Genomic DNA, 120,076 nt, shown 5'->3' on the forward strand with positions numbered 1-120,076 from the left:
AGGTGTAGAAACTATCCTTTGGGACACTTCCTGCATTTGAAATAAATAAATAAATAGTGAATTTGTGCAATAAAGTATGCAGTTGGGTGGTGCTGGGGAGAAATCTGGATGCTATTTAATCAAGTAATTTTTCCATAGGATGTTGTTTGGACTTTGATCTGTGGCATCCATTCAGGCTTGGCAGGGAGGGACTGACACAGACTTCCTGTGGCTTCCGATTTTCTTCATTGTTGAGTGAGATTTTTCTGCTTCATGAATAACTTAGAAAAAGAACTATTTGCTCTTTATTTTTGCTCTTTCAATTCAAAGCAGCCAGAACAAATTCTGAATTATCGCCAAGCAGTACCTTCCTTGGCAGTTTCGCAAGGATTCCTGGGGTCATTGTGCACGGGTAATGTTCACTGGGGACAATGTATTTAATTTCATGCAACAAAATGAATTTCAGAAGTTCAAGATTAAAACTAATAAACCAAATTTAGACAGTAATGAAAGTGCATTTCAGGCATAAGTTAGCTGTGACAGTCTCTTTTAAAAGTGAGACTCAAAAAGTACCATAAATAAGGCTATGTGTACACTACCACTTTTGCTGGTATAACTTATGTCGCTCAGGGTGTGAAAAAATACACCCCATTGAGCAACATAAGTTACACTGACAGAAGCACCAGTGTGGACAGCGCTATGTCAGCAAGAGAAGCTCTCCTGCCAACATAACTACCGCCTCTTGTGGGGGGTGCTTTGATTATGTCAACAGCAGTCCCATGGGCATAAAGCAGCAGCTGCATTGGTACAGATGTGCTGCTGTAAGCGCTCTAATGTAGACATGACTTAAGCTATAGAAGCTTGGACCAACAGAAAGAATCCCATTGATTTCACTGCATTTAAGCTCAGACCCTCAGCATGTATGTAAATGAAAACATACATTACAGTTATCTGTGAACATCTTCAGGAAACATCTCCAGGAAATGATTAAGAGATGGTGTTTTTGAGAAGCGAGAATTAGTGACTCTCAGCCTCTTTTGTGGGTCTTGGGGAGAGGGGAGGTTGATGTCCCCGGAAAATGTTGGAAATTTGATAAACTGGTTGCCAACTTCTGGGGCACTATGGGAATGCCATTTTAAAATGCTTTAATATGTTTCTTCATTCATTGAATTTTCCACCACTGTTAGATCACTAAAAGGGTTTTTGGATGATCATAGGATATGCAGCGCAGCCCATGTGACCAGCTCAGAGGTGTCAGCCATAGGGACTTCCATAATTCCTGCTTTGGGATTAAATCTACATTCAGAAGAATTGGAATTATTTGTGGCCATTACAGTCCATATCATGCTATTCTGAGTCTCCTCTCACTTACACTGGGACATCTCCATTGCCTTCAGAGGCATTACTCCTGATGTATATCAGTGTATGCAAGAGGGGAATCTACTCTTCAGTTGTCTGGTTCCAGTAACCATTGTATTGTCCATTCCATTAACAAAGCAAACATTCTGAAACTGAGTGCCCCAGGCCACCTTTCCGTTGTTCAGAAATAATCCCCCCAAATGTATCTAAATCAGATTAGAATAGCACATTATCCTTCAGTAACTAGTAGGACTGAGGGGCTTAATCCTGAGAGGAACTTGGTACCTGTAAATCCTCATGACTTCACCTCTTTGCCCCTATCAGGCTCAGGCCATAAATTCCCCTGTAGTTCTCTCTGGATTGTAGCTGTGTGAGTTGGGGAAGAAAGCCTGTTGACTGTCACGGGAAATTCATCTCATTTTGAGGGGAATAATATCATTGCATCTTGCAATGCCACAAATGGGAACGATCTGAGACTTCTTCAGCAGAACCATATAAAGGGCCAAATATTCTGCTGGTGTAAATTGGTATCGTGCCACTGAAATTAAATGGCGCTGCCACAATTTACATCATTAGAAAAGTTGGCCCCAAACATTCACACATTTCTTAACATCTGACCCCTTCCTTTTTTCCCTGGGCTGTATGCACCCCCATCCGACATTTTTGTTGTTGTCACAAGACTAAAAGGTGACAAATCACTGCAGAAAAATTCTGATGTTACTCAAGTTAACACAGCTACTACCCTGAAACCTGTGAAGTCTGTTTCAGCAAAAAAAATGAGAAGTCCTTGTGGCTCCTTAGAGACTAACAAATTTATTTGGGCATAAGCTTTCTTGGGCTAAAACCTACTTCATCAGATGCATGGAGTGGAAAATACAGAGGCAGGTATAAATACACAGCACATGAAAAGATGGGAGTTACCTTACCAAATGGGGGGTAAGTGCTAACGAGTCAATTCAATTAAGGTGGAAGTGGGCTAGTCTCAACAGTTGACAAGGGAGGAAAAATTACTTTTGTAGTACTAATGAGGCCAATGTAATCAAGGTGGCCCATTTCAAACAAACAGTTGACAAGAAGGTGTGAGTATCAGCAGGGGGAAATTAGTTTTTGTAGTGACCCATCCACTCCCAGTCTTGTATGCAGTGTTGTTGCAGCCCTGTCCTTTTCACAACTACCCAGTGTTCTTCTGAATAGTAATAGAGAAAACTAATACTGGCTTGTTTTCCTTCTGCTGGTGCTTGTCAATGCTACGAGCACCAGCACTGGAACTGACTTCAGACTTGAGATGATGGCACAGCACTGGTTTACACTAGTCACATTTGGAAAGTTCTCTTCCCAACCACAAGGGCTACTAACACCTAGTTCTGCTTAGTGTACACGCAATGCGGTGGCACCCGTGACTAAGATTCATCACAGAATAACCACCACATTTTCTGCAGTGACCACTGAGTCTGCACGGGTAATGTTCACTGGGGACAATGTATTTAATTTCATGCAACAAAATGAATTTCAGAAGTTCAAGATTAAAACTAATAAACCAAATTTAGACAGTAATGAAAGTGCATTTCAGGCATAAGTTAGCTGTGACAGTCTCTTTTAAAAGTGAGACTCAAAAAGTACCATAAATAAGGCTATGTGTACACTACCACTTTTGCTGGTATAACTTGCTGAAAAAACACACCCCATTGAGCAACATAAGTTACACTGACAGAAGCACCAGTGTGGACAGCGCTATGTCAGCAAGAGAAGCTCTCCTGCCAACATAACTACCGCCTCTTGTGGGGGGTGCTATGATTATGTCAACAGCAGTCCCATGGGCATAAAGCAGCAGCTGCATTGGTACAGATGTGCTGCTGTAAGCGCTCTAATGTAGACATGACTTAAGCTATAGAAGCTTGGACCAACAGAAAGAATCCCATTGATTTCACTGCATTTAAGCTCAGACCCTCAGCATGTATGTAAATGAAAACATACATTACAGTTATCTGTGAACATCTTCAGGAAACATCTCCAGGAAATGATTAAGAGATGGTGTTTTTGAGAAGCGAGAATTAGTGACTCTCAGCCTCTTTTGTGGGTCTTGGGGGGAGGGGAAGTTGATGTCCCCCTTGGAAAATGTTGGAAATTTGATAAACTGGTTGCCAACTTCTGGGGCACTATGGGAATGCCATTTTAAAATGCTTTAATATGTTTCTTCATTCATTGAATTTTCCACCACTGTTAGATCACTAAAAGGGTTTTTGGATGATCATAGGATATGCAGCGCAGCCCATGTGACCAGCTCAGAGGTGTCAGCCATAGGGACTTCCATAATTCCTGCTTTGGGATTAAATCTACATTCAGAAGAGATGGAATTATTTGTGGCCATTACAGTCCATATCATGCTATTCTGAGTCTCCTTTCGCTTACACTGGGACATCTCCATTGCCTTCAGAGGCATTACTCCTGATGTATATCAGTGTATGCAAGAGGGGAATCTACTCTTCAGTTGTCTGGTTCCAGTAACCATTGCATTGTCCATTCCATTAACAAAGCAAACATTCTGAAACTGAGTGCCCCAGGCCATCTTTCCGTTGTTCAAAAATAATCCCCCCAAATGTATCTAAATCAGATTAGAATAGCACATTATCCTTCAGTAACTAGTAGGACTGAGGGCTTAATCCTGAGAGGAACTTGGTACCTGTAAATCCTCATGACTTCACCTCTTTGCCCCTATCAGGCTCAGGCCATAAATTCCCCTGTAGTTCTCTCTGGATTGTAGCTGTGTGAGTTGGGGAAGAAAGCCTGTTGACTGTCACGGGAAATTCATCTCATTGTGAGGGGAATAGTATCATTGCATCTTGCAATGCCACAAATGGGAACGATCTGAGACTTCTTCAGCAGAACCATATAAAGGGCCAAATATTCTGCTGGTGTAAATTGGTATCGTGCCACTGAAATTAAATGGCGCTGCCACAATTTACATCATTAGAAAAGTTGGCCCCAAACATTCACACATTTCTTAACATCTGACCCCTTCCTTTTTTCCCTGGGCTGTATGCACCCCCATCCGACATTTTTGTTGTTGTCACAATACTAACACCTAGTTCTGCTTAGTGTACACGTAATGCGGTGGCACCCGTGACTAAGATTCATCACAGAATAACCACCACATTTTCTGCAGTGACCACTGAGTCTGCAGTTGCCCTTCACTTTATCTGATCCAGGGGTCCCCAACGTGGTGCCCAGAGGTGCCATGGCGCCCGCCAGGGCATCCATGTGCACCCGCCTGCTGGCCGCCGGACAAGCAGCTGCCAAAATGCTGCTGAGAAGCGGCAACGTCAAGAAGCGCTACTGCCGAAATCCAGCCGAATTTCACTGGCGGTTCAGCAGCATTTTGGTGGCTGCTTGTCCAACGGCCACGGTCCTCGGCGGCTAGTCGTCCAGCGCCCACCCCACGGAAAAGGTTGGGGACCACCGATCTGATCTATTATCTCATTCCTCCTCCATCATCTACTCATCAGTAGCTACTGCTTCCCATTAAGCTTTGTCCTCTGCATTTATCATGCTGTTTTCCCACAATAGGCTCACCACTGTCATCAACCTTTTAATGCATGAGTTATAAAAAGATCAAGCCTACTAAGATGCAGACACACTTTTCCTCGACAACGCAGCATAAATGGGCTTTAAGGAGGGATCTGAAAGAACACAGTGTAGAGTTTTTGCATATTTCATTAACCCGAGCTCCTTCCATGTATAATGAGTGTAATGGGGGAGAATCTGAAATCTGACAAATAGGAAAAGAGACTGGTATTGTCAGTGAAGTGTGGAAGTGGAGGCTGATGGCTTTATAGCATCTAAGACATGATAGATGGGGTGGGTATATGCCTTAAAAGAAAAATCAAGTGGTTTATGCTTGATGCAGGGAAAAGAGGAAGGAGAAACAATGGGAGGAAATTCTATTAACTCTGGGCCAAAATCTCAGCCTAGTCCATTGGAGTCAATGGATCCATGCTGATTTACACCAGGTGAAGATCTGGCCCTATAGTTGTAAAATTACCACCCATGCTTTCAGAGTGGGTATAATTTCAGTTAATGCAGCAGTAAATCCTCAGTAACCTGTAGGAACAGGAAAGCCAGTTTGGGTACGATAAGAACGGACATGAATTTCCATCCCTCAAGCTGAATTTGAACCTCTAAGCCAGTGTCTCTCAACCTTTCCAGACTACTGTGCACATTTCAGGAGTCTGATTTGTCTTGAATACTCCAAGTTTCACCTCACTTAAAAACTACTTGATTACAAAAATCAGACATAAAAATACAAAAGTGTTACCGCAGGCTACTGCTGAAAAATTGCTTACTGTCTCATTTTACCATATCATTATAAAATAAATCAATTGGAATATAAATATTGTACCCTATATTTCAATATATAGAGCAGTATAAACAAGTCATTGTCTGTATGAAATTTTAATTTGTACTGACTTTGCTAGTGTTTTTTATGTAACCTGTTGTAAAACTAGGAAAATATCTAGATGAGTTGATGTACCCCCAGAAGATCTCTGCGTAAGCCCCGGGGTACGTGTACCTCTGGTTGAGAACCACTGCTCTAAGTTAACTTCTCTTTCTTATATCTGCATCTTCTGCTTACTGCATGTCTATTTCAATCAAAATGCCACAGAAAAGAGTATGTTCTCTATTTTCACTGTATTTTTAACTTGGCTGGAATGCAGAATTGCTAGAAATATAATGGAGAACCAGTTCTTCTGAGATTTCCTGTCCAGTTTATTGCTTTTCAGAGCTTATATGTGAGAGGCTCTGAACCTTATTAGGAAGAACCAAGTTAGTCCTGTCTGTTTAGATACCAAATGCTTTTGTAACATGGTTGATATTAGCACTGACCCCCATGAGCTGTGTGTCCAGTAAAGACCAGGCAAGACAGGCAGACATATAAAAAGACAGATATGCATACACACCCTCCCCTTTTCCCACTACAATTTATATTCAGCCATATCTGAGGTGGCCTTACAGCAGTACTTCAGGACAGGAAGTGAAGAATATCATGATGGCAGGACTAACACTGTACCATTTCTTATAGCTCCAGGGATCTCCTGGTCAGAATCTTGGTTTTATGTGTTCTCCAAAATATGGCACCTGCAACTTCACAGTGCTCCCTAGCATTGCTGAATCATTTGTCCAGTACTGATCTGAGAGATGAATGACATCTACTGAAATACCATCGTCACTTTCTATACCTACCATTTTTTTCCGAGAGGTCTCCCCATTCAAGTCCTGACCTGACCCAATACTATGAGTTCACCATTGCCCCAGTTATGGAGAAAGCAACTTGTCCGAAAAATGCCAACACCATTGGACTAAGTAGATTCCTTTTGGGGAAATCTTGGATTAGAGAATACTTGGCCCAAGAAGCCTAAACTAACAAAAACTGAAAGGTAGATAGTTTCCAAGTGGAGTTGTCTTGGTGCACTCTCTTCCCCCACCCCATCTGACTAGGATTTCTTGCTAGCTAAGGAATTGCTAATTGATTTTTTGTCCAAGAAGTGTTCCTATTGGTTACATTTTTATTTTGGTCCAGATTTTGTCTTTGAGTCACTGACAACATTGGAGGGGGAGAGACTGGGCTGCTTAGCATCAGGAATCCTGACTGACTCAACCAGAATTTTTCTCAAGTGGTCTCAGGGAATGCATGCTAGAGGGCGGAGCTCACCCAGCTTTAGCCCAGTGTGTGCTATCTCCATACAGCAGGCAGCTCTGCTAGCCCATGGGAAAGGGGTACAAAGCTATGCCCCTCCCTCCACCCTCATACACACATTGTCACCAGCCACGCACTTCTTTGTCTCCTACTGCAGTCCCTGTTCTCCCTCCCCGAGTTATGGCTGACCCTTTCACATAGCAGGTGGCTTCTTCTGTGCACTCCTGAATCTTTGTAAACAAGGATAGAACCAGCTTTTTTTCCCATCTTATTTTATCTGCTGCAAGGCCAGCATACAAGGGGGTGTATTTCATAAATCCTGAGTGAGCTCTGGCTATTCTGCTGTCACGTCATAGTCCATATTTTTGTTTATAGCAGAGTTCCAGTGATTTTGCAGTTGTACTATTCCACTTCTTTGGTGTGGGGTTAAGAGTCGTTATTGAATACTTTCCAGCCAGCTGTAGTTAAAAGAAAGCATCTATACTTAAATGTTGATTATTTTTTTTAAACTTTCTGCCATCACATCCCTCCAAAAATACTTAGTCCAATGGGAATTTAAAGGCTTTCCACTATTTCTTGTAAAGCTCCTCGTTATAGCTTACAACTGTTGGCAGGTATAGTTACCATCAGCTTTTAGTAAGAGGATATGATTTCCTTTCCACGAGGGGAGGAAGTGCAACAGGACTCCACAGGAAACTGCACTTAGTGACCCCCATTTTCCTCCCTCTGTGGTTGCTAAAGAACCACATACGCAGGCTAGTGTAAAGTAAACAACTACTTTTAGTCATAACAGCTGGCTGGACCATTTGATCACCATATAAAACCAGTGGCAACTTTGACATCTACATATCATGAGCTTTCAACTGGTAAATCATACATCCAACACATACAACGTATGATATAGGGGTTGTTCAGCATCCAAATGTTTGGAACCCTGTTTAAGAATACTTTTGTCACTTGAGATCAATACGTTAGCAGCAGTCACCCTCTTGAGTTTTGTGTCTTGTTTCTTTGCATGGGTCCTTCAGCTCCAAACTAATGCTGCCGTGCTTTTTATACATACTCAAGCATTAGGCCTGCTTCTGGCCTTGCTTGTAAACGATGAGTACCTGCACTGAGGTCAAGGGAATTAAAGAAGTGTAAAATGCAGAATGAGAAACAGTCCCACCATGTGCATTTATTTTACAGTTTACAGAGCCAACTCAGCCAGTCAAAAAGTTCAAACTTGATTTATTTGACCCCTCCTCCCCTCAGAAAAGGATTTTTTTTTAAAAAGTTCCACGATCTTTCCCCCATTTTTCAAATAACTATAGAGCTGTTTGAATGCTAAGTTTCAGAGTTTTGATTAAAAAAGGGGGACTAATTATAATTTGTTGACCAACTGTAAATTATCATTCACTTGAATTACTGTAGCTTTCTTCCTGCAGTGTGTACTAATCTAGACCAGAGATTGACCTGAGTCATGAAGGTTGGCTCTAGAGCTGTAGCTCTAGATTCATCTGAGGAGAGGAGACAGGACTTGGTTGTAATTAATACATATGGCTTTCTTCACTGAGGCCACTGGTCCCTTTGAGTTGTCAGGATGTTCAGCTCCATAACCAATCACAGCTTTTTCTGCTTAGTGTTACCACACTGGTCTCTAAAAGGACTATCCTGGACTAATCGGTCATGGAAAGGACTGCTACCCAAACTGCTGGAATAAAATCCAAACTTCGCCTCAGGCTCAGGGAGATTCAGAATAAGTGTTACAGTCTGGGCCCATTTCTAGTATGAACTTTGCAAACTGTTTGTTAAATCAAGCTTGCTGTGTAAGAAGATTTAAGCAACTAAGAAGTTTAGCTACATAAACAAAGTCAAAATCATTTAGTAATTACAGCCAAAAATTGAGAGTATGGAGCTTCTGAGCCAGATACCCAGCTAGTGTAAATCATTTAGACTAGCTGAGAATCTGGTCCCTTGGCTCGATTCCTGATTTGCCTATGTGACCTGGAAGAAATCACTTATCTTGCTTGTGCGTCACTTTTCCCATCTGCAGGAAGAAGGATAAAAATATAAAGTACTATTAAAATCATAAAGCCAAGTTAATGCTCTATTGGGTCATGTCTTTTTATTAGGGCTGTCAAGCAATTAAAAAAATTATTCGTGATTAATGGCCTGATTAATCACGCTGTTAAACAATAATAGAATACTATTTATTTAAATATTTTTGGATGTTTTCTACATTTTCAAATATATTGATTTCAATTACAACACAGAATAAAAAGTGTACAGTACTCACTTTATATTTATTTTTTATTACAAGTATTTGCACTGTAAAAAAACCTCAAAGGAAATAGTATTTTGCAATTAATCTAATACAAGTACTATAATGCAATCTCTTTATCATAAAAGTTGTACTTACAAATGTAGAATTATGTACAAAGAAACTGCATTCAAAACTAAAACAATGTAAAATTTTAGAACCTGCAAGTTCAGTCCTACTTCTTGCTCAGCCAAGTTTGTTTACATTTGCAGAGATAATGCTTACCTGCTTCTTGTTTACAAAGCCACCTGAAAGTGAGAACAGGTGTTCGCATGGCACTGTTTTTGGTGGTTCGGATTCTCTAGTTTCCGCATCGGAGCATTGCTCTTTTAAGACTTCTGAAAGCATGCACCACACCTTGTCCCTCTCAGATTTTGGAAGGCACTTCAGATTCTTAAATCTTCTTTGCGTTTTGTCAAATCTGCAGTGAAAGTGTTCTTAAAATGAACATGTGCTGGGTCATCATCCGAGACTGCTATAACATGAAATATATGGCAGAATGTGGGTAAAATAGAGCAGGGGACATACAATTCTCCCCCAAGGAATTCAGTCATATTTTAATTAATGCATTATTCTTTTAACAAGCATCACCAGCAGCATGGAAGCATGTCCTCTGGAATGGTGGCTGAAGCATGAAGGGGCATATGAATGTTTAGCATATCTGGCACGTAAATACCTTGCAATGCCTGCTACAAAAGTGCCATGCAAATGCCTGTTCTCACTTTCTGGTGACACCGTAAATAAGAAGAGGGCAGCATTATCTCCTGTAAATGTAAATTAACTTGTTTGTCTTAGTGATTGGATGAACAAGAAGTAGGACTGAGTGGACTTGTAAGCTCTACAATTTTATATTCTGTTTTTGATTGTAGTTATGTAACAAAAAAAAATCTACATTTGTAAGTTGCATTTTCACAAAAAAGATATTGCACTACAGTACTTGTATAAGGTGAATTGAAAAATACTATTTCTTTTATCATTTTTACAGTGCAAATATTTGTAATAAAAATATACACCTATTTCAATTACAACACACTGTATATGAAAATGTAGAAAAACATCCAAAATATTTAATAAATTTCAATTGGTATTCTAGTGTTTAACAGTGCAGTTAAAACTGCGATTAATCACAATTAATTTTTTTAGTTAATCATGTGAGTTAACTGCGATTAATACTTTTTATCCTTGCTTTCACCTTCACTCTGAGGTGAGATTGGTTTGTCTATTTATGTGCCTCTCAGCAGACATGTTGGGCCTCCACAAATAAATAAAAAGTGTGTATAGTGGTTAGAGCAGTGGGCACAAGTATTTCTATTTCTATTCCTGGTTCTGCCATTGAGTCACTTTGTGATCTTAAGCATGTCAGTTATACACTTATGGAATGTGTGTAAACCTGTCATAAAACTCAATTGCAGAGCACTTAGACATCCTTGGATGCAAGATGCTGCTTAAGCATAAGTCTACACAGCAGGGGTAACCCAGGGATCAGCTTTAACTCCTCTACCATCCACACACAAAACCTCCAACCCAGGTTTGGAAGTGCTTTAAGCCTGACCCAGCTGGAGCTGTGGGTTAGAGGCTAGCTCTGCTTTAACTATGCCTGGAATGCACCTATTTTGCACTGAGAAAACAAGCTCATTTGCTGATGGTCCTCCAGTGCCTCCCCCACAAAGAACAGAAAAGTTCTTCAAGAGTTGACTAGGAAAGAATCCTAGAGTGTTCAGCACAGCACTTGGTGCCTGCAAAGGGTTTCACTCACTTCTCTATTGCTCCCTGCAGTCAGAGTATGGTTCTTCATCTCCCAGACCCCACTGACAACTTCTTTGGCCCTGTGATGACATCTCTCTGGCTACGCTTTCCATGGCCCAGCCCTCCACCTCTTTCCAGTTCTGTTCCCTCTCAAGGTAACTAAAGTCTAACTAAAGAATCCATACCAATATCGAAACAGAAGATCCTTCTGCACCTCTTGAGCTACCTTGAAGTCCCCTGCTCTTCATCCCTATTCTGACTGCACAGTTCCTTCTTTTCTCCTTTGGCTGAGCACTGTCTCCCAGGCTTTTCCTTAGGGGCAATTTTTCCTAGCAGGTTTCCCCACTGCTTCCCCTCCCCAGGGACTCTGGTAGCTTCTTTGGGGACCTCCCTGCTTCTTACAAGCCCTAACTCAGGGCCTCTCACAGGAACCTGCCTTGCTATCTGTGGTTCTCTCAAGCCTTCCTTCACAGAGAGAGGGAGGGAACTCTCCTTGCTCCTCACTGAGTTCTCTCCCATTTCTGTGTAGTCCTCCCTGAACCCTTCACAGCTAGGATTGCTAATTGTAATTGAGTCACCAGATCAGGATCAGTGGGGATTAATTGTACCGTGACAGTGCAACTTCATTTTCCTAGCTGAAGATGATTGTACATCAGGTGGCAAACTGACTATTGTGGATTAAAGGACGTCGACAAAGCTGTTTGGGTGCCAGACAACAAATCAGGTCTCGTATATTTGAAGAGACAAAATCTGGAGTTTGTCCAGGGTCATGTGGGAACATTGTATTTAGGCCACTGATTCTTTGCTATTTCTGCCACATTCTGAGAACAAGAATATTTTAAGGGATGATTTTTACTATCTTGTTGAAACAACCTATTCAATATCAAATTGACTATCTAATTGGAGTAAGACTCTGATGCACAGGAATACGAAAAGAAACTCAACCTTTATTTCCTGGCCTCAGTCATATGACCTAGGTCTCAGGTTCAGGGGAAAAATACCCCCTCACATGGTAGTATCCACTCTCTGTAGTGGTCACTGTTGTGTTTATTACTTTTATCACATATGTTCCAGCAGCAGTTTTCATTCATTCTTTTCATTTCTTTCAAATGAGTAGGACATAAGGAAGAAGTGTTGGATATGCAGTACTGGCCTTCCCCCTGCCCCCTCAAGAGCACCCTCAGCCCCCCAGTCCAAGTTTTGGTTAGGGATATATAGTAAAAGTTCTGGACAGGTCATGGGCCATGAATTTTTGTTTATTATCTGTGACCTGTCCATGACTTTTACTAAAAATACCCATGACTAAAACAGCCTTAATAATAGGTCTTCATTGTTAATAGTCAGTCAAGAAGGCTCTTACACAGATGTGTAGCATGAACATATCACTTATTCTCTCTGGGCCAAATTCAGGTGTCATAAGCAAATACTCTTCAATTGCCTTAATGGCAGTTCACCCATTTGTACTCAGTCTGAGTTGATTCACTGTAACCCCCCCCCCCCCCGAGTATGCCATCTGGAAAATGGGGATAAAGTTGGATAGCTCAGTGGTTTGAGTATTAGCCTGCATAAACCCAGGGTTGTGAGCTCAATTCTTGAGGAGGGCCATTTAGGGATCAGGGCAAAAAACCTGTAAGGGAAAGTACTTGGTCCTGCTGTAAAGGCAGGGAACTGGACAATATGAATTTTCAAGGTCCCTTCTAGTTCTATGAGATAGTATAATATGGAGATATACCTCTCCAAACAACATTTTTTAAGATACAAGCACTAAGTATTATGTGTTATTAGGTGTTGTGGGTAATACCCAGGGCCGGCTCCAGACCCCAGTGTGCCAAGCGCGCACTTGGGGCGGCATTTTGCCGGCAGGGCGGCAGCCGGCTCCTACGGACCTTCCGCAGTCATACCTGCGGGAGGTCGACCGGAGCCGCGGGACCAGTGGATCTCCCGCATGCATGACTGCGGAGGGTTCGCTGGTCCCACGGCTCGGGTGGACCTCCCGCAGGCATGCCAGCGGATGCTCCACCGGAGCCGCGGGACCAGCAAAACCTCCGCAGGCACGTCTGCAGGAGGTCCCCCGGAGCCACGGGACCGGCGACCGCCAGAGCGCCCCCCGCGGCATGCCGCCGTGCTTGGGGCGGCAGGATTCCTAGAGCCGCCCCTGGTAATACCTCTTGCACCCTGTTGGGGAGAAGATAGGCACTGTTCTTGTCTTGGGGGAGCTGTCTCCCTGGATTACAGCGGAATTGTCCCAGAGTTTGGGGCACAGCTTACTGCTTTGGGGTCTCTCCCACTTACAGGGGCAGGAGGTGAAAGAAGGACAAATAAATAAGTCAGGATGTTCCCGCAATGCCCAAGAGGCAGAGTCCACAGCTTTTGGAAAGCAAAGGGTTATATTTAAAAAAAAAAAAAAAAAAAGAACCAAACCCTCTCCTTTCTGGGAGGACCTGGGTGGTCAGAGCTCTCAAGCAGTTTCCCCAGTTAGCATCCCCTTCTTGTTAGGCACTCTGAGTTCCAGGCCTACTCCTTCAGAGTGCCACCTCAAACTGGCCTGGCAGCCTCCCTTTGCAGGCTTGCCAAACCTCTCGGGTGTGCTGGGTTGGTGCGGATTGTGCCCAGACAAGCGATTTAACCCCTTCATTACTCCTGTAGTGAGCTGCCCTACACCACCTTGGAAGGATTCCAGTTCTCTTGGTGGCTGCAGGGTAGCACACAAATACATGTCTTGTTGAAAGGGCTTATAACCAGGAGATCTTTGTTTTTAAAGAGTTTTGTTTCAGGACTATGAAGTGAAATCGCTGAAGCCTTCATGGATTTCAACCTAATTCTGTTGTCAGTGCTGAGAAGATATACAAGTCAGTAAGAACTCCCTGAGGAGAGTGATGCTATGCAGTGACTTAAACAAACCAACCTGAACTCAGCCCCCCCCCCCCACCTAAAAAAGACTAATTTTTCTCTCCATCTTATCAAATTGTAGATGTCCCTGGTTCCATGCCAAATGCATCCTGGGAAGGTAACCTGAGAGCTATCAAGTGGAACGATATGGAAAGCTTTCATGGAGGTTGTCATGGTAATGTGTATATTCTTTACTTTTCCTCTCCTTGCACTGAAATCTGAGAACTCGAACTGGGTAGGAAATGATTTTTCTGTCCCAGAAACATTTAAGATTTCAGAAGCTTTGCTGTTCCCCCATCAGCATGAAGCTGACACTTTTTGAAGTTAAGCAAAAAAAGGCAGCAAAAGAGACCAGCACCCCAGAATAACCCAGTGGTTATAGCACTCACCTGGGATGTGGGAAACCTCAGTTCAGATGCTGCTCTGCCATTCTCCCACACCCCAGGTGAGTGCGCTCATCAGCAGGATATTGGCTATTCTGCAATGGGTCTCACCATTTTTCCTGTTGGAGCTTATAAATAAAGATTCAATGGAGCAGGGACTTGACGCTGGGTCTCCCATAGCCCAGGGCAGTTCTATAGCCACTGAGCTATTCTGAAGTGGGTGGGGAGTGGGGTGTTGTGATTTTTTTTCTTTCTCCCTCTCTCACCAGAAATTCCTTCCTGCACCCAATAAACATTTCCCAATGAAAGTTTCATTGAAACTGGTACGTTCCCATGGAAAGTTTGGGATTTGACAGATCAACAGTTTCTGACAAAATAAGTGTCATCAGAAAATTCCCAGCCAGCTCTGTTGGTAATTGAGCAGCTATACAATTCTTCTCAGGAATTTTTTAGCCCTTTCTTTAAATCGGTGCTATAATCTTTTTTCCTCCAGGTAAAATAATCCCAATTTCTGATTTGTAGCCAATCCCTACATAGTGTCACAAATTCAAGGAGCCTCCCCCTTCTTAGTTGTTGTGCAGGTGTGGCCAGCACTGCAGTCTGTGCTGGAGTCTGAGCTCTTGGTTAACAGTAGTAGCCACTTCAAAATGGGTGAGGAGGAAACAGGGCCATGTCCTCCTCCTCCAGCAGAGACCCTTATGGGGTGTAGCAGGAACTGCATTTCCTCATACAGCTGGTAACTCTAGGAGGGACTATACCTCTTTGTGTGGTTATGAGGGTGGCTCCAAACCAACTCAGCATGGACCAGCATGGACCAAGCACAATCAAGCACTAAAAAGGGATGGATGGTTAAACCACTGGACTAGGATTCATAAGACCTGGGACCCAACCACGGACTTTGCCACAGACTTCCTGTGTGAATTTGGGCAAGTCACTTAGCCTGAAGCATGGAGATTTTCTCCTTTGTAAAATGGGGATCATCATCATTAACTCGTATATACTCGATCATAAGCCAGTTTGTTTATAAGCCGCCCCCCTACCCCCCCCCCCCCCCCGCCAAGATAGATAAGTGAAAATGACAGTTTTTTATAATCCATTCATAAACCGACCCGATAATTCAGGGGTCAGCAAACCTTGGCTCCTGGGTCATCAGGATAAGCCAGTGGTGGGCAGAGATGGGTTGTTTACCTTGAGCATCCGCAAGCACAGCGGTAAACCTATGTAAACAAAGTGTCTTGGCGCACCAGCTGCTTACCCGGATGGGCCAGGACAGCAACTGATGGGGAAATGTTTTTTGGGGGGAGAAGCTGGGAGTCAGGGGAGTAATCCCTGTGACCACCCTCCACATGACTCCACCCCTTGCCCAGGACCCCCACTCTCTCCCCATCCCATCCCTTCCAACTGTATCTGGGGAGAGCCAGGGGAGGACGTCTCTGACCTGGCAGGAGCTGCTCTGGCAGGCTGGGCAGCGTGGCCGCAGCCTGCTCCGGTGAGCTGGGCCTGGCGATATGGCCGCAGCATGCTCTAGGGGGCAGGGCCGAGTGGCAGGGCTGCAGCCTGCCAGCCCCGGAGCTGCAGCTACTTTGGAGGCTGGGGGGGAGAGCAGCATGGCCAGAAACAGAGAGACTCTGGTCCTGCCTCTTCCCTTCTGGCTGAGCTGCCTCTCCTTGCTCCCTCTGTTGTGGGGAGGGGCTGTGTCCCACCTCTCCCTCTCTATACCCGTTCATAAGCCGACCCCCTTCTCTGGTGCGTCCCTTTTTACTAAAAAAAAATCGGCTTATGAATGAGTATATACGGTAATTCATAGGCATGAGACTCACTAAACTCAAGTATTTGTAATCAATCTTAAGTTGGAAGGTGCTACAGAAGTGCAAAATGTTCGTTATTACTATAGAATCCCGACATACATATACATTTGCCAAAATCCTGCATTTGTACTTCAGACTAGGTGAGCCAGGGATTATGATTTATGGTAGAGCAAGGAGACTGCAGAGTCCTAGGATTCTATCCCTGGCTGAGTCACAAGGAGTATCTACTATGGAAGGTTTAATTTCTAGCTTGAATAGATGTACCCACAGTAAGACTGATCAAGTTAGTATGATGAAAATAGAAGTGAAGGTATGGCAGTATGAGCAGCAGGACAGGCGAGCTGCCTCGAATACAATCCCATTGGGACCATTCTGTACAAATTTGGGCAGCTAGCCGCTCACACTGCTTGCATTGCTACAGCTACAATTCTGTTTTTAGTACCCTAGCTTGATCAAATTGTACCTTCCAGCAACTGCTTAGATGTGTCCATAGACATACTACATATCTGAGTGATTCACTTGACTTCCATATGAATCAATGCCACCCAGGTGTAAAACCAAAACAAACAAAAAAGTAAAGTGAAATCCTTCTTACAACAAATGCTACTTCTGAGCTGAGCTTCCAGGCTCTTACATAGATGAACTAATGAACATATCAGATAGGGTGACCAGATGTCCCGATTTTATAGGGACAGTCCCGATTTTTGGATCTTTTTCTTATATAGGCTCCTATTATCCCCCACCCATGTCCCGATTTTTCACATTTGCTGTCTGGTCACCCTAATATCAGAGCATCTACCATTTAGCAAATTAAGACAGTGGGCCTAATTAGCTACTGGATCATTATAGTTTTGTGCCAGTGTAGTGCCACTTACATCAATGGAATTACATCAGTTTAAAACTGGAGTAACTCGGTGGAAAACCTGAGTCCTAGAATCATAGAAATTAGAGATGGAATCATTTGGCCCATCTGAGTGAAATTGCTCTTTCCCATGTAGCTGTAGTGGTTTGTTTGGGCTAGTTTTAAATGTCTTAGGTGATGATGTTTTCATTCTTATAGACAGGGGTGAAAATAACATTAAGCACTTACTGGTACAGGGGCCGGCTCCAGCCCCCAGAAGGGGTGGGACCTCAGGTGGAAGGGGTGAGGCTGGCTCTAGGGGTGACATGGGATTGAGAACTGTTAAGGACAGGGGACAAGGGTAGGAATTAATGGTAAATTCTCAGAATGGAGAGGGTCAGTAGACCAATCCTATTCAATTTATTCATAAATGATCTGGAGAATTTGCAGATGATACTAAACTACTCAAGATAGTTAAGAGAAAAAGATTGTGAGAAGAATCAAAAAAGATCTCAAAAAACTAAGTGATTGGCAAACAAAATGGCAAAAAAAATTTAATGGGATAAATGTAAAGTAATGCACATTGGAAAAATAACGTTCAGAGATGGTCTCCTCACCTCAAAAAGATATTCTAGCACTAGAAAAGGTATGTCCCCAGCCAGCCCATCCGCACTGTCTGGCCCATGCTGCCCAGGGCTCCAGCTGTGATTTAAAGGGCCTAGGGCTCTGGCCGCTGCTGCGGCCTCAGGGCAGCTGCCCCTTTTGTCCTCCTCGGCGGCGGCCTGGGGGAGGTCAGGGGAGCAAAAGGGGCAACAATGTTGGCAGTGCTTTAAGCAGGGTCCTTTGCCACAGCAGCACTTTAAGGACCCTGCTTAAAGCGCTTGCCACATCAGCGCTTTAACGTCAGCTGAGTACGGGCTGGTACCGGTGGCCACTTTTTACCAGTATGCTGTACCGGCCTACTTTCACCCCTGCTTATAGATCTCATTGTTTGGAAGTTTTGCTTGATGGGCACCCTATATTAGCTATTTTTTAACTTCATGCCACCACTCAGTTATTATTCCCCATTGTATTTCCCTATTCACTTCTGACCAAATTCAGATCTGGTGTAAATGGGCTTCACTACACTGACGTTAACAGATTTATCACAAGGATGAATTTTACTCATCTCTTTTCCACAGAACACTCTATGTATTTGATGTTGCTCTTGTCATCTCTTTCCTTTGCAGGCCATTACGTCAGAGGCATTTGTATATATGGAACAGGTGACCTAAAGTGGCTATTTAAGTCTACAAGCATGTTTGCTAACAAGTTTGAACTCAAAACATACCCACCCACTGTAGAATGCCTGGAACTGAGGCTTCGAGCGAGAGCACTGAACCAGAGCGAAATGCAGGTGAAACCAAGTTGGTACTTTTAAATTAACAATTCAGAATGGAAATAAAACTCCAGCTGCAGTAGCTCAGGAAGAATAACCTTCTCGGAAAGACTTTTCTTCTGGAACTTCAGTACGGGTAGTTTGTAATGTCTTGAGTGGAAGGTTTGAGTGCAGATCATACAACACTGGAGAGACCAAAGAGGAGGCTGAGGAAATGGTTCTGTTGGCTTTGCTGTATTTGCACTTTTGGCATGTGTGGCTAGACAGCGCCTTGCTGACTTGTGCCTGGCAATAATGTTATCCCTGTCATGTGCTGTATATTTATATGTAAAAATCACGTATCCCTAAATTTTCATACGGCAACATAAAATCCAAAGCATACTAATGAGGAAGAGTTATCCTTCTTTGAAGGAAACAACCACCATCAACAAGATCTTAAAGTAAAATCCAGGTGCACAGTTTGATGACTTCCATACATACAGAAACAAGAATCACTGACAAAAAAAATACCCTATACACATTTAGCAGAGGGAATAGCATTTGGTATTTTTGACTCTCTAAATGCTGGAGTCTGAGCATGGGGCACATGGGAAGCAGGAGGAATGCTTCCAGATCTTCTGGATCCCTTCCAAAGCACTCTGGGGGTGGGGGAAGACACCCGGGATTTAGACATTTTCATATTGATAACTCTGAGCTTTTAAGAATAACTCAATCACTCCATCTTATCCTGTGAAACATGCTAATAGACTGAGTTTTATTTTCATAGACTGTATATACTTAGCACAGAAAATCCTGTTAGCTGTTGGTTATACTGTATTAAGATCCCCCCCCCCCCATGCCAGCCACTAAATATGTAAGCAGGTCTGTTGTTCCAGCTACACATGCAAAGCTCCCTGAAGACAACTGAAAGTCTCAATAGGCCAGCCAGGTCATTGCCTGGTATGCAGCAAACAGACCAAAAAAAAAAGAAAAGAAAAGAAAAGAACAACTCATACATGCACACACAAAAAAGCCACAAAAACTCCACAGCTAGAACTTTCAAAAATATTTTAAGTCTCCCAAATATGATGGATAGTACGTATAGTTTTCACGCTAATGTTCCCCACTCTGAGGAACACCCTATTTTTCTGGAAAAGTCAAAGGAAAACAAAGCAAAAAACACAAAATAAAGCTACAGTTGTGGGCACCTCTTCCTTTAGTTGTGGAAGATGGTATGTATGCCAAATTCTGGGCACATAGTACTAAGGAGTTTCAGACTGTGCCATCAAAAAGGCATTCAAATAGACTATTTTCAGGGCAGAAACTTGGACTGAATTCCTGTTCAACTTTGCTAATGGAAGAGTTTCCTGACAGCAAAGCTGGCACAGCAAGCAGCCTGTGGCAGCTACCGAAAGAGTAAGAAGAGAGACAGATGGGGCAGTAGAATGATTTTTCAAAAAAGTGACCAGTAATTTGGGAGGTGGCCTTCACTTTTGGCTGCCCAATTTGAGACTCTTTAAAGGGGCCTGAGTTTTTAGAAGACAAGGGCTCAGCTCTTTCCAGCAGTGATATCTCAAGTTGGGCACCCAGAAATGGAGACACACAAAGCTGAAAGTCACTTTTGAAAATGTAGGCCAAGATTTAAAGGGAAGGGATCCTGACAACCTGATCAGAATAATGGAAGTACCACAACGTGCAAAGAGGGCAGGAGGTAGAAGTGGACTGTCCCAGACTGAGAACCAGAGGCAAATAAGGGATAATAAAACCAACAAGAGCAGAAGCAGCAAGTCCAGCAATTTAAGAAACCAAGAACAGGACATTTTGTACTGAATTCTCTTAAAATGAGCAAGACCAATTGGATCCAGTCTTGAAAGATCTCACATTTTCCCATTTGAGTAACATGATAGCAGAATTCTGAACACTTAGCAACTCACAAAGCAAAGCTGTCTGTCGATAGTTTATACTGCTGGCCTATGTACTGATACAATCCAACTCCTGCTAATGTCTCTTTCTTGAATGATAGTCAATAATATATTTTCATGGAAATAAATTATTTTGGTTTCACATATTTTGGTAACTGTGTGTGGATTTATTTTGGGCCTGTGGCACCAGGTGGTAGCCATTGTATTATTTTAAGGAAGATAATTAAATTAAATACAACTTGCAGCTAAATGAGAGACAACAACAACAACAACAGAATCAAAGAGGGAGGGAAGTAACACTGCATATAAGTGTGAGATTTAGATTTGCATCGAGCACCTCTGGAAGTTATTTATCATCACTTTTATTCTCTTGATATCCTATATCACAGCTAATTATAGCAGGTTAGTCAGCTACCCTCTATATCAGTCTGCAAATATATTTGAGAATGGGGTTAAAACCATGGATTTAACTCCCCCTTGTCTTTCTCCTGTAGACATTTACACCTGTACATAGTGGGCTAAATACACAACTATTTTGATTCGGTAACATTTTGCACACTCTACACATGTGCAAGTCACTATGCAAGATGCTAAGCAAGGGAGAATCAGGCCTGGTATCTCTGGGCCTCTCAATGCTTTAAGGTTAGTGAATAGAAAAGATAAGGGGAAAAACTACTTTCCTGGTGCTGTCTGTAGGGGACTTTCATCCTCCATCATCTTCAGTTACAGTTTTTAGAAGCATCCTCAGGAGTCTAAATCTCTCTAGCTGCGGCTTTGCACCTATGCAACATCTGTAGCCACAAACAGTCTATATGAAGTTACACGGAGTCAGACAGGGAAATGGAAAAACTTTTGCTTAAATGCATTTCAGTAGTTCCAAAAATTCCCCATCTCTAGAAACAGAAAGAGGCTCCTTTCTGCTCTGGCTATGTTTGTGATATCAGAAGCATACATAACTGAAATAATAAAAAAAATAGACAAGCAGCCTACATTCAGTTTACAGTGTCACCTATGATTGTACAGGGCAGTTCCCCAAATGGCCTTCAGTGATACTCCACCACATGTTTTTCAACTTTACATTTTAATTTATTTTTTTTTATCTCCAGGCCAAGCAATATACACAGAGCTAGCTACACCTGGTACTTTCCATATGCTGTCCTTAGTTCGAGTCACCTTGTACTGTTACATTATTATTAAAGGATTAGTAATCCATACTTAATATATTTAAGGCCTGAATCTCTTTGAGCAGAGGTTACTGCCTCAGAGATTTTTGTTATGGGGGTTACCACAGTGAAGGTCTATAGCTACAAACAGTAAACCTGTGAGAGGATTGTGTGAGAAATCCTGGCCTCATTCAAGTGAATGACAGTTTTCCATTGTCTTGTATGTGGTCAGGATGTCACCCTTTGACTTTGTAACTTGAATTCATTATACAATTCTACCAATAGAGACCATAAAATGGCCTGTTCAAATTTTACTCCCAGAAATGTATTTACTTAACACCCAAAGATCATTGGCTGGCATTAAACTCATTTGTGTAATTAACAGGAGGCAGTGTGTCTGGAAATGACAACCGAACAGACCAAAAATATGGCATCAGCGGGTAAAGAGTGAATGGTTCAACCCCTGGTGTCACAGTTACAGGGTAACTATATTTTTACGTCTCCCCACCTCCATGGTCCACTCCAGGAGTGCTCAGTCAAGTCTCAGGTCTGTAGCCATATCTGTGTCTGGACAGGGACTCTCATCCCACTCCCTTCTGCTGCAGTTTTAAGACTGCATCTCTCCCTGCCTTACACTGAGATATTCCCAGCAAGCAGTCTTCCTAAAGCACTTGTCCTTTGTTTTCACGCCAAGGGCTATGAACCATGCATTGCCAGCAATTACAACTTACCATACAGCTCTTTCTAAGCAAGCACATTTATTCTTAAGGTAAAAACATTACAGATAAAACAAAAGTAAAGAGATTTAAACACACATTAAACATACCAGGAGTCACCCATTAGTCTGACGGGACCCTAGTAGGCAAAAGCGTTTCCAACCTTCCACAAGGGTTGGGACTCCCCTTGGACAGAAGGTCCTGTTTGCTGGATCAGAAAGAAGGCCCTGAGTAAGTTTAAACCCAACCCTTTTCTATCAAAAGCCCTTCCATTGTCTGTTGGGTCTCTGGAAAACCCAGTCTGAACCAGTCTACGCAAGCCTCCCCAGGCGGTGGTACCTCTCTGGAGATCTTTACAACCTAAGTGATTTGCCTTAATCACTCCCCACTGTTTTTGGTTCCTGAAGGAGCTATGGTAACCCTCCTCCCTGGGAGTTGCATACAATCCTCGGCCTAAAGTGATGTATAAACTTAATATAATATAATCCCCAAAGATATTGCATGTGGTAACAATATGTCACATCAACCATGAGGCTAGAGTTCCAGAAAGCCCCAGGATGGTTCCCCTTTTCAAGAACAGTTTTTCACCTACAGATGAATTATGGGCACAGATACAAGCTATTGGGTGGCTAAATGCTGCATGCATCTTAGCAAGTTACATTGCAAGCCCAAGCTCCATTATTCACAATTGCAATGGGGTGGGATGAAAAAATGCAAATCAACTTGTGCCCAGGTTCTTGAACATATAGTCCATGTTCTTGATATTTCAGTACCACTGAAAATGGATTGTGAGGGGGCAAGGAGAAGACAGAGTGAATACAACAAAGGAATGTGAGGAAGGGATGGAAGCCGAGGAGGTACAGAGGAGTTTGGGGGTTTCAGGAGAGGGGGGCAAGGGCAGGCAGAGAAACTGAAGCAGCAGAAGAACAGAGACAAATCAAAAGAGGTGGGAGACAATGAAGGAGGAAGAGGGGAAAATATAGAATTGGTAAGTGCAGGTAGCATGGCGGGAGAATGTGAAGAGGAACACGAGACTGGTGGGGTTAATTAAACATAAGGAATACTGTTTGGATTGTATTATTCTTTTTCATACTTATTTCTGAATTTACCTTAAGCACTTACAGACTTTCTAGTTTGCCACAGATGCCAGGGTACCGTGCCACAGAATGTAGGTCCAGTTTGCAGCAGCGTTCATAAGACTTTGATAGAAGCTCAAGATTCTAAGTGAATCGTCTGTGGCGGGATTCTAAGCTTCACAAAGTTTATTAAGAACATAGCTTCCTCTTTCCATTTCATGAGGCAGCCAATATACAGTGCATTTTAGTCACCAGACTGGCCTATAAAGTCTTCCTCTGTTGATGTAAAGCTTTTCCCCATAAAAATGCAGCTTAGGAGAGGAGGTAGTTTGTTTTGGAGGACATTTAAACTGTATAAAGGTAACAGTGTTGAAGTGACCACAACACACACCCCCTAGTCATACCTATCTTCCACACCTAGAGGACAAGAATTTCAAGTTTCTTCCTACCTAAGTGCTTATTTTCTGTATTCTAATAATGAAACACTCCCTGATCTCACCTTCCTTAGCATCAAGGAAGTTCAGTGTGCACAAGGAATGCATGACCAGGCCCTCAAGAGTGTTATTCAGAACTTCTATTAAACAGATGAATAGCCTCTTTTCTAATGAGAATATTGATAGCCCTGAATATTAGCAAAATTCTATAGCAACCTGTGATTTTTCATGTTAACCAACTGCATAGCTTTACCCATAAGCTACAACAAAAACATGGTCTATCTTGTGCACATTTTTAGACAGACTCTTTTACTGGATAAGGGTGAATAAAAAGAGCACTTCTGCCATAGACAACTTACTTTGACAGCTATTTACTGAGTCCACACTTTATCTGTGAGATTGTCTCCCTTTGCAAATACATCTGAGCCCTAGCATGGCTGCAATCAGAGGACATCTTTTTATTTAAGGTCTCTGCTAACCGCAGACCTTGAAACATCCCAGAATTTAGTGTACTTGTTGGATCATTTGCCTTTTCACATAACCTGGGTAATTGCTGCACTTAGTGGATCATAAAGTAAGTTTTTCTTATGCTAGGGAAAGTTATCTTCTAACATTTTCCTTCTGTGGAACACTTTTAAGAGAGTCTCCTTATCTCACCTTTCAACAGCCAGAAGTACTCATTGCTTGAGTCTCAACATAATTCATTCTGCTGAGCACAAGCAAGAAACATGTATACTACATGATCTAAGCGAAGTAAAGGGCACTGAGATGTTATAGTGAAGAGCACTTCATAAAACTACTGTGGGTAATGCCAGGCATTCGTGTTTAAATAAAAGCTGCTTCCCCTCACATCCAGCTTTTCCTGGGAGTCAGTGCCCGTAACATCATGTTACCCACAGGGAGGTGCATTATGAAACACATTGTAGCTGAAGGAAAAGGTGATTATTACAATTTAGGGGTGGGTGAAGGTGTGGATGCAGAGTCAGGATAGAGCTGTGAGGAACTATCAGGAGTCTGCCAGGGTTCCTTCATATGCTCCAAATGTTGGCCTAATGACCTTTCTATCCCCACACCTCACACGTGCCTCTCAACTTCTATGATCCAATAGATCTCCCTCATCACCCCCAAATCATTCCTTTTGTAGTTAACAATGGATCATCTTTGGGGCATTCTCTCACCTGACTGCTGCAACAGTGAAGGGGAATTCCTGTGTTCCACCAGCTAGGAGCTCCAGCAAAAAAAAAGAAAAAAAAAAGTCACATCTGAGCCTCAAACTCTCTCCCCTCTTCTCCAAGATGCCTTCTTGCCTCTCTTCCCAAGCAAAATCCTAGTTAGAGGGGTTTGACGCAGTCCCTGGATTTCTTCCCTCTTGGGATTTATCCATGGCTGGCTCTCCAGCCACCGCACCCAGTTGTCCTCTTAGTGCAGACCACTTTGCTTACACCTCAGTCTGACTTCTTAGGGTCTGGTAGTAAAAAAATCAAAAGACCCCAAAATCAACAAACTAACAACTCTCCTTCCAGGGGATTTTATTTCCCCTCCCAGGGGTTTCTTCTCCAACTCTATATTTCCTTCCAACACTCCTAATAGAAAGACTATTGGCAGCTCTGGCAATTCCCCAGATTCTCTCTGCCATGAGGGAAGGGAGCTGTTCATAGACTCAAACTCTCTTTCTTAGCATGCCTTGCCACAGTAGCCTACAATTCTCAGCATTCTTCAGTGCTGTTTAGTGCTAGACTAGGCAACTGTCTTAAAGGGCTAGTATATCCTGCTACACTCCTATTTCCCTCTGTCTGACTCATCTCTCTATTTATCAGTGATGCCTCCACCAATTTCCCCCCCCCCACACACACACTCTTCTAATTATTTAATCAAATAACATCCCTCTCCCAATCGCATAGGCCTGGTGGTTGGTTTTATTAGGGTTTCCACAGCAGAAAGCAGATTAACATCACACACTTATAAGCTATCACATTGGAAATAAGCCCACACTAAACTGAGTCCCTGTACACTGTGTACTTGAATAATGCAGGCTCAGAATGTGTGTTACACACCCATAGTTAGTTAGGAACCAATTGAGATGGTGCCAATTCTATCCACCACCTAATTCTACCACCACCTCGCTCTTAGTGTTTTTCATCGGTAGATCTCAAAGAGTGTTACAGAAGAGGCCAGTATCATTATCCCCACTTTACAGATGGGAAAACCGAAGCACAGAGAGTTGCCCTAGGTGTCTCAATAGGCCACTGGCAGAGCCTGGAGTAGAATCACTGTCTCTTGAGTCCCAGTCAGGCACACTATCTGGTAAGCCATAGAAATATGCATGAAGACTAGTGGATCTCCATATAATCCATGTGGCTATATATGGAAAAATTGGAATAATATGCATTAATGTCTGCATGGGGCATTAAATAGTATGCAAAATATGTTTGTGTGCAAAGCATACAGAGGCTATATGTGCACGCTTGCTCATAACCTTATGCAAACTTTAAGCAAACATGGGTGTGCCATAAGCCCAGCTGTACAAATGCCATGAGCACACTGTTCATGTGTTCCTATCTGGGGTTTGTCAGTGTTCATATTCTTTCCCTTTGGTCACCATTCCTTTGTAGCTAAAGTAGCTGGGCCACTACTGTAGCTCCCCTTTACTGTAGATGGCTGGCTTTCAGCCTAAACCCATCAGAAAGGGTGTCAGAAAGGGAAGCTGCTGTAAATGCCTCTGGTGTTTAAAATTATTCTCCTGCAATGCACTTGACTTTTAGGAATGATCAGATAATGCACAAATGGATAACTCTCACAGGCATGCTGTTTCTTGCCCATTAGAGAAAAGAACTTAAGAGCTTGAATACTATAATCAGAAAGATATGCTGACTTGTTAGGAGAAAGTTTGTTCCACTTGATCTGTATGGCAGACACTGGCAGAGGCAACAGCCTGATTAATACATGATTAGGTTCCCCAGCTTTCAGATGACTGACAGATTTGGAGCTTCTCTGGGGTAATATTTTATGGGTACTGTATGTTGACCTTGTTATTGGAATGCTTATAGTATGAATACAATAGGGTACTTTAATAGGGAAAGGGCAAGAATGGCTCAAGATAAGCCACTCCTCTGCAAACACTTGAGAATTCTTAAGAGACAATGTCAAGAGACATTAACACAGGAGATCAAGAGACTTCTTCTGGCATGTTTAAAAGGGCACACACACTTAAGAGAGGGGAGTAGTTGTATGGGGGACTAAGAGCTTGTCTACACAAGAAAGTCCAAACACAAGTAGTGTTGTTGGTTTTTTTTAAATTATGTGGCATCTCATTCCACAATAATCCACTTCCAAAGCAGATAGCTCATTCCAAAATTGAGTTGATCAATCCTGGAATAAGGTCACATCCGCATTTCAAATGAGCTACTCTGCTTCAGGCAGTCCTCCCACTGATATTCCACTCCACATTGCTGTACACCTGGGTTGGCCTATGCCAAACTGGCTGTGTGTCCTCTACGGCTCTATGGTAAACTTGACCAGATGTCCCCTCCATATTTGAATGCTCACGGGAAGCAGCCAAGTGCACCCCTTTGTGTTTGCAGTTCATACACCCAGTCACCTATTCATTATTGCAGCCATACCCCATGCTTTCACATGATCCTGGACAGAGGTCCTGGACTTCCTTGACCTCTGGACAGCTGTCACCAGAATGTCAGGATCAACAAGCACCTACCAGTCCTGGTAAAGGAGATTTGGGGATCTGGCCCAGTGCTACAACAAAGCAAAGGTGCTCCAGGAGGATGATAAAAGTTCCAGGTACAAAATCAAGATCACTAGCAATGGTACCAGTACTTGCACCTACTAGAAGGAGCTGTAACAGGTTTTTACAAGGGAGACACCACTGAACCCCAGCTTTTTCTGAACAGTACTGATGCCACTCAAGTGACCAAAGACTCCAATCAGGGCCCTAAGCAAGAAGAGATTGCCTTGGACGTCTTCAGCATGCCAACTCCTGAGATAGACCCTGAAGCAGAGACAGAACTGGAGACAGCCCCTGAAACGTAGGCAGAGACCCAGCTCACAGTGTTGTGCCAGGGACCTCTTCAGCAGTTAGTATTATGTGCTATATTACAATACAACTGTATAGGGGAGTTTAAACAACTTTGTTTCAGGTATTATAAGGGTACTACTATGATGGGCAGATGTGAACTAGAAGCCTCTCTAGAAAAGTAGCCTTTGTCATCCTTTGCCACCAGTGTAACCCAATGGGCTAGCTTGCCTTTATTATATTCACTGCTTTGCATTATATCCTGCTTTGCATTATATTCAGCAGTAATGCAAGGGACCTATATGCCTTTATCAGCTTCAGCAAGTTAGCATAAGGCTTGAGGCCTATGACCTTTAAACAGATAAACTTTAAACAGATAAATGGCCAGTGGAAACCCCAAGTATTGGGGAGCCAAAATTAGAGTGTTTAAGGGGAAATTCTGACCACAGGTACACGATCCAGCCACAAAAGTGTCATGGCAATGAGTTGATGTATATAACAGGTACATGCACTACCTAACCACAAAAGGGCCATGGTAACGAATTGAATTATACGTTAATAAGTTGAGATCATTGATATACTAACCTATAGAAGAAAGACACTCCAATATTGGTGAGGTAAGGAAATACAAAGAAGGAAAAGGGAAAAATCCCCTGCCAAATATACATCAAATATAGTGGCGTCAGCATAACATATTATAAAAGTTGCATCCCAGCCTAGGGCAGGAGAAAGAAGGAGATGTAGTTCTTGGGAGGTACCAGAATGATGGTGCACTGGTGATGAAGGAGAAGGTAATGAGGAAGATGATGGCTTTAACATTACAGGTTGTTCTACAAAAGGCCCCAGCGATAGAGAACACTCCCCCATCCAGCTTTCATCTCCGAGATGTATGCATGGTCATCATGGCCAGTGGCAGAAAGTTGTTGATGAGATGGTGTCAGAACTTTGTGGGGTCATGAATAAGGAGCCCCACATCTCCTCCCGTGGAGAGACTTCTGAGCAGCAGCTCTCATCATGTCTGGTGCTGCTGCAAATGGACAGTTACACAAAAAGAAGAGAGGGTTTATTATTTTAACAGCAGCTGAGAGCCGGGGGCCAAGTTTAACTTGAGTTCACTTAGGGACATGGTTTAATTTTGCATACAGTGCTGCATATCACCAAGATGCCTGCTCACCCAGATCCCAACTAAAGAATGGATATTGTCATTGAGTTACTGTGCTGGCTGGGGCATAGCCACACAGACAGCCCCTGAAAAGGTGCGGCTCCTCCTAGAGAGGGAAGACCCCTGACTGAGGAAGCAACCCCCGAGAGGGGAAAGGGGATACAGTGTTTTTGCAGTCAGCAGTGGCTTCTGTCCCCGCATCCAGTAATAAATACATGTTCTGTGGTCACTGAGCTTGTGCCTGTGTCATCATTCCTGAGACCCTGCCTGCTTGTGCTAACCCACCAAGACAGAAACCACAGAGGCCCACCACACTAAATAATAAACATCTAAAATAGCCCCACCTAGTCCACACTGGAAGCTCCATTCCAGTTCTTCCCTGCTTCTGGCTTCAGCTGCACATCACCTCCTCTTTGCTGGTCCCCGGAGGCTTCCACAACACTATTTTATTAACTCAAACTAAAGCCTCACAAAGCCACCAAAAACTCAATCTGCACAGGCTACTGGGGATCCAGAGAGCTTTCAGTCTACTCTAGGGCTAAAATTAACCACTGCCCCACAACACCTCCCAACCTTCAACTGCTCCCTCTCAGTCTTCTCTGGGGCACACCTGGCCTCTTCCCAGCTGACTCTGATAAACTACTAAGGGTATGGCTACACTTACAGTTTGCAGCGCTGGTCATCCAGCTGTGTAGGAGCAGCGCTGGTGTGTGTCCACACTCACAGCTACCAGCGCTGGTGTGTGGCCACATTTGCAGCATTAGCAGCGCTGCTGGGAGTGATGCATTATGGGCAGCTATCCCAGCATTCAAGTGGCCGCAACATGCTTTTCAAAAGAGGGGGGTGGAGTGGGGTCTAGTGTGACAGGGAACAGGGGCGGAGAGAGAGAGGGGATTTTTGGAGCCAACACTGTGTGTTTAGCTTCCTGACTTGAAAAATCAGAACATGTTTCCAACCCCTTAGTCTTAACTCTTAATTGCAAACAGCCTGCAGCCAACACGACTCCCCGCTGTTTCATTCCCTCCCTGCCTGCAATCTCATCTGATTGTTTACAGCCAGGTACAGATGATCACAGCAAACAGGAGCTCTGTTTGTTTTTTAGATAAGCAGCAACTGCAATGGCAACGGAGCTCCGCACGGAGCTCGTTCACGAGAGAGTAATTTATAAAAGCATTCTGGGATACACCTTATACCCTGGAGGCCAATCACAGCGCTGGTGTGTGGCCACACTTGATGACCAGCGCTGCAGCACCAGCGCTGGAATCTTTATTCCCCATGCTGAGTGAGGTGTACGGCCAGCGCTGCAGCCAGGGAGTTGCAGCGCTGGAAGTGCCCTGCAGGTGTGGCCACTTACTAATTGCAGCGCTGGTGGAGGCTTTCCAGTGCTGCAAATCGCCAGTGTAGCCATACCCTAAGGTAGAGCTGGCCCCAAGGCCTTTGGCTCTTAAAAGGACAGGCCACCCTGTTACACTGGAATTCTTGGCAACTTTCTGTATCAGAGAACCACCCATTTTTAATAGGACCTTAGATGACCTAAATATGAATTAAAAAAATAATCAAATGAATAGAAATAAACGAGTCACATTAGCATATGAGAGGGATTAGAAAGAGTTATATAACTCTGTAGAGGGGCTATGGGTATTATGTACAGCAGTTAGATTGCATCCCAAATCATTTTTATGAAGAAAATGAATCTAGGAAGTGAAGCACTATTCTATTACAGACTAGCTATGTATTCTAGAGCCAGACTGTTCCTTTACAGATAGACAAACACAGCTGAATGAGTCCCATAGTGGAGAGAAGCATGTAGGGGTAGTAGTAGCAGAAAACAAAGTGGATATCTAAACTTCAGACAACTTCTATCAGTGTCTGGCATCATCACAAGAGAGAAGAAGATTTCTTTAGTTAGATTTATTACAGTAGATACAAACCAGGATGGCAGGATCGTAATTGTTTGAGGCATTTTGAGTTAGTTTAATCACATCTGTGCATCTTTCTCTCCTCCTCTAAAGATTGTGTCCTTGCTGTTAATGGAGAATGCTGAAGTTGTAAGGGTGCACGAGTGTGAATTGCACAAGTGTTTTTGTGAATTAAAAGCTGATGAAAACAGTATATTTTTTACACAGTGCTGAATGCGCCCTCTAGCCTGGTTAGTCAGGGTCTGCAGCACATCTTGCTTAATGCAGCTTGCTTCTATATTTAAAATAGAAAGCTAATTGCCTTGTATGATTTTTGGAGTATTGAATTGCAAAGTTACCACACAAACTTATGTATTCTCATTGTGAAAGTGCATCCACACATTTGTTTTTATAGCTCATGAAGCCATTACTGTATCTGTTTCATTTCAGTACCACCCCAGTGCACACCTGGACATCTCTAGGTAACCTGAGCGGGATGAGCTGTGGGTGGAACCATACGACCAAATTTTCAGCACCACTAGATGTGAGTAATCATGAAAATGTAGAAGGGTTCTCTTTGTGAGTGATGTTAAATGAGAACCTCTTATGCTGCATGTAATTTTAAACTGCTTTGTCAGGGCTCTCCCAGAAGAGCATCATTCAAGAATTTCTTTTCAGTCTTCATGGTCCTAAAAGGTGCCATATTTATAGCTTTGAAGAGTGGCTTTCCGTCTATCTACAGGATATTTACAGCACAGGGAGCAACAGTGCATAATTACTTATCTTGCCTCAGTCTGTTCCTGAGGGATCACCTTTTAGGGACAAGAAAGATTTCAGTCTCTGTGCTATTCAGTCCTCAGTTTGTCTCCTGAGGCTACCAGCAGGGCGTGTTTATTGTGAGGGTGCAAGGCCAGCTCCTGGTACCAGTGAAGAAAGCAGGTGCCTGGGGAGGCCAATAGAAAGGGGCGGGCATGTGATTGGGGTGGCACGTCTGGGTCTTCGGTGGCAATTAGGCAGCGGGCTCTTCACTCCCCTTCTTCTTCGGCAGCACTTTAGTGGCAGCTCAATCAGATGTTTTTTTGGGGGGGGTTTCTTTTTTTTCCGCCACTTGTGGTGGTAAAAAAGCTGGAGCCAGCCCTGTGAGGTGGCTTCAGTGAGGCAGACACCTGTTCACTTACTGAGTCAGATCACCCATTTCACACCAGCACTGTCAGATGGTGTTAACGGTCAGTCAGTTCTGACATGTGAGACAACTGAAATGAAAAGTGTGAATATCCTACTGCGATTTTTTTATTCCCTGTCCTGCCACCTGCAGTTACCAAATGTCTTCACATTTAGCTGGTTAGGTAGTGGGTGTATCTATTAATCATCCTTCTAAAAAGGCAGCAATATGCTCTTCCTAACATCCCATGCTAACTTGGACAGTAAGAGAGAGACAAAAAGTTACAGGTGCAACTATACACACACATACACACACCACAAAAATGTTGATGTTATTAACTTAATAGCAATCAATGTAATCCCCAACTTGTTGAATTTATATAACACCTAACTGGGCATAATATTAAGTCTAGGTCAGTTAACTCATTTCTGAAATTTTGAATTCAAAGCTTTTCACAGATAATGGATTTTGCAGTTTGTCTTTTGATTGAGTCTACATAATCATTAAGTGATATACAGCTACCAGTACATTTTTTTAAAAAACCCAATAAGGGCACATTTAAAACCTTTGATCACTGTCAATATTAAAGGAAACCCAGACACCCCTATGATAATTCTTGAAATATATATAGTAAGCTATCCTTATAAAAAAAGCCTTCAAACATGCAGTTTAGCAAAGGCACAGCTTATTGCTCCAAATTGGCACTTAACTGATTACCTCTGTATCTGAACTGATTTTTCAGGCCTAAAGCAGATATTCACATTCAACGTGTGCTCTTCGTGACTGCTGTTTCTGAAATGACTTGTAGAATTTTTTCCCCTCTCATGATGTCTTATTGTTTTGGTTTCTTTACTGTTTGAAGGTGGTGCTGTTCTTCATAATGGCTAGAGATTTTGGTTTTAAATAAGAGTGGGAAAAGTCCTACTGAAGCCAAACTCAGAATAAGATTTCCTAATACAGAGACTGAAAATAACCTGATATGTACCACTTCTGTGGTATGAGAAAATTGTTTGCAATGGTCTTGGAAACCCTAACAATCTTCCACATTCACTGGGAGCTCCTACCCTCCCTAGATGCATTGGGCTTTACAGGTGGCCAATTCTGTATGAAATTCAAGGAAAACTTTTAAAAATATTAACTAAAAACCTGGGCCTTTATCAGGCTATTAGATCCATTGATGCCACTAGGGTTCCATGTAGGCAGACTCTTATGTGGAGCCCATTAACTTCAAAGGATCCAGTTGCAGGATTGGGGCCCAGTATTCCTGCTTAATAAACTATGGTATTTTTAACAACTACCTGTGAAGGAGTGAGCCCCTCCAGCACACCCCCTTGTGGCAATGCAGGTGTGTTGCACTCAGGACCCCTTCAGGTTCTTTCAATCAATTACCAGACTTTGTTTGGTTCAAACACATGCACCCCCTTCATGTGGTCTGAGTTATTAAGTTTTTCTAAAAAGGGGAGTTACTTTGTTAGTTGCCCCATATTGTCTCACACTAGGTCCCCCTAGGAGTTCAGGTCAGCTCTTCATCTCAGTTCAGGAGACCCCCCTGCAACTCCCTGCCTGGAGCTGGGGCTGTGCTTCCAAAGGTCTTTCACACCCTCACAACAAGAGTCCCTCCCAGCTCTCCTCCTTCAAGAGGAGGCTGTCAGGTTATGAGTTAACCAGTTCCCCATCTCTTTTTAAATAGGAATCCTCAGCTCTTCTCCTGGAACAGAGTATACATCCATGAGACAGTCACTCTGTCTCTATGGCAGGACCCCCAGCCTTCCCTTGGAGTTGAGTAATTCAGGCAAGTGTTACCTCTCTCCTTAAACAGGAGTCCTTAGCTGCTCTCCTCCTTGGGCTGTTATGCTTTAGCCAACTTTCTCCCCCCCCCATCCCTACCTGGGCCCCTTTCCCCCAATTAATCCGCAAGCTAGACCAAACCAACAGACAACTCCTACTTGCATCTGTTCTGAGGGTGAAGACACCATTTATGTTGGCCCCCTACCCACAGCTTATCCCCAATTGGTTGAGCGAGAGAGGAGCCTTGACCTACCATCACTGCAAGGCTCTTGGCCCTGGGCCCTTAAAAATATAATGATGTGATTGTCTCCCAAGCACCTCTTATTCCTAGGACTGCTTCCTCTTTATCAATAACCCCTAGGCCTCTGTGTGTGTGAGTGTGTATCAATTCAAACCTTAAAGGGCCAAGCCATGTGTTGGGTGGGCTGACCACTAGGCACCCCTACCCTTAAGAGGGCAGACTACCCTGTCACACTGAGTAACTACAGTGGCAATCCTAAAATATTCTCTGTGCTGTGTAAGACAAAAATCAAAACAAAAAAGAAACCTGTCATATGACTATAAGAGAATGGTTTTGCTTCAGCCTGTGAGGGGGTAATAAGAGGCATCAGATAAAATGTTTACCTTCTGTCTAATATTTTCATGTCTTTTTTAATTTTGAAAAGTCTTGTCTCTCTGTCAACTAACTCCATTTTATGCCCTCATTTTAAAGAACTGTGTTCTATGTTTTTAACTAGTACTTGCTATAAGGCTGCATCAAATGTACTTCAACATACTAATACATAACTGTCCTTTTGTACAGTGGATGCAATCCCTTTTGAAGGCTCCATCCCAAAGCTCAGTGCTTCACTTCGTGTTTTGAAGACATCCCCAACACTGTAAATATGGATGACTTCTAGAATACAGCAGTGGGCACTGTGCCATTTCTTTTGTTCCCGTGAATGTACGCTATAAAGATGAAGGCGTGTGAGAATGTAATGAGCTTTATTCATCAAGAACTGTTTGAAATATCAATGTATTACAACGACTTCAGAAATCTTTGTGAGTAAATATTTGTTTTATTTAAAGGAATCTGCTGGAAAGCAGTTAGGTGTTGGGAAAGTTTTATTCTCATATTTCTTTCCTTCTCCTTCTTTCTTCACCCAGCATACTAAGAAATTGTCTGGGGTTTAATGCTGTGACCCAGAGGTCAGAAGATTCTTTTATTACTTAAAGTTGCTTGTCACGTTAGAAAAATATTTTCCCCTACCTCTTCCTCATACCTGAAAAATAAAGATGTCAGCTCAGATAGACAGCAAGGAAGTTTTGACAATATTAAACAAAATAAATACAAGTCAATTTATGTCCCTTCAAGGACAATTTAAAACAAAACCCCTCATTTTAGAAGAGATAAAAGGAACATTCAGTAGTTCCACTGTACACTTATTCAAGTGTTAGGAATGATGTTGACTAATAATACAGGAAAACAGCCATGAGCACACAATGCACAGTGGCCATGATTAGGAGTTGGGACAAAAACATCTGATTGACTTGGATATAGAAGACAGACCAACATGAATAACATAATGAGAAAAGGGTGGGGGAAACTCAATGGAAGAACTGAACCAAATGTACTTGTGCTATTTATCTCCTGCCTGACACTAATTCTTGTGAAAAGGCTCATTTTTTACTGAAGTGCCCAGGAGAGATGCTGAGCTCTTCTAAGGTGCATTGAGCTCTATGACCTACTGCCATTTATTTTAAGAAATGTTTATTCTGCAATAGGAAGGCAGGCTAAGCAATTGTTCATGCACTTTGTTTAAGAAGTGCTTATATGAAACATTGTTTTACAAGCCTGTAATCCCCAGGAGCATCTCTCTGGCCTAGCAACCCACACAAATCTTTTCCAGGAAAATATTAGTGAGAGAGGCTACCTGAAGCACGTTACTTCTGGTAATTTATTACATAATTAGTATAATGGGAGCAGTTGCGCCTCTTTGTACAGTTGTGAACGTATTTGATGAGGGCCCAAGGGCATTCTTTGTAACTTAGCTTTCACCTAATGGGAGATCTGGCTTCCCACTGGAAGGAAAAATTCATCAAAAACATCTTAAAGTCATAGGTTACCAATTGGTGTAGACTGAGCTACATTGATAAAAATGTTTACTGGAGATGCCTGGGCAGCATAGTTTGTATCTGGCTTTGAACTTTCCCCAGGTTAGGGGCAGGCATTGCACCTGGTGTTTCTGCATCACTGTTTTTCACCTTCCCAACTGTAGAGGAGTATATACACCCTAATAAATTAATATTTTATTTTATTCTAACTATGGGTCCAGTGCTGTGGACTTGACTTAGACAAAATTTCTGTAATATACCAGTAGATGGTGCCTATGTGTGAGCAGCCAAGTCCTGGAAGATCAAGGGCTGAGAGGGGCAAGAAGCTCAAAGATACCATGATCATTGGGAGGAGCTGGAGGGTAAGTGGCATTTGGCTATAAGCAGTGTGTGTTGCGGGGTGGAGGGGGCTTGCTGGAAGGAAGAAGGACGATGTTGTTCTAGGAGCGGGTGCACATGAGCCCAGGGAATAGGACGTGTGATGGACACTGCTAGAGGGGGACGGGTGGTGAACACTTTGGACTTAAATGCACGTGTATCCTGAGGGCAGGGGAAGGCCGAGTAGCTGAGACGCCGGCCCAGACTGAGCAGCCACTGAGCAGCTCCCTCACTGGGCTAGCACATCTCAGCTGTGTGTGCACCACTGATGGGATCAGAGGCCTCGGGTGGGCACTAAAGGTTTTAGGCACCTCCAGGCATGGGGGAAGGGATTGTTCTCTTGTTTTACTGTTATTGAATTCCCTTGAATCCAGTGATGAGCTGCCAAATTTTTAACAACTGGTTCCCTCCTCCCTCCAAAATTTTAACAACGGGTTCCCTCCTCCCCCCCCCGGGGGGGGTCGTGCCCCATCCAACCCCTCATGTTCCTTGACACACACACTCCGAGACCCCTGACCCATCCCCCCCTTCCCTGTCCCCTGACTGCCCCTTGCCGCCACCCAACCCCTCCTCTCATTCTCAATGGCCCCCCAGAACCCCTACCCCATACAACTACCCCTTCTCTCTGTCCCTGAGTGCCCCCACCACCTCATCCAACCCTGCTATTTCCTGACTGCTCCCCGGGACCCTTGCCCCCATTCAATCCCCCTGTTCCCTGCCCTCTGACTGCCCTGACCCCATCCACCCCCACAACCCACCCTCCCTGCCCCCTTACCACACTGCCTGGGGACCGGGTCCACTCTGCCAGGACCACGACCGGCGCGCGAGGCCCAACTCCCGAGCCCGGCCGGACCAGAGCAGGCACCGCTCGGCGGCAGCCGCCGCCCGACTCCCGGGCCGGCACCGGGGCCCAGCCGCCCCAGGGACCCCTGCCCCATCCACCCCCCTTCCCTGTACCCTGAGTACCCTCCGCCGCCCCATCCAACCCCTCCTCTCATTCCTGATGGACCCCCAGGACCCCTGCCCCATCCAACCACCCCTTCTCTCTGTCCCCTGACTTGTTGGGAATGGAATGTGAAATGCTGAGATTGTTTAGGCTTCTGGGACGAGCCGATTACGCTGGGAACTGTGTGTAAGGGCTGGCCTTCAGCCCATTCTCATCGGCCAGCTAATTGTAAATAGGATGATAAGTCAAACAGGTGTTAGGATGATAATTACCCTATGGGGTTACAGCTGCGGCTGTGTTAATTTTTGTTAACCAATTAGCAACTGCTTGCTTGCCTGCTTTAAGAGTATAAAGATGTATGTTGGAGAGAAATAAATGACTTTTGCTGCCAATCAAACTGACTGAAGAGCTTTGTTCATATACGCCTGCGATGCAACACTGACTGCCCCTGGAACCCTTGCCCCTGACTGCCTCCCACCGCCCCATCCAACCCCTGATCCATTCTGACGGCCCCCCCAGGACCCAGGCCCCCGTTCAATCCCCTGTTCCTGCCCTCTGACCCCCACCCCAAACTCCCCTACCCTCTCCCCAACCCCCCCTCCCTGCCCCCTGACCGCGCGGCCGGGACGTGGCGGGGCCGGGACAGGAGTCGCGCGGCCGGAGTCGGAGGATGCGGAGGGAGCCCGGCGGCCGGAGCCAGGTGGCTGGCCGGGTGGAGCCAGGGAGGGCTGCAGCCAGAGCTGGAGCCGGGCAGCCGGGGCCGCCGCCACGCCCAGACCCGCGCTGCGGAGCCCGGCCCCTGGCAAAACAGCAGGGACGGCTGGAGCCACGGGCCAGGCCGGGCTGGAGGTGGGGGCCGTGTCCAGAGCCGAGCGTCCCGGTAGGTGGGGACACGGCAGGGCGGGGGTGCGGCCGAGCCGGGCGGCCGGTGAGGGGTCGGGGGTCGGGACGTGGGGCCGTGCCAGCCGGTGAGGGTCGGGCGGGGACCCGGGATGGGGGCCGGGCGGGTCGTGGCCGGGAACGGGCCGGGGCGTGGGGTGGGGACGCGGCCATGGAGGGTCGGGCGGGGACCCGGGAGGGTGCGGCCAGAGCCGGGCGGCCAGGGAGGGGTTCGGGGTTCGGGATGCGGGCCATGCCGCAGCCAGTGAGGGTCGGGCGGGGACCCGGGAGGGTGCGGCCGAGCCGGGCGGCCGGGAGGGGTTCGGGGGTCGGGGGCGGGGCCGGGAGGGTCGCGGCCGGGACGGGGATGCGGGGCCGTGCCGCAGCCGGTGAGGGTCGGGCGGGGACCCGGGGCCGGGGCCGGGCAGGGTCGCGGCCGAACGCGGGGCCGAACGCGGGGACCCGGGACGGGGCCGGGTGGCCGGGCAGGGTCGCGGCGGGGAGGCGGGACGGGCGCGGCCAGGGACCGGCCGGGGCATACGCCCCCCCCTAGTTTCCTACCTCAGCGTCGTCTTCCTGGGCCGGGGAAGCCTGCTTGCTTCTCAGCCCTCCCAGGCTTCCCGCGCGAACAGCTGATTCGCGGGAAGCCGTGGGGGAGGAGAAGCAAGGAGGAGCTTCATGGTAGGAGGTGGAGGCAGAATTTGCAACGGTTCGCGCGAACCGTTTGCTAAAATTAGACGCCGGACAGAGAACTTTAGCATCCGGCTCTCTGTCCGGCGTCTAATTTTAGCAAACGGTTCGTGCGAACCGTCTGCAGCTCACCCCTGCTTGAATCTCTATCCCCTTTTGGCCTGTTGGTCTGTCCCCGTCCCCTTGTCTAATATTCTTCTATATAATTGGTTTAAACATCCCTCTGCGTGCAATTGATTTTTGTGGCAGGAGTTTCCAGATCCATGTAAGCAAAGGGGACAAATGCCCGACCTGGGGAGGAATAGACTCACTACTTTAGGCTGTCTGTCAGACTCTGTCTGGCACAGGGCCATGAGGGTTGGCATATTGCTTTTCAATGGCAAAACCTGATGTTAATGCAGAGTTCAAGCCATGTGGTGGTACATTGTTCCTGGCTGATGCTGAGTTCAATGAAACTCAAATGTCTGAAAAGCAGGCAATGCACCAGTGAGGTCGCTCTCACAACTTTAACTCTGCCCCTTTCAGCAGTGCCCCAATAACCCTGGTAACATAGACTTGAACTCTGCCAGTTCCATAGTTGCTGAAATGTACAAGCGCTTCCCTCTCATCCACTGGATTCCCCCTAGCATGACCAGGGGCAGGAGGGGGCGAGGGAGCAAAGAGAAAGGCCCTGGGCTGTCATATAGGGTGACCAGATGTCCTGATTTTATAGAGACAGTTCCGATTTTGGGGTCTTTTTCTTATATAGGCTCCTATTACCCCCCACCCTGTCCCAATTTTTCACACTGCCTGTCTGGTCACCCTACTGTCAGACCATCCTCACTCAGGGCTGCTCTGCTGGCTTGTCCATAAAGCTTGGACAAGATGTTGCACATGTGAACCAGAGTCTCCTAGGACCTGATATACAAGAGGCTGGAGCAGGCTGCACCCAGCCCTGGGCAGGCAGGAAGGCTGGGGACAATCTCCTACTTCGCACCCAGCACTGGGAAGGATGCTTAGTCAGTGCTGCTTGGCTGCCCTTCACCCAAGGCAGCCTCCAGGTGCTGCATGGCTTGGCTAGCTCCTGCTGCAACCTGCCCTGCCGCGGGAGGGGCCCAGCTTAGAACGTTAGGTCCCGTAATGTTTGGGGCGAGCGTTCTATGGTAGCTTAGGCAAGAGCAAGTTTAGTTCGGGCCTGGGGTGCGGGGCTGCGGTACTGCAGGCACTGGCGCGTGTCTGCCTGTGGACTGGCTGCTCGGAGCTCTAGTGGGTTGTGCTAGGCGAGGGTGGGGGAGAAGAGGAGCTGAGCCAAGCATTGGGAGGCGCTAAGCCACGCTGTGCAGGGGCGGGGCAGGGCAGGTGGATGAGTGGCGTGGGGGAGATGGGATGGGGGTGCTGAGCCAGATTGTGCAGGAGGTCCGATGGGGGGAACTGGACTGTGCCAAGTTATGTGGGCTGGGAGGAGGTGCCAGTATTCAGGAGTGAGGTGCCTTGTGTGTTGCAGTTGGGGACCCCAGACTCTGGAGATGGTGACGTTCCCCTCTGGTCACGCCTGGTTCCTTGCCTGGCCAGGGCAGGACTGTTCTGAATTTGCTTCGCGAGTTGCTTTCCTGTAGTCACTCTGCATCCCTCTGGGCAGGGGCGGCTCTAGGATTTCCGCCGCCCCAAGCAGGGCGCCACGCCACGGGGGGCGCTCTGCCGGTCGCCGGTCCTGCGGCGCCGGTGGACATCTCGCAGACGTGCCTGCGGAGGGTCCACTGCTCCCGCGGCTCCGGTGGACCTCCCGCAGGCACGCCTGCGGATGCTCCACTGGAGCCGCGGGACCAGCGGACCTTCCGCAGGCATGCCTGCGGGAGGTCCGCCGGAGCCGCCTGCCGCCCTCCCGTGGGACGCTGCCCCAAGCGCGCGCTTGGCGCGCTGGGGTCTGGAGCCGGCCCTGCCTGTGGGGTGATCGCAGGGGTCTGTCAACCCATCTTACAGAACCAAGCCTCAACCAGCCCCCACCTCTGAGTTTCCCCAGACTGGAGGGAGGTTTGGATCCAGATTTGTGGCTGTCGCCTGTGTGTGTACTGGGCTGAACCCAAACCTAGATCCAGACACCCCTGAGCCTGGAAAAAGTTCAGATCCAGATCTGATCATGGCAAAATGGCCCAGCCTCTGGCTTTTCAGGGAAGTTCTGGGCTAGAGCTATTGCAGGATGACAAGGTTTTTTACCCCTTACGTTGTCATTATAGGGAATTGCTTAAGATGCTTGACACGGAAACATTACCAATGGCCTCTGTTAAGGAGCAGCTTCAGTGCATCTGTCTCAAACCATTAGACACCGGCAGTCCTTGAGAGCACATTTGTCTCCTCTAGCACTTCTTCTGAGGCTTTAGATTCCATTTAAAATCGAGTTCAGTTTGTATACTTATGTGTTTGACACTTTCTTGCTCTGTGTTAGTGCAGGGCCATGCACTTCCCATATACCCAGATGTGTTGTTAGGATGCCAGGTTTGAAGTATTTATTTTCTGACTTTGCAGTATTTGTTTTTAGGTAAATTGTCTCTATTTTTAGGAGTAAAAATTATTTCTTATTATTAAGGATTAATCACAGTTAACTCACATGATTAACTCAAAAAAATTAATTGTGATTAATCACAGTGTTAATCGCACTGTTAAACAATAGAATACTAGTTGAAATTTATTAAATATTTTGGATGTTTTTCTACATTTTCATTAGGGATGTGTAGCAGGGTGGACTGCTACTCCTGCCCTGAAGGGTTAAAAACAGCCCTGAGAGGGGAATGTGGCTGGAGAAAGCAGCTTTTAAGCTGGGCTGAATGGGAAGTGGCTGCAGCTGGGCCACGCCCCAATCAGGCCCAGCTGGCCCCTATAAGAGGCTATGAGCCAGAAGCCCAAATAGACAGTTTCTCGCTAGCTGTAGAGGGAGATGGGCTTGGCTGCAGGGAGCTAGACTGAGTACCTGAGTGGAACAGGGCTGGGGAAGGGCTGATACTGCAGTCTGCCCCAGGATGTGGGGCTAGACAATGACTGGCAGTAGCCATACACTGAGGCAAGGTGGGGATAGAGGGTGGGGGCTCCCTGGGGAGGGGAGACCCTGAGAGAAAGGGGTTACTGCCAGGGGGCAGCACCCCATGTGAAAGGGCACCGGGGTCCAGGGAGGGACTCGAGCCAGGGAACAGGCGGATCACTGGCCTGCAGAGGGCACTCCATGCTGGAAACCGAGCTAATTCCCTGGACTCACCAGCAGGAGGCGCCACAGGGGTGAGTCCGGCCCATTTACAAGATGTAAAAGGTAAACCAGTTAATCGGTAAGCATTAGGCTTACCATTAACTGGACCATAACCATTTACCCCAGCGCCGGTCAGCCATGCTGGGCTAGCTGGCTAGAGCTGTGTCGGGCCAGCGGGCAGGCAGGACCCCGGGTGCATTGGGCCTGGAGATCTGGAGTGGCCCCAGCCCTGGCTTTGCCAGGCCTTTGGGACCCCAGGCTTGCAGCCTCAGTGGGATCTCAGCCCCCCTGCGTTGGCCTGCCTGAGTGACCTCTGCTAATGGTTAACTGGTTAAACGATATAATTTTAATAGTTTAACTGATTAACTTTTTTAACTGATACAGTATTTACATCCCTAATTTTCATATATATTGTATTGTGTGTTGTAATTGAAATCAGTGTATATTATTTTTATTACAAATATTTGCACTGTAAAATGATAAAAGAAATAGTACTGTTCAATTCACCTTAAACAAGTACTGTAGTGCAATCTTTTTTTTGTGAAAATGCAGCTTACAAATGTAGATTTTTTTTTTGTTACATAACTGCACTCAAAATTAAAATATAAAACTTTAGAGCCTACAAGTCCACTCAGTCCTACTTCTTGTTCAGCCAATCGCTAAGACAGGCAAGTTTGTTTACATTTACAGGAGATAATGCTGCCCACTTCTTATTTACAATGTCACCAGAAAGTGAGAACAGGCATTTGCATGGTACTTTTGTAGCCGATGTTGCAAGATATTTACATGCCAGCTGTGCTAAAGATTCATATGTCCCTTCATGCTTCAGCCACCATTCCAGAAGACATGCATCCATGCCAATGACACTTGTTAAAAAATAATGCATTAATTAAATTTGTGATTGAACTTCTTGGGGTAGAATTGAACAGGGGCAGCTCTAGACATTTCGCCGCCCCAAGCACGGCAGCATGCCGCGGGGGGGTGCTCTGCCGGTTGCCAGGAGGGCGGCAGGCAGCTCCGGTGGACCTCCCGCAGGCGTGCCTGTGGAGGGTCCGCTGGTTCCGCGGTCCGCTGGTCCCGTGGCTTTAGTGGACCTCCCGCAGGCACGCCTGCAGGAGGTCCACCGGAGCCGCGGGACCAGCGGACCCTCCGCAGGCACGCCTGCAGGAAGTCCACCGGAGCTGCCTGCCGCCCTCCCGGCGACCAGCAGAGCACTCCTCGCGGCATGCCGCCCCAAGCACGCGCTTGGCGTGCTGGGGCCTAGAGCCGCCCCTGAAATTGTACGTCCCCTGCTTTGTTTTACCCACATTGTGCCATATATTTAATGTTATAATATTTCAGCAGTCTCGGATGAAATTACTTCCTTACTTCTGTGCTGCTGCCTTCACAGCTGGGCAGCTGGAGAGTGGCATCTGCTTGCCAAGGGCCTAGCTCTGAAGGCAGCAGTGCAGAAGTAAGGGTAGCAATACCATACCATGTCATCCTTACTTCTGTGCTGCTGCTGACAGTAGCTTTGCCTTCAGTCACCCAGCTCTGAAGGCAGCACTACCACCAGCAGCAGCACAGAAGTAAGGGTGGCAATACCACGACCCCCCGCCTACAATAATCTTGCAACCCTCCGCTGCCCCCTACAGTTACAATACCATGAAATTTCAGATTTAAATATCTAAAATCATTAAATTTGCAATTTTAAAAATCCTATGACCATGAAACTGACCAAGATGGACGATGAATTTGGTAGGGACATAACAATGTAGTTCTTACACAGCACTCCGTATCTTCAAAGCGCTTTACAAACATCCTCAGAACAACCTTGGGAGATAGAAAATACTATCCCTGTTTAACAGATGAGGAGAACCTGAGTGAAACAATTCCAGTGATTTCCCCAAGGACTCAGAGTCAGTGCCACAGCAGGGATTAGAATAGCATTTCTTTTCAACAGAGGAGCACATTTACTAGGGAACGCTAGGAGGTGAGAGCATATTCAGGTAGTAAAAGATAAGGGAACAATGTTAACTTTTCCAGACTAGTTTGTATATACATTTATTGATGGGTTTTTTTGTTTGTTTTTGTTTTTGTGTCTAATGAAATAGCCAAGTCAATTTACTTGGTACCATTATTTATCGTCTTCTGCTAGCATGTCAGACACACACCACTGAAGACAGGGGTGGCTCCAAGCACCAGTGCACCAAGGGTGGCAAGCCACGGGGAGCGGCCTGCCAGTCACTGTGAGGGGAGCAGGCAAGCTGACTTCAGCGGCGTTTCTGCCAGAGGTCCGACGGTCCCACGGCTTCGGCAGCAATTCGGTGGCGGGAACACCCAAGGCACAGGACCAGCAGGCCTCCCGCAGGCATGCCGCCGAAGGCTGCCTCATTGCCGTGCTTGGGGTGGCAAAATACAAGAGCCGCCCCTCATTGAAGACATACTTCATGTCTTTCTATCAGTTGCATCTGGTGTAGTAAGATGAGGCCTTGAAACCATAAACCTTTGAATCAGAGCCACAGTACGAGGCCTAAAGCCTGAGCTAAAGTAATGGTCAAGACTTTGCTAACTTAAAGCAAAGTGAAGCTGTGAGCCAGAGGCAGGCCCTGCTCACAGAAGCTGGCAAGGAAAGGGCTGATGCTGCAAGAAGATACGTACCTAAAAGGTACTGGACACTAGATATCAGAACACTCCAATACTTGCACATTCCACACACACAACAAGGAACAAGCTGACCCATCTTAAAGACAGGGGCAAAAGGGTAAGATGATGGATAGAGTTGTTTTGTTTGAACCAACATGTAGAAGGTAAGAGGCGGCACCTTACTGCGTAAAGAGGTTGTACCTTGTTACATAGAGGGGTTGCACCTCAATATGTCAGGAATGATGTGTAACTTGTTTGTACCTGCGTATAAGAATACATCTCTGGGGCGGTGTCTTTGGGGCAGTGGAAAGTCCCACCACTGACTGAGCTGTGTGCATTGTCAGGGAGCACATATTTGTAGTATATCCTGTAGAGTCTGTTGGAAACTATTTCTGTGCTTCTTTTGACAATAAACTTGTCTAGGTGCCTTCATACCTTATCGGAGTCTGTGGTCAGTGGGGGTTCTCTCGGGGTCTGCTGTGTTAGCGATCTGCAGAGCCGGGGCAGCACACGGAGGGAACACACGCACGCAGCTGACAGTTATCAACATTGGATAGAACAGAGCATTACACTAGTGGCACCTGACATCATCTGGAACCTTGCCTGGAATTATGGAAATGAGATTTTATAACTCCAGAACATAAGAACGGCCATACTGGGTCAGACCAAAGGTCCATCTAGCCTAGTATCCTGTCTTCCAACAGTAGCCAATGCCAGGTACCCCAGAGGGAATGAACAGAACAGGTAATCATCAAGTGATCCATTCCCATCTTCTGGCAAACAGAGGCTAGGGACACCATCCCTGCCCATCCTGGCTAATAGCCATTGATGGACCTATTCTCCATGAATTTATCTAGGTTTTTTTTTAACCCCATTATAGTCTTGGCCTTCACAACATCCTCTGGCAAAGAGTTCCACAGGTTGACTGTGCAACATCTGAAGAAATACTTACTTTTGTTTGTTTTAAACCTGCTGCCTATTAATTTCATTTGGTAACCCCTAGTTCTTGTGTTATGAGGAGTAAATAACACTTTATTTACTTTCTCTACACCAGTCATGATTTTATAGACTTCAGTCATAACTTCCCTTAGTCATCTCTTTTCCAAGCTGAAAAGTCCCAGTCTTATTAATCTCTCCTCATATGGAAGCCATTCCATACCCCTAATAATTTTTGTTGCCCTTTTCTGAACCCTTTCGAATTCCAAAATATCTTTTTTGAGATGAGGTGATCACATCTGCATGCAGTATTCAAGATGTGGGCGTACCATGGATTTATATAAAGGCAATATGATCTTTTCTGTCTTATCTATCCCTTTTCTTAATGATTCCCAACAATCTGTTCACTGAAAATTCATGCCTGCAGGATTAATTGCTGATGCCATGTCCCTGTCCTTGTTCATATTTTTGAATGACCCTTTTGTTGAATTATATGTGGACTATGTTATGTGTGTGTTAAGGTTCAATAAAACCAAATCACTTCAATTTTCTTCTTGCTCTTGTGTTTTTGGGGATTTTTTTTTTAAACTTCAATGAACTTAGTGTTTTCCTTTCAACAGTCTATTAATGGTTGGGTGACTTGGATTGCAGATGATGGACAAACCTCTCCAGCCATAATTATGCATAATCACATGACTTAAAATATGGGAAGCCTGAAAATGCAGCTGCATGATCATACAACATAAAACAAGCAGAAAGGACACAACTATTCTTGCATCAATCTTACCCTGGTATTTGTGGGTTTTTCCCCATAAAGGGTGAGGCTATTTCTGTCTTTAAAATTGGCATTTGTCTTAACATTTTCAGTACATTATCCTCATTGTGAAGCAAGAAACTAGGCTATAATATAAAGGCAGGCTCTGATCCTGCAATTGACTGCACATGGGTGCCCCCAAGCACAGTAAACTGCAGGATTGAGATCTCACTTTCTCACAGCACATCCCTCATCTTGAAATCCCTACCCCACATTTGGGACACTCTATATCTTTAAGACAATAGGTATAAATGGGAGAGAGAAGCTACCAACATACTACTACTAATCACTATGTACAATGTGCTTTAGCAGGAAGGGATAGCTTAGTGGTTTGTGCATTGGCCTGCTATACCCGGGGTTGTGAATTCAATCCTTGAAGGGGCCACTTAGGGAATCTGGGGCAAAAATCAGTACTTGGTCCTGCTAGTGAAGGCAGGGGGCTAGACTCAACTCAATGACCTTCCAGTTCTAGGAGATAGGTATATCTCCTATTATTATTATGTTTTCATTGCATTGTTTTCACCTTTTCACTCCACCCCAATTTGTCTGTTTCATTCTGCCATATACCTACAACATAAGCTCCCTTGGGCAGTGACTCTTTTTTTAGAATGTATTTAGACAGGGCCTACCACAGAGGAGCCCCACGCAAGGATCAGAGCCTGTTGGTGCTACTGCACTATTGAATAATAATGGAAAAGCAAGCATACAATTGTCAGCAAGAGTGCCAGATTAAATACTGTACCTTTCATTTTGATATGGTATCTTTCAAGAATGTATCCCAACATGCCTAATCTGACAATGTTTGAAGTACAGGTGTGTGTTGCTTTAAAATCAGATGCATTTTTTTTGCACCTCTGAAATTAAATGAAGGGTCACTTAGATTTATTAGTAAGATTTATGTTCAATTAGTTATATGTTGTGAAATGTTTTTTTTATTGCTTGTCTGGACTAGTGCAGTTTTGTGGCTTTCCTACACTGTGTGCATGGGTATATTTTGTGAAAATGAAAGTCATTGCAGTGGGCTGGTATTTACATAAGAACCATCCCCCCCCTTCCCAACCACTAAGTGGAAAAGGAAAAAAATGAGTGCAGATTATAATCTGTTATCATTGTTATCAAGGGCTAACAGTTTGCAAAGAGGCAAGGTCTGTTACAGATTTGAGCAAACTACATGTGCTCTGTAGGATACATATGCAGGTGGGTGTACTTTAAGGTGGACTTCAACACTTTAAACAAACTGAACAAAATATGAATGAAGACTAAGGAGGACTGGATTCACAAAAGGACAAACTCTGAACTGCCAAATTAAGTGCCTAAATCCCAGAACCAGGCCTCACTGGATTATAATGTGTGGATAACTTCTAAAATTTTGTTCAGTAGCTATCATTAAACACTACTCTCCATTGTTCCACAAAACTGGAAAATGAAGAGTTAAATGTTGTTGTGGCTGCGTTTTCACCCCTAATAAAATCTAGGAGGCAGTTTCAATTCCAAACTGCTGCAAGTAGCAGCTCGTTGCATGTTCAGGCGAAGCAATAGCCACCCAAGTGGAGACTGAGTGGAGAAAATATTGGGCTTTATTTTGTTTTGTTTTGTTTCATTTATTAACCATTTTTGTGGCGTTTACACTCACATTTTTAAAGCAATGTTCATGATTTCGAGGACACGCATGCTTTAACAGTTCAGTACATTCAAGACATCATCATGTTTGGGTTATGGTTGTTTGACCATATCAGCTGCTAGTTTCATTTGCATGGCTGTAAATATGTTCTGATCACATAAAAGCAGCAGGTGGCATGTATATTAATGACAACAGATATTTTAGTTTTTCAGAATCTCTTGGCCTAAGTGACTTTTCACTGGCCATTTATGTTTTTTTGACTTAACTATAAAAAAATTGTTTAAAAAACAATAAATAAAGACTGTAAACCACTATCTTGTACTCCCCTGAGAAGTGATCTTTATTATGAAGTCAGTGCTTTCCAATTCACAGTGCACTAATGAACCAGGCCTGTTTTGAAAGTCTGTCTGTCCTTTAGTAACATAACCAGTAATTAAATAGCATATTAAAAACTGCCTTTAAATAATACAAGGAAGATTAGTTTTGAAGGACTGACAAACCAGTAAAGAAAAACACAACATGGGATTGAAGTCCTCTGTAGTAAATACTAATCAGAAATTCCTACATCACACTATAGATACTATTAATAACTTTTCCAGTATTACATGGTGACATTTTATTTAGCTACTATTTAGGGTGAAGTTTTCATAGCAAAATAATTTACTTTTTATGGCTAGTCTGCCTCTGATTAAATTGAGCACCTGTAAATTACATAACCACTGGATTATGGCAAATTAGGTCTACAAGAAGAACTAAAAATTTTTATACACTCATAAAATCTATACAAAATACTTTTTACAATACTTGGATCAATCCATAACTGTACTTTTAAAAGGTATAAAAATTGAGTGCATACATATTTAGGACTTTAAAATGGCAGATTTAATGTAGCTATTAAGTCTACAATTTCTACTTTAAATGCAGGTTTCAACAGCACACATCCCAGGATAACATTTTAAAAAACCCCAACAGCTTCTTGGAAGATATAAAGTCCTTGATTTAGCATATTAAAATATAACCTATTAGAAGAAATGTGTTGTTGATGGACAAGTTTATAGATCTTTGACTATTGCATACCTCCTACTGGCATCAGAGGAGTTTGTATACTTATTAGAAACAAGGAGTTGGATCCTTACTTCAATAAGGAAAACAATCTTAAAATGTTTCTTCCACTAACAGTCTCATTTCCAGTCTTATGTAGTTTGGTGAATTTTTGTAAGTAGTGGGGAATTCTATAGTTTAATTTTATGGTCACTAAGAAAAGACACTACAGTTCAATGGGAGTTAACTAACCAGTTAGCTAGTGTTTTGGTGAATTAGCCAGTCAATAAGCCAAATATACTGTGTAACTGATTCTTTGTAACCTCATTAAGACTTCAACTGGGCAATGGGGGGGAGGGGAAGCTACAGAACTGTGGCCTAATCTACACATAGCTTAATTATAATAGTAGGTTTTTAAAAAAAGTCTTGGGGTACCTTGGCCCCATGACTGTAGCATTCACTGCTTGGTAAGTTGTGTTCCAAAACTCCCATCACTACACCACTTAGGGCTAAATAAAGCAACCCTTTCTCTTGTTGGTGAGTATTTACACACAAATAGTTCCATGGCTTGCTTGTAGGAGTAAGTGCTCACCAATGTATACAATTGTGCAGAGACTATCCCTAAGGAAACACCAAACATATCTAGCTCAGTGCTGGGACCTTTGTTTAGCTAGCAACACAGCATATCTTTCTCCTCAGAACACTATTTGTGCTTTCACTGTTCAACTTCATAGAAAGGAACTTGCACAAGGAAGCAGCATCCATTCAGAAGCCAGTTGTTACTTCACAAATCACCAGTGCAGGATTACTCATATAGGACAAATTAAAGTCAAGCAATTTTAAGAGTGTACGGGGCAGCAGTTGGGTCTACAGAAAGTTTTCTAATAAAATGTACACTTTTTCTATTAGTAGTTCAAATACTCAATTTTGGCAAGATGCTATATACACTATTTCATAAAATCCCATCTTTTAGCCAGTGTTTTGAATATTGCTATGTAAAATGTATTTTATTACCTGTAGAAGAAATAAAATACAAGATCTCCAATCTTTCTATTGTTGCACAGGCTTAACAGAAATTAAGGGAAATACGCATTTCAGATTCCCAGTGTAGGATGACAATGTAGCTTGCATGAAAAGTGCACCATGAGACAGGGCTTCTATCGATGTCCTCCATATTTGGCCACCCAGTCTGTTCTTCCATGTACTGGCTGAATTGGAGGTGGGCGGGTCAGGATATTCATGTTTTTTGCAGCTGGATTGTAAGTAGGGCCTGGTAATTGAGCACGAGCAGCTTTGGTTTTCCAAGAATAATCTGAAACAAACAATCAAAAGGTCAGAAGCAGTGGGGATGAGAAGTTATATCTCTCACCATTTTAAAGGAGAAAATATCCAAAGCTTAACTATTTCTGACTCATGGAATTAAAAGGTGCTAACAGTCCTGTGCTGTTCTCAGTAGAAGGTTGTTCAGTGCGACTGATCGTGAAATACTAACTGGGTTACTGCACTTGCACAATAAAAGAACTATTAAACTAGGCAGTGGTGGCTATATAAGGTTTCTATCAAGTCTAAAGCAAGTTTCCCAAAGTGTCTTACCTTACATGGATACCAGAGAGGCAAATATATTATGATGTGTCTTACTGGCAACTTTCAGCTGACAAGCACTTTTTTTTTTTGGGGGCAATGGTCTCTGTTAAAATGTGTTGAGATTGAAATTTAGTTCAAAATTGGATCTTACAGCATATATACACACATATCTGCACTGTGGATACTGTTGTCACTGAAAATGGGTGTTTACTCGTCTGATAACTGAGTCTCTTAACTTGTTTGAAAATGTTAACGTTTTTTATTGAGTGTTGGTCAGATTTGTCAAGAATCAAAATGGCCTCTGCTGGAACACTCACCTCTCCTGAAGACCCTCTCACTTTGTACTTCTGTGACTATTTCCTTGGTTCTCCTCCTCCTCCTCCTTAGCTGAGAGCTCCGACAGTATTACTATTGCTGGATTCTCTCTCTCTCCTCCTTTCCCATCCCCCTGTTGATGTTCTCAAGCTTTGTCATTGATCTTCCTATTTTTTCGCTCTACGTTTGCATCCGGGTGATCTCAACTCCTATGATCTCTCATATCACCTCTTTCAAATCTACCTCTGCATCCCTATTCTCTCAGTCCAGACTTCCCTCTCTATGTTTTTCTTATACATCCTTTTGGATGTTTTGCCACTTCTCAAGCGTAACATGGTTAAAACAGAACTAAACTTTACTGCTAATTCAATTCCCTTCCTTTTTTTTCAGTGATCATTGTCAACTCTGTGCTCTAGATCACTGAAGCTCACAACTTTGAGGATATTTGTGATTCTTCCCTTTCTTTATTTTTTTCTTCCCAGCTGTAGCCCATCACTCCTTCCTCTACAACATTCCTCATATATGCCCTATCCCTTTTACTCCTACCACTAAAATATTGTTCCATGGCTTGGTGCTTTCTCATCTGGACTACTGTAACCTACTCTCTGGCCTTCCTAATTCTCTTCATTCTATCTATCCAATATGAGGCAGACAAAATAATCTATTTTCCCTGCTGCTACAGCCAAATCACACTTCTCCCATTTGAATCACTTCACTTGCTCCCTGTATTTTTCAACATCAAGTTGCAACTGCCCTACACAGTTGAGGATTCATGCATTTAGCAGAGGCCACCTCAAGGAAGTGAAACTGGGGGACATATCTTCCCCCAAGTACTATTTCCATTGTGAATTCTATTGGCGATAATGTTGTTCCTTTTAGCATTAAATACTGCTCTGTGCCTTCTACCCCTCCCCAGAGAGGAGGTTAGTGGCAACATGGCTTCAAATTGAATTCTGTTGGCAGTGGGGAAGGAGGCCAAGTAGTCATGTATAAGGGCTGGCCCTTTGCATGTATGACTTATAGTCTGGGAGCCAAATGCAAGGTTTTAGCAGTTCTTTGTTTTAGCGTCCATACATTTGTTTGTGGATTCTGATTTTCAAAACCCTAAATTCAAAGACCATGTCACTGTTGGTCATTTTGAAATATGAGCACTTATTACCACCTCCCATGCTGATCCACAAAACCAGGTTACAATGAAACTACTTTAATTGAATTTCAATTTTTTTTTATTAAAACTTCACACTAATAGTTTATTATGGAACATGATTACCTAGGAGGTACATATGTTATTTCTGTATTTGTGCCTATATTAGCAGTATAACTGCTATAATGCCCCCTCCTCCACTGAAGCAAGACACAAGACATTCCTCCTGGCACAACCACAGCATGCAGAAAACCACCAAACAGATCAAGAAGACTGACACGGCAGAGCCAATCAAATACAATTTACATATTGAGCATTACAGTGGTCCAAAGAAAGCCAGACATGCCCATGGAGGCAGCGTGAAAATTTGTGTCACCCTTAAAGGGGCTTAATCATAGAATTAGCACAGTGGTTTTCTCCAAGATATACTTGCTTCTGCGCCTGACAAAGTGGGTATTCACCCACGAAAGCTTATGCTCCAATACTTCCGTTAGTCTATAAGGTGCCACAGGACTCTTTGTTGCTTTTTACAGATCCAGACTAACATGACTACCCCTCTGATACTTGCTCCTGAAGGTTGCCCGGAGTTCAATGGATACAATACATAGCTTTGCTGAGAGCAAGGATGCGCTCTCATGCAAAAAACCGAAGCTGTATACATGCCTCTTACTGACATGACAGCACCTGAGCCAGACACAATGCCGACAGCCTTTTTGGCTGGTTAATTTTAGCTAATTTTTTCTTTACCTTTTAATGTCACTGATGGTAAAAATATATGATAGGCAGAATAAATGAAGACATGAAAACAGATGAGAGCACAATTATTTTCGAAAATAAAAGGAAGCAACAAGAACAGAAGCTTATGTTATGGGGAGAAGAAAGTAATGTGCTACAAAAATAGTAGTATTCTAACCAGATAAGTTAGGGAGAGAAAAAAATGGTTAGGGCATCCAGTTCATTAATATCTATCTGCCAACACAGTACTGTCCCCTACAGTCGGTATTATTACGATTTTGTTCTAGTCTAGTTTTAAATGTCCCAAGCAATGGGCTTCCTCTACTTCTCCACAGAGATATTTCCATAGCCTAATTCATTATTAATTCATTCAATATCTTTCTAGTGCCCAGAATGTGATGTCTATTACAGATGAGATGAGGTAACAGTTATATGCAGTGAAATTTTGTATTGGTCTTAAACTGCTAAATACATAAATACTGCATGATAAAATAACAGTTCCTTTCACATATGCTTTAATACAAAGCAGAACTACATCATTCATCATTCCATTATTCATTCATTAGGCCATCCCGCCCCATCAACCACCAGCCACAACCAACATCTGATCAGGCATTCCTTCCAGCTGGGGCCATTCTATCAGGTTTTTTCCTTTGGTTGCTTTTTTTGCTAATTTTTTCGCTTTCGCTTTCCTGGTCTTTGCTTTCCTGCCTTCTTTTTTGCCTTGCCTGTTGCTGTGTGTGGCTGCTTGTTTTGGTGCTGTTTGTTGGCATGTCCCCTGTGTTCTCCTTCTCCTTTCCCTCCCTTCCTTTTTGTTCCTCCCTCTGTCCCTGATGGGAGGCAAGATGTGGGTGGATACTGATGTGGACTGGGACTTGGATCTGGAGAATCCTGGTCTGGACTGCTCTCTCTGAGGTGTTTGTTTGGTGGTCCTCATTGTTTTGCTCCTCTTTCAGGTTTCCCTCCCAGTTTCAGCTCCATACAGTAGGAAGGATGCTCCAGAATTGCTCTTAGACAGTCTCATCTCCTCTCTCCAGCTGTTCTCTCTCTCTGCCTCTTGCCTGCTGCTCCTTGCTCAATCCTTACTTTGTGCCACTGTCCTGCCACGATGCTGCTGGGTAGGATGGTGATGCTAGGTAGGTAGGACTTCACTTTTTTTGGGCTGTTCCATTTGCTGATGGAATTGATCTGTTGGATTGATTGATTGGATTGTGTCCTTGTCTTGTTTGTGTGGATTGTGAGGCCAACCTGCTGGCTGGTGCTTCTGCCTCTGCATCTCTCTCATCTGCTGTGCTGCAGTGCAAAGGGCAAAGTCAAGGTCGTCAAAGTCCAGGTCATCAAGGGGTTGGTCCATTCATCCTCATCCATTTCTCATTCCTACGCTGGTGGATGTCTTCATCCAATAAGAGAGAGAGAAGAGAGAAAGTGACAACCAAGCATCCTGTGCTCCTCTTCCTGGTCGGAAGCTGTGCTGTTTGTGAGCTGCCTCCGTGGATCACTCAGTGTATGCCATGATGAATTTGATTGTTGGGTGACCACCTTTGCTGTGATGATGTGCGAAGAGAAGGAGCAGGTCTCTGGTCTCGATCCATCCGATCCATCTCTTTCATAGTCAGTCTTGATGATGTACAAGAGGAGTTCCACTCCAGACTGACTGACATATGATGAGCTGCTACCATGTCTCCATGATCTCTTCTCTCTGAAACCTGCCCTGCCTTCCTCTTCTAGCTGTGTGGATCATCTCATTCCTTTCTTCTCTCTAAGAGGACTGACCTTCCTCCCCTCCTGGACGACAGGTGGTGATTCCTCTATAGGCACACAGTTTGCTGTCTCCTTTCTCTTTGATTTTGATGAGATATCCTCTTTCCAGTCAGCCGGAATCACTTCTTTTTCTTTTCCATTTTTTCAAGAGGGGGGGCAGCATTTCCAGAGGGCAGCAGGTCTGCTTTCCTCTGCTCTCTGCTGATATCGTCACCAGGTCGCGCTTCTTCCTTTTTTCATCATGGTGATGGCTTTTCTGATCTCGTCTCTGGGTTGGTTTATCAAATTGATTGGGAGGAACTACATCAACTGTAGTTATAACCAGTCATTTATATTACAGAAAACAGAAGTCAGACAAAATAGCCTAGCTACTTTGAAATGTTCTATTAACACAGCAGCATTATTCTTCAAAGAATATATTCTCATCAAAGAATATATTCTCATCTCAAAGCCCAAGGATTTACATGACCAACTCCCACACAATGAGATAAAAATACAAAAAAAACCCATCTTAAATGCCCATGCAAGGAGACCAGTTAAAACACGCTGTTTAGCAGAGGGTCCTTTATTTAAAAAATTATGAAAAATAATGCTGAAAACTTTGGGGCTACTTTAAGATGGAAGCTTAAAAATTGGAATTTATTACTGATACATGTACCTGACCTTGTTAGTGGAAGGTCCATGCCATTTTGAAATGGTAACCAGTCAGATCCTCAGTAAATGCCAATCAGCATAGCTTCATTGTGTTATGTCAATTTAGATCAACTGATTTACACCATTACAGATCCAGTCCAACATATCAAGTATATATATATATAAAAAAACCCTCTTAAAAACCCTCCTTGGAAATTATGGGAATTGAATATCATTCCCTGTGCTTATGGTGCACTACATGATAAGGTTATGGAGATGCTTCTTACCTGATGCTGATGCACCAAGAGGAGCTAGTTGTATCCTTTGTCCAGCAGATCCAACTTCTTTTTTATGAAAGGAAGGGATATATCCTCCAGACGGGTTGTAAGCAGCACCTACAAAGCCAAGATTTTCATAGAATCATAGAAGGGATAGCCAAGATTTTCATAGAATCACTGGAAGGGACCTTGAGAGGTCATCTAGTCCAGCCCCCTACACTTGTGGCAGGACTAATTATCTAGAACATTCCTGACAGGTGTTTGTCTAACTTGCTCTTAAAAGTCAGATGATGGAGATTCTACAACCTCCCTAGGCAATTTATTCCAGTGCTTAACCACCCTGACAGTTAGGAAGTTTTTTCTAATGTCCAACCTAAACCTTCCTTGCTGCAATGTAAGCCCATTGCTTCTTGTCCTATCCTCAGAGGTTAAGAAAAACAATTTTTCTTCCTCCTCCTTGTAACAACCTTTTACATACTTGAAAACTGCTATCATGTCCCCTCTCAGTCTTCTCTTTTCCAGACTAAACAAACCCAATTTTTTCAATCTTCCCTCATAGGTCATGTTTTCTAGACCTTTAATCATTTTTGTTGCTCTTCTCTGGACTCTCTCCAATTTGTCCATATCCTTCCTGAAATGTGGCGCCCAGAACTGGACACAATACTCCTGTTGAGGCCTAATCAGAGTGGAAGAATTGCTTCTCGTGTCTTGCTTACAACACTCCTGCTAATACATCCCGGAATGATGTTTTTTTGCAACAGTGTTACACTGTTGACTCATTTAGCTTGTGGTCCACTATGACCCCCAGATCCCTTTCCACAGTACTCCTTCCTTGGCAGTCATTTCCCATTTTGTATGTGTGCAACTGATTGTTCCTTCCTAAATGGAGTACTTTGCATTTGTCCTTATTGACTTTCATCCTAGTTACTTCAAACCATTTCTCCAGTTTGTCCAGATCATTTTGAATTTTAATCCTATCTTCCAAAGCATTTGTAACCCCTCCCAGCTTGGTATCGTCTGCAAACTTTATAAGTGTACTCTCTATATCATCTTAATCATTGACGAAGATATTGAACAGAACCAGACCCAGAACTGATCCCTGTGGGACCCCACTCATTATGCCCTTCCAGCATGACTGGGAACCACTGATAACTTTGGGAATGGTTTTCCAAACAGTTTTGCACCCATCTTATAGTAGCTCCATCTAGGGTGCGCTGGTCGTCCAGCTGTCAAAAGGGCAGTGTGGTGAGGACCGGGGAGAGAGAGAGAGTGGATTTTAAGCTCCTCGAGCCCGGAGCTCGAATTGACAACAAAAAGCAGACCTGGTGTACGGCCAGTGCTGCAGCCGGGAGTTGCAGCTGGTTGTGCCCCAGAGTGTGGACAGGGTGTAATTGCAGCGCTGGAAAGCCTCTAGGTTGCATTTTCCTAGTTTATTTATGAGAAGGTCATGAAAGACAATATCAAAAGCTTTAATAAAGTCAAGATATAAAGGCTTGTTACCCTGTCAAAGAAAGCCATCAGGTTGGTTTAACAACTATTTGTTTTTGACAAATCCATGCTGTTACTTATCACTTTATCATCTTCTAGCTGTTTGTAAACTGATTGCTTAATTATTTGCTCCATTATCTTTCTGGGTACAGAAGTTAAGATGACTGGTCTGTAATTCCCTGGGTTGTGCTTTATAGATAGGCATTATATTCCAGTCTTCTGGAATCTCTCCTATCTTCCATGACTTCAAGGATAATCGTTAATGGCTCAGATATCTCCTCAGTCAGCTCCTTGAGTCTTCTAGGATGCATTTCATCAGGCCCTAGTGACTTGAAGACATCTAATTTGTCTAAGTAATTTTTAACTTGTTCTTTCCCTATTTTAACCTCTTCTGATCCTACCTCATTTTAACTGGCATTCACTACATTAGATGTCTAATCACCACCAACCTTCTTGGTGAAAACTGAAACAAAGTAGTCATTAAGCACCTTTGCCATTTCCAGTTATTATTTTTCCCCTTTCATTGAGAAAGGGGCCTACCCTGTTCTTGGTCTTCCTCGTGCTTCTAATGTATTTGTAGAATGTTTTCTTGTTACCCTTTATGTCTCTAGCTAGTTAGATCTTATTTTGTGCCTTGGCCTTTCTAATTTTGTCCCTACATACTTGTGTTATTTGTTGATATTCATCCTTTGTAATTTGACCTAGTTTCCACTTGTAGGACTCTCTTTTGATTTTTAGATCATTGAAGATCTCCTGGTTAAGCCAGCGTGGTCTCTTGCCATACTTCCTATCTTTCCTATGGAGTGGGATAGTTTCCTCGTGTCCTTAATAACGTCTCTTTGAAAAACTGCCAACTGTCTTCTATTGTTTTTCCCCTTAGACTTCTTTCCCATGGGATCTTACCTACCAGCTGCCTGAGTTTGCTAAAGTCTGCCTTCTTGAAATCCATTGTCTTGATTTTGCTGTTCTCCCTCCTACCATTCTTTAGAATCACGAACTCTATCATTTCATGATCACTTTCACCCGAGCTGCCTTCCACTTTCAAATTCTCAACGAGCTCCTCCCTATTTGTCAAAATCAAAGCTAGAACAGCCTGTCCCCTGGTAGCTGTCTGCACCTTCTGAAATAAAAAACTCTCCAATACATTCCAAGAACTTGTTGAATAATCTGTGCCTGGCTGTGTTATTTTCCCAACAGATGTCTGGGTAGTTGAAGTCCCCCATCACCATCAAGTCCTGTGCTTTGGATGGTTTTGTTAGCCGTTTAAAAAAAGCCTCATTCACCTCTTCTTCCTGGTTAGGTGGTCTGTACATTGATGTACAAAGTTTTAAACTTTTGAGCAAGATTCAGGCAGCCAACAGATCTTTACTTGCTCTTCATGGTCACTTTAAAACTTATTCATGGTACAACAACCCTGCAAAGTATCAATTTTATATAAGAAACTGATGTCTGTTTAGAAAATGTATGGGTGCATCTTTACTTAGAGTCTGGCTAGGATGCAAAGGTCTGATCTACATGACAAAGTTAGATTGACCAAAGTCGACTTGTTTCGATCTAGTTGTGCATATTGTCTGCACCTAAATCTCTCCCCCACTGATCTAACCACCGCATTACAGTGCCACAATAACACCACTTCACTGAACGATCAAAAACCTGGTCCACCTTCCATTGACACAGTGTGAGAGTAGACATTGAATCACATGCGTTGACCCTAACAGTTCTCCCGCAGCTGTCCCACAATGCCCCTATGCCTGTGCCAGTGGTTGCTCTGGTCACAGTTTGGAACTCCACTGCCCAAGAGACAGAGACCGGAACCCACCCGGTCTCTTTAAAATCTTCAGCATGTTTTTGAAATGCCTTTTCCTGATTGCCCATCTCAATGAGCACAACTACAAGCTCACTTCTGTGAGCATGCAATCATGCCCCCGCCCCGAGCTACTAGACACATTCCTGCCTGGAGCAGGAAAGAAGTCATGGATCTCCTCGGCCTGTGAGGAAAAGAGACTGTGCAAGCACAGCCAGAGAAACAGACATCTATGAGCAGATTGCACAGGCTGGTCTCAGCTCTATTGTGCCCTCTCCACACTCCATATACAGGAGTCAGCAAAAGTGGTACTCTTTCTGCCAACCTCCTCAGATCTCCATTCAGGCCAGGGCTGAGAGCAGCTGAAACAATACATAGCTTCCCTACCTCCCCAACCCATCCCACACCAAAACGCAGATCAATAAAGAATGACACAAAAATCCAGATGAAAGATAAACCTTTAATAAAACATGTCCCTGTGACATTACCCAGGGTACAATCTGGACTGCTGGATAGCACATCCCCTCAGTTCTCCAGTCTGGGGTGCATTTTACACTGCTTCTCTATGAGAACAACCACTCTCACTCACAGTCTCCAGCATGTAAGTTACCCCCAGCTATACTGCAAGAATGCTTCAGCCTGCCATTCTGAATTATACTTTAGAGCAGCAGTCTCCAAACTTTTGAGGATCATGCCACCCCTCATCCCTGTCCGCACCCCCTGCCCCTTGGAGCCGGTCCTGGGAGTGGGGCTGCAGCTGGGGGGCAGGGGAAACGCAGAGAAGGATAAGGTGGCACTCCCTCTCTGCCCCCCGGGGGCTGACCCACTGCACCCACCTCGGACATTTCTCCACACACTCCTGGGGTGGGGTGCCCCACAGTTTGGGGACCTCTGCTGTAGATCAACACCAGCAAATTTCCAGTCCCCAGATATCTGCGTCTTGTACTGCCCAGTACCCTCCTGGACAATACAAGCTCATGTAAAGTCCGTCATTTCATTAATAGACTCGTCATGGCATCAGCATGTGTAAGGGTGTACCAGGATGTGACCCCTGCCCCTCACAATGCATGCATGGTTCCTCATTCAGGGCATAGCCATTGAGCCATCTGAAGCAAGTAATAGGATAATCCAAAAATATGAACAGCTGATATTATATTCCTTAGGTATTATGCACCAGTTCTGCCAGGAAACAGTCCACAGGCTCTGTAATGCTTGCAGTGAGTACGGTGTGAGACATTCTGTTTCACATCCATATTCTCCACACCATTACACTAGTGTAATTTCATTGCAGTAAATGCAATTACATCAATGTAAAATCAGTGTAACCAAGTGGAGTTGCTCTGCACAGTTGCAGCTAGCATCTACTTAGCAAGCTGCAAAGGTATAAAAGCACTTAGTGTAAATGCATGTGCTTCTCCCCTAGAAAACTTCAGACCCATTTTCCAGCAATAGTGCAGATACACAGGTGGCTGAACAGAGCAAGTGCTAATGTAGACAGGATTCGCTGCATCATGAAAATGTGCATGTGAAGCAGCCTTAGTGAAGACAAAAGTCCTATAAATGCTGGCACTGTAAGCACGGTGTCATGGAAACTTGCTCTGAGCTTGACAACAATAGGACTCTCTTGTATACACTGATGTTAGCAACTTTGGAACATTTTGGCCAAGTAATTTTAGTGTGCACACACCCTTTTATAGATCAGAATTTATCTGTAGTACAGAAAAATACTTATACATTTCCCCCCATTATTTTCTCTTCTCCTTCTACTAGGAACTCTGTATCTTAGTGGAAGAACATAGCAGATCAGTACTCTCCCACCACCAAATTGTTAAAAACACCAACCAACATTTTAAATGAATAATTTTAAATTCACAAGACATACTCCAAAGCAGTGAGCTATGCAAGGGTGTGCTTTAATACAGCACCAGTGCTGTGGTGCTTAAAGCACTTGGCTGAATGCAGCACACCAAAAGCCTATTACTGCAGAAGCTGATGTGGTTTATTATTATGGTGGTGGAATACTCTCTGGCTTCAGAACAGGACTAGCACCAGGGCACGTAGATTCCAACAAGTAAGACAGACAAATATTATTTAATTAATCTAATAACTATATGGCCAATTTCTGTCCTCAGATTTCCGAGGCTGCACTAGTGCAATTGAGGACAGCCTACAAGGTAGTTTTCAAGTTGGCCTAAGTCCTAGGGAAATTACTGCCCTCCCCTCCTACTGTCACAGGACTGCCTCCACTAAGGACTTGATCCTGAACCCACTGAAGTAAACAGTAGAGCTCCCATTAACTTTAATGGGGCAGGATCAATAACTAAGCATGTTTACTAGAGCTTGACAAATAGACAAAAGATGTGGCCCAGTATTTCAGTATGAAACACTAAAAGGATTCTTTAAATATGTTCATACATTTTGAGATCACCTGCTTGACACAAACAACTATGGGTGAAGTTCACAATGGGGAAAATCCTTTACCCTGCTCCATGTGCAAGTAAACAATCACAGACTGACTGACCCCAGCTGTGTCCTCAATCCCCCCTGCCATTATAAGAGAGTTTGTGGAGCACAGCTCAGTGGCAAGCAGATCCCCTTCATTCCCTCCTCTCACCGCTTCCCTCTCCCCTGCACAGCAAAACCAAAATGATCCCTCTGCAACTGGGATCCCTCACTTTTACAGGGTGGAGGGCGGGGTTTGCCACAACATGGAATAATGGTGATTAAAACTGAAACAAAAGTGTAAGATCATTTGGAATATATTATACAAGAGCAACTGTTACAAGAAAAGCAAAATAAGAAAATGCATGACATGACATAACTATGAAACCTGCAAAGAATGATCTATCCCAAGCTATAATTGCCATAAATTACCTTTTGGCTCCTCTAATTTTTCATTCAACCTTTCTTTGCATGATAGTTTTTCAATTGGTTTAATTATGTTTTCTTCTGCAGAGAAGGCAGATGAAAGAAAGAAAGAAAGAGGAAAAGGATGAAAAGACAGTCCTTCAGAAAATGTAGATGAAGAATTAATTAGGTGATTTATAAACAGAAATAATGAAAAAACCTGAAATCAGAACAGGTGAGAATGAGTGTTTAAAGTACCTTTATAACTATAATGACTTCAGTCCTATGTTTGCAAAAAGTGGGAAATGCTGCTACTGAACTCACCACCAGGCTTCTACTCAAGGGAAGCAGAATATAATTTATCACCAACATGTTCACAGTAAATATATTAAATCACTCAAGCATGGTTAACTAGTCAGACTGCAGGCCTAACTGAACCTAACCCTATAATTCTGCATAGAGAGAGCGCCTCATAATTTGGAACTAACTTGCTCTTAAATTGTTATGTTTATTGTTACAATGAGGGAGAGGAAAAATACCATTCCAAAGTAACAAATTTAATTTGGTTATTTCATCAGTTAAGGGGACAACTTGAAATCTAATAAAATAAATAAATAAATAATGACTTAAAAAAGTAGCGTCTATTATACCTGCCTTTGGGGACCCCCCCCCCCCAATGTTTGTGTTTTACCAAACATATTTTCATGTATCTTTCTTAAATGAGTTTTACCCTGGTGGTGGTGTGTAAAAGAGCCAGACAAGAAACTGATGGACTCTAAAGGAGAAATGGTGAAAATAGCTTTAGAAAGTGCTATCATATGCACAAAGCAAACAAACAGAAAATAAATATATTTCTTCTCTAAACTCTTTCAGTTATAGTTATTGGAGGTAACTTTTTCAAGACAGAAGTGGGATTTTTAGGTTGATTGTGTCCATTTCATATGTTTGCATTTCATTATACATTTATATAATGCACTGATTTTTAGTTTCTCTGGAACAGAATTATTCAGCTTCATTTCACATTCTTATAACCTGGAGCTGTGATCTTGTCCGATTTCATAAGCTAAAATGGATTCTGGCAGGTCACTACTAGGACTGGAGACCTTAAAGAAAAACCCAGGTATTTGAGAAAGTAGGTCCACTGGTTCTTTAGATGGCACTCTCCTGTGAATCACTACTGAAGCATTACCCCAGCATGGTATTAAGAGGAAGAGTACTGTTGATTGAAGAGGTCTTCTTTCGATAAAAAGTTAAAGTGAAGTCACTGAAAATACCATGGCACTATTTAAAGGAGAAAGGATGGTTCAGGTGCTAGTCTGAGACTGCAGACCTGAGTGCAGACTTGACCCTGCTCCACTGAAGACAAACTACTTGCCCAAGGTCAAGTTTTTCCAAAAGTATTTAGGTGCTTAGAGATGCAGAGACGTGCCTAGTGGGATTTTCCAAAGTATCTAACTCCAATTTATTTCAATGGAAGTTAGGTGCTTAACCTGCTTCAGCATTCTTGCAAATCCCACGAGGTGACTCTCTGCATCTTTATGCATCTGAATACTTTTGAAAATCTGGCCCTTTGCCTGTCTGCCTCATCCGTTTCCCATTTGTATAATAGGGATAATAGCACCGCCCTACCTCACAGGGGTATTGTGAGGATAAATACATTTTGAGGTGCTCAGAAACTATAGTGAAGGGGTCACATAAGTACCTATGATAGATATTTGAAAGAGATGCCGCTCATATTGTGTCAAAAATTCCAGTGTGGGCAATGGCCTTCTTCCTACCAAACAGTACTCATGTAATTTCAGACAGATAATATGTGCTTCACTTTCAAACAGAAAAACCTGTATTGTTGATGGCTCAGATTGGCTACTACACTCCCCCTTATTAGAAGGGGCATGGCAGTTGCAAGGAAGTGAGACCTCTGCATAGTATTTAAAACTCAAAGATCCTTCAGGATGAAGACTGCTACAAAAGTTTTAGGGCCAGATATTCAGCTGGTGATGTAAATCAGCATAGCTCTGTTGAAGTCAGTGGGGGGACACCTATTCACACCAGCTGAGAAACTGGTTCTAAATTATTACTTTATTATCTAAAATAATAAAAAGTAATAATGTGGTCATATGGTTAGAATACGGGGCTGGGAATCCAAGAGACCTGGTCTCTAGTCCTGGCTCTGACATTAACTTGCTAAGAGATCTTAAACAAGTCACTTCACCTCTCTGTGCCTAATTTTCCCACCTGTAAAATGGGGATATAGTACATGTCATACAGTTCAGTAGTGGTGTGATGCTTAATCAGCAAAAGCCAGACTGCCATCCTTACTCATATTGTGAAGTACATTACTCCAACAACCTTACTGAAGAAAGCAGGATTACTCATTCAGTAAAGTACTATTTAGTTTAAGGAAGGCTGGCAGGCTCAATGTTTGAGAACTGCTTTGAGATCCTCAAAGCACTGTGTAAATATTGCACATTATTTTTATTATATGAGCTCACACCCAGCATCCTTTTTTGTTTGTTTTTTCCATATGAGGGATTGCTCTTTTACCCAATGTTCCAGTTCAAATTGACTAGGAATAATAAAGTGAAAATACTTTCTTAAATTAAACACAGTAAATTAACTTCTCTGATAGATTAGAACGCAAATTCTTCCTGGCAGAGCTTCATAACTGGACTTCTAGCATGTACTTCCTCCACACCCTGACATGAGAATATATACCTTGGCATATAAATATTGAGTACACTGTTCTTTTCAGGGGATACACATTAAAAGAGAAAAGCAAGAATACAGTGAAACAACTGTAAGCTAGAAGACCTTACCGAAATTAATTTTATACAATAAAAATTAACACAAAATAATCTGGCATATACAATTGTACTTTTTGTAATTATGAATTACCTGCATTCGTTCTGTTAAAAGACAGACCTCCTCCAGTAGGCCCTAGTGGTTTAGAAAACAATGAATTGTTCCAGATTCCTTGAGAGCCTTCTTTACTAGCTGCTACTAAGGAGACATTCTTAGGGTTTACACCTTGGAAAAGCAATCATTTTAAAGAGTGTGAATGTCAATTTCAAAAGACAACATATTAAGCAGTTAAAATCTTAAGAATGGAAGAACACCTTGACAGTACATTAAAAGTGTTTGGACGTTACATGATGTTACAAAGAACTAAAAAACTTTTTTTCCCCTATAACTCAAAAAATGATGCACACTGCTTAGGTTTTACAACTGATCCCTAAAAAAGACTAGTACAGAGAGAATTGTAATGATCAAATGTATAAGATAAACTTTTAACAGCTTCAGAGACAATTGATCTTCACCTTGTAAAAGTCTGCCTTAATGTGACCAATGTGAGCTACTATAGTTAAATGAAAGTCAAACAAAATATTAAAAATGTAGTAAAGTTTTTATGGACTTCAAGTAATTAACAGCCATGTGTTATATACATAAAAGTTAAATTATGTGCTACCAAGTGCTGTATTTCCCAAATGAAATATAAAACCATTAAACAGTTACAACCACCAAAGGGGTATGCAAAATATTAGGCTTCCCATGACTAAAAGAAAAATTGGTATTTCTAAAACACAGATGTATTGAAAGAGGTGGATGCGATTAAACAGCATGAAAGCAGCACCCAGATCTAGTGGAATTAAAGTAACAGATAAGTGTCCAGATTTAATATTTAGAAAGACTATTAAATACCATTTTTTAAAAATCTGCCTTGGTGCTATAATTTTCTTACAAGCTGAAGTTGGTTTCTATTTTTGGATGAATATATTAATACACTCCTCATATCAAAAATGTGGCTCTGAACCAGAGGAATATTAGAAACGTCCTTGAAAAAGGAAGGAAATTGAGATTATTTATCAACGGAGCTATCTATAGGTAGAGACACATTCTTTAAATATTAATGTTCTTGAGTCTTTGGGCCTTTATCTGACATTAAGGAATTGACTTTTTTCTTCCCCGCAGGGAATTCACTGGAAAGGCCTCAACTATACTTTTTACAAAGTGAATAACAAACTCATTTCTTTGGCAAATGAAGATTATTTACCTGTAACTGAGATTCTTTGAGATGGACTCTGCATATTCAAACTTACAAAATGCTCTGACTAATGGAGCCTGAATGCTAGAGCTCTATCTATCAGTAGCCATTGCAGTGCTCATGCACCTTTCGTATCCCTCCCATCAGTGAACATCCAGGGTCCCAAGGCAGAGGTATAAACGGGCATGGTGCTCCAGCCACTTCAGTTCTTTTACCTATGACACCAAGCCCTTTGATAAATAGGACTCCAAGGTAGTGAGGAAAGGCAGGCAGGAAGTGTCAATATGCAGAGTCCACCTCAAAGAACCTCAGAGGCAAATACCTTCATTTTTCTTTTGAGTGTCCTCTGCATACTCCCACTCATGACATAGCTTAAGCAGTACTCTGACCCAGGCAGGTGGGATGACAGAATCCTAACTGAATAAGGACCTCAGTATTGCCTTGCCAAATCTTGCATCAGATCTAAATACTATTCCTTAGGATTTAGAAAAGGTATAAACAGAACTCCATGTTGCTGCCATAAAAATCTCTCAGAGGAACATATCTAGAAAAATCCATAGAGCAGCCTTCTATCTAGTATCTGAAGAATGGGCAACTCCATCAGTTTATAAGCTTCATTAATACATACTCTAACTCTAGCATTTGTACAGATATAGCTTTGCCCTTGTTCTTTCTTAGTTAATAAACAAATTTCGGGACAGTCTAAATTGTTCAGTCCTGTCTAAATACCAGGCTAAAGCCCTTTTAACATCCAGAGTATGTAATTTATCCTCTCCATTGTGAGATTGGAGTTTGGGAAAGGAAGCTGATAAAATTGAAGACTAGTTTATATGGCAATCTGAGATCACTTTTCATAAAAATCTAGGGTGTTTACAAAGAACTATTTTGTCTTTATGAAAAACAGTGAATGGTGGATCAGCCGTTAATACACATAGTTTACGTATATGTCTTGCATAGGTGATGGCTATAAAAAACACTGTCTTAATAGACAAACAAAATAAATTACAGCTTGCCAAAGGTTCAAGGGGAGGTCTCATGTCAGAGCCATTGGCCATTGTCTTTGAAAAATTGTGGCAATCAGGGGGGGTCCCGGACAATTGGGAAAAGGCAAATATAGTGCCCACAGTTAAAAAAGGGAAGAAAGAGAACCCGGGAACTACAGACAGGTCAACCTCACTTCAGTCCCCAGCAAAATCATGGAGCAGGTCCTCAAGGAATCAATTTTGAAGCACTTGGAGGAGAGGAAGGTGATCAGGAACAGTCAACACGGATTCACCAAAGTCAAGTCATGCCTGACCAACCTGATTGCCTTCTATGATGAGATAACTGGCTCTGTGGATATGGGGAAAGTGATGGATGTGATCTATCTTGACTTTAGCAAAGCTTTTGATACGGTCTCCCACAGTATTCTTGCCAGCAAGTTGAAGAAGTATGGATTGGATGAATGGATTATAAGGTGGACAGAAAGCTGGCTAGATCGTTGGGCTCAACAAGTAGTGATCAACGGCTCAATGTCTAGTTGGCAGCTGGTATCACGTGGAGTGACCCAGGGGTCGGTCCTGGGGCCGGTTTTCTTCAGCATCTTTATTAATAATCTGGATGATGGGATTAATTGCACGCTCAGCAAGTTCGCAGATGACGCTAAACTGGGGTGGAGGGGGGGAGGGAGAAGTAGTACATACGCTGGAGGGTAGGGATACGCTCCAGAGTGATCTAGACAAACTTGAGGATTGGGCCAAAAGAAATCTGATGAGGTTCAACAAGGACAAGTGCAGAGTCCTGCATTTAGGAAGGAAGAATCCCATGCACTGCTACAGGCTGGGGACCGACTGGCTAAGCAGAACTTCTGCAGAAAAGGACCTGGGGATAACTGTGGATGAGAAGCTGGATATGAATCAACAGTGTGCCCTTGTTGCCAAGAAGGCCAACGGCGCATTGGGCTGCATTAGTAGGAGCATTGCCAGCAGATCAAGGGAAGTGATTATTCCCCTCTATTCGGCACTGGTGAGGCCACACCTGGAGTATTGCGTCCAGTTTTGGTCCCCCCACTACAGAAGGGATGTGGACAAATTGGAGAGAGTCCAGCAGAGGGCAACAAAAATGATTAGGGGGCTGGGGCACATGACTTATGAGGAGAGGCTATGGGAACTGGGGTTATTTAGTCTGCAGAAGAGAAGAGTGAGAGAGGGATGTGATAGCAGCCTTCAACTACCTGAAGGGGGGTTCCAAAGAGGATGGAGCTAGGCTGTTCTCAGTGGTGACATATGACAGAACAAGAAACAATGGTCTCAAGTTGTAATGGGGGAGGTCTAGGTTGGATATTAGGAAACACTATTTTACTAGGAGGGTGGTGAAGCACTGGAATGGGTTAGCTAGGGAGGTGGTGGAATCTCCATCCTGAGAGATTTTTAAGGCCTGGCTTGACAAAGCCCTAGCTAGGATGATTTAGTTGGTGTTGGTCCTGCTTTGAACAGGGAATTGGACTAGATGACCTCCTGAGGTCTCTTCCAACTGTAATATTCATCAATTGTGAAAGCAACAAAGAATCCTGTGGCACCTTATAGACTAACAGACGTTTTGCAGCATGAGCTTTCGTGGGTGAATACCCACTTCTTCGGTCTTGCATCCGAAGAAGTGGGTGTTCACCCACGAAAGCTCATGCTGCAAAACGTCTGTTAGTCTATAAGGTGCCACAGGATTCTTTGTTGCTTTTACAGATCCAGACTAACACGGCTACCCCTCTGATACTTGACATCAATTGTGAGAGCACTATGTTTAAATTCCAAGATGGCATAGGATGTCTTATTGGAAGGTATAAAATTATTGAGACCTTTTAAGAACATCTTAAATACATTATTAATAAATATTGATGTGCTCTCCATAGGTACATGTTATGCTGATATGGCTGAGAGATGAACCTTTACTAAGGATAGTGAAAAAGCTGTTTTCTTAAGCTACAATAAATACTGTAAAATTTAACTGATTGGTGCTGTACATGGATCTTAATCAGACATAGAAATCCACAATAAAAACAGTTTATTTTTCTTAATCCAAAATAGGACAACCCCTCATCATTTTTTTTGTCCATAATACTCCTTCTGCAGGTCTGGTTCACAATTCATATTTTCTTCTTCTGATCCAAGGTTATTCTCAGTTCAGAAGGAACTGGAGATAATACTACCCTTGGTTGGATATGGGACATTGGAGAAAAATTCTTCTCTGGGGAGCCAGAAAGCTTTTTAAGTGATGGAAGTAGAGAAGAAATTCTCAATTCTTTTACATGACCTCTCTTTTCTGAAAAAACACACATCTGGGACTGTTTCAGTACATCTGCTTCCTTTTCCATTACTATAAACTGAATCAAACTCTGGCTGAACCAGGGATGTATCGGATCTATGAATCTGTACCTTGACTATTAAATGCTGCAGTGCCACACTGCTACTAGTCACTAGTTCCACAGCATTCCTTCATCTCAATGGTTCCTTAAAGTCTCACTTTCAGAACCAGCTCATCCGGATCTGAGGAAGAATATCTCCTCACCTTCCTATGAGGATATATATCAAAACAATGGGTCCTTAGACTCCTCTAAACAAAGTATTTTTTTCTCCTGCAGATTGTTTTTTTTCCACAAAGGCTGACACCACCAAGAACTGGAAAATCATGCCTACCCTACCAGCTGAGTCTTTACTAAAAGTATTGGCTCTAGACATAGAGCCTCAGGAGGATTTCCTTTTCTAATCTTTATCACAGGGACTCCTAACAACAGAGGAAGAGGACTCATTCAGTTTCTAGTAGACTCATCCAGTGCCACTACTGGTCTGTAGGCTCTCTCAGCTCGTGGCCCTGTTTCATTTCCAGATAGTTTTGCCAACACTGAATCATAGAATATCAGGATTGGAAGGGACCTCAGGAGGTCATCTAGTCCAACCCCCTGCCCAAAGCAGGCCTAATCCCCAACTAAATCATCCCAGCCAGGGCTTTGTCAAGCCTGACCTTAAAAAACCTCTAAGGAAGAAGATTCCACCACCTCTCTAGGTAAACCATTCCACTGCTTCTTTTAAAAAGGTTACTTGAAGTCTATTCTGTCTTTCTTTGCTCTTGTTGTGAACGTTCAGCAAATTGAACACTTAGAGGGTGAGTGCCAGGTATCTACATGTATATCCAATGTCAGAACAATGCCAGACAAGATACACATCTTTTGAAACCGTGGTTGTTCTTCAGTTCCATACCAGCTAAGGAACTGTATTACTATAACTATATAACTACTTAAAACTAGCTAACTAATCACAGACCTGGGAGGACTCCAGGGCTTCACACAAAAAGCATTCAGCTGGTTGCAGCTTAGAAGGAACTGAGGCAGCTGGAGCACCATGCTCCTCTATATCCTCACCCTGGAACGCTCGACATTCACTGAGGCAGGGGCGAGGGAGGACATGAGTGCCCCAACTACTGCTAGCTACAGTTCTACCCGTCAGTCTGCACCAGTCAGAACAGGGGACATTTGAAGGAGAACCAAAAGCTCCTTTTCAAGCTAAGTTGATATAGAAATGAATGTAACATAGTGTAAAAGTGAAGAAGAGATGAGTAGTATGGCACCAGAGAGCTTATTATAGCCTACTTTCAGAGACAACTACTTATAGGTAAACAGCTCCCCTTCCTTTCTTAGCTCCCTATTCTTGTTCCTGGTGATTAAAGAATTTTCCTATTACTTTGTAGACAAAATTGCTCAGATTTCAATTGAGCTGCCTATTCTACTCACAAGAAAACAGATGTGTGGTGAAGGGACAAATAGTGAGTTGTCCTCTCTGCCTGAATTTCAGACAAACCAAAAATCATTCAGATTACCAAGGTGGGGGATGGCTTCAACCTACAGCCTCAGAGTTGGACTGATTAGCATGGATCCTAGAAATCTGTTTGGCAAGGAAATATGCAGAATTTGCATTTTTACAGAAAATCTTTAGTTTTACTCTGGCTGCCCAGCTCTGAAGGCAGAGCAGAGAACGGCAGCGCCAGCAGCAGCGCAGAAGTAAGGGTGGCAAGGTATGGTATTAGCCTTACTTCTCCATTGGTGCTGGCAGTGGTGCTGCCTTCAGCACTGAGCACCCAGCCAGCAGCTGCCACTCTGCAGCAACCCTAGAGAAACTAAACTTCAGCGTTTCATTTTAATAGTAGACCGACTCTACTACCAGTTGAGATGTCAGCCTTTCCCTATAGATGAACAGGATAACAGTAGTTCTTTAAGAAGCCATTGTGAGTACGACGTTCAAAAAACTAAATCTTGATGCTGACAATCTGTTTAACCAATACGTAACCAGTTCCTTATTATTAGGGGAGGTCAGTCAGAAGGTTGTGCTGGGGCAACTCTGGCAGCGTCCTCAGTCCTCAAATTCCTTGATATTGGTCAACTGGGTTATAGTTCTGTATATCAGGAACTGTACTGGTTGTGTTAGCTGATGAGCCTCTCTTACCAATGGACAAAAAGTATTTGGTACTGATATGGTCAGCAGGTTTGGACATTACCGCTAAGTGGACCTGTGGAGTGAACTGCCACAGTAGGCAAGTGGTGCTGAGACCTTCTCTACCCAGCCTGGTCCTCTTGTGCCAACTATGCTGTGTTTGAGGGCCCTGTATTCCTGAAGAACTGGAATAGTATTTGGCCAAAAGTCTGAAAATTTAAACTAGTCAATGAAAGGTGAAATTATCAAATCAGAAGAACAAAAATAAAAGGTCCTTTCAAAACTTGTGTTCTCCATGACAAAGATTTTTCCCTTACCAGGAAGATATCTTGATTGTCTCAGGTAGTATTGTTTTGCTGATGTATTTGATATTCCAGAGTCATTTCGCCTCAGAGCTTTGCTTTCCCCTCCTGACTGGATACAGCCCAAGGCCTTTGGCTCTGGCATGCTGAAAATCAAGATAGCTAATAATTTAACTGATAACTCTAGACTCAGAATTACAGATATTTACTTTAGCCTGATAAGTACAGTGCTCTCATCCAAACTCCACAAATCTTTTCCAAGTAACGATTGTGGTCCTGATTTTATTTCTAGTGAAGTTAATGGCAAAACTCTGATTTACTTCAATAGGAGTAGGCCCAGGCTATATGTGAAAAAAAGTATGTCTAGGTCTATTCTAAGAGCACCAGTGCCTGGTGACTACCGAATGCTTAAAGTTTCTCTCTGACTGGAGACTGAGATACACAAATCAGTTCCTAATCACAAAATAAGTTTACAACAAGTAAACATTTATCACTTGGTGTAAAACAGACTGAACAGGAGTATATTTTCAGTGTGTGTGTGTTGGTGTTTTTGTTTTTAAAAAAAGAGCAAAGGAACATAATCTTCCTGAAAATGAAAAAAATAAAAATAAAAATGCAGCGCTAAGTGAAAGAATCATTGAAAAAAAAAAACTCTCCCCAATTCATATACCACATTCCACCTCAACAGAGAGCATGAAAAAATGACAGGCAATAATGAAGACCTGAGACCAAAATCTTTAAAATGTTGCCCAAGTTCTCCCTTTATGGGGCTTCATTCCAGGGAGGCTTACTTATGTGTATTAGGCTGTTTGGTTTCTCATTGCCTCCATCAAAGTAAGTACACCTGTTAATAGCCAGTCAGCCTCAAGTATGGTGAGGCATACCTGCAGGGCCAGACATGGCCAAGAGAGGGTGCAAAGGGGCAGCCCACCTCTTTACAGGCTATTTTAAGAGTGAGTTAGTACTGAACATTAGTAAGGGTGGCAGAATTTGTCTTAGTGGATAAAGAAAATAAAGTTAGTTTAATGTATCTAGATTTTAGGAAGCATCAAAATAAACCTTACAATATATGAAAACTCACTCTAAAACCCAATTGAAGATAAAATAAAACACAATACAAATCAAGTGTCTTATATAATTGTGAGACTTACCTAAACAGAAACTCTTTTGTTTTCTTTTCCTTTAACTGTGAAATGCTGGGCTTCTTGGAATACGAAATTCCAAATTCTGTGTCCTCCAAGTCATCCCAACTGTCCACAGTCTTTAACAGAGCCTGACCCCATCGTCTCCTGCAATTTTTAAGACCAACTGCACCATTTTGTGGGCCTGTGATTGCTTGCTTCTGTTTTCAATAGAAAAAAGTTTCAATATTCTCTATTCTTATATTTTAAATCTAGTTCATTGCCTGCCTAAATGCAATGAAATGCTTGGAGAGATTTTTCTCTCCTCGTGGTAAGCAATTCAGGGCCTAATCTTGCAGTGGTTTTGAATGTCTGAACAGACATTAGTATCAGTAGGAATTCTGAGTGTGGCTCAATGCAGGATCAGGCCCTAGTTGTCCAAATCTACCAGGGGCAGTCAGTTTAGGGACCATATATTAGTATAAATTTGCTGGGCCTAATTCACCTCTTTGGTTCCATGGGCTCAAGCCTGCAGAAAGAACCTGGGAGCTGAAAATCTAACAGGAATAGCGGGCAGAGTAATACAAGCCAGTCACATCACCAGCGGTCCAGAGCCAGCTGTCACAACCCTAAAAATAGATTGGCCTGCCCAAGAGGGAGCAGGGCCAGGCCGGCCAAGCCTCTCCCAGGCACCCTCTGCCATAGGGTCTCCTGTGAGGTCCCAACCAGGTTTTAAAGACAGTCTCTCCTTCATTCATTTGCAGTTGAGCTGATGGGCATTGGTATGATTCTGGAAACCCGCTATTTATAAATACTTCTCATATTAGAGGTCAGTGAATATCATAGGGGGAAATAAAACAAAAAATACTGGATATTTTTTAATTTCATAAGGTATTTCTTAATATTCTTGAGAACAGTTTTTATGCTCAAACTCCAGCTTTGGCTTGAACTGTGCAGAATTAAAAAATGTTTAGAAATAAAATGAAGATTTCAAGACCTACTTTACAGCTTAGAAGACATGAGTTTTATGGATTTTGTAGATACTCATTACCTACCAGGATTATGCCAGTTGGAGAAGTTGGAGAAGTAATGTCACATATAAAAGCACTGGAAGGGTGGTCTTAAATAATCTAGTCCAACTCCTGCTTCAAGCAGGAGGAGCACTAACCCTTTCCAAGTGGTTATTTAAACTTTTTTGGTAATGCTTTATATTAATGGTATTTTTTATGAATAATTTATAAAAGGAATGATTACTAGATAATCATGTTATGACATGAGTAGTATGTGTTACAGATACTGTAAGTACATTCATCTACGATTCCTTCTACTGATATGCTTATAAGTCATCGTTATAAATAACCTGTTACACTGTCCAGAAGGTAATAACTAACCATTATTAAAACATCACAATCATTTATTAATCCTTGATAAACCACTTTTAGATGTTCTTGTGACAGATGGACAACATCCTGTAATATCCTGAACAAACCATTCAGAATTAAGATGTAATTAATTAATTAAATTACATTAAACCTTATTGAATTAGGGATAACACCTTTGGGGTACACCATTAAAAATGCAGTTGTTTATGTACCTTCTCTACAAGGGAGGGGGGGTGTTGATATACTTCTTCCCTCATCAACCTTTTAAAGCTACCTCCTGGAGAGATATGCAAATACTAGTTCAAACTGGATTCTCCAGGGACCAATAGACAAAGAAAGGGTTTTTGAATAAATCACCTGGTTTTAAACTTGTTCATGGTCTTCTTCCTGCTCCAGCAAATGAACAGGATCCCTGCTCCATGGAATACCCCAATCCTTAGGGTAGGGTTAGAAGAACTGGGCCTACTGAGGTCTCATAAGGCTGGGTGCTTGTTCTATGCAGAGGCTGGAATGAACTTGTGACCACAAAGGAATCCCTTTGGGTGGGTGGGGGTTGAAAGACTGTTCCTGCCAGAGCCCATGTTAGAGTTGGAATTAATTCTGGTATCTTATTAGCATGTGTGTAGGTGATTTTATTGTTTTTAATATATTTTCTCTGTAATGCTTTTTACCTTAATAAAGCAGGTTTGCATAGGAAGTGCTGCATGGTTACATACCTGTAGCAGTTACACCAGTTAACCGTCTCTAAAGAGAAAGCAAGCACGTGTACTTGAGCAACCTATCTGTGCTGAAGGAGGGAAACTGTGCAGTCTGAACATACCCTAGTTAGGAGGGAGAGGAACGCACATCTCCAGTATTTAATGGAAAATGTAACCCCGTTTAAAAAAAAGGTATCTGGTGACTGTACCACAACTAACATGGACAAATTATTTCATATATATGCTCTTAAATTTTATTGATAACTTACTGGTGATGAGTTTTTATTGATGGCTGGAAGAAGTGGTTGCGGCTGCTGCTGTTGGGGTAGTTGTTGGTTAGTTGTATTCTGTGGCAGCTGGATTTGCTGGAGAGGTTGGTGATTAATCTTTGACGGAAGTTGTGGCTGAGTCTCGTCAAGTGCATCAGGTGAAGACTGAGATTCTGGCTTGGATACAGATTCTAGTTTTGATACAGGTTCTAATTTCGGTAGATTTGGCTTTGGCTCTGTTGGCTGACCAGGTTTAATAACAGATTGTTTCTGTTCCAAATATTGTGGAGGAGGTCCTAAAACTTGGCCAACTTGAAAATAAGGGTATTTCAAAGCCTGAAAAAGAATGTAAAACATATTCAATACACTTCTATAACTAAAATGCAGTAACTTCTTCACCAGAGATGTAAGCAGGTCTGAAGCTTGTTAGCAAATTCTACAGTGCAGGTGCAAGATGGGTGCAAAATGAACTCACACGTGTAAGTGGAACACATGGAATGGTGTACCCTTGATATTTGATTCTGTGGTGAGGAAGGGGTAAAATAAGACTGTGTGGTATTGGGGTGGCATGCAAAAACATGACTGGCAGGTATTGCAGGTTGTGTTTTGGGAGGGAATGTGATTACAATCTGGTGCTTGTAAATTATGCGAACACGCACCCTAGAAATACCTAAAAAAGATGAATGGATGTATAGATAGATAGCTTACAGAAAACGGATAGAGGACATTCCTTGTAAGTTAAGAGCCTTCTTGCCATCCCAGCACACATGTGGATTCTCTATTGCAATGTTCAGTTCACATTGTTTCCTAGGTTAACAGCACTAATCAGGAACATCTCCAAGGGGGATATTTCTGAACGAGGTTCTCCTCTTACTTAGGTTAGGTAGGCTACAGCTATTGATGTATATGGGAACAGTCTCATATAGATGACTTGCACACATGCATCATGGCTGCTATTTTGAGTAGTGAGTCTTTGTTCTTTAATTGGTATACACTAATGAGCAAAGTTTCTCCTGTATTTTCAGTTTGCTCTATGCATGTTCACATCTGCAGGTTGCTTGCTTTGTTTTATGTAGTCTACTGTGGCGTACATCCAGAGTGCTGTGCTTGCTGTACTCTCATGATGTTCATCTGTAAATGACAGCACCTATTTTCTTGCTCTTGATTGTTCATTTTGCTTTTTTCCATGGCATCCTCATGTCCTCTTCTGGGTGCACAGCACAGCAATACCATATGCTCCAAAGGTGTAGTTTCCCAGAGCAGTCCAAAGCATTGTTCTGACACCTGAAATCCAGGAGGGATTGTCATTGTCTGAGCCTTAGGGTATGTCTACACTGCCACTGGGAGGTGTGATTCCCAGCAATGGGAGACACATCTGTGCATGCTAAAAATAGCAATGTGGACATTGGCATGGGCGGTGGCTCAGGCTAACTGCCTAAACTCAGCCCCAGGGGGTCAGGCAGGCTTGGATTTGGGTGGCTAGCAGGATTAATTTTAATCAACTCCTCTTCAAAGGCAGCATTTAAGTTTTAACCAGGTTTTTCTCAGCACAAGGATTCTTAAGTGGGTTTTAAAGTGAGCCACTGAAAGAGTAGGAGCGACATCTTTTCTTTTCAGATTATGTGGCTTTGGAAGGGTTTCATTGGCTTCTTATTTTTGTGTGTGCGCATTTAACTTTTTAAAGCTTGTCTTTCTTCATTTTCTGATGTAGGCAAATCAAGTTACTTTGCCTAAGGAAGACACCTAAGAATAAACTGTTTCATGGTGAGGTAGTAAAAAGAGCTAAACAGCAACAGCATGCTCCAGTTCAAATCACTTATAAAAATTTCTCTCTCCCATCTACTCCTTCACTCTTCCTATGAGGAAATCTAAGTGTCTTTTTTTTAAAAATGGGTTTCCAATTAATGTAAATACTATAGCAGCCATGTACCAAAAGTTCTGAAACTGAATGGTTGCTGAAATAAGGAACAGCATTAAGGGACCTGTAAAAATGTGCTGAAATATTGTGTGTGTTAGAGCCAGATTTTGCCTCCCTTACTCCTAATTAGTAGTATTTTATTCCCAGAGCCATCTCATTAAAGTTAAAGAGACTTCTCAGAGTAAACTACTATGCATTATGTGCTTGATCCACTTTCATTAAGGTTGATGAAAAGACTTCCATTCACTTCAGTAGGAGTTGGATTGAGCTTTATGGACAGGGCTGCCAGAATCTGGCCCTTAGCCTTTGCATATGCATAAACTAGAATGTGAATCTGTAAATGCAATTCAAGTGATTAGATCACTCACTTTGCACGAGAAAATACAGTTTGCATACAACATACTGCATGAAAGAAATACACCACCCTGGCCATGTAAATGTCCTCCTGTCCTCCAGAAAAGGAAGTTCTTAATGTTGTTCCATGGCATCCACTTTAATGAACAAGAAATCTCCTGAAGGATAGGAAGAATTTTAAAGGGCCAGGACACAAGATGTGAAAAATTTCAGTTTGGGTCAACAGATCTGGATTTGGGTCCTGATTCCAAAACACCTGGATCTAGGATTTTATTTAAGACCACCTGTAATACTGAAAAACACAGAACCAAAATCATCTTTGATTATCTCAGCCCCAGGCAAGTCCATAAAATACAACTAAGGGTGAATTTGTCCCCTATTGTTTGATACTTGTGATGTTACTGAATGGTACAAGGGAAACTCAGAATCCAGAACAAGCTCTGTGCATACTGTACATCAATAGTCAATTACAATTCAATACTTTAGGTCTATACATCATGTCCACATGGGTTTAAGCTTGCTCAATTAACGATATGAGCATCACTTCATTTAATATCCTAAAGTGAAACTGTCTAAAACAGAGGACTAAAGATCTATTTAAAATATAGCAGATCAACAATTTTATAAGTGTAACCAATTTCTTTCAAACTATTGAAACATAGGGTATTCAATTCAGTACTGTACTAGCCATCAGTTTAATTTTAAAACTAAACTGTGGTAGTCTGCATTGCTGCCTGATTTTCATATGATTAGATCCCTGAATTTTTGAAAGTCAAAGCTGATCAAATGCCTGTTGTCAACTTTGCATTTTTTTTTTTTTAGGGTAAAGTCAATTTCAAATATTTGCATTGGCAGAAAAGTTGGGGTTCCCCAGGCCACCTTTTGAGAGTAACAAACTGCTGGTCTTATCTGGCCTATCTGATGTCACAGTGACACGCATACCCTGAGACAGCTTGATCACAAGAACTAAAATACAAAATCAAAACTGCAGCGCTTTGCAGATATGCAATGAACATTCTAAGTACCATCATGGATTTTTAGTAAAAGTTGTAATGTATACAAAACCTGCCCCATGAAGCAGCTTCTGGCACTACACTACATAGAACCAAACAATTTTCTATTGTGAATTACAACAACATTTAAGGAAAACAAGTTCTGCACAATTACTCAAACATTTAACTGATTTTGTTTATAATCTACTTCTCCAAATATCAAGATTCCCTGAAAACACAACTTTAAATGTCTCATCAGGTTAGTTCAGCCATTTTTCCATCCAAGTTGAACTCAATGTACTTATTACATTGGATATTTTGAGTGAGGGTCTATCTGCTCTCCATGGACATTAAAGAACTCTATCACACTTTCCAAGAAGTAAAGACCAATGTTATAAACCAAAATCCCCCCCCCATGATAGAATATACCCCATATTCACATCCTACACACTATTGTAACCTGTCCTTTAAATCGGCTTCGGTACCCAATGACTGGAAGTTAGCTAATGTAACGCCAATATTTAAAAAGGGCTCTAGGGGTGATCCCGGCAATTACAGACCGGTAAGTCTAACGTCGGTACCGGGCAAATTAGTTGAAACAATAGTAAAGAATAAAATTGTCAGACACATAGAAAAACAAACTCTTGAGCAATAGTCAACATGGTTTCTGTAAAGGGAAATCGTGTCTTACTAATCTATTAGAGTTCTTTGAAGGGGTCAACAAACATGTGGACAAGGGGGATCCAGTGGACATAGTGTACTTAGATTTCCAGAAAGCCTTTGACAAGGTCCCTCACCAAAGGCTCTTATGTAAATTAAGCTGTCATGGGATAAAAGGAAAGGTTCTTTCATGGATTGAGAACTGGTTAAAGGACAGGGAACAAAGGGTAGGAATTAATGGTAAATTCTCAGAATGGAGAGGGGTAACTAGTGGTGTTCCCCAAGGGTCAGTCCTAGGACCAATCCTATTCAATTTATTCATAAATGATCTGGAGAAAGGGGTAAACAGTGAGGTGGCAAAGTTTGCAGATGATACTAAACTACTCAAGATAGTTAAGACCAAAGCAGATTGTGAAGAACTTCAAAAAGATCTCACAAAACTAAGTGATTGGGCAACAAAATGGCAAATGAAATTTAATGTGGATAAATGTAAAGTAATGCACATTGGAAAAAATAACCCCAACTATACATACAACATGATGGGGGCTAATTTAGCTACAACGAGTCAGGAAAAAGATCTTGGAGTTATCGTGGATAGTTCTCTGAAGATGTCCACGCAGTGTGCAGAGGCAGTCTAAAAAGCAAACAGGATGTTAGGAATCATTAAAAAGGGGATAGAGAATAAGACTGAGAATATATTATTGCCCTTATATAAATCCATGGTACACCCACATCTCGAATACTGTGTACAGATGTGGTCTCCTCACCTCAAAAAAGATATTCTAGCACTAGAAAAGGTTCAGAAAAGAGCGACTAAAATGATTAGGGGGTTAGAGAGGGTCCCATACGAGGAAAGATTAAAGAGACTAGGACTCTTCAGTTTGGAAAAGAGAAGACTAAGGGGGGACATGATAGAGGTATATAAAATCATGAGTGATGTTGAGAAAGTGGATAAGGAAAAGTTATTTACTTATTTCCATAATACAAGAACTAGGGGTCACCAAATGAAATTAATAGGCAGCAGGTTTAAAACAAATAAAAGGAAGTTCTTCTTCACGCAGCGCACAGTCAACTTGTGGAACTCCTTACCTGAGGAGGTTGTGAAGGCTAGGACTATAACAATGTTTAAAAGGGGACTGGATAAATTCATGGTGGCTAAGTCCATAAATGGCTATTAACCAGGATGGGTAAGAATGGTGTCCCTAGCCTCTGTTCGTCAGAGGATGGAGATGGATGGCAGGAGAGAGATCACTTGATCATTGCCTGTTAGGTTCACTCCCTCAGGAGCACCTGGCATTGGCCACTGTCGGTAGACAGATACTGGGCTAGATGGACCTTTGGTCTGACCCGGTACGGCCTTACTTATGTTCTTATTGTAATAATCTTTGTACAAGGTATGCCTTGTAAGGGATCATTTGAAAACTCATAATTTGCTGGTCAGTATTGTGCTGGTAAAATATTTGTGGCAACAGTATATGTAAAGTTATAAGATTTCCCTCTATAATGCCCTGCCCGAGCAGAAGTTAGCAAACAAGTCTATCTTAAACAAAGGATGAATGTTTGCCTTAATTTGCACTTAAGCAGTAAACAGAGTCATCAAGCCGTGAGGGAAACAAAGAAAGATCAAAACTGGGTAAGAAAAAGCCAGCAGGGAGCATCCTTGCACGTCAACTCTTTGTCTTCTAGTTCCCAGCTGGAAATGTTTTTCAAGAGGGGGACTGAAACTATAAAAAGGAGGGATAAACATCCCAAGGCACCCTTCTCTATCTCCCTGTCCATTGCATTCACTGCACATGAGGAGATAAAGGAAGAATTCACTGGACTCTGGAGGAGGGGTACTGACCTAAACGGTTTGGTCAGTAAGACCGCTGAAAGCATGTGGTGAGAAACTTTGCTTGAATCGGATATCGTCTGTTAAGTTATTAGTAAATGTCTTATCTTTATTTTTCTTGTAACCATTTCTGACTTTTATATCTTAGTACTTGTACTCAAAAACTCTCTTTATTGAGTACAAACCTGTTTTATCTAACATAGTATGTTTAAATTGAAGTGTCTGGGTACCTCTATTTGGAGTGACAAGTTGTGAGCATATTATTCTCTTAAATAAATAAGACTTGATTCAATTTTTACTGTCCAGGAGAGGGCTGTATGGTATAAGACATACATTTCTGAGGGAAAATCTAAGACTGGGGGTGTGTTGGGGTCACCTTGCAGTATAACCAAAGCTGACGAGAGCCAGAGCATAACCCAAGTGTGGCTTGCAGACTGCAGTTACACACACTCACGCTCTCAGGGTGTGGCTTGCATGCTGCAAGGCTGTTTGTGAGCAGTCCAGGTGGGAGCTACTTCAGCAAGGCATTGTAAGGCACCCAACATTGCAGGGCAGGGGTGACACAGCTGCTCATTAGTCTGGATTGTACTCTGGTATGTCACATTGCCTCTCCTACTTTTTTTCCTTTTTGCATTGCTCTGGGCACCAGCTTGCTGCCTTCCACCCCAGAGGAGGCTGCATTTGAACAGGGCAATATGTATGCAAGTAGTAAAATATTTTGAGCTCACCCAGGATGAGAAGCACTCTGTATATCTAAAATGTTATTACTAAATCCAGAATATATTTGATGAGAAAGAGTTGCTCTGGGGAACAGGCTCCCCAGCAGCAGAGAAACTCAGAAGAAATGGCATGTTCACTCTAATAATGATGTCCCACTAACCCCTCAACTCCACCCTCATCCCATCAGCCCTGTTCCCCGCCCTGCCCTTTACCCCTCCAGGGTGTCTCCAGCCCAGTGATGGGGACCAGTAGCCAGGGCACCAGGCCAGCAGCAGAGTAGTCAGGGTTAGGGGAGGAGGTGGAGTCAGCCACGTTCCAGCACTCTGAGGTGATGGGGAAGCTAGGCCACTCCTTGCAGCTCAAGGAGGAATTTGCAACACTCACTTCTGGTAACAACAGTATGGCGCCCTTATCCCACCCGCTGCCCCAGAGCAGTTCTTCCCATTAGAAGGACAGAGCATTGTGATGTATTATGCTTCAAATGGGCGGAGACAGAATGAATGTCTTGGCTCTGCCCTGCAGGAGGAAGGACACATAAACAGTAGGTGTGGGTGAAGAAAACAGAAAGGGAGAAAGTGTGCATGTGTGACAGGTACATTTCTACAGGGCTCCAACATTATAACATTTAGCACTACATCACAATACCATATGGACTATTGCACACCAACTCCTGGACACCTGTTTCCATGAGCACACACTAAAGTCTCCTTTATGCACTGCACAGCTGACTCTTTGACAATGCAATTTAGGCTAAACCCAGTTCCTTTTTACAGAAGGGCTGTGTGGCATTCTGTGTGTGATGGCTACAGTGCTAGAGGTGACTCGTGTAATACTAGTTCTTTTTTTAAAGCGGAGAGGTGTGGTTGATTTATTTTGTACCATCAGCTTTAGTCACATTTGAGTCACCTGCATTATATCCACATGTGATTAGTTGGATTTTCATCTTGTCCTGCAATATTCCCTTTTTCTGTTGCATTCCCTACTGTAATCCTCTTTTACATCCTATAAGTGTATTTACATTAACTTTGGCTACCCACAAAAAGGTATCCAATTTAGACACCTTTGGTACTTGGCAGTACACATATTTGGGGTTTTAATTAACTCTTATGGAAAAAGATGTGATATGTTGAAGCCCCTACAAAATTTGTCCCTGATTGCTTAGTAAGGTCCACCTCAGATCTACAAAGATATTTAGTTCCTATATAACACTTTTCACTCATGGATCTCAAAATACTTCACAAGGGAAGGTTTTATCACTGTCCCTTTTATAAATGGAGAAAACGAAGCACAGAGATGTAATTTGCTTAGGGTCACACAGCAGGTCAGATACCAGGAAAACAACCCAGCTCCTCCGAATCCCAGGTCAGTGCTCTGTCCATTAGACAACATTGATTAGTTCACACTGTTTCACTTGCTGACTGAATTTATTCAAGTCAGGTGTGACAGAGACTGAGTCTCTGATATGGACCTGTGCTGACAGCATCAATAAGACCAAATTACAAAGAGAACAGAACTCACAGTTTGATATTAGTTGAACCACCCAACTTTGAATATTTGGGCTTCTCTTCTGTCTTATTTCCACCCACATTTACAAAATAGGAAGCTGACTTTTACTTTCCTACAGTGCTATGATGATCATTTTGCTAGTATGTGTAACATTTTAATCTAAAGCACTATATAAATTATTAGCCTTCTAATAAATCCATCACTTAGGCAGTCTTACCTGACTTGCTGTAGGTCGTTTCTTTGGATCCCAGTTTAGCATATCAGTCATAAGCTGTATTGCCTCATTGCTGGCATTTGGAATGAGAGTTTTGAGGTGCATAGGGATACATTGTGGGAAGCGGAAATTCATGGCAGACGCAAGCTGGTACCCTTCTGGCCAGTCACTCTGTTAAAAAGTGAAAACAAGATGGCAGAAAGTTAACACATTACATCGTTTTGGATCCAATTAAAACAGAATTCTAGAACCTGCATGCTGAGGAGGGAGATGCACAGCCCAAGTGGTGGAAGCTGGAATCATTAATCTTGTGGAGAGAATCCATAATGCCTTGGCATACCTGCATCTATTCAGTCTATTAAAAATTCTGCAGGATAAAGCTGTCTTCTTCTGTTGCCACTTCAACCCTCTTACCCCAATGCCTCCTGAAATCCCTTCACTGGCTTCCTCTCATCTTCAGCATTAAGTTCAGGCTTCTCATTTTTACCTTCCACCCCTGCTTACGTCTCTCTTCTCTTGATTAATCCTACAGGTCCCTTGACTCCCATGTACCTTCCCTTCATACCACTGTTTGCTCTTATCACCTTCTTTCATGTCATCCCCTAGTCTCGTTTCCCATGCACCAAGCATCATTCACCTCCTCCTTCAAACCTTCTTTCATGAAGTCTCTTTGCTGTTGCATCTCCACACCTCCTTCTATTTGAACTGTTGTGTCCAAATTGAACAGTATGCTCCTTGGGGTGGAGACTGTCTTTCTATGTGTTGTGTAAAGTGGCACACGCATTTAGAGTGTACTACAAATAATAATCTATGTAGTACTTTTGTAACTCATTGCAGAATCAAGCATTTACAATTTTTGTTTTAAAAAGAACAAAACCTGATTTGCACCTGCAGAAAATAAATGTTCGCATACCCAAATATTTGCCTACTCGGATATCTACTTGTGCAAGCAATTTCTGTGTGTGTGCAAATGCAAGTACATGTGCATATTTTTGTAAGCACTACTCAGCCTACATTTATCAAAACTTGGCCCTTAAATAGCAGATGGTGCCTAAAATAAAGTAATTCTAACACCCTACAGATTGTGTACATTTTTCCTCCCTTTATGCTATTGCTAACAATATTTACATGAAAACAGAAGCGCTTTATCTTAACAGTTTGTGTGTTCCATTGTTTCCTCACCTTAGAGACACAATTCTCTAATTAAGACATCATAATAATTTCCAGAATAATAATTTGGCAATATTACAATGAAAAAAATATTTTAATGCAAATATCCTTAAAGCCACAGGTGCAACCCCTTTTTTAAAAAACAATTTTCATTTATCTGGCTTTCATCATGATGTGTGATTTTTATAGCTACTTAATCCACATCATATAAAGGGTGTTAATACACAAAACAGGAATATCATTCTATATGTCAGTAAGAACAAAAGTAAAATTTAGAAAGCATCAAGTGTTTGCACAAGCAATTACTACAATGTCAGTAGTTTATATGCACCCACTAAAGGCAAGATAGCACTCCATATGATTTATTCATTTTATTCTCATTAATGTATACTACTATAAATCTACAATAGGACTTACCTTCTTTGGAGTCCCTAATACTTGGCAAATTTTGAAGATCTCATCTACTTCGCTTGTCCCTGGGAAAAGAGGTCTCAGCGTGTACAGTTCAGCCATTATGCTACCAACAGCCCATATATCAATAGGAGAGCTATAAACAGAAGATCTCAACAAAACTTCAGGAGCACGGTACCTATAAGACATAATGGGCCAAATTCTGAAGTGGAGGTACAAAGCGAGGGTAAGTTAAGGTCATACGTTTACTGCATAAATCACTTACCATCTGGTAGAAACATAATCTGTGTACGGTGGTTGAGATCTTAGTTCTCTAGCCAATCCAAAATCAGCTATTTTCACAAGCTCTGGACCCATACAGAGAAGGTTTTCAGGCTTCATATCCCGATGGAAAAAACCTGTGAGTATATACAGAAAAAGACAAATTATACCATCACTTGTTCAGCAACCAGCTTTGATTTAGCCATATAGAATTCACTCTGGGATTCTCTGGAGACCATAAACTTTTTTTTCATTCACACATTTTCAACAAATGTATGTTATATTATAAAGGAAGGAAACTGTTTACCTATAATTTAATTTGGATTTATTGGTAAATTAAGAAGCACAAACTACCTGGTTTTAAAACTCTAAACTTAAAACAAAAATATGCAGCAGCTTTCAGGAAATGACTGTTTCATTTTGTACTGTGACGATTTGGCTATCAATGCAATGGTAGTTAATGGAAGTTTGTTTTGTTTAATAATTTTAAATAACTGAAACCAGTTTTAGAAACAGAGCACTTTTTTGTTTCTTCCTCTTACATATAAATAAACAAGAGTCTCTGACATAATTCTTCAGTTAACATTTCTTGTAGGAGTTAGTTTTATTTATCATTCTGGGACCAGCTTCCAAATATTGGCTTTTAACAGGACATCCAAATTCTGATTTTAGATGTTCCTATCAGCAGTTACACATATAAAGGTCTGTTTCATGCACCTAAATTCTAATATGAGCATCCAAATACAGGATTTGCAAATTTTATTTAGGTATCCGTGTTTTAAAATTAGGCTGCGTATAGCATGGTTTCTTCCTCTACATGGTCTAATCATCCTTGCTGTTTAATTCAAATATGTTGTTACTTTCTACAAATCTATATCTGTTGACCCCACTAAGCAATACTGCAATTCAGTATTTACTGAATGTATTGGTTTTCTATGTTCAGCCAAGAAGATACAAGTACCATCATTATCAGGAGACACTGGAAATGAACTTGCCATGTGCTTTGAAGAGAAATTGATTCCATCACCAGAACGGTACTAAGATGGATACCTGAAGCAGGGGCGGCTCCAGGCCCCAGCACGCCAAGCACGTGCTTGGGGCGGCATGCCACGGGGGGCGCTCTGCCGGTCGCCAGGAGGGTGGCAGGCAAGCTGCCTTCGGCGGCATGCCAGCGGACCGTTCGCAGGCACGCCTGCGGGAGGTCCACCGGAGCTGCGGGACCGGCGACCAGCAGAGCGCCCCCCCAGGGCATGCCGCCGTGCTTGGGGTGGCGAAATGTCTAGAGTCGCCCCTGACCTGAAGGCAAGTGAAAACGAGGCCACCCGAAAACAACGTGGCAAAGAGCTGTGGAAGCTGAGCTGAAAAACCTGGGACACAGCCAGGGAACCACTGAAAGATTTGCCAGAAAAAGACAGGCATGGAGGAGCTTCATCACTGCCCTAAATGCCAGAGGCATAATGCGTACTAACTATGTACTGAAAATCTAAAATCACAAGGATTCAACTCTAATTATGAAGGTAAAAGGTGATTTTGTAAATTTCATCATCTTTCTATGCCCATATATCTAAGATTAGAACAACCTGTTAACATTTTATAGAAATAAGACTTTTTCACGTTCTCTACATGTGACTCACTCATCTATTTTATGCGTATAAATAGAAAGTTTGTTGATGACCAGAGAATACCTATGGTCATAAATCAAAAAGACACAAAAACAATACTTTAGGGATCACTTACAACACTAGTAAGCATAGGAGAGGTTCTTTTTAGTGAAGTACTGTATCCAAGAGTCTTACTATGCAATACTATGTTATTTCATTATCAGTGAACATCTTATGTTCTCTGGCACATTGCAGAGAAAGTGATGAGGGGAGGAAAAAAGTATAAAGATAAAATGAACAGGAGAATAGGATGATACTTTTTAATATAAAGGGACTTGATACTAGTATATCAAAAAGCAGTTTAAACGATGCTTTGCACACCAGAATAAATTAAGTAGAATATTTTGCTAAATTTCTGTGAGTTCTGAAAGATGCAGTGCACCCACAACTTCTTCAGTGAGCTGGGGCTGCTCATACCTGCTAGATTTCATGCAATAGACATATTCAGTTTGTATTTTAGTGAACAAATTATTTCAACATTTTTGTAGATATTGCACTACTTTATTTTGATACTTAAAAGATAGATGAAACTGCAATCTGCAAAGTATCAACTGTCCCCAAACATACCCTCTTGAGAAAAATAAGAAATGCACTGTACAGCACACCATGCAACTTTCTTCAGAATCAAAATCATCTTTGATCTAGGGCTGAAACGTACTAAACAGTCTCTAAATAATAATTATTGATGCTTTCAGAAAAGAGCCTCCAATTACAGAAGAACCACATATAATTTAAAAATCCACACGGCTTTCTTAAGATAGCACATTTTTGAGACTACGTATGGCAGTCACATACTTTCTATAATACTATAACTTGATCTGTTTAACCTATAACCCCAGCCATAAATTATTTTCTATGATTACTGTGCATTATCTTCTCTCTCAAAAGAGGGCTGCAGTTAAATTCTACAAAGAAACCTACCGTGCTTATGGATAAAAGCTAGCCCCTGTAATATTTGATACATAATGTTTCTGATGACTGACTCAGGGAACAGCTTGTTTCTGCAAAGAAACAAATTTACATAAAATATTTAACTATTTCAAGCACTTTTTAATAGAGATTTTTTTTCCTGTAATGAACATTTTCAGCATTTTACACAATATACTATGACACAACTGAACCTCAAGGGTGAAAGAACAAAGCAAAATTTTTATATTACCAATCAAGGGCTTAATATGGCGTTCCATATTCAAGTAAAACTCACTCTGATTGCAAAGGGTATTTTGTTTGCAAAAGTACAGAAAGATCATGTTCCAAGTCTGTATATAAACATGTTGGTCTTCTCTCTCTTTCTCTCCTGCGTACCTACAACCTCTCCCCACTGCCCCGACCCTCCACAAGCCAAACCGATCAATATAGACAGCTGGTGAAATATTAGTCTAGTGCGGCCTGCAGGTTGCCCACCACATGGCCCATCAGGGTAATCGGCTGGTGGGCTGCCAGACCGTTTGTTTACATTGACCATCCACAGGCACGGCTGCCAGCAGCTCCCAGTGGCCACGGTTTGCTGTTCCCAGCCAATGGGAGCTGTGGGAAGCAGCAGCCAGTGCATCCCTGCAGCCCGTGCCACTTCCCGCAGCTCCCATTGGCCGGAAACAGCAAACTGCGGCCACTGAAAACTGCGGGCGGCTGTGCCTGCAGATGGTTAATGTAAACAAACTGTCTCATGGCCTACCAGCGGATTACCCCGATGGGCTGCAGATTGCCTACATTTTGTCCTTCATACATTAAAAGGGATTAAGAAAATGGCTTTCACAAATTCCTGCATGGCTACTATACACCCAAGCCATGTGATTATATCAGAATTCTTATCTGGTTCTGTTATTCCAGCTATACTGGAAGCTGAACAATTCATAATTCTGTCCTCAGATACATAGGCATAACTTCCATTGACCTCAGCTTTTATTAATTTGAATCTATGAAGTATGGAATGAGTCTTAAAACAGACATTTTAGCACATTGCTCAAGATATCAATGGAACTCATTAAAAAAATTGCAAACACCAGATTCTACTGTACGTTTTACAAATGAAACATACCTGTCCTTCATTAACTGATAGAGATTTTCCTTCATATACTCAAACACAAAGTAAAGGTGGTCATTTTCTCTTATAACTTCTTTCAGTTTTATCACATTGGCGTGATTCAGTTTCTTAAGAGACTGCAATACAGCAACATGTGTATTCAATTTATGACAGTAATTTTGGTTATCCAACAGAGCTAAAAAAGAGCAATGCCTAAAGTGTTGTTAACGCTACATTAGAAATAGTTCTTGGACAAATGCAGTGTATCTTGTCTATTTTTCTGTACTTCTTCTGAATACCTATTTGCATTCCTCCACATCAGTGTTACGTTCATGAAAGAATAAACCTTCAGGGCCAAATTTTCAATGAGTATCAAGTTTGTGCAAGTGAAAGTATTTTCATGCAAAAATCCAATATTTTTCAACCAGGCACTCATTTATCTATAATTTGCATGTAAAAAAGACAATGCCAATCAACAGAAAAAACTTACAGTAAATGGATATTTTAAGGTTGCTATCGAAATCATGACCACAACCCAAATTCATTTGCATGCAAGATAAATTAATATGACTTTGGATAAAAACAGTCCATGGAAGAGCCTTCCAGATCACATAAATATTACAAATCACAAGATACAGAATTTTTCTGCTCCACCATTAATCAGTTCACTACACTGCTTCATATAGTGTTTAATTTAAAACGTTATGTTACACTGTTGGATGTAAAAACTTCAAAAACAAAACATCAGGTAGGAGAGTAAGCTTTTCCTCTAGCTCCTTACTAATCTGGTTTTATATTTAGGACTAACCAAGGTGTAAATTTAAACAAGAAGGTAAAGACACAACATTCAGTATACATTACAAAATATTATGCTCTTAGTTTTACCTTGACTTCTCTCAAATTCATACATTCATCCCAAGAATAGAACTTTCTTTTCATCCTGAAATAAAATCCAGAAAATACAGTTTATTCTAAAGGAATAATACACACAAAATATTCTTAGAACAAAGAAAGATCAGGAATGTGTCACTTTTCAGCAGCATAACAATCAAATTCTATTTTCAATATGTTTCAAACATATTTTAGTAAATATTAATAAAATTATTAAATCTAGTTGAATTGCATTGTTTTTAGGTTTGCCACAATTAAACGTAATGTATGATCTTTAACCACTACACAGAGTTTTTAAACGGTAGCTAGCCACATAGACCAAGGTATCCCCAGGAGTTCTATAAATATCAGCAAGCATTTTACCCCACCTATGTAATTTGAACTATGTCCTTAACTCTGGGAGTCAGCATGACGCAGTGGATAAGACATGGGCCTGGGAATTTGAAGTAGGAGAGGTCACTTAGGGTATGTTTACGCTGCAAGTGAAAGTGCTATTGTAGCATGGTAGACATAGCCATGCTAGCGACAATCTAGCTAGCGTAGATAACAATAGTGGTGTGCAGACATGGTGATACTGACTTCAGCATGGACTAGCTGCCTGAGTACAAGCCTGCTGGGGTCTGGGAGCCTGACTCACGTTGCTGAAAGTTACGTACAGCCTAGCCCTACTAGAATCCAAACATCAGGCTTTATTTTGCTCTTCCTGAAGTCAAATGCTCACTAACTTATTCATAGATTCTAAGGCCAGAAGGGTCATTGCAATCATCTAGTCTGATTCCCTTTAACATAGGCTATAGAATTTCCCCAAAATAATTCCTGGGACAGATCTTTTACAAACACATCCAATCTTGATTTAAAAATTGCCAGTGATGGAGAATCCACCACAACCCTAGGTAAACTGATCCAATGGTTAATTACTCTCACTGTTAAAAACGTATGCCTTACTTCCAGTCTGAATTTGTCTAGCTTCAACTTCCAACCATTGGATCGTGTTATACTTTCCTTTGTTAGGCTGCAGAGAGTCTATTACTAAATATTTGTTCCCCATGTAGGTTCTTATAGACTGTAATCAAGTCACTCAAATCTTCTCTTTGTTAAGCTAAATAGACAGATTTAAAGAGCTCAATACTATGTCATGTTGTCTAATCCTTTAATCGTTTTCGTGGCTCTTCTTTGAGCCCACTCCAATTTATCAACAACCTTCTTGAATTGCAGACACCAGAAATGGAAACAGTATTCCAGCAGCAGGCATACCAGTGCCAAATACAGAGGTAAAATAACCTTCCTACTCCTACTCAAGGTTCCCCTGTTTATGCATCTAAGGAGCACATTAGCTCTTTTGGACACAGTAGCACACCAGGAACTCATGTTCATCTGATTATCCATCTCATCCCCCAATTTTTTTTTCCAGACACTGCTTCCCAGGAGGGAGTCTCCCATCCTATTGGTACAGCCTATATTCTTTGTTCTTAGATGTATACCTTTACATTTAGCCATATCAAAAGGCATATTGTTTGCTCACGTCCAGTTACCAAGCCTTTGAAAACAAAGCCAAATTCCAAGGGCAGGAGGGAAGAGAGTTGTAACTCTACAGTATGAGGGTTGTATTAAAGCAGGTTAGGAAAGACACCTGCTCACATAGGCCCACAATGTGTTTCTTCCTTTAGAAACAGAATTGCTTTGGTGTTCATCTTTAACCTGTCAGATGATCCAAGAAAACCTTAACATTACATTTATTATTTAGATTCCCTGATGACAAGCAGCTATGTTAGAGTAGATTGTGTGGCAAAGCAAACAGGCAGGAATATATTGCTTGCAGCAATCTACTACAGCATCTAATGAGACATGAAATGCATCTGTTCTACCATTTCTAAAGTACAAGTAGTAAAAGCAAAATTAAATTTAATGGAGTCAGACCTCATTCTTGCACAACAAATTAAAACCCTTAGGAACAAAGAGACTTCTTGTTCTATAATGGGCCAGAGTAAGGTAATTTCTTTTTAATGTGTATATGGACAAAGTAGTAGTCAATCAGGACACAAGTGCTGCAACAGGGTCTGGGGTATTCCTCTGCAGCTGAAACCCATGGAGGAGCCATGCTGGGGTAGAGCCTAGGGTCAGTGGGAACAGTAACTGTTCTCATATGCTCCCTGGACTAATTGCCCTACATCTTGCACAGATCGGTTTCTAACTTCTGTGATTGACCCTTCTCCTGACAGGAATAATTTGCCCCAAAAGCTCTATATGGGATCATATCTGGGTCACAGTAAGGTTGCTTTTGTAGACCTATTTTATTCCCTTCTGCACAAAACAGAATGGATAGGACCTGAACCTCATCATAAGAATTTAAGGATTTAGGGGTGCCCAGGAGCTAATGGTTTTAAGATGAGATTTAAAACCGAACTGTCACCTTGCTTATTTACTTACTTAACTAGGTACTTATACATTGCTCATCATTACAGTAACTTAACTTACAAATGCTAAAGCATGCATGTAAGGATCTCTCTCTCCATCTGCCAGTTAAGAGGTAATATATCTATTTTTATAGTAGTTAACATATTTATTGTTGGAAGACCATGTGTAAGCAGCATATTTTCTATTTGAATCTGGAGGCTTGTGGCTATTCCAATCTCTTCTGGCCCCAAGTTTCACAGTCACAGGTCAGCTGTCGAGAAAGTTCTTTCACCCACACCTCTCTCAAGACCCACTCTTGAAGTAAACAGTTCAGTTTTCCCCAGAGGAACATAGCTATCATGGGAATTCAATATGTAAACTTGAGAAGAATTTGGTGGTCACTTTAAAGTATCTCAGAGTACCAAAAAGTACATTGCAGTCACCCTTAAATTTCTGACATACACCATATGCAAGAAATTACTTACTATGATATTCAGGGCATTATGGTATAACTGTAACAAGTATAACCACTGATCCAGCAGCTTTTCCTAAATTACCAACTGTAGGCTAAATTCTGCCCTTTGACTTCTATTGGGTGAAAAAAAATCACACTTATATTACTTTCTTCTAAAGTTACTCCAGGAGAAAAAATACCAATGATTGATTTTTAAAAACACATTCTGGTTTTGTTCAGAGGCCATATCCTTGGCTGGTGTAACTCAATTGACTTCCATGGAATCACAATGTTTTACACCAGTTGAGAATGTGGTCTGAGGTCATCAAATCAGACATCTAAAAGAACACACAATCTTTGTTTTTTAAGATCTTAATTTTTTCAAGTAAACTATCTTAATTATTTTCTTGCACATAAATAGCATAGTATAAAAGTTACAATCTTAACTATATAAGAGTACATTTATTCAATATCACATACCTTTTGATAGCCACAAGCTCTCCTGACTCATTGCTCTTTCCCATGAGTACACTGCCATAGGTGCCATCGCCAAGTTGTTTCATGGTTGTATAACGGTTCATTTTGTAAGACCTGGATTGCTGAAAGCCTTGAAAACTTTAAATGTCTCCTTTTATTAGAGGACTTCTACATCCAATTTTTTAAAAACAATTTTTTGTTTTTCCAGAATGATGATGTTATATCAGTGGATTGTTTGCCATAATTTATTAAGACATTTGGTCTTCTTCCTCAGGATTATAGCCACTTTGAGATCCAGAAATAAAGTAACAAGGAAGGGAATAATGCAGCCATTCTTAGATACATCCTTCACAAAAAAAAGGGGGGAGGAAAGGTGAATTTTAACATTATTTTTCCTAGAATACATTACAATACTCATATCTGACATGAATAAAGAATCTTATATGAATGTTTCCTCTGTATAATGGAACATGTCAGAATGGCCAGGGTTTTTTTTGCCATATGGAATAAAGATGCAGATCTAAACTGAATATATTCTACAAGCATCAGGCAACTTGCTACATCCATGTGGCTTTTCCTGTAAAATGTGAGAATTCTCCCCATATCACTGAGAGCACCAGGAGCTAACAATCCAGCATTAAAATGACATCCCAGTGTTGGTGTATTCTGCTGTTTATGAGACATGTCCAATCCTGCAGCTGTCTAGTACATACTCCTGTATGCAGGATGTGCTTGCTTGAAACACAGCCTTCTCATAAAAGCAGCAACATGTCCCACTATTCAGTGGTGCCTCTGTCATCAGTGAGGAATTGTGCACTGGCTGTCATGATGCCAGTAGCAGACGACCCACTCTGCTTATTCCCTGTGCATTGGCCCTCCACCAGTTTGGCCACAAAGAGTATAAAGTACCAGTAATCATTTTGCCCCTCATTGAAATACAGCCAGCTCTATGGTGAAATGAAATAACTGTTTAATAGTGCACAGCAACACTACCCAGCAGATTTGGAAGTAAATTATTGCGGGAATTTTAAATAGGCAAAAAGAATTAAAGACACCCAATCTTCAACCTGCTGCCTTATAATGCCATCTAAAGTATGCAATTTTAGGCCCCAATCCTGGAAACCCTTACACTTATTCTTATTAACTTCAATGGGTCTACTCATGGTAGACTTGTCTTATTGCTTAGTTTTATTTATCCTTTAAAATTAGCTATTTAAAAAAAAATCTTAAAGATTTATTTTAGAAAGCCCTTTAAAGGCATGGTTACTGGAACTTTAAATGACAGCATGAAAAGCATCAGAAACTATATAAAAATATATATACGTATTAATATATAACAAATATAGAATGTGATTAATTTTAATAGGATTTGGTGTCCAAGTCACTTAGTCAGCTTTGAAAAATCTCATACACAAGTCTATATACTGTTAAATGATCCTGATATTTATATAATGTTTTCAATTTTGTTCAGAACTGCCAGTGAATCAAAAAAAATCAGTTATTCACACAGCTCTAATAATAACCCCTCCCCCCATATGAATATTGGCAGGGGAATCCAGAGGCTGGTGTAATATCTGAAAATACCAAACAGCTGTTAGGCGGTGGGGGACGGGAGGCGCTTGGAGGGAGGGGGAAGGAGCAGGGACGTGGCACGCTGGGGAGGGGTGAAGGAGGCGAGAAGGAGGGGAAGCTTGGCTGCCAGTGGGTGCGGTGCACCCACTAATTTTTCCCCATGGGTGCTCTGGGGCTGGAGTTGGTGCCTATGCAGGTAAGTGTCCTAGGCACTGGGCTAGAGAGTCATTCCCACTCTCTCTCTGGCCCACTGACAGTTCAAGTATTTTATACCCAGCCTGAAAAAAAACAAACATTTTGTTTCAACATTTTCACTTTCCCCTACTTTTTTGTTTCAATCTAAACAATTTGCTAAAATCTATATGAATTCATGAAATGTTGCAGTTGTCCTGGGTCTGCATTTTTTGGCTAAAAAAGGTTTAAATGAAAAATTTCACTCAGCTGTTTATCGTCCATCTCTTTCCAAATAAAGTTTCTTCTCCCTTGTAGCCGAGTCAAGGATGGGAAAATAAAGCCCCAATTTCAATTTCAATGAGGCTCCGTGCAGGCAGAAGGTTCTGTTTCCTAACTAAGACCCAAACAGTTTCACTGTTTTCTCTGCATTGTCAGATAAGGCCCAAATCCTGCAAACTCATACACATGAGGATACTGTGTCTCTTGCAGGAGGACCGTTACTTACATGCATATGTGTTTGTATGACCCGGCCTTATCTGACAAGGAAGGGGCAACAGTGAAACTGACTATACACAAAATGCAGTCAAATGTCAAAAGTAAACAAACTCCAAGACAAATATTTCTCTCTAATATCGGTCTGTTTTGGTAATCTTAGCTAGGTAAAAAACAATTCAAATAAAATGTTTTGGTTTTGTTTTAAAATTGACTGTCCTGTTTACCATGAGGGTACTCTTATTGGCACACCGTCATTCATTCATTCAGCCCACACTGCCAGATGCATGAAGCTGAAGTCAAATGATGCCAATCATCCCATCCCTTTCATATTCAGATGTAATAATGCCACTTCAGCCATTACTGTGCTATGGAGTATAAACTGCATTTTTAATATGTGAACAAATTGTTGTAATTTTGAAGTCTCTCTTATGCTCAGTACACTTATCAAATACAGATTATCTAGGATTTGATCCTACAAGATCCTGAGCGCTCTAACCCTGAACTGACATCAGAATAAGGTTGGGTGAGGGTGCTCAGCACATCATACAAAACTGTTGCTCTTATTGGATGTGCACACTTAATTTAGAATTGCAATAAAAATGCTATATTGATTTCCATAATAATCACAACATTCCAGTACAGACATTTGTATACATCGATTCATATTTCACATAATATATACCTAACTGATGTGCTCTCTATTGGGCTTTCCTTTCTGCAAAGGGAAAATAGAGACACAAGTAATCCCAATTAAATTGATCGCCAACATTTTAAATTACTGTTACTAAGTCAGATGTGTACTAAACAAAAATAAATGCTATACATGCTAAAGTAGCAGAATTAATTCTTTCCCCTGTGCACATGTCTATCTTTGCAAGTTTAGAGCCCAATCCTGACTTCCCTATGGAACCAAAACAAGAGATCGGGGAGTATAAGAAATGCAGGATCAGGTCATTGATAGCAACAGAAGCTTCTGTCCTGACCCCTTTGAAGTCAATGGGAGTTTTGCTGTTAGTGGAGCAGAATAAGGCCCATACATTCTTCTGCACAACCTAATGTCCAGAATCTTACACCACTCTGTGAAATAAATATGCCACCACATACGGGAGCATCACCTGTGATTACTTAGTTGAAAGAAGAAAGCCTATTGTAAACAACAGATTGTTTCTTATTCATAGTGACACACTGCCAATAATCTCTTCACATAAGATTAAGGAAGGATTAAAACAGAGGACAAATGGAGGACAAACTGCAATAGCTTGGAAGACCCTAGTAGTCTGCCTACACTTGCAGAATCTGAGCAATTTTGAAAGTATATTTTCATATTTGTAGCATTACCATCTGATTATTTTATTTCAGCAATAGTAACAGTCAGTAATGCCATCACTGATTTTAAAATGTCTATTTGTAATTTTAAAATATACAATGGGTAAACAGCAAATCACCAAAGTCCCTGAAGCACATTTATAATGTATTTCCAAGGAACAGAGTCAACATTACATGAAAGAAAAGACAAGCTACTGAAACCCTAAAATATAGTAAATTACAAACAAACTAGAAAATACAATCCACTCAGGAGCCTCCATGCAGATTAATAAAACACTTAGAGCCCAATTTTGCCAACCCTATTTACACTGATTATTGAAATCAATGAGACTATTCATGGCGCAAGACACTACCAAGAGGAGTAAAGCTGGCGGGATTAGGCCCTAAATAATCCTGTTCTGTTAAAAATGCTTTATTAATAAAATAGTAGCAATGCTTTTAAAAACAAACATAAAACAAATTTTAAAAAACAGAATATGTCCCTTAAAGACATCTGAGTATTTAGAATACAATATGATTAAAACAGATAGTAACCAAGTTCTAAGATGTGTGGATACATTTCTTAAGCCAGATTGTGAACTCCTTATTCAAACTGTTGAATCTCATAAGGGAACAGTATAGAGCATTTAGGACTCAATTCTGACAGCCTTAATAATCTATTGGAGTACTCATGGGAGTAACTCCTTACCAACATAAGTAAAGGATTCACACTCTGGCCCACAGTAAATATGTTTGTATACATATAATAATAAAGAGATTAATTTACTTTTTAAAGTTTATTTTTTATATTGTTGGCTGTCAGGATAATATACATTTTCCCCTTTAGAATTAAGCTGCATGCTGATTTTGAAAATGAGGTCACAACTCTCATTCATTCAAGATGTGAAACTCAAGATTTCCGTGGAAGTTTTATCTTAGTTCTCACCGATAAAAATCAGACTCTTCTCATTAATACGTACCATAACATTATCAGGGCTTGGGCCTTCTCTTTCGGAAGTCAATGGGAGACAGTCATTGGGCTCCCAGTGTGTCGTATCTGAGCAGAATTAGAACATGACCCCAATTCTCTTCTCACATACTCTAAATCAGGAGTAATTCTACTGGGATGAAGTAGAGTACGGAAGTGGAGACACAGGCCCCTTGACAAACAATACAAGGATGGTTTGCAGAAGTTATCATCATTCCTTTTAGAGGCAATGGAAGAGGTTTTGCCTGAGAGGAAGGATTGTAGCCTGAGGGATGCGGGGCGGGGGGTATCCTTGCATTTACTTCTTTACTGTTTACTTTTACAGGAGTTGGCTGTGACAATGAGAGGCTGCTGCTGCTGCTGCTTTATTAGCCGAGTGCTGCCTGGCCAAGAGAGTGAACGGAACTCTCAAGTCTCTCATTCATTTGCACGGAGTAGCCTTCGTTGTGAGGCTAACTTCAGGAAGAGTGTTTATGTTCTCTGCCTTGGGGGATGCTGTGCGTGTTGCAAACGAGGCATTTAAAGCCTTGCTCGGACGGACATGCGGTGGGCTCCCTTCAGCCAAACAGCCCCAGAGGTTTGGAGAGAGATTCAAGGTTGCGTTAGGATGTGAGCCAAAGGCAGCGCCTCTCTTTTAAAGCCCGACAACCAAACTGCACCATGGGGACGGGGGCACAGACAGACACATGTATTTTCTTGGGGGGTGGGAGGGAAAATAATTTCTCCTCTGGTTTGCCCCACAACCCACTTCTCCCCGGTACAAAAAACAAGTCAATCTGCCCATCCCTGCTACCCCTCCTCCCACCCAATCATCCCCTGCTCCAGCCCCCCATCATCGCCCCCTTCCTACTCCCCGCGCCCCGCCCGCCACTCACCAGCGCTGCGCTCCTGGCCGCTGGGGCTGCTGCCGGGGCCGCCAGCCTCTGGCGCGCGGCGCATCCCGACCTCGAACCGCCGCCAGCGCCTCTGCCGCGAGCTCCCCCAGCCCGGCCGAGGTGGGACTCGTCTCCTAGGTGACGGCGGGGGACGCGCGGGGGCGGGGCAAGGAGAGGAGAACCCGCTCACCTTCCGGCACCGCCGCGGCCGGGCGCGAGCGCTGACCACGTGACCCGGCAGCGCTCATTGAGGGTAGCAGTGGCCAGGGGGCCGCGCTGCACTCGCGGTGAGTCTGAAGTGCGCGCGCGGAGCGTCAAACTCCGCCCCGTTGTGTGCGGGCAGCGCCGCGAGCCAGGCTGTGGCGCGCAGGGGTTGGGGTGCGCGTGCAGCCGGCCTGTAGCTACAGCTGTTTTGCAAATCAAATACAGCCCTGGCCCCTGAGAGGGCCCGCAGCTCTTCGCAAGGGCTGCCATGCTGCAGGGGCGGGTTACTGCCGTTTCACGCTGCCTTTGTTTTTTTTTTCGATGGTGGGAGTGGTGGTGGGCTGCAGTAGCTAGCGAGGAGGGCGCTAGTGCGGGGGAGAAAACCCACCTCTGTGAACAATTTCTTTTCCCTTGTACAGGGACTGTAAGAGCCCGCTGTGAGTAAGGATCCCAGAGTGGGGCATGACCCCATTTTAGTGGGATTGTCAGGACTAGCTTAAATTTGCTGGGGCCAAAGCTGAAGGCTGAGGCTGAAGCCCTGGGTGGCAGGGATCAGGTTACAGGCCCCTTGGGCTTCAGTTTTGACCTCTCACTGTGCAGGGCGGTGGGGCTCAGGCTTTGGGCCCCACAGCTGGGGTGGGGTAGCATGGCTGGAGCAGGCTCAGGATTTGGTCACCCCTCTTGGGGTGGTATAGTAATTTTTGTTGTCAGAAGGGGGTTGCGGGCAAATGAAGTTTGAGAACCCCTGCCTTAGACTCAGAAGCCCACTTTTCACTCTGTCTCTCTCTTAGTCTTGCAGGCTAAAATTCACAAGAGCTCTCACCCCAACTCAGGGGTGAAAATAACATTAACCACTTATGGGTACAGGGCCTCAGCAGAAGGGGCAGGGCTGGGGGTCAGCTTCCCCCAGCCAGCCCATCTGTGTTGCCTGACCTGCACTTCCCAGGGCTCCAGCAGCAATTGAATGGGCCCTGGGCTTCCGCCACAGTAGAAGTGACCAGGGTTCTCACCCCCCCCCCCCAGCATTTTAACAATGGCTGTGTATGGGCCTTTACCAGCAGCCACTTTTTACTGGTATGCCATATTGGGCTACTTTCATCCCTGCTCCAACCCCAGAAAACATTTGCTAAGTCCCATAGAAGTCAAGCACAAAATTAAGTGCTTTCCTGAATAGGCATGGGTTTAAGCAGTTAAGGTGCTTTTCTGCACTGGGGACTTTCAGGAGAAATGTTTATCCAGCACCACTGACTCATGGAGGATCAGGTATTGTGAGGTCAGGGGCGGCTCTACAAAGTAGGCTGCCCCAAGCAGCAGGTCCACGCTGGTGCCTAGAGCCGCCCCTGTGTGAGGTGCTGTATAAATGCACCTGCTTGGGTGACCTTTTTATATATCAGTACAGTCTGGGGGCTACTGCTGGAAGAGTTCAAATGGGAAACCTACATTGTCTGATGGTGGAAGGTACTAAGCACAAACAAGCCCCACTGCAGTTAATAGGAGTTGCAGGTATTCAGCATCAGGCCTTCATATTGTTGGTTTTCCTTACATAGGGCCTGCTACTACTCTCATTGATTTACACAGCTGTGAAACTGTTTATGTTGGTAGTACTGCAGATTCAGAATTCCAGCAGGCTGCTGGTGAAGCTGCCATTTTTGAGACAGATTGGTGCATCATGTTACAGAAGTCACATTCATATGGAGACTTCACTTTTACTTATTGTATTTCTACTGCAGTCACAGCTAGGAGCCTGACTCATGGAGGACCAGGTATTGTGAGGTGCTGTATAAATGCAAAATAAATTACTATCATATCACTTTATCTAAATTCTGTCAGTCAAAGTATACAGTTGCTCATTGTGCCTAGAAAAACATAGTAGAAAGCAACAGGCTATGAGGATGCTTGCTGCCTCACAGGATTGGGTCCAGACAGCTAGATCCTGCTTGCCTTGTTCGCACCAGTAATGCCTTTAACTTAAATGGAACCACCATTGTAATTCTGTCAAGCAGTATTCACACCAAAATTTGTAACATGAGACAGGAGAAGTAGTCAACCCTCTTGATAATTCAGAAGATTCAATTAGTGCTGTCTAGAATTTTCACTCTTCTCCTGTGTTTTGTTCAAATAAAGACAAGTTTAACTATTCAAATCCAAAAACAAACAAACAAAAAAAGAATGCAATAGTGGCAAAGAGTTCTGTGGCACCTTATAGACTAACAAACGTATTGGAGCATGAGCTTTCATGGGTGAATACCCACTTTGTCAGATGAACTGCAATAGATTCTAAAATGCCCATAACTGTTATGACGCCAAGTGCAAGAAGTGATAAAACAAAAAGTTATACTGAATAAAAAAAAAAAGTCGGTCATTTTAAAATCACAAGTTAGCCCTAGTTAACATAAGCACTGTAGGGGACAGATTCTTGTTAATAAAATCAATTAAATTTCACATCTGATTGTAATAACTTCTATCTGACCTTTCTGATTTTTTAAAAAATAAACAAACACACTGCATTATGTTATTAGACAAAGCATAAAAAGTAATACTGACCTAAGCCCTGTACAGACGGTCACTAATTAATCCTCAAAACACAATTGAGGTTAAGTGTCTCAATTTTACAGACAGAGCAATAGAGGGAGAAGACCAAAATTCATCAAAGGGGAGAGGTGCTGAGAGCCCTTGAACCAAACTGTAAATCCTGTATATAATGGAAATCACTTCAAGCCTGGGGATGCTGCAGCACCCCCCGCACCTCTAGTTCCAACACCTATGATCAAGGGTGACTTTGCCCAAGGCCTCTGAGGGAGATAGTGTTTGATTTGAATGATCATTTAGGAATATCTGAATCCTTATCCTGTGCACAGAACACCAGGTTATTTCACTTGGGGTCTCTACCTGTGAACTTTATGTGGAGTAATATGTCACATAAAGGTTGCATAATTATGGCCTCAGTTTGTTAAATGTCTGGAGGTGTAAATTACTTATTTGGATATTCCCTTACAGGTAATTTATTTTAATCCATCCTGCTCCTCTGAGATTAAAACAATTACCAAGGATTTGAAGTTTTTTCCTTTGTTAGACTATTGCAATGTGTGAATCTAGCCACTGGGAGGTGTAGGCTTCCATCTCTACTGTATGTCTACTCATGTCATGTGTTTTTCATTTTATAGCGCTAATTAAAATCAATCCCTTTTACAAATTGGCCTTTAAGTGTTACAAAAATGGGCATTTTAATAGCCAGGTGTTTTGTAAATATCTAAAATGGGCATAACTGTGGATAGACCTATTGGAAGGGAAAAATCAGTTTATCAATTTTAGGCTTTTGTACCAATGGAATGAATAATCTCTGCTCATTTATAAGAAGATCTATTTGTATGTTTATTATGAGGAAGTGCAATCAAAATAATAATTTTAAAGGATTTGAGAATTATGAATGAGGTTTACTTGTAAGTATACAAAATTACTAGAGACCTGTCTAATATCTGTTGTTTGTCATTTTGAAAAAAAAGGAGAACTAGATGCTACAGTGTGTATATACTTGAATATATTATTTTTGGTCATTCAAATTTGATTTAGTAAAACTAAGAGGCAAGAATAAATTTGGTACTCAAACTAGTATCTTGGTGTCATCTTGCTTGCTTTACAAAACTACAACACAGTCTGATAGTTTCTACTCAGAGGCCCATGGCCTGGAAAACCAGACACATTTTAGGTCAAGATTGGTGCACATTAAGAACATAAGAACGGCTATATTGGGTCAGACCAAAGGTCCATCTAGCTCAGTATCCTGTCTTCCCACAGTGGCCAATGCCAGGTGCCCCAGAGGGAATGAACAGAACAGATAATCTCAAGTGATCCATTCCCTGTCACTCATTCCCAGCTTCTGGTAAACAGAGGCTAGGGACACCATCCCTTGTTACAGCTATATGGAGAATTTTGCATAGCAGCTAATTCTAACCATTATTTATGTTTTCATAAAAACTGTATAATTTTCAAATATAATTAACAGCACATGAAACTAGTTCACCTTTTATAAATGTTTTCTGGTTTGCACATGGTAAGGATAAGTGATAGAGGAATACAGCACTGGATTGTGTTTTACAGACTTAGATGATATCGTTTGCAATAAAACTACTATTAGGTTTGGATCCAAAATTTAGTTTTGGTGAAGCAAAGGGCCCATTATATGAGATGCTGAACACACTCAATTCTTCAGGGTTAGTTGAGGGCACTCAGTATTGTGAAGAACTGAAATGCTTTTCTGGTTTATTTAAATAACAATGACAAGTATTTAAAAGATTCATTGTATTTTATAAACAGGTATTTGTCTTCACAAGAAAACAAGTATATTTTTCACCCATGTGATGCTAACCTGTGTTAAGTAACCCATGTTAAAATCCTGGTTAAGACAAGAAAGTTGTAGGCCACGTCTTCACTGACAAAATGGATATGTTTTGACTGAGGGATATCCTGCCGTAAAAACATAGTGGATCCAAGGCACTACAGTTTTACTGCAAGGTCAACCAGGTAAGGTCAACCACTGTCTGGGTTTATAGTGCTGACCTTGCCTAGCTACCTCATGGTGAACACCACAAGTACCTTGTCTCTAGTTAGAATTTTACAGCTAAATAACTACGGCATGTTTGTTATCTTGCTGTAAAAAAAAAAAATAAATAAAAAGCTCTGTGTCAGTGAAGACAAAGCTTTAGTTTTAACATGTGTTAGCTAGTCAAGGTAAATCTGTAGGAAGCCAAAATTTTACCTTAGCCAGCTAATGCAGCCTTATCTTCATTACAATTTAACATGGGTTAGTTAACACATTTTAGCTCAACACAGGTTAAAAATACACCTCTTTCCTAGTAAAAAATTGAGGTTCCTCAAATCCCACTAATTTAGGAATGGAAGTTCAACAGTTCATAGTAGGTACCCATTGCTTTTCAGGATTGGACTCCTACTATCCATTTTGTAAAGTGTGCAGTGAATGAAGCAAACTTTGCAGAAGTTCTGCCTCATGTACTACATATCTTGCAAGATGAAACCTGCAGGAGTTCTCTACTGGAGAGTTCCTAAACTGAACTGGAAAAAGAGCTCTTTCCTATGGGTTTCATAAGGTGTGTAGGATGCTGTGTTCCAGTGGTGAACAGACAATAGTTCCACACGGGAAACTCCTTTTTTTTTCCTCGGTATACACCTTAAGAAATATTATTTCTTTGAGAAATAGTATGTGATCATATAATTGAAGACTGTGTCATAATGCATATGCACTAAGGGGCAGAGCTAAAGTTGCAACTTAAGTTTAGTACTTAAGAGCACTTTCACAAACAACAGATATAGGCTGGAGAGAGATTGTTTCATGTCACTCTGTACCTCACAGATGAGGTGTGATATCCAATCCGGGATGTAATGTGACCTTTTGCAAATAGTATCAGAGCATAAAATCATACATAGTGCAAAAATTATCACAAAACCACAAAGAACTCTGCCTCTTTTGCCTCAGGATTTGTGCTATCAGAAGCTGAGAGAGACTCCTTATTGAGGCTGTCATTTTTTGGGGTATGTAGATGCGTAAATAGAGCCAGGTGGCAAATCTACATTTCATTTTGTTGTACAGATCATGGATTCTCTGAAAGGTCTTTAAGGAACATGTTACATATCACCTGGCCAAAAATTAATGCTTTATCCAGGTAGAACTAGGCTACAGAATGCCTGTTTTTTGTTTTCAAGCCATCCATACTGGCTGGTCAAGCCATAGTATATCCTAATTTAGTCACAACAAAGTTTAACCTGTATTATTTTCAAGTGGTTGCAGAATACAGTTGGAAACCCTATGTAAACAATGCGTTAGTGAAACATCTCTGCTTAAATTGAAGTTTTATGCCATTGTAATCAGGTGCCACTATACTAGACCCCTTAAAATTCAGCACTTACCTAGTGCCTTTGCTCTGGTTGCATAATATGGTTGCTTTGTGTTGATTAAAAAAATTATCACCTGCACCGTGGCTCTCCAGGAGGGGAAGGAGTAGAGCAAAATTGCACCTACCTTGTGTGAGGAAGAATTCCTGACTGCAGTTGTCTTGTTCACAGTTGTTGGCACAAATAAGCAAAAATGATTTAGTCTTTCTACAGCTGTTTTCTGCAGGGAATGATGATATAGGATGAAATCATGGCCCCAGTGAAGTCAATAGGACAAGGATTTCACCCACAGACTTTCAAAGCCCTTTGCTACTACCCCTAGCTGCCAATGCTACCTGCAAGGATGAAGATGAAGAAGCCCTGAAACTATTCACTGAATAATGAGGAAGAGGCTTTTTTGAGAGGTAGGTCCTTTCCTGTTCTCATTAAGTATTGTTTATTCTTCAATATCAAGAAATACAATTAATAATCTAAATTTAATCTGGGGAGGGAGATTGGGGATAGGCAGCTCCAAAAGATCAATATCAGCACCTATAAATGCTTATGACTGCATAGTTACATATTGCTTAGCCATATTATTTTTCCACCAATAAGAATGCGGAAAAAAGTAGTACAAGGGAAGAAAACCTTAATTCTTACACCTGGTCTAAATGTGTCAAAATAAATATCCTCAGTAGAAGGTCTTTCTTATCAATAATGATAAGATAAGCCTTTGAACCAATGACTGTTGTTATGTGAGCAGTTCCTCAGCAGGTGTAAATCAGTGTAGCCTTCCAAGTGGAAGGAAGTCAATGGAGTTATACTGATTTATACCACCTGAGGGACTGGCCCATAGGTTTTAGATGAGCTGTTAGAACTAATTTTTTTCTGCCCTAAACCATTACATCTCATTGTGTGAAATAAACTGGAGTGGCTAGATATAAAACAAGGAAGTGAGTTTAGAATGTTAAAAATACTCTGATGCTAATAGTTACAGGCTCTCTCTGTTTGATCTTTACACTTCCCCTGCTCTCACAAAGAGCAGTGCTAAACAATACTAAAAAAGCTGCCTTAAAGAGATCTTTGCTGTGCTGCTGTTTCTCTCAAGATCACTCCTCTGACTGAAGAATATGGTGCTCTTTTATTGATTATGAGACAGGAATGATAGCACAGGCTTTTAAAAATGGGTATTTCAGTTGAAAGAACTTACACTCCTTTGTTGTTCAGCTTTTCTTCCAACAATAAAACTCAAGTTTTTTATAAACTGTTGGATTTAGTCTCTCTAGCAGTGGCAAATAGCCAGTTTTTACTTTTCAATTCAACATTACAGCATAGATGAGACATTGAATCAAGTATTTCTGCTGCTTCTAACAGAAAAATGTTGAGATTAAACTGTAGATGTCATCTGGCTGTTGAAATATAAAGCTATTTTTCCTACAACTATAGGAAAAAATAATTAAGATCTCAGTTCAATGACTTGGAGTCTACAAGCCATTTTTATTGCACAGTAAAGTACACCAGCCCTTTTCAAATGTATATATTCATCGCATGGGGAGACATGGGGAGAACTGGTTAATAACATAGGTTACTGAACAGATTATTGATTCTCTTAGTAGTAAATGGACAAGATCATCAGCTGGTGTAAACTGGCACAGCTCCATTTACTTCAGTTGAACTATATTAATTTAGATCAGCGGAGGCTCTGGCCACGGGAAGTGTGCAGGGGTGTCTGATAAATCAAGAGTAACTCCACTGAAATTAGAACTGGCACACTGGTAAGCAACAGGAAAATCAGACCTAATTTGTTCAATTTTATCCTAGAGTTCTCACTGGCTCAGAGTGTTTCCCTCTGAATCTTGTGGAAGGATTGGGGTTTTTTCCTCCCCAAATGTTTTACTTCTATTTTATGTAATTGTAAGAGTTGCTGATGCAAGCTGCACCTGGGTTCAGCACAAACCACTACCAAGTCATTAGTCACAGGTGAAGAAACAAAGTTTTTTATTTGGCTGTTGCTCCTCCAGCCATTGCACTACCTGCCTCCAGAACTACAGGCAGGTTCCCAGTAACAAATCAGAAGAACAATAATCTCACATCAGAAATACCTTCCCTCAGGGAGGCTCTGACAGGCAGCTCTCTCTCAAACAGTTCCTAGCTCCAGTCAACCTTCTCTCACAGAGAGTTGGTGATTTTACTCTCCTTCCTAACCAGCCACTACAGGAGCTGTGCTCTCCTCCTGCCACGCCTGCTACATACTGCATGCATAGCAGGGTGGGGCTAACTGAGCCCACAGCAGCTCATGGCCAGCGATGGATTTTTATACCCCAAGCTCAGAGCTAACTACATAAAGTAGCTTAGGAAAAACTGTTCCTCCCAACCATGAGCCAGTATAAGAGGAAACAAAATAGATTCATCCAACAAAGATGTTTTGTACTACATTAAGGGGTACATAGACAATCCTGAAGTGGATGCCACCCATTCAGGCTAAACATAGGCTTCCATGCTGCAGAGTTTGGCTAGACTATGCAGTTCCAGAAGGCTCCTAATTATGAGCTCATTCCTACTCACCACTTCATAAAATTGAGGCCTGTAGCAACAACAAGGGTCAGGATTCAGTTTTAAATCCAGCAAAGCACTTAAAGTTAAGCACATAGAATTATAGAATATCAGGGTTGGAAGGGACCTCCGGAGGTCATCTAGTCCAACCCCCTGCTCAAAGCAGGACCTAATCCCCAACTAAATCATCCCAGCCAGGGCTTTGTCAAGCCTGACCTTAAAAACCTCTAAGGAAGGAGATTCCACCACCTCCCTAGGTAACCCATTCCAGTGCTTCACCACCCTCCTAGTGAAAAAGTTTTTCCTAATATCCAACCTAAACCTCCCCCACTGCAACTTGAGACCATTACTCCTTGTTCTGTCATCTGCTACCACTGAGAACAGTCTAGATCCATCCTCTTTGGAACCCCCTTTCAAGTAGTTGAAAGCAGCTGTCAAATCCCCCTTCATTCTTCTCTTCTGCAGACTAAATAATCCCAGTTCCCTCAGCCTCTCCTCATAAATCATGTGCTCCAGCCCCCTAATCATTTTTGTTGCCCTCCGCTGGACTCTCTCCAATTTATCCACATCCTTCTTGTAGTGTGGGGCCTAAAACTGGACACAGTACTCCAGATGTGGCCTCACAAATGCCGAGTAGAAGGGAATGATGCATCCCAAAATGCCATTAGCCTTCTTTGCTTAACTGCTTTGGGGCTTGAAAACAGAAGACTTCTAACAATCCTAGAGCTATGTGATTTTGATTTCTTTTAACCCCAGCCCCAGAAAAGAACCTTACAATTTGAATTCTACAGAAAATTGCATTTCAGGGAGTTAGAGCCATTGGGTCAATATATTAAAATCTCAGCAATTGATGGCAAGAATGTAAGAACTTCCTCAGTGTGGCCTCTTTAAAATCACTCTCAAAGGGATGGAAGACACTTCCTGGTCCCTTTGGAAGCAGGTACAATGAAAACAAAGCAATATAAAGCTGTTGCTTTAAAAAGAGCACTTCTTGTTTCAACGGCTTTCTACTCGTGGCAAAAACAGACCAGCAAGAGGTTGACTTACCCCAAAACAAGCTACAGCTTGACTCCAGTGAGGAGATAAGGAAACTGAGTACTGTCAATTACCAAATCCCTTTTTTTCTGCAGCCCAGCAGAACATCTGCAGCCTGTATGTCTTCTTGCTTGTGCAGCCTGAGTGATACTATTTCCATTGGATAATTAGATGTCAGTTAACAATGAATGGGTTTTAAAGAAGAGCAGTTGCATCTTGGGAATTAACTGTTTGCTTTATCATACTCTGTCATACTGCAATATGTGCTAACAGCCAGGCCCTTCCCTGATAAGCACACAGATGGGAGCATAAATGCAATCTCTTGCATCCTCTGTCTCAGCAATTTTTCAGGCCAGGGGAAGATTCAAAGTGGAAGGCCTGTGCACCATACCATGAGGTACATTTAACTGCTCTTTCAAGTAGTAGTAACAATCTGCAGGCTAGAAGGGACATAGTGTATGAAGCAGCACAGTAGTAAGTGACCCCATCCCAACATATTCCTACACACAATTATGGGAGGGATCTTGATCTGCTGCTTGTTCATACTCCATACTTCGTCTTCATCTTTTCCCTTCTCCATGTGCATGAGTATAGCACAGGGCTGTATTGACTGAACACTGTAGCTACTTGCAACGTTGCCTGCACTGAGTGATTCCGCTCTGGGATGTTGATACATTGGAGGGGGCTCAGAGACGAGTCATGAGAATAAGCAGAGATTCAGAAAATGTGCTTTAGAGTGATAGATTCAAAGAGCTCAAGCTCTTTAGTTTAACAAAGAGAAAATTAAAGGGTGACTTGATTACAGTCTGTAATTACCTACATGGGAAACAAATATTTAATAATAGGCTTTGCAATCTAGCAGAGAAAGGTGATCTAACGTGATCCAATGGCTGGAAGTTGAGGCTAGACAAATTCAGTCTGGAAATATGTTGTAAGTTTTTAATTGAGTAATTAACCACTGGAAAAAATTAGCAAAAGCCAAGGTGAATTTTCTGTCAATGACAATTTTAAAATCAACGTTGGATGTTTTTCTAAAGGATTTACTCTGGAATTATTTGGGGAAGTTCTATCACCTGTCTCATACAGGAGGTCAGACTAGATCTTAATGGTTCCTTCTGGCCTTGGAATCTAGGAATTATGGGGACAAGTGTTTGAAGTTTCTCACCAGGTCCAGTGGTCATAGTGTACCTTGTGGTTTTTAAGAACAGTCCATTTTGTTCAGCTCCTTCAGAGAAGTATCAAGTCAGTTGCGTGCAAAAGTGGATTCTCCTGTAAATGTATACAGAGAACTCTGAATGATGGACAACTGATCCGCAGTTGGTGTAAAATCAGAGAAGTTCAAATGAAGTCAATGTTGAGGGTCTAGCCTAGAGTTTTTTTATTTTACAGTCCTCTAGTAATCCTAAAAAGTTAGTCATCCTGGTGCACATGAGAGATATAAGAAAGGGAAATAATATGCAAGCTAATATATTCTGGGGGGGGGGGAGAGTCATAGCATCCAGCAGCATAACTGAGCTAGTGTCAGAAAATTAAGGTCCTGTCACTCAAAGATAGAAGCAGGCAGGCAGATTGCTCTGTAATAACTGAATGTTAGTATGATATTTTCAGATTTAAAAAAACCTATGAAGGCCAGAATCCCCACCCTAACACAAATATGAAACTTCAAACACATGAAAATTTTCATCTTGGAAGTCTCCCCAGCAGAGGAATAATATATATGCTCGCTAAGCAAATCAATACTTTTCCTACAGTGGAGTTAATTACATAAAAAAGAACCAAATCTTATTGGCATTCATGAAACTATTGAGTGTACCATACATATCACACACACAACCCCCCAATATAAATTATAAGTAGTATATTATAAAAACATGAGACCTCTGGAAGGCCATATTTTCTTTCTTCTCTCTCTTTTATTCTTGTGTGATATTTCAAAACTTTTTTTTTTTTTACCAGTCACATTGTTGAGGAGAGAAAGGAAGAAAGCTGTTTTAAAACTTTGAAAGTAAAGGGGTTCCAGTCCTTTTCTATACAACTGAAAGATTAGAGGCTGGGAAAGTCATCATTGCTTTACTTGTGCAGACAGATTAGGAGCACTCAATAAGAAGTAGTTTTAATTATAAATATTTTTGTTTTCATTCATTAACCGGATTGGTAACCCTATGATAGATGTAAACTATGTTGACAGATTAATTGATTCCATATCAAGCCAACCATGTAGAACATTATGCTAAGGCAGTTTGTTTTCTGGAATCCAAAGGATGGTTTGCTGAAAGTACAAGTAAACTACATCATTTTTTTCTGAAATAGAATATGCCTGTTCCTTTTATTGACTGAAAAAACAATCAAAAATATCATGTTGGTAAAAACAGGTTCAAAGAGCAAGGTGAGGGTTAAAGCAATGACTTCCAAGCTAAAAATGCAGCACTGCTAATATCTGCACAGAGACAAATTTAGATAGTAATTCAACCAAACATATGCTTAAGTCCATTCCTGTTCAGCTAAACACTTAAGGACATGGCTAACTTGAAGTTGTTTGAACCTCATTGACTTCAATGGGATTTAAGCATATGCTTACAATTAAGCACATCTTCATGTGTTCTGCTGAATAGGAAAGGGATCTGATTTCAGCTGGGCCAGTGAAAATCCTTTAAGTGTGCTGTGTTCATATGACTAATTGCCAGCCCACGTCTAGTACTGTCTTCCCTCTGTGTAATTTTTTTAAACAAGTTGCTGTACTTATAACTAAAGGATACTTTTAAGTTAGATGTTGGGGCCTGTTTCTCACTGCATTTCTACGTACTGTAATTCCATTCACCTCAGTTACTCCTGATTTATACCAGTGAGCATGCAGAATCAGGCCCTTAATCAGGGTAAGATGTTTTTCTTTGTTCATTTGCTTAAATAAAAAGAAAGGAAAATAAACAGCAAGGCATCCGTGACAAAGAGCCCACCGGCAGATTGCTTATCATCAGCACCGTGCAATATCTTGACTATATGATCGATACCAGACACAATGACTGAACCAGCAGCTTCATGACTCTTCAAGCATATTTCGCCCACTCCCTCTTTCTCATTAAGATAAAAATTTTCATGGAAAAATGAAAATCGCACCTTTCCTTCCAATCTGTGATTATTTGGAGACTTGCAGTACATGTAACAGGCTGAGTGTTTAATGTGTAGGACCTGCAAAGGAAAATTTGGAGTATGTTATATAGGTTTTAGGGGATTTTTTTTTAAACAAGGTAGTTTGTGTTTTGGTTAAGATCGTAGGACTAGGAGTTAGAAAATCTGAGTTTTATTCTTCACTGTCACTGACTCCCACTGCTGTAGAACTGACAAATTCAGTGTACAGTCCTTACAGAACTTTACAAATTCTCTGATTGTGACCCCTCAGAGTTGGGCCACATTAATTGAATTGTCACAACGTTTAGGCCCCCCTGCTTTAACGTGAAATTGCTGATTCATGTGTATTACTTCTAGTTTTAGCTTTAATTTATAAAAACTTGGCATCAAGATCCAGAGATATTTTTGCTGAATATTTACTTATTAATTGAGCAACTAAAGATTTCAAATTATGTTTCAAAGATTTCAAATTATGAGAGAAATCAGTTTGAACAAGGTGAGCCATGTTCTTATTGGCCAAAAGTGCCTGGGAACAGTCTACAGGTGAAACATAATTGCAATTTCTATCCTGCACATACAAGATCAAATTAAATTTGTGTGTGTCTGTAGAATAGCACAGGATGCTGAAAGCGGACTGTAGGAGATATTAAAGAAGAGTGTAGGTGTCTAAACTGGTCAGACTGCTGATTAGGGACTGATCTTATTTTAACTGGAATCAAGAGGAGTTTTGCCACTAACATTACAGGCAACAGGATCTGTCTCATAATTTGTTATTGGAAATCCTTACTCCGTTTTAAAAGGCCAAGTACGGTATTTTATAAATGAATTGCAAGTGGGCGCTTTATGATTCTTTAATACCCAATAGGGACCCCCAAGAAAACATGATAGCATTGTATTGTACTGGCATATAGCTGCAGTTTTTGATTTATGGTGTGTGACACTGCAAAAATACATCAGAAGTGACCTTGAAATTATTTTCCAGGCATATACACAGCAGATATAGGTCACTGATAGCTTTTGTTAGTCCGTCACTGTTGGTTACTCACTTCTGATTCAGCAAAGTTTTGGTGTAACATTACTCAAGACCAGGTCAGGATCATGCTAGACAGTCTTGTTTCCTGGCTGGCTGTCATGGGAAGTTCTTCAGGCTTTTTCTGTCTGAAGTGCAGTGGTCTAATAAACATTTAATAAGTGCATAGGAATAAGTGCTGTTCTCAGTATTTCAGATCTCCAAATGAAATCTGACTGCTTTTGTGTCTTTGATCTCACATAACAGTAACAAATATGATAAAGCATGTATTGCGATGAGAACCCAAGTATAAGGAAATGCAGAGAAACAGCTGGACAAGCAGATGTACATTAAGGCACTATCAAATTGCAGACAGCTAAATGGTAGACAAATTTTATATGTACTTATAAACAAATGATGGAAATTTAAATACTAAGATGGGTGAACTTGAGTGCCTGGTATTAAATGAGGATATTTATGTAATAGACATCACAGAAACTTGGTGGAATGATGATAATCAATGGGACACAATAATACCAGGGTACAAAATATATGGGAGTGACAGAATAGGTCAGGCAGGTAGGGAGGGGCACTATATGTGAAAGAAATCATAGAGTAAAATACAATATAAATCTTAAATCAACCAAACTGTACCATAGAATCTCTATGGATAGAAATTCCATGCTTGAATAATAATTATTAATGTAGCAGTAGGGATATACTACGACCACCTGACCAGGATGGTGATGGTGACTGTGAAATGCTCAGGGAGATTAGAGAGGCTATACAAACATAAAACTCAATAATAATGGGGGATTTCAGATATCCCCATATTGAGTGGGTACATGTCACCTCAGGACAGGATGCAGAGAGAAAGTTTCTTGACACCATAAATGACTGCTTCTTGGAGCAGCTAGTCCTGGAACCCACAAGAGGAGAGGCAATTCTGATTTTAGTTGTAAGTAGAGCACAGGATCTGGTCCAAGAGATGAGTATAGCTGAACCACTTGGTAATAGTGTCCATAGTATAATTAAATTTAACATCCCTGGGAGAGTGGAGGGAAACACCAAAGAAGCCCACCACAGTAGCACTGAACTTCAGAAAGGGGAATAACACAAAAATGAGGAAGCTAGTTAAACAGAAATTAAAAGGTACAGTCCCAAAAGTGAAATGCCTGCAAGCTGCATGAAGATTTTTAAAAACAACATAATAGATGCTCAAATAAAATGTATAACCCAAATTAAAAACATAGTAAGAGGACCAAAAAAGTACAAGTATGGTTAAACAACAAAGTAAAAGAAGCAGTTACAGGCAAAAAAAGCATCCTTTAAACATAGGAAGTTAAATCCCACAAAGAAAAATAGAAAGGAGCATAAACTTTGGCAAGTAAAGTGTAAAGGTATAATTAGGCAGGCCAAAAAAGAATATGAAGAGCAAAGACTTAAAAACTAAGAGCAAAAATTGTTTCAAGTACATCAGAAGCAGGAAGCCTGATAAACAACCAATGGGCCACTAGACGATTGAGATTAAAAGAGCACTCAAGGATGATAAGGCCATTGTGGAGAAACTAAATGAATTCTTTGAATCAGTCTTGACTGCAGAGGATGTGAGGGAGATTCCCACCCCTGAGCTATTCCTTTTAGGTGACAAATATGAGGAACTGTCCCAGATGTAGGTATCATTAGAGGAGGTTTTGGAACAAATTCATAAATTAAATAAGAAGTCACCAGGACCAAATGGTATTCAGCCAAGAGTTTTGAAGGAACCCAGACATGAAATTGCAGAACTATTAACTGTGGTATGTAATCTATCACTTAAATCAGCCTCTGTACCAAATGACGGGAGGATAGCTAATGTGATGCCAATTTGTAAAAAAATCTCCAGAGGTGATCCCAGTAATTACAGCTGGTAAGCCTAAATTCAGTACCAGGCAAATTAGTTCAAACAATAAAGAACAGAATTATCAGACACATAGAGGAACACAATTTGTTGGGGAAGAGTCAACATGGTTTTTGTAAAGGGAAATCATGCCTCACCAATCTACTAGAATTCTTTGAGGGGTCAACAAACATTAACTATGGTGATCCAGTGGATATATTGTACTTAGACTTTCAGAAAGCCTTTGACAAGGTCCCTCACCAAAGTAGGCAGTCATGGAATAAGAGGGAAGGTCCTCTTATGGATCAGTAACTGGTTAAAAGATATGAAACCAAGGGTAGGAATAAATGGTCAGTTTTCAGAATGTAAAGTGGTAAATAGTGGTGTCCCCGAGGGGTCTGTACTGGGACCAGTGCTGTTCAACATACTCATTAATGATCTGGAAAAGGGGGTAAACAGTGAGGTGGCAAAATTTGCCGATGATACAAAATTACTCAAGATAGTTAAGTCCAAAGCAGACTGCAAAGAGCTACAAAGGGATGTCACAAAACTGGGTGACCGGGCAACAAAATGCCAGATGAAATTCGATGTTGATAAATGCAAAGTAATGCACATTGGAAAACATAATTCAATATACATACAAAATGGTGTGTTCTAAATTAGCTATTACCACTCAAGAAAGATCTTGAAGTCATTGTGGATAGTTCTCTGAAAACATCTGTTCAATTTGCAGCAGTAGTGGAAAAAAACGCTGTTAGGAACCATTAGAAAAAGGATAGATAATAAGACAGAAAATATCATAATGCCTCTATGTAAATCTATGGTATGCATACATCTTGAATACTGTGTGCAGATGTAGTCGCCCTGTCTCAAATAAGATACCTTAAAATTGGAAAAGGTACAGAGAAGGGCAACAAAAATGATTAAGGGTATGGAACAGCTTCCGTATGAGAATAGATTAATAAGACCGGGACTGTTCAGCTTGGAAAAGAGATGACTAAGGGGGATATGATTGAGGTCTATAAAATCTTGACAGGTGTAGAGAAAGTGAATAAGGATGTGTTGTTTACTCCTTCACATAACACAAATACTAGGGGTCCCACAATGAAATTAATAGGCAGCAGGTTTAAAACAAACAAAAGGAAGTACTTCTTCCCACAGTGCACAGTCAACTTGTGGAAATCATTGCCAGGAGATGTTGTAAAGGCCGAAACTATAAGAAGGTTCAAAAAAGAGCTTGATAAGTTCATGGAGGATAGGTCCGTCAATGGCTATTAGCCAGGATGGGCAGGGATGCAACCCCATACTCTGAGTGTCCCTAGCCCCTGTTTGTCGGAAGCTGGGAGTAGACGACAGGGGATGGCTCACTCAATGATTCTCCTGTTCTGTTCATTCCCTCTAAAGCATCTGGCATTGGCCACTATTGGAAGACAGGATACTGAGGTAGATGGACCATTGGTATTACTCAGTATGGCTGTTCTTACCTTATGTAAATTAAATTTTAGACAGTGCACCTTTTCATGGCACTTCTGCACCAGTGAGAATGCTTCCGGTCCATTGGTCTTCCGTCATACCAGCACTGTAGTATCACAAGCCAGTATCACAAGTTCATACCTGCTCTTCCATGTAAGCACTGTGTGGGGACTACTGGATTAACAATAGCTCTGTGCACATCTAGTTTATTGTTTATTACTTAGATCAGGGGTCAGCAGCCTTTCAGAAGTGATGTGCCAAGTCTTCATTTATTCACTCTAATTTAAGGTTTCATGTGCCAGTAATACATTTTAACGTTTTTAGGTGGTCTCTTTCTATAAGTCTATAATAACTAATCTATTGTTGTATGTAAAGTAAATAAGGCTTTTAAAATGTTTAAGAAGCTTCATTTAAAATTAAATTAAAATGCAGAGCCCCCCAGACTGGTGACCAGGACCCAGGCAGTGTGAGTGCCACTGACAATCAGCTTGCGTGCTGCCTTCGGCACCCGTGCCATAGGTTGCCTATCCCTGACTTAGATGCTAAAGACTAAAAGGCTCTGCTGGCGAAGCTACAGAGAAAGGAAGCTGATTGCAATTACAAGCTGATCACTGTCGCAACCCTATACATAGTTATGGCTCTGTATGGCCAATTGTCGGTCCACGGCCATCTTGTTCTGCTAAAGGGACAAGGCAGCCTCCATCTTGGACCAGGTTCTTGTTCCACAGGAGAGGGCAGAGACCTAATTCTGCCCAGCAACACCGTGGTGTCGTGTGCAACCCTGAGGTGCGGTGTGCAACATTCTAGGGCTGTGTGCATTTTCCCGCTCTTTTCGCCTGGTCATCTAGGGGTCGGGCTAGTGCCTTGTGCAGAGATGCCAGTGTGCTGTGTGCAAATCCTGTTGGCATGGGGGGCAACAGTTCAGAGCCTGAAGGGTGTAGGAGCCAGGGACCAATCAGATGTTGACACGAGTGAGTGAGACCCTTCGAATAAAACTAGATTTCCCCACAAAATCTTTGTGGAGTATCCGCGTGTCAGCTGAAGGGCCTGATCAACCTTTCAGCCAGGGTCTCCTCCCGGTATAGCTAGCTCGTGTTGTGTCGTTTTGGATTCGTTATCGCTTTGGATTTATCGTTTTGGATCTATTTCCATCAGCTCGTCATGCTTCTGGTGTCTGCTCTGCTGGTCAGCTGCGCCTGGAGTGCGGTATTTGCTTTCTAATTTCTGACAGTTTGCTTACCTAGCTTCCCCTCTTTTTCCCCCTCCCTAACTCAGTACCAAGTGTGTGTACCAACACAGTACCAAGTGTATACAGTATATGAGAATTGAATTATTGAGCTCATAATTGCACAGTTGTTTAGTTTGTGTAGTTGTTCTGAGTTTTAGTAGATAGTTAACTATAGACTGTTTTAAGTTGTGTGAGTTACTGCTCTGTCTTTGTCTGGAGTGCTTGGTGCTGGGTGCTGTCTCCACCTGAGGATTAGCTGACCAAGGGGTTTCTGTCCCCGCGGTCTGAGTGAGTGGAATCTGCACAATCGCAGCCGCACCACACTCTGGGTAAATCCCTTAGTGTGAAAGCAAGGGCGGTTGAGGCAGTGGCCTGTGGGTCTCTTTTCTGTGTTGCACCGGGCACCGCTCTGACGAGCCCGATTTCCTCCTCGTGTAATTGGTGTGTCTGCCTACTCAGTGTGAAGCAGTGAGCAGTATAGATTTGTATTGTTAATGATTTTTGGGTGTGTTTGTATTGTTTAATAACATCCCAGCTAAGAATTGCCCCTCTCCTCGGCCAACGTTATAACTATCCCCCCAATAAACGCAGCCACTTGGCTTTAAACTTTATTCTGGTCCAGCCTGGTTTTTCCTCTCCCAATACCAAAGCTGATCGAACCGCAATCGGTTTCGGACAATCACCTCCAGATTTTATTCTGCATCATTAAGGCTGTGAGATCAAGCACTTAAATAAATCAGAAAAGTTCAAAAGCAAAGGTTATTTTTATTTACTTATTTCAGTATCAGCCACTATGTTAGGTGCTATCCAAACACATAGGAAAACACAGTCCCTGATAAAAGTGTTTACCATTTAATAAGACAAGCAATGGCTGAAGAGTGAGGAGAGTAGAACACAATTAAAATTTGTATTTAATATGTACAATATTTACATTATGTTTTATATAAATACAAAACTAACTTACTGCCCCTCAACATCCATTATTCTAGCCATTTTAACTCTATTGCACATATGTAACATTTTCTATTCCTTTTTCACTTTGTAAATTTAATTCTTACCTTTAATACTCTGGGTTATTGATGCATACTGTAAAATATATAACATTGCTGAATTAATATAGCAAGAGCTTTGAAATTTCCTGAATTCTTTGCATAGGATTTTGCAACATTAAATGCTGCTTTAGCACTAGTTTCTAAATGTAAAAATATTGACATTTTAAATGATGAAGAAGTGATGCATAAAGAAGGGGACATCATCATAGATAAGTTGTCCAAATTCAGGTCCTGATTCTGCAGAGAAAACCATGTGAGCAGAGGGTTCTACCAGCACAATTGTCTTTGTAGGTTCAGCTTGTTAAGGCCATATACTACTTATTAAACACATGGGAGCACCACTGATACCAAGAGGAGGGGTCCATGCAGTTCTAGGGCCGTATGTGGTCCATCTGTGTCTTCTCTTTAAAAAAAGAGAGAGAGATGTGACATGCACTTACCTGTGCTGATCGGCCTCCTCACTCAGTCTCTTTACCGCAGCCTCACTCTACACCAGTCCCTCCTACCCTTCCTTCCATTGTCTTTCCACTTATCTTATCCTAGCCTAACAACTCCCACCCCCACACCAAGTAAATAGATAATTATGGAACTAACATGGTGCTAGCCACAAACTGATATGTTATATGCTTTTCTCCTACCATGTGTTTGTCTTTTTCATTAGATTATAAGATCTTCAGGGCATGGACTGCCTACCCTGTTTATATAGTGCCTATCACTATGGGACTCTGTTCTTGGTTGGTCCCTAGGCACTACTGTAATCAACATGATTATTAATATTGAAGTGCTTTGGAACAAGCTATAGAACTGACCTTGAATTGACTTGAATGGTAGTTTTACAGGTGCAGCAAATATAAGATCAGGCCTAGTTATCAATTACTTGTTTCTGTTCATGTTTTCTGTTTTGGTACCAGTCCTTAGTGTTTCACACACAAAAGGACAGAACGATCTCAGGAGGCACTGTCCTTATTTACATCAAATAGCCATACACCACAAAGGAGTGGGGCCAACAACATATGCCAATCAGTTAGCACTTCATTTCATCCTATAGACATAACAGAGGTAATGTGCTTTGCTCTCGCTATGAACCAGGACACTGAACGAAAGATAACAGCCTGGGACTAAGAGATCCATGAAGAGCAATGCACTTTGCAACCCCTGCAAAAGGACCTGAGAGAGCATCTTCCTGCACCTGCTTCCCTACTCATTTTACACAAAAATATGCACAGAGCCAACAGTTCTTATTTTCCGTTGAAAGCTGATGGTGACGCTTCTTTGCTCGTGATCTTTAAAGATATCAACACCCTGCTGTCATGCCAACCTGTGTACTAGAAACCTAGCTCTTAACAAAACTTGTCCTTCGTTATTCAAATGGTGCGAAACTCTGTGGGGGTTCTGCAAACTTTATTTGGCTTTTGTTTGTGTGAGTTTGCACAATAGGAGCTACAATCTGTGCTGTACTGATTTACACCTGTGTAGGCCCATGGATTTCAGTGAAGAATTGGGACTCCTGCATTCCCTCTTTGAGATGTCAGGTTAAAATGCACTCAACATTTTGCACAATTCTAAACATAATTCTGTACAACAGCCATTAATCAGTCCTCCCAATGCTTCTGTACAATAGGCAAGTATCAACCCTATTATACAGGTGGGAAAATGGAGGCACATACATGGGTTCCTAAAGCCAGGCTCCATATTAAGGCTCCTAAGATGCTGACTACTTGCAGAGCCCACTGACTTCATTTTTGTTGAGGAGCCCAACAACACCATTTCAACCCCACCTCTCCAAAAATACCATTCTGTCTTTACGTCTGGAGTTTGAAATGAGTCTTATTTGTTAAGGACCCATCCAGTGTAGAATAATAGTGTAGCCTCAGAAACTCTGTAAACTTCCTTTTGTCCAGCACTGTAGAGGATATGCCCTATTCTGCATGGGAAAGGCTCTGTAATGACTGCACAATGCCAGGTTAGATATTCTGTACCTGCCACCTTTTCCTCGGAGGTGAAGTCTGGCAGAACATCCAGCTAATCAGACATAAAACAATACAATATTCTCATTGATTCTGCTGCAGACAGGTATTAACCTTCTATCCAACTACAGTGATTAATCTTCCATCTTCACCTTTAGGGAAGAATATGTAAAAAAATAGCATTCCAAATACCCTGGATACATGCATGGCTGCCATTGATAGTAAGAAACTATGTAGGTACGTCTAAAGGCATGTTTTGGCTCCATAGTTGTGGAAAAGAGCTGTTAAACTTGTGGTGGGCCATCCATTAAGCCAGCTGGCCCATTAAAAAACTCTACAGCAGGGGTCTGAAACATGCGGCCCGCGGAGCTCTTCCCTGCGGCCCGCGGAGCTCCCCAGGGCCGCCCAGGGGGGGGGGCAAAGGGGGCAATTTGCCCCGGGCTCCGCAGGGGCCCCCAAGAGAAAAGCGGAGGCTCCCGCCTCCGCCCCTCTCCTGGAGCCTCGGCGCATAGAGCGC

The 120,076-nt window shown here is 42.1% G+C and overlaps 2 protein-coding genes across 7 annotated transcripts in view; one reads left to right on the plus strand and one right to left on the minus strand.

Annotated features, from left to right (window-relative positions):
* GCNT2 (glucosaminyl (N-acetyl) transferase 2 (I blood group)) overlaps nucleotides 1-19,344 on the plus strand; it is a 23,414-nt gene extending 4,070 nt beyond the window's left edge. Inside the window, exons 2-3 of the mRNA XM_039526632.1 lie at nucleotides 14,050-14,142; nucleotides 18,229-19,344. Of these exons, the coding sequence (XP_039382566.1) occupies nucleotides 14,050-14,142; nucleotides 18,229-18,419 (284 nt within the window). The 3' untranslated portion in view covers nucleotides 18,420-19,344. The remainder of the gene's footprint in view (nucleotides 1-14,049; nucleotides 14,143-18,228) is intronic.
* Nucleotides 19,345-48,217: 28,873 nt separating this feature from the next.
* Nucleotides 48,218-104,403, minus strand: MAK (male germ cell associated kinase). 6 transcript variants are annotated; one of them, XM_039526740.1, is made up of 15 exons: nucleotides 98,148-98,257; nucleotides 95,662-95,694; nucleotides 92,742-93,084; nucleotides 89,408-89,462; nucleotides 88,538-88,659; nucleotides 87,421-87,500; nucleotides 84,843-84,975; nucleotides 84,584-84,755; nucleotides 83,000-83,167; nucleotides 74,802-75,137; nucleotides 72,483-72,673; nucleotides 71,347-71,477; nucleotides 64,427-64,558; nucleotides 55,402-55,509; nucleotides 48,218-50,254 (listed from the first exon to the last, which is right to left on the minus strand). In XM_039526740.1, the coding sequence occupies exons 3-15, from the start codon at nucleotides 92,840-92,842 to the stop codon at nucleotides 50,100-50,102; spliced, it is 1,884 nt and encodes a 627-aa protein (XP_039382674.1). In that variant the 5' UTR covers nucleotides 92,843-93,084; nucleotides 95,662-95,694; nucleotides 98,148-98,257; the 3' UTR covers nucleotides 48,218-50,099. The 6 variants fall into 6 exon arrangements, with proteins under 6 accessions (XP_039382674.1, XP_039382675.1, XP_039382676.1 ...); XM_039526741.1 differs by lacking the exons at nucleotides 95,662-95,694; nucleotides 98,148-98,257 and adding an exon at nucleotides 104,386-104,403; XM_039526742.1 differs by lacking the exon at nucleotides 95,662-95,694 and having other exon boundaries at nucleotides 64,427-64,468; nucleotides 98,148-98,289.
* Between the last annotated feature and the right edge of the window lie 15,673 nt (nucleotides 104,404-120,076).

The sequence above is a fragment of the Mauremys reevesii genome, linkage group 2 (assembly GCF_016161935.1).
Source record: "Mauremys reevesii isolate NIE-2019 linkage group 2, ASM1616193v1, whole genome shotgun sequence".
NCBI lineage: Eukaryota > Metazoa > Chordata > Testudines > Geoemydidae > Mauremys > Mauremys reevesii.

What these genes read in the sequence shown, in the direction of transcription:
- MAK (XM_039526741.1), bottom strand. Translation starts at nt 92,842, where the DNA reads ATGAACCGTTATACAACCATGAAACAACTTGGCGATGGCACCTATGGC. An exon ending in GATTATGTTTCTACCAGATG is followed by an intron (nt 84,756 to 84,842) that starts GTAAGTGATTTA and finishes TATGTCTTATAG; the next exon opens with GTACCGTGCTCCTGAAGTTT. An exon ending in ACAATCAAGATATCTTCCTG is followed by an intron (nt 64,559 to 71,346) that starts GTAAGGGAAAAA and finishes TGCTTTTCCAAG; the next exon opens with GTGTAAACCCTAAGAATGTC.